The following is a 144,179-nucleotide window of genomic DNA, read 5'->3' as shown; positions in this document are numbered from 1 at the left end:
TGAACCTTTCTTATATAACAACAATAATTTCTTTCTTCCCTTGAAATATGATAAACTATGATCCTGAATTTATTTCTTTATGATTCACTTCAGGCCTTTCTTGGTATAAAAGATGGAAAAGAGTGAGGATAGAAAATTTGTTAATCTAATGATTACGTTACAAAATAGCAAAGTGGTTATGTATCTTAATTATTTGATTAACAAGTTTACCATCTTTGGTCCTTTCCATCCTTCATACCAAGCAAAGCCTAAATGTGAAACTGAAATGTTTGTCTTTTATGCATGCAAGGAAAGCTGAAAAAGAATATTGTAGTTGTTTTATAAGATGGTACCCTTGTTAACATTTTGATGATCTTGTTGGAGCCTCTGGGTTGAGTAAATTTTATTATTTTATGCTTGGAGTATATCTGTTAGAAACGTTTCTACTCCATTTTTCATGTACCCTTGTTTCGGCATCTATCAGTTTGTTTATTGAAAATTTAAGGATCCAAATAAATGCCTGTATTCTTAATGCTATTTGCCTGACATCTGGTTCTTTTGCAGCACGGAAATAAATTTGATAAAACTTCTAATACTGATCTCTATGCCTTTTTAAGTTGTGGTTGTTGACTGTAGAATAAATTTAACTCAATCCAGTTCTTGCATGCCCTGATTCAGGATTAAGCTCAAGACTAGAGCTGGATGAGTTGCAACTTTGTTCCGATATCTTAGCTGAAAGTCATACTCACACTTGTAAAGTGGGCAAACATTTTGGTTTTGCGTTTTCTCAGAACGTAACTGGCTTTATCTGCAGCATCTAGTAAGTTGGTGTAACAAAGTAACTGCCGTGTATATATATAACCCTAAATCTTGCTTGCTTTTTATATTCTCTGGGCTGAGCTTGGTGGATATGTTTAGGTTGTCTGTTGTTTTAAGTGCTATTGATAAACATCGCACAACCTAGTTTTTGCAGCTTTTTTGATGTTTCCACCATTTTATTTGAAAATGGCAATGAAGGATTGGAGGGTGTAATATTGCTTTACTTGATCAATGTGTATTTTAGCACAGGCGACTAGCCTGCTCTATAAAACGAAAAATAGTAGCTTTCCTTCACGTGCGTATACCCAAATGAAACATTGAATACACTATGCACTAATACCAAAAGAAAATTGTTGATCAAGCCATTGGTTCAATGGTAAAAAATGAGTTTCAAATTTATTTGTTGCGATTTAGATAATGATTTTTGTGTTCATTTATTTATTGTAATGTGATAACATGTAAGGTTTAGTGTATTATTGTTATGTTTGGTAAGGTTTAGGGTTTAGACAGTTTTTATCTGACACTAGATATGCCTCTTCCAATATTGTAATAAAAAAAGGGGGTTGTGTTAACAAGAGTAACATGTAGTGCATTGTATCCTTCAATCGGTACGATTAAGCTGAATATATCCTTCAAGGGGGTATGAAGATTGTGAGCGGAAGGGAATATACTCTTTTATTACAAAAGGAAAAGTTTACAAAAGAGAACTAAAAGGAAGCTATTTAGTGATTTACCATCCCTATACAATTGATTTTTCCTCCCTATTTATAGAGGAGTTTAAAAAATTCTATACAATCGTATTTTGAATCCCGAACAGTAGTTTTGATAAGGATTCAATTTTTCATAGTTCTGGTTGCTTTCACATAGCATGTCTCTTGTGGCTTTCTTATTTGCATGGTTATGGTTGTTTTTACATAGTATGCTTGTATTAATGACTGCTTCCATCACTGCTTGTGTTATGGCCGCTTTCATCATTGCTTACATCATCATTGCTTTGATGATAACTAAGACTTTTTTGTCTTAGCATTAATGGTTGCTTCCATCATTGCTTGTATCATCAATTCTTGTTGCCATCTTTGTTGATTGCATTTGGATTTTCTTTCTTTTTGGTTGCATCTTTGTTGATATTGACCATGGTGATGAATTGTAGATATATCTTGATGACAATTTTCTCATATGTTTTTGGTTTGTTGCAAAATATGAGGTGGGAAGTCTTCTATATCCATTTCTGCTATCCTTTTTAGTAGTTGAATGGATTCATCTTTATCACTAATTCTGGAATAATATGCCATTATCCTTCTTCCATCAGTTTTGAGTCGATAATTTCTTTCTTAAAGAAGATATCTGGCTTTAGCTATTAAATCAATTCCAGTTTGGATTTGATAATATCTTTAAATCTTTCTGACACTTGTCAATTGTTGTTGCCAAGTGTTCTTTATCTTCATTTGAGGCTGATAATCGAGGGCTGCTGATCATAGTGTGAATATACTAAATTTGATATGGCTGAAAAAAATTTTCTTTTTCAGAAATACCAATAAGAGTACTAATTTGGATATAAAAAAAAATCATCATTGCTTATGATGGATTGTAAAAAAGGATTTTACTATTGCTGGAAAATCTTTTAGAAGATGAAAAGAGAGATTTTGTACTACTATTTCTCTAACAAATCTTCATTCAATACTTGTTATATCAAATGGTTCATGATCCAATTTAAATTTTATAGTTGAAATATTATTTCCAATAAAATTGGTAAAAACATAATATTGAAGAAAATATTCAGAAAAAGTTTTTCTAAATTGATTCTGCTGATTGCAGATCATATCATTGATTTTGTTGAATATTTCCAATGGGCAAATCTGTCTAGATTTGTTATGTAAACAGATTCTAAATACCTTATTCATAAGAGGACTGTTTTTTCCTTTATTAATAAAATATTAAAAAATATTAAGAAGACTGTTTATCTCCTTAATATCCATCATAAAGAGTTGGAATTCATTCCAATCTCTGTATAAAATTGATTTTAATAATAAATCTTCAGTTTCATTTTGTTTAGTTGTTTTTTTAACTAAAAATTGTGAAAATTTAGTAAGAGCTATTCTGAAATTGGCTCTTTGATTTGAAATATGGTTTTCCATATCTCGTTTATAAAATCATAATTTTTTAGTGATAAACCAGGATTATAAAAATCTTTTATCTGTGAAAGTTTTTTTTTCTTCTTCAATTTGTTGTTTTTTCAACAAATTTTCTGATCCTTTGATCATATCAGCATAACTGGTTTGTGATGCTAAATATGGATCTTGGGACATTGGTGATTGGCACACCAATTTTGAAAAATTGTTTCCGACTGGTTGGTTTACCATTAGATATTTTAAAACATTTGGTCCAAGTGGTTGGTTTACCATTGGATAAGACACATAATATCCTTGGTTAGGATAAAATGGTATTTGTGCAGGTACAAATCCTTTTTTTGGAGTTTTATTCTGCTTTCCCTTTGTTGGGTTTTTTTGTGAACAGTAATCCATTCACCGACTATTTCTTTTAGAGGTTTTTTACCTCTATCCATTAAAAGGCCTGCTCAAAAAATCAACAATTATTAGTAATAAATCACAAATATTTTTAAACTAATTAATTTTTAATTAGTGTAATTTTTTTTATTACACATAATTTTATTATTTTTCTCAAGTGGAATTTCCACAAAATCTTCTTTTACTGATAGCCAAATAGAATGTTTATCTATAGTAAAAGGTAAATATCTACAAATAAAATTATTACCTAATAATATATCTCCCTGCATATTAGTAAAACATACCATTTTAGGAATAAAAAATTTGACATTATTTATGTAGATTGGTATATTTTTAGCTTTATAATTTATAATGGTTTTACTACCATTTATTCCCATTATTTTTATGAGTTTTTTCATTAATTCCATTTTTCTACAGAAATCGTTTCATTCTGCAACTACAGATTGTAGCTCCAGTATCTATCAAAGCATTTAGAGAATATCTTTTATATTTTTTAAAATGGAATGTAACTTTGATATTTATTCCAATTTTTGACTTTTTATCAATTGTTGAAGTTTGAATATCTTCTATCCTAGTTTTTCTAGAATTATTACTAGGTTCAGTAGGATATATAGGAATTTGAACAGTTTTAATTCCTATTAGTGTATTATTTGTACTGATATTGTCCTCTTCTTCTGGTGAGAACTAGAGGGTAGAACTAAGTTTTCATTTGTATTTGTTATACAATTGTTTTTAAAACATAATTTATTACCTGATGACATGTATTCTATTGTACTTACTGGTTTAGAAGTACTAGAACTATTAATTTTTTTCCATCATCCAATCTCTTGGTATTGATAGATCTCTTAAATCTAATAATTTTGGTTGTATTTCAGTAGTAAACCTGTTTGGTTCAAAGAGTTCAATAATTTTATTATTAATCTCTTTTATTTCAACTTCTGCCGTATTTGTATATTCATTAATAGAAGTCCAACTGATTGCCAGATCTTCTGCTAAATCATTGATAATAGACATTCTTCTGTTAGAGGGTCTGTAATAGAAATAAAGTAATTTGGTTTAACTTTAAATCCTATTACACTTATATGTAAATTAAACTGAATTCCTCCAATAAGTGCTTTTATTGCATTTTCAAATCTTTTATCTAAAAGAACTGCTATTATAGAAATGTCGTGACCCCTCCTAAACAAGGCTCTAATAGTAATCATGATTATACCTAAATGTATATATCTAACCTGAGGATATTTCTTTTTAATCATCTTAATTTTATCTTTGGTAAAGAGAGGGATTTCTGTTAATCCTCCTCTTGTATCCTTAGCAACTGTGTTACCGCTAATTTTTTCTATATGTCTCTGAATCCATATTTTAAATTTAGAGATTTTATATATTTCTTCTTTAGAAATATGATTTTTATTAATCTTTTCTATCATTTCATCAGAAAAGTCTTTATCTTCTCCGATTAAATTTCCTAATTTAATATCCTGTTTTTTAAAATTAGTAATTTCTTCTAATTGATTATTAGAATTACTTCCTATATTGAACATAAATATATATTCATCGTTATTATCAGAATCTGTTTCTGATATTAATTCGTATAATATCTCATCAGGATTTATTTCCTTTTGAAAGCATATTTCTAAATATTGTTCTTCAAGATTTTTAATCATTTTCCTAGCATTTTTTCCTTTGTTAGGACAATTACTAGCTATGTGACATTCTTCATCACATATAAAACATTTACAAATTTGTTTCTTTGGTTTAGAAGTTTTTCTCCTCACAACTTTTTGATTTTTACCAGAGAATTTTTTATTACCTGGTTTCCATTTTCTTAATTTATATTTTTTACGCTTTCTATAAGTATTAGGATATATTTGTTTACAACCAAATTCCCCCCTCATTTTCTAATATTTTATTACAATATTTATCACTTAATTTATGCTTAACATGTTTAGCAACTTTACTTTGCAAACAATGTAAATTTATTCTTTCTCTTGCAAAGTTTATCCTATTACCTATGGAGTTTAAATTTTCTATAGGAAGACCAGATGTTTTACTGTGCTTTTCTAAATAAGATATATATTTATTTATACATATCTCATCCCAAGGTGGGGGTGGTTTATGAAAATATTGGTTTTTCTAAAATTCTATATTTTCATTTTTTAATTTTTGATATTCATGAAGAAATTTTTTAGAAAATTCTTCTAAATATCTAATATCACATAATTTAATTTTAGAAAGGATATAACTAGATATGCTATCTTGATCTTTTTTATCAAAATATTCACAGAATTCTGTTTTTAGAGTTAAGGTTAATCCTTTTAATAAATCTTTAGGGGATCTTATCTGATTGATTAATTGCCCCTTTTGTTCTCTACCTTTTTCAGACTTTTCCCAATGTCTGAGAAATTGTAGAACATCTCATTGAAATGTTCCAACAAAATAATTAAAGAACTTTTCTTTTGACCATGTGTTGTTGTTTACAACTATAGTCATTGACTGTGCCCAATCATCTATGGTTTTTTCATAGTTTGAAATTAGAGTATTTGTTAAATCTAAATATATACCTCCCTGGGCTACATTTCTTTTATTTAAATCATCTATTCTTTGTTGAACAGATTGATTAGAAGTTTCTCCTGGATATTCAGGTTTTACTTCATTGGTTGCTATATTTTCGATTTTATTACCAAAAATTCTAATTGTTTCTTTATCAATTTCAAAATCTTTATTTAAAGACTTAAGATAATCATCTGTTTGATTATTTGATTCTAATTTTCTTTTTCTATAAGGATCTGTTGGTTCAGTATCTATGGGTTCTGGAATTTCTATATTTTCATCTTCTTCAGATGAAGTGGTTTCTTCATCAGAATTATAGGTTGAGACTTTTATGTCTTCATCCTGATCTGTTGAAGTTTTTTCTTCATCAGATTGTTTCTGAAATAATTCTGTGTTTTCAGAATTACTTGAACTACTACTAACATCATATTTTAACATATAATGATAATTAAACATACTGATTACTGAATAGATCTTTATGTTTTTCATAAAGTTCTTCTATTAATTTTAAATATTCAACTCTTTCAAGTTGATCATTACTATTAGTAAATTTTTCTTTCCAATGTTCTATAAGGGTTTTATAGGATTGAAAATCATATTCTTTTTGTTTATCATCTTTTTTACGTTTTTTATAATTTTTTAACATAGATGTTGATTCATCAGAAGAAGTGTTTTCTTCTTCAGATAAAATTAAAATATTATCCTTATCATTACCATAGTATAAATGACCTAAATCTACATCAGACTCATTATTATTATTAATAACATGTTCTAATTTATTATTAATACTAGTTAATATTTCTTTAGACTCATAGTTTAAGTCTAAATTTTTTACTTCACTTAAAGTATTTACTCTTTCTTCTACATTACTAACCTTTTTATATAGTTTACCAAAATAAAAAGAAGTTATATCAACAAGACTATTTATACCCTTACTCAGAGATGAAATGTTATTTTCATTTCTAGAGTCTATATGCGTAATATGATCACAAGTTTTATCTTGAAATTGACACTCAATTTGTTCCATAATGTTTGTTCCTGGTACCTAAGACCATCTATTATCTATATCGTCTTCACACAACGCCTAACATCCTCCCTGGACTCAATGGTAACAAGAAGACAGAATAACAAATATATGGGTTTTGAAACAAACAACTGTGAAACAAGAAAAAATGCAAATCAAAAATAAAAAATTACAATGAATATTACGATGTTATTTCTCCAGAAACTCGTTACACCGGCACCTCTGATACCAGACAGGGGGGTATATTCCCTTCCGCTTAGTTCGATTGAATGAAATTATGGGAGTTAGGTGAGATAGTAAAGATTTTTTTTACTTTAACCAATGGTCGAGGGTTTAATTAATACCTTAGGTATGGAGTAATTTTAAAATTTGTGGTCAGCATTTACTCTTTTAATGTGTTTGTAGAATACGGAAAACTAATTATTGGGTTCATTCCGTTAGATACTTTGAGGAATAAAAAAATTGATTAAATGAAGTGAAAAATCTAATTTAAAATATTCTTTTAATTTTTGAAATGTTTTTATGAGCGCACCCATTAAATTTAAAGTTAATGGTATTCGATTCTTGCAATATTAAAATGAATGTTGCGTAATTTCAAAACTATTTATGTTTTCATATAAAAAGGAGTTTCCTCCTTAAATATCTACAAATATTTTTCAATAATGAGAGGGACGTGCAAAGGGAACAATAGTGTTGATGGGTTTTTTAGTTTTATTTTGGTGTAAAGGTTTAGTTCATGATTCACCTTCTAAAATATATTTATTATCTAATTTTTTTTATCTATACCTAAAATATTATTTTGTTATAATATTTTGTCCAATTTCCTAATCGACAATAAAAAAAACCGATGCTTGTATTAACTAATAAAATGGCATTTTTAATAAAAATATAAAAATAAAAATGAAAGATAAACTTTGGGTTTCCCCTCAAACATGTTCTTCAATTTTTCTGGGTGATTTCAGGATAAATTTATTTGGTAAGGTAGTTGGTTTTGAACATTTTTCTTAGATTAAGATTTGGAATTTTTGAGCCATTTTAGTATCAGAGTAGAGAGTTCTTAGAGAATAAAATCAACCCAGTAAAAGAAGTGTTGTTCATTGTTCTTTGTTCTACTTCCACAGTCAAGGGTTTTGGGCATTCATAAGTATTGTAATTGTGTCAACTGAAACAAAAACAAAGAAGAAAAACACATTCAATCAATGATGATTCTAGAAAGAGCCAAAAATGGTAATTTTGGTATCATGTTCCATATGCAGAGAGAGGAAAACCAAATTGAAAAAGAAAAAAAAAACAGTTTTACCAATGAGAATTTTGGTTTGTTTCAGATTTTAGGTATTGGGGTTTTCTTATTCAGATTTCTAGCTTTCCTCATTTCTCAGTTACAAATAGAAAGAAACAATGATTTTTCATTTTTTTTTCCTATTCAAATATGAATGAGAAGGAAATATGATGTTGGATAAGAAGCTGAAAGATAAATTATATATATATATATAATTTTTATTTTTATTAATAAAATCTATTTTTAGTTTAATAAAAAAATTTAATTATTTATTATCTATATATTTTTAGATTTTATAATACATTTTCCTGAATTTTTATATATTTAATTATTTCATATATATACTTTTTATAATTTCTTTACATTTTTGTGATTTATATATATATATATTCTAAATTTTCAAGGTTTGTATATATTAGATAAAATAAATTATTTTTAAAAGAAATGCCAAGTGGTGCCCTTTTATTGGCCAAAATATGCTCTTCCATTTTTTTTTACCATTCTTAACTTTAAATATCAAAATAAAAAATGAAAAGAAAAAAGTATTAAAGTGAAATAAGGGGTATACTTCAAAAAAGTCAAATTCTAAATTAAGCCTTGTGTAAACAACTAAAATATTTATGTTAAATCCATACAAATAATACACAGATACTATGCTAAATCAGGTATTGAATACATGTAGACCGCCTTTTAACTTTTTATTTTTTTATTTTTATATAATTAGGGGTAGGGAAGTAAAATTTAATTCGACTCTAAAAATTTAAAAAAAAAAGTTTAAATTTTAAATTATTCAAATCAAATTAATCAAATCGAGTTGAATTTTTAAATTCAAATAATTTAAATTATTCGAATAAGCCAAATACCAAACCTTTTTACGTCCCTTCCCCCTAAAGCCCTAAAACTCTTTTTTTTTTTTTTACTTTCCCCTCATACCTCAAATTTTTTTTTAAATTTAAGTCTACCATTTATATTATTGAATTAATTTTTACATTTTGTACTATTTATATTATTGAATTGTTTAATTATACTGAATCTTTATTAATTTATGTTAAAATTGAATTATTGATGATGCCATAAAATATTCAGTGTTAAAATTTTCTATTGGTAATAATTTTACATTTTATTTTTAAAATAACTTTTATTAAAAAATCACATTTTTTACATTTAATATATATATTTTTTAATTTCAAAATGCATGGTGACAATAATCAGAAGATAATTGAAGCAACTAATTAAGCAAGCAAAGAAGCTAACTCGTATGTAAAAGATTAATAAATAAATTATGAGGGGATGAAAGTTAATAACAAATTTGATTACAGTGGGTGACAATGGCTACAATGACCTAAAGTCATTTTTTTTAAATTTAACTCGAACAAATATATTCGATTTGTTTCGAATTTCTTCTCACTCAACTCGATTCAAGAATATTTCAAATTGAGTTAGGATGACAAAATATGATTCATCAACTTGATTAACTCAAATTTTTTTCATTCGATTCAATTCGATTTGGTTAAACGCTCACCCCTAATTAGAGGAAGGGAATGAGCTTACTTGGTAGCGAACTCAAGTTCTCATACCTACAAGTTAATGCTCTTACCATTGAGCCAAGAGATTATTGACACATGTAATGCCTTTAAATATATTTGAAATTAATATAAAACAATGATTTATTAAATTTTGTAACTTTTTCCTAGTTAGTCATATACAAATCTTAAATTGACTTGTGAGTTGATTTACGAACTAACTTTTGTAAATACATCATTTAAAATTATAATAAAATAATTTCTAAATTTAATAAATATGATAAATTATTTAAATATATTTTGTTTTAAAAAATAATAGCTTGATTATTGCAACAATAAATGTGCTAATAGAGCTACAACTCAATCAATATAAAATTCAATATCTTAAGTAAATGAAGTTAAAGTAAAAATCAAATTATTTGAAAATTTATGTAAAATATAAGACAAAATGAGATACAATATGACAATACAAAGATTATCAATGGGGGTATTTGGGATGGTTTGATGCAATTCACATTGTAGTGTTGAGAGCCACTAGGGGTGTTTTTAAGTGTTTGGAGAAATCTAAGCAAGAGTTTTGGTAATAATAGGTGGTCCAACCTTCTTACTGGATAGGAAAGGCTTAGAGAGTTTAGAGCTTGTTGTGAATCCCATCGAGTAAAGACCCTATTGTTTAGGCTCCAAGAGTAGGGTGGTGGGTAATCATGTTAAAGAGTGTCTAAGTTGACTTGATGCGACCAATTGTGTAAAACTTTGTTCTAGCGGGTTGGTGTACATAAGAAGTGATCCCATGGATTTCCTTGAGATTTTGTAGGTTCCCCCATCAAATCCTTATCACAAAGTGGTTATGCAGAGACAGGTTGCTTGGCTAGGTCTTTCTAGAAATTTTTATATAGGTATAACAATTACTCGCTAACTAAAGGGAGGTTATAAAGTTGCTTGCCATTGATAGTGAAATTGTTAGAGCGATGTGTGTTTTCGTGAAGAGAGAACCATAACGACGTTTGATTTTTTATTTGATTTATTCTAATGGTCATCTCATTGTTTCTTCCCCTCGTGCTATTATTGCCTTTGCTTGCATTTTATGCATCATCATTTGTTTGGTAGGGCTTGTGACACATTACAATTATTCATTATGAACTTGTTTCATCGGTTAATAGATTACTCCTCGCCGTTTGATTTTCCCACTCAAATAACCACAAGTAGGGATCATATGGTTTTTTTCTTTGTTTTCTTTTATATATATTGTTGGGGATCGACCCGATTAAGCAACGAACAAGTATAAATAGCAAAAGAAATTGAGAAATTGCACAAATTTAACGTGGAAAAACCCCTCCAAAGAGGATAAAAAAACACGAGAAAAGATAATTTTACTATAATGGAAAAAGAACGAAGAGTACAAAAGATGGAGATAAAAACTAAACACTGAAAACTCGAAAACAAAGAACCCTAAAAATGTAAACACAAAATTCTCTAAATGTGTTATGAGTTTTAATTTCTAATGGGTGTATCTTCTAAGGTTGTAAAAGAGCCTATTTATAGGCTAAATTCATAGGTCAAATAATAATAAAATAATCTAGGCTAATTTGAGTTTGATTGAAACAAATAAATAAAGTTTAACTGGAAGATTATTTCTCAAATTTGACTAAAATGGAGTCATACTCGACAAATCTCGACCTTGACTCATATTTCCACAAAGCCATCTTTGCCAAAGCCCGCCACAGGCCTATTTTGAACTATACAAGGAATTAACTGAGTTGAATCTGTACTTAGAAACTGGGATGCTTCTAGCCTTCGACTTGTACACTGCCAAATTAAAACTAACTCGGGTCTGATTTTTACGAATACAATGCTCTAACTTTTCAAAACCTACATCCAAAAGAGAACCTTTATTTAACGAAACAATCATACATTTTTCCCTCCTATGACCAAGTTACCTCCGCTCCAAACGAGTTGACTTCGACTTCGTAATGGACAAGAGACGTCCGATTTCACCGGTCATTATAGAACCTTCCAGAATATAAAGACTGCCAGTTCTTTTACCTTTTTAACAAAATGAGAGCTCCACAAGATACTTTAATTTTGCTCGACTCGATGTTGATTATGCATCCTTTCAAGTTTAAAATACTCAATGAGATAAAATTCTTTCGTAAATCAAGTACATACTTGACATCTAAGAGTGTCCTAATCGTCCCATTGTGTATCTTAATTTTAGCAGTACCAATACAAATTACCTTACTGGATGAATCGTTTCTTATGCGCACAACTTTACCTTTAACCGAACTGTATGTGGAGAACCATTCTCTATTGGGACACATGTGGAAAGAACATTCCGAATCTAGGATCCACTCAGACGTAAGCTTAGAGTTATCGCTCATTGACACTAATAAAAAATATCACCGCTTTCATCGGCCAAATTAGCACCAGCTACATCTTCCTCGTTACTCTCAGTAACTCTTTTATTTAGCAGTTTATAACAATCTTCTTTGACGTGACCTAATTTTTTACAATAGCGACACCTTTTGTCTCACTTTTTTGATGCTACCAAAACGGAAGCTTGCCTATCTACCTTGATATCCAAACCAAACTCATTATCGAGTTTGTCTTTACTCAACAAATGACCTTTCACATCTTCGAACGAGAGTTTGTCTTTGTTATAAATAAGAGTTTCCTTGAAAGACTTGTATGAATGGGGTAAAGAGCATAATAATAGCATAGCCTGATCTTCATCGTCAATTTGAACTTCAACGTTCTTTAAATCATTTAAAAGAGTAATAAATTGACTAATATAATCTCTAAAAAGCTCACATTTGTTCATGAAAAACATAAATAGACGTTGTTTCAACACTAAACGGTTAGCTAATGACTTAGTCGCATAAAAAGTTTCTAACCTTTTCCACAATGCAGATGAGGTCTTCTCCATCAATACCTCCTGCAATACCGTATTCGCGAGGCACAACTAGATTGCAGACAAAGCCTTTTCATCAAGCTCTTCCCATTCTGTTTGATTTAGATTCTCAGGTTTTTTCCCGATAACAACCTTTTTCAGGCTGGTTTGAACTAGAATTGCATTATCAGAACTTGCCACAGATTGAAATTTGTGACACCATCGAACTTCTCAATTTCAAACCTTATTGTTGTCATCTTTGAACAGGCTGATCTATGAAAATTGAACTTGCTCTAATACCATTTATTAGGGATCGACTCTGTAACAGCTCGTTTTTAGTGAAATCAGAATAGTGGTTTTGAGACCACAAATTTGAGTCCAGAAGGAAAATTATTTTAATATTATTTTATGGTTTATAGTATGAAAAAAATATCGTATGAAAATTTTGTTAAAAAATTTCACTGTTTACATGCCTAATTCGATAAAAGGACCAAATTGCATAAAGTGCAAAAGTTGAATTCTAGTAGCTAAAAGAGATCAAATATCTATGGAATTCAAAATTTGAGGTCCTTATATGGAAAATAGACCATTAAGAGGAGTTAGTAGATAAGTATGATGATTCATCCATGGAAAATTAAATAAAGAAAAGGATGAAATTGGAAAGATGAAATAATTAAAGATGATAAATAATACAAATCTAACATATCATCATTTATCATCATCTTTCCCAAATTAAAAACATGGAAACCCTAGCCATGAGAACTTGAGCTCTAGCATTTTACCTAATTAGGTATGTATTCTTGTCCTGTTTTTAGTAATTTTCATATTTTCGAGATCGTAATAGCTTAATCTAGCTATCTTAGGGATTTATTTGTAAAGTTATCAAAGTACTAAGGTTTTTCTATGGATGAATATAGTTGAATTATGAAGTTTTATGGTAGAAATTGAAAGGTTGTTGATAGATAAACAATTTTTGTAAAGGGAATTTTGATGAAATTATGATTTAGGGACTAAATTGAAAAGATGTAAAATTCATAAAAAATTCTGAATTTTGTGAAATACATAGGCTGTTAATGTTATATGTAAAAATCAGCTAGGCTTGGAATAAGGATTAAATTTCATGAATTTTATTTTCCGAGCCTAGGGACGAAATCGTAATTAATTAAAAGTATAAGGGCAAAATGGTAATTTTTTAAAGATGTGAATTGAATTGAATTGACGTTAAATTCATTCATATAGAGCCAGATAGACCAAATACGGAGTTAGAACGAGGAAAAGAGAAGGTATTGGATTAGTAGATTACAAATACACGAACACTTGTCGAGGTAAGTTCGTGTAATTAAATTGTGTATATTTATATGTTTGAATTGAATGTTGTATATGAGAATTGTGTAATTGATATGTATATGAAATTGATTACAAATTTGATAATGCCCGACAAATGTTAAGTCCCGTTTGAATAAATGAAATTCGATTGGATACAGGGTTCCTGAATTGGTTGTGGTCCTACGTGTGTTGCAGACACACCACAACTCGAAAGAGTGTCCCATTATTAGCTCTCATGAGCATCCAGATATTTGGCTCTCACGAGCTTCCCGTTATATGATTCTTGCGAGCTTCTTGTTAATAGCTCTTCGGAGTATCCCGATTGGTTGCATGTGTTGTGGATACATCGCAGCTCTTATGAGCGTCCCGATAAATGGTTCTTCAAAATTTCCTGATTAAAGGCTTTTTTATGAGCTTCTTGATAAATGGCTCTCTGGAGCTTCCCGATATTGGCTCGCTTGAACTTTCCGATTACGGCTCTTACGAGCTTCCCATTATATAGCTTGAATGAGTTTCTTGTTAAATGGATCACATGAGCTTTCCGTTTAATGGCTCGAAAGAGCTTCCCGTTTACATGTTTGCATAAGCATTCATGTATATGAATTGACGGATTACAGTTTTGTACACCTTGTGTGTACTACCTGTGTATCTATTGAAATTTTAAATGATTAAACGTGTACAATTATGATATGAGATAATACAAATTCAAGATGAATTACTATGAGAAATACTTGAAATACAAGAATATGTTTTATTCATGATATATAGACATATGATGTGAAAAATATAAGTATATAGAAATTTGATTATTGTTAAGCTCACACATGTTTCTTGATGTTTAAGTGAAATACATGCCTAACATTGTGATGAGGATATGTGTTAGGGCTTTTGGTCAAATTGTTTAAGTATGCTTTATATGCTTACCTTAAATGAAAATGAATGGTAAGTTAATTTTTCGTTATACGAACTTACTAAGTATAAAATGCTTATCTGTTTTATTTTCTCTATCTTATAGTACTCTGAAGCTCGTAAAGGTTAGAATCTGGTCGGAGCTACATCACACTATCCATCGGCCCATTTTGGTATATATAGAAAGCTAATTTTGGTTATAATGGCATGTATAGGGTAATTTAGCCAATGTTGGCTTAAAATTTTATTTTGTTGTGAATAGCCATTGGAATGGCTTAAGCTGGACATATTTTGATATGTATATATATGTGTGTGGCTTAATATGTTTGTTATGATATGTGTTAAACTTGGTTTTGGCTTGATTTAAATGTATTGTATTGGTTGGTGAAAGTGTTAAAGTGTTGATGTAGATAGAAGACATAATTGGGTGAGAAAAGTGGCATTGGAATTGACATATTTTTGTCCACACGGGCAAAGACTCGGGCGTGTGTCTCTACTGTGTGTGACACACGACCTAACACATAGGCGTGTGGTTTGGCTATGTGTCCCCTGCATCTTAAAAATTTAGAAACAGAACGCTAAAAAATTTTCACACGGCTTAGCACACAAGCGTGTGACTTGGTCGTGTGACCCCTGCACCTATTTAATGCAAGTCAGTATGCTCACACAGCCTAGTACATGGGCGTGTGGCTTGGCTGTGTGACCTAAGTCTGTAACCTTCCAATTTTGGACACGGGCTAGGACACAACCGTGTGTCCCTACTTCGAATGTCCACACAACTAGAGACACGGGTGTGTTACTTGGCCGTGTGAGACACACGGCCTGCTAACACGAGCGTGTGTCCCTTGCACTTTAGAAACATTTTGAAATTTTGTGAAAATTTTTTTGAGTTTCTGGTTTAGTCCTGACTTGTTTCTAATGTATATTTTAGGCCTTGAGGGCTCATATAAGGGACCATATGATTGATTCTGCTTAGTTTATGAAATGAATGTCAAATGAGATGAAATGGCTGTAATTGATCTGTAAATTCTGGTAATGCTTTGTAACCCTATTCTGGTGACGATTAAGGGTTAGGGGTGTTATAGACCCGATTAAGAAATGAACAAGTAAAAATAGCGGAAGAAATTAAGAAATTGAACACACAAATTTAACGTCGAAAAACCTCTTCAAAGAGGGTAAAAAACCACGAGCAAAGATGATTTTACTATAATAGCAAAAGAATGAAGAGTACAAAAGATGGAAATAAAAACTAAACCCCGAAAACCCGAAAACAAAGAACCCTCAAAACGTAAACACAAAATTCTTTAAATGTGTTATGAGTTCTAATATCTAATGGATGTATTTTCTAATGTTGTAAAAGAGCCTATTTATAGGCTAAATTCATAGGTCAAATAATAATAAAATAATCTAGACTAATCAGAGTTTGATTGAAACAAATAAACAAAGTTTAACTGAAGATTATTTCTCAAATTTGACTGAAATTGGAGTCATACTCAACATATAATTTTCATTTTCTTTCTTAGTCAATTGTCATTGTTTTTTTTATCGATCAACCTCTTTAAAATCAATAGTTTTGTTATTTTTCCGCCATGTCGAATAGAGTGCATATAGAAAAAAGGGAAATATAAGGTTGTTCCACTAGTTGATGTTGGCTTTCCATAAGGATATCCATTTATAGGGAGTTTGACACTCTCATGGAAAGCGTTATCTTGGAGTGCTCCACCTGGATGAAGGAACTGGTGAGTATTTTGGTGTTGAAGGGTATAGAATTGAAACATTGTAAGTATGACTTTGCAATTCCCTCTTGGTCCCATAGGTTGAGTGATACTTTTGCAGATAGAAGCAATTTTTTCTTTCCCTTTTATTTGTTAGAAGCATAGTTTCATTATTGTTACATTCGTGATTTGTAATTGTGTTGCTGATTATGAAATTGCTTTGAGTCAATTGGCAAGGTGTGCCTGCCACCTTTTAATGACTTTCTTTTTATATTGTAAAAAGATGCGTGAATCACATTTTATTTTTAGCTTTAAAAAATTTTCCATCCTCGAGTTTTCTAGTGATGAATAGAGTTGGGATATGTGTCGCTTTGTGATGCAAGATGACATGGGTTCGCCTTTGGGTTTGGGTCGAGATAAATTACATGTTGAAAAGTACAAGTATGTGTATAAAAAGAAAATGATAGGTGATTGGTTTCCTTTTCCAACATCTTAGACATTTCCTTCCTCCAAGCACTATGCTTATGCTTATTCCATGGACATTAATGGTGTTCTCTAACAATTAGAGCATCATAAACATGAATGAGCTCTTCAAATTGATGACCTTTTAGCTTTAAACCATTTTTGGAGATTTTGTTATGAGAAAATTTCATATGGTGTGATATCAGATGACCTGCCTTATTTTAAGGAACTCTTTGACTTATCATCATGGCCCATCATAAAGAATTGATGATCAATAGATGGTAAATATCCTTTGTTTGAGATAATGTTTAACGAAGTCACTAAACCTGCAGGCTTCATTTGGAATTATATGGAGTGTCACATTGTTTTGGATCAATTTGTTAGGTTGCCTATTGTTGGTGAAGAAAACATTTCAAATGAGGTTCAAGAGGAATGTCCTAGTAGGTTTGTTACAATTAATCCTGTTGATGTTGTCATCTGACAAAATCCTAATTATCCCATCGTGCATCCTAATTTGAACAGTACCAATACCAGTTACATTACTGGGTAAACCATTCCCTATGCACACAACTCTACATCCAACTAAACTCTATGTGGAGAACTAGTCCTTGTTGGGACATATGTGGAAAAAACACCCCGAATTCAAGATCCACTCGAACGTAAGTTCAGAGCTTTCACTTGTTGACACCAACAAGAAATCATCACCCTTTTTATTGGCTAAATTAACAGTCGCTAAATCTTCCTCGTTGCTCTCAGCAACCCTTTTATTTTGCAGTTTGTAACAATCTGCCTTGATTTGACCTAACTTCTTACAATAGTGACATCTCTTGTCTTGCTTTTGTTGCGTGTGAAAATGATATACAAATTGTGTAAGTATACATGTCGGATCAAGTAATAAAGTAATAAGTGAGATCGTCTCCACAAGGATCAAATTAGGTTTACAAATGGTTAAGTTATTATGATAAAGTTAGATTAATGTTATAGCAAAATAATGATAAGAATGTAGTGGTAAAAAAAAGGAATATTAATGTGAACAATATGTGTAACTGATGAATAATTGAAAATGTTATGTCAATGCAAGAGTAAAAATGTAATGACAATTAAGAAAATGATTATATGAATAATATGTAATTGAACAAGTAAACAACTAAGGATGCGATGACAAATATACTACGATAAGGGATAAGGGATATACGATGTTGACATGGAAGGTCGAGATTACTAAGAATCTACCCTTACTATCAATAATGCCTTAGCAAAGTCATACTCAATCTACTACTCATAAGAGTTCTAAAGTGGTTTACTTCTTTTGAGAGCAGAAACCTCAAGTTACCTTACCCGTGTCTATAGGCCTTTAATACGATACCTGTTCTGTGTTCCTTCTGTATAAACAATACTCTATGTCTAGAGTCTACTACAAGTATCTGTCGAGTACTTGCTCATATCATTCAATTTCAGTCAAACTAATCCAACCTTTTCATAGTTAAATTAGTTTATAGGCATGCTGCACAGTCGTCTATGTCTAGGGATTGCATGCATACAATTTAAAAATAAAAATAATTGAATGAAATACTAATTAATTCAGATCTATGCTTCAACCATTAAAGAAAATAAAGGTTTCATCAAGTAACCCCAACCCTATGAGATTTAGCTCGTGGGTTGACAAATAAAATTCAAAACCAAAATATCATTCAACATCATTTCAATCAAATTAATTCACGGAGGAACAAATTAAGAAATAACAGAAGAACGTCCGAAAGATAGCTTTGGCATGTCCAGTTCACACTCTAGCGGCACAGTGCCCTGTGATGGCTGAGAGGGACTGCCTTCGTCTTCCTTTTTCTTTCTCTACTCAGCTGCTACCCTCTAGTTTCGCCTATGGATCACCACTCTTATTCGTCCTTTTGGGTTTCCTCTTTTGGTTTTTTATAGCTTTTTTCCCTAGGGTAAATCCAACAACCCATTTTTATCTTCTACTCTTTTTAAATTCTTTTTTTTAGGATAAAAACCAACATCCCAAAATTATCTTCTCCTCTTTTTAAATTCTTTTTTTCTAGGATAAAAACTAACATCCCAAGATTATCTTCTCCACATCCTGCACCTGCCAAACCACCAAACACAACCCTTCTACATGCAATTAAAAGTAACAAATAATAACATTTAAGCACCGTCTAAGCTTCTTATGCAATGTTCTAAAAATGCTAAAATAATATCTTGAAATGTAAATAAGTTCACTTAAGTACAGACAATTGACCCAGTCTAAAGGCATGAATTATAACTCTTTTCAAGAGTTATCAGCTTCTTTGATGCTACTAAAATCGAGACTTGCCTATCTGACTTTCTATTCAAACTCATTGTCAAGTTTGTCTTTGCTCAACAGATAACCATTCACATCCTTGAATGAGAGATTATCTCTGTCATAAATCAATGTCTCCCTGAAAGACTTGTGTGAAGGGGGTAAATAACACAATAATAGCATAGCACGATCTTTACCGTCAATCTGAACCTTAACATTTCTAAATCATTTAAAAGAGTAATAAATTGACTGATGTGATCTCTAAGGTGTTCACTTTCGTCCATGCAGAACGTGTATAGACACTATTTCAATACCACTTGGTTAGCTAGAGACTTTGTCGCGTAGAGGGATTCTAACATTTTCCATAAGGTGAGTGTCGTTTTCTCCATCAAAACCTCCTACAACACATTATGTGTTAGACATAATTGAATCGTGGATAGATATTTTTTATCTAACCTATCCCATTTGATTTATCCATGTCTACAGGCTTTTTCTCTATAAGGATCTTCTTAAGATCGTCCTGAATCAGGATTGCTGTCACCCGAACTTGCCACAGATTAAAATTTGTGATGCCATCGAACTTATCAATATCAAACCTTATTGTTGCCATCTCTGAATAGGTTGATTGCGAAAATCGAACTAACTCTGATACCAGTTTGTTAGGAATAAACCCTATTAAGCAATGAATAAGTAAAATAACGAAGAAATTGAAAAGATCGAACACAAATATTTTACGTGGAAAAACTCCTTCTAAGAAGATAAAAAACCACGAGGAAAGATACTGTCACTAAAATGACAAAAACAAAGAGTATAAAAGACAGAGATAAAACTAAATCCCAAAACCCGAAATAAGAACCCTCAAAACGTAAACACAAAATTCTCTAAAAGCTTGTAAAAGCTAATACCTAAATGTGTAATGAGTTATCTTTTTAGGGTGGAAAAAGCTAAATTCGTAGATCAAATAATATTAAAATAACCTACATTAATCAAAGCTTAAGTAGGAAACTAAAACCATAGTTTAATTGGGAGAAGAAAAGCCGAAAAATGCGAGGAATTTAGCCATGCTTAGGAGATGCCAAAGGAGTGTCATGATGGATTACAAAAAGAGGTTGTAACGTAAAAATTTATCTAGAGCATTTATTTCCAATAACCCAAGAGCATTCTTAAGAATTTAGCTAGGACGACAAGATGTTGCAACCTGCAAAATCCTCACTTCCATTAAGAGTTTTTGTGACATTTCCAAGCTCTAAAATCCTTTGTATGAATAGACTTTTAAAAATATTTTTCAAAGAATTCCCTTTATTTTGAAATTAAATTTATTGTAAGTTTCCTTTATTTTAGCAATTACTTAGTAAAACCTTTTATATTTTGTAATCAAATCTATTTTCATTTCATTGTTTTATAATTTTCAAACACTTGATGTCAGAGAAGTAGAGATCGGGAGTGGAAGTGCATAGATTTAAGCTTGCTACTCGGTACCATAATTGAGTCGGGAGTGGAAGTGCATAGATTTAAATTATTTTGATGTAATTTAACTTAATAATGAAGTCGGGTTTAGATCATGAATATTTACATTGTTGTCTTGTATATATCTTAATTCGGAAAAAAAGAGAGTAGCAATTCAGAATGCTCATTATTACCATATCAATACTTATAAATTGACACCTTGATGGTCAAACATAATATAGCTGTGATTAAGCCATTGTTGACATCTCAAGTCTTGTTGATGTATTTTTCTAATAAATTTATTTATGAACAACAAAGGGAAAATTTTTAATGCAGGGATGTGAAAGTTTTACTTGTTGACCAGCTAAAATTAGGTTTGACAAAAATCTAATTGAGGAGACAACATGTTTGAATCAATCACTTGGCGACAAATAGGGTGGTCAAACCGATAAAAATAATTTTGTGGCTATTTTTTGGAAGAAGAATATAGTTAGAAATAGGACAGTACAAAATGCAAGTAAAAACGATATATATGAAGGCAGAGTTTTGAATGAAAGAAATAGGATTGGGGGAGTAGGAGAATTTTGCTCCTTTCCTTCAAACGGTGATTCATGCGGGACTTGTCCGTTGAAAGACCCTAAACCCATATCACCATTCCGGAAAGGCAATTAAGCAACCCTCCTTACCTACTCTAATTAACCTTTTTGTCTTTTTCACTTCATTTCCAAACTCACGGTGTTGCAGTAGTGGAGCAATGGAAGGCGGAGGATTTGTTGCCGCAAGCAAAGTGAACATCTATGAAGGCCGTGTCACCGCCTTCGTCATCTGCACTTGCCTCATTGCTGCCAGTGGTGGTCTGCTCTTCGGCTATGACCTGGGTATCTCAGGTGGGGTCACATCAATGGAGCCTTTTCTGAAGAAGTTCTTCCCTAGTGTTTTGGAACAACAGAGTAAGGCATCCCAAACCGAGAACCAGTACTGCAAATTCGATAGCCAGCTACTCACTCTTTTCACTTCTTCCCTTTACCTTGCTGCTTTGGTCGCCTCCTTCTTTGCCTCCATTGTTACCAGGATCTTTGGCCGCAAAATTTCCATGTTAGCTGGAGCTGTTGCTTTTCTCATCGGTTCCATCTTGAATGGTGTTGCCATGAACATTGGTGTCCTAATCTTTGGCCGTTTGTTGCTTGGTGTTGGCGTTGGATTTGCTAATCAGGTAAGTGAATTAAAAGTTGTTGCATGCTCCAATTCCAACTACGTACTAATTTATCCATGGCATGGCAGTCTGTTCCTGTATACTTATCCGAAATGGCACCTGCAAGCATTAGAGGAGCTTTGAACATTGGTTTCCAAATGGCCGTTACCATCGGTATTCTAGCTGCAGGCCTTATTAACTATGGCACAGCAAAGATCGAAGGCGGATGGGGATGGCGGCTTTCTCTAGTTCTGGCAGTTGTTCCTGCTGTAGTGATGACCGCCGGATCATACCTGCTACCAGACACTCCCAATTCCATCCTCGAGAGAGGCCAACCCGAGAAGGCGAGGCAGATGTTGCAGAAAGTCCGGGGCACGCAACATGTCGATGCCGAGTTTCAGGACTTGCTCGACGCCACCGAAGCTGCCAAGAAGGTGGATCAGCCATGGACGAGCATCCTCCAACCAAGATACAGGCCTCAACTTGTCCTCTGCATCCTCATCCCATTCTTCCAACAGCTCACCGGAATCAATGTCGTTATGTTCTACGCACCTGTTCTCTTCAAGACCTTGGGTTTCGGTGATGATGCCTCGCTCATGTCCGCAGTTATATCTGGCATCGTCAATGTCCTTGCCACCATGGTTTCCATCTATTCAGTAGATAAGTTCGGACGAAGGATGTTGTTCCTCAAAGGTGGCGCACAAATGTTCATTTTCCAGGTACATATATAAGACTACTTTTAACCATCATTTAAGCTTATCTACAATATATGCACCGTTTGATTGATTAACATTATTATGTATGTACAGATTGCGATAGGAACGATGATTGCGGTGAGGTTTGGGGTGAATGGAGATGGAGAGTTATCAAGGTGGGATGCCAACATACTGTTGCTGTTCATCTGCGCATACGTGGCAGCATTTGCATGGTCATGGGGACCATTGGGATGGCTGGTTCCAAGTGAGATCTGTCCCTTGGAAATCCGATCAGCAGGACAAGGCATTAACGTGGCTGTAAACATGATCTTCACCTTCATCATTGGTCAAGTATTCCTGAGCATGCTTTGCCATATGAAGTTTGGGCTCTTCTTTTTCTTTGCCGGGTTCGTGGTAATAATGACGGTCTTCGTCTACTACTTCTTGCCGGAGACAAAGAACGTGCCGATAGAAGAGATAAACCAAGTGTGGAAGCAACACTGGTTTTGGGGGAAGTATATCCCAGACGAGGGCCTCGTTGGGCTGAGCCGCAACGATGAAGGAAGAGATACTTGAATTCAATACGCAGCAACATCCAACCTCAACACCCCCCCAACCCCTGGATTTAACGAATTATGTATGTGAGCTGGAGGAAATCTGTTTTTGTTTTATTTTTCTTTTAAAAGAAGTAATGAGATTAAAGAGTGACAGAGTTAAAGTTTTGTGCCCATTCATTCTTTAACACTATTCACCAGAACTTTTTCATACCTCCCCTCTCTAATTTTTTAGAAGTTTGCCATACGAATTCCAACATTACCTCCATTTATACATAATCTTATCATTTTGGTACAAGTAATGATTTCATTGCTTGAAATCACCTGGCTTGAGCAAAAATAATCTCAAATCATAAAATGGACGAGAACACTTACAACTATATAAATAATATAAGTTAATGTAATTTAATTTAATATGTGATTTTTTTCGGGATATATATTTATTGTATAATTAGAGTATATAAAATAGTGATTGCTTTTAATAAAATTAATTAATAAATATTATATTAACAATAACATAATCAACATAAATGAAAAATAAAGTAAAATAATCAATTGTGTTATACAATAAATAAAAAAGAAAGTAAAAAAATAAAGAGAGAAATATGTATTACTTACACATCAATAGTATTTCTACAAATGTTTATATTTATAAATATAAAAAGTATAAATGATATAAAATTGAATATCTAATGAACATTAGAGTCGTAACGTATATCAAATCTCTTATTTTAATAGATATTCCTTCAATATTCATTACTAGATAAAATGCATTGTTAAAACCTTGTTCAAAAAAACCTTGTTCAAAAAATTAGAGAAATAAAAAGAGTACACGTATCTCTAAATGTATAAGATGCTACCTCATTAAAAAACTTTAGCAGGAAAACTCAATAGAACAAAACATCACTTAAAGGAAAATATTACACCGCGTATTTACTTTCCTCGTGACAACATCACATAATATCCTAGAACCAACGCATATCAACATTGAATACTAGATTTCCAAATTATCATTTGAACGGATTTGTTGAAAAATTATGTTACCATTCTTCTAAGGTCACGAGTAAAGAAGAACTTTTGGGAAATATATTTCGTTCAATCTTCTTTAATATATTGATCGCCTCTCATCGTCCTCGCGAACCATAAGAGAAATCAACACTAAAACAACTATCAATCAAATACTACGTGTGGTGTCTGGAAGTGTGATAGGTCAGTTGTAATATATTTGTACAAAGGGGTACAAGAGTACTCCGAGGATCGAACCCGAAGGAGTTGGCAATTAAGTGAATTCTAGCTACAAACATGTAATTAAAAAGTCTAAATAATTACTAGCTAGCCACTATAGTACAATAAACCATAAATGAAGTTGATTAAAACTGATTAAGTACCTAAAACATAAAAGGACTAAATTGTAAAGAAAGCAAACCACACAACTATCAAATACGAGTAAATACGATAACAGAGAGTAGTTGGTTAACTTCCATGTGGTTGTTTGACTTTCGAATTAGGGATCTAAATTGCGATTACTCCTAAATTGACTCTATTTTATCTATTGGCCTAAACTTTACCAAATTAGACAAATTAGTCCGAGTTATCTCTCGACCCCACCGACTAACCCGGGGCTTATTAAATTGGTGCCCAATAAGATCTCCTTTCAATCTCACTTATCTCGATTTTCCCTTAGGGGCGTCAATCCTAAGTTTTTAAGTTTATTTGATTTAGTCTAATTTTGCAATTTAGTCATCGAACCCAAAAATCAATTACCCAATATTTCCATCAACCAACCCCTAAATATTTAGCTACTCGTTACCAGTTCTAAACTAACAAACAACAAAGAAGTAACCATGAAATCCATTAACATAAAAAGAAGATAAAATGTTGGATTTTTACTTGAGAAAATGAACTCAATATTAAAATGAGATTACAACAAATTTTAAAGTACTAAATCTGTAAATAAATCTCAGTTACAGTAACAACTAACTTAACTACCTAAGAAAATGCTAGGAAAACAAAGAAATTGCAGAAAGCTAAGTGCTACAGCTATGGAGAAAACTAAACTCTAAAGCAGATGAAGAGAAAACTATTCTAAGTCTAGTGTCTAAGTGGCTTTCTCTCTCTCCAGCCAATATTTTGGCATTTTTAACATATATCAGACCCAATTTTATTGACCAATTTGCCCCTGAGCCTGTCTTTTTTATTGGGGGACATGTTGGACAAAGATTACCCTTCTTGTCATTTTTTGTCTCCCTTCGACAGTGATATCGCGACACTCAAGCCTAGGTATCGTGATATCAGCTCTAGTCTTGAAATGGGGGAAGTCCTTAGGAGTTGGGTATTGCGATATCCATAGCTAATATCGCGATACCACTGGGAAAAACCTCAATCCTCTTCAACTCAGCACTATTGAGGGTATCAACTCTTATAGGACATTTATCAAATCCTTGGCCTTACTTGTGGAGTTGAAAAACTCCACTAATCGTGTACCAAATATTTTCCCTTAAATTCTTTATTAATTTTGTAAGTTATTTTCATTATTTTAAAATTTTTACCATTTTAATAACTTATAATTTTTTATAAAAAATATTTTATGATTTTTTAGTAACCACATATAGAATGAATCTAGACAAATAGATATTTATATTCAGATAAATGTGAATGTCCATTTGTTCAGATTCATTCTAAATAAAGGTAAGCGTTTAATCGAATCGAGTAAAAAAATTGGAGTTAATCGAGTTGACGAGTCCTATTTTATCATCCTAACTTGATTTACAAGTTTTTCAAATCGAGTCATGTGAAATGAAATTCGAGTTAAGTCGAATCAAGTGAAATTATTCAAGTTAAATTAAAAAATTGAATATGTCAAATTAAAATCTCGTTACAATATAACTAATTTCATGTTGTAGCACATAAATTTGAAACCGTATATATTTGAAAACTTTTTCAAATAAAAAAAAAGATACGATAAACTTGAATTGTTAATTAACTTATTTAGTCCTAAAATTATTATTTTAGAAAAGTTTTAAAATTTTAACTTTCTTTATATATTTTTTTTAATTTTTATAATTTTAAAAATATAAATTTTGGACTTTTTATAAATATTTTGAATTTTAAAAATTATTTTAAATCTTTTTTGTAATTTTTGTTGTAATTTTTGTTAAAAGAGATCAATTTGTTTATATTCAAAATTGGCAGGGAGCAAAGGAGTATTTACACCAATCTGCTATTCAAATTATTCAAGTTATTCGAATTATAAAATTTAACTCGACTCGAACTCGAAACTCAAATTACTTATTCGAGTTGACTCATAAAAATTGAATAACTCGATTCGATTAACTCAAAAATTGAAATTTTTTTTGATTTTTTTAATCGAATGGAATTTTGCTTGTCCTAATTCTACACATATATATTTTAAAAAATATTTTTTTATTTTTACTAACATGGTATATCACGTCAATATATTTTTATGGAGTATGCACATATGTCAACTTCTTAAGATTTATGTTAATTACATCTAACAATTAAATCAATTAGTGATAGATCTTCATTACTAGGATGAGTCAATTAATTTTTTTAAACACCAAATATTGGTAAAATCTTAATTGATTTTTTTAGGGTAAGGTACATCAACAATTACTCAACTTTGATTAAAATAACAAAATAGTTATTAATATTATCAAAAAGTGACAATCAATCACCCACTAACATTTTTAGTTACGAGGCAGGTGACGTGGCCCGTTAACTAGTTACGTTGGACATGACCATCTGGAAGAAGAAGAAGAAAGGAAGATCACATGGGTATCTCAAAACTCATTCTACTAACCTCTTCAAACCAGTCATGTCCACTTCTCGCTTCAACATCTTTCAACTCCTCTAACGTGACACTCTAATGGGCCACGTCAATTGTTTGTTACGTCTATAACGGAAAATGAGCTTGGGTGATTGATATGTCACTTTTGTAAAGATTAATGACTGAGTTGTAACTTTTCAAAATTTAGTGACTGTTTTATTATTTTAGTCAAAGTTGAGTGAATGTTGTTGTATTTTTCCTCTTTTTATTAAGATTTTTTTTTAATCTTTAGCCTTAATTAAAGTCGGTAGAAAAGCCCTGAAAGTGAAAACTGAAATATCTGGCCGACGCCGTAAGGCATAAGAGAGAGAGAAACATTTCTTTAAAGAAAACCTTAAAAGCAAAATTTTATCGCTCTTTGTCCGTCTCTTTGAAACCATTTCCCATACCCCAAACATGTCGTTCGTCGGGGACGTCAGCAGCGTCGGCGGCGCTAGCACCGTCGGCGTAAACAATAAGCAGTTCTTTTGCCATCAATGCAACCGTACCGTCAGTATAACTATCTCCCCATCATCTGACCCCTCTTGTCCCTTATGCAACGAGGGATTTCTCGAAGAATACGAAAACCCTAACCTTGATCAAGGATCCGCCTTCCATGACCCGAACCCGAACTTTAACCCATTCTCTGACCCCTATTTAACGATGTCGGATCCTGTCTCCTCCTTCCTCCAGCTCCTTTTTCCTTCCTCCTCTTCATCATCCCCTGCTTCCGTCGGGTCGACCCGTTCTGGCAGTGGCGACCCGTTCGCTTTCGATCCATTTGCCTTCATTCAAGGTCATCTCAGCGATCTACGTTCACGCGGGGCGCAGATCGAGTTCGTGATTCAAAGCAATCCGTCCGAGCCGGGCTTTCGGATTCCTGTGAACATCGGTGATTATTTCATCGGACCTGGCCTCGAGCAACTGATCCAGCAGCTGGCCGAAAACGACCCTAATCGGTACGGAACCCCACCAGCATCGAAATCAGCCATGGACACGCTACCTTCGGTGAACATTTCGAAGCATAACTTGAGTTCAGAGTTCAACCAGTGCGCAGTTTGTATGGACGAGTTCGAGGATGGGACTGAAGCAAAACAGATGCCCTGCAAGCATCTTTATCATAAGGATTGCATATTTCCGTGGCTCGAATTGCATAATTCTTGCCCTGTGTGTCGTCACGAGTTGCCTACAGATGATCCTGATTATGAGAGGAGGGTTCGTGGGGCACAGGGGACTGGTGGTGGCAATGATGGTAGTAGTAGTGGTCTTGCCGATAATGCGCAGAGGTCTGCCGGGGATAATCGAACGGTGGAGAGGAGTTTCAGGATATCGCTTCCTTGGCCATTTAGGGCTCGTGGGTCGGGTTCAGGATCAGGCGATAATGCGGAGACCAGGCAAGAAGATCTGGATTGAGAACTGTGAGTAATCCCCCCCCCCCGCCAACAGTATGTGTATTATTATATCCCCTTTACTGGTGCTGTCTTTGTCTTGGCCTTTATTTGGGTAGTTGAGAATTGGGATTATAGTTCAATTTCTTGTGTGTTATGATCATGAAATTAGTTTAACTGCTAATACAATCTCACCTGAGAGCTTTTGGTATGTTTGGTTAGTTTGGTTACAGGCCTTTGGTCCATGGTATTTTCATCTATGTGATGATGCTCTTTTAGAGTTTTAGGATAGGACCTGCAGGCTGGCAGCATTGGTCGATAAATTACCTGTATAATTTGTGTGGATTTGGTAGCGAAGTTTTTAGTCAAAGTAATCATATTTATGCCTTCTTTTCTTTGAAGTCCCATACACTCAAATGTTATGCTCGCATGGCCCTTTAGATTATTTCCATGCATTTATTCTTCTATCCATGGATTATGGTCGTATTGATTTGGGAGGGCATTATGATGGTTTATATTGTGGAAATGTTTATAACTATTTAGTCACTGGTATTATATTTTCTGACTAGTTTTCATTGTCACCAATGTATTTCTCATGTTTCATGCTTTTAGTTAGTGTATTTCTCAGAGAATCTAACTATATCTTAGCTTTGATAGGGTTTGCGTGCAATAGTAGTTCTCCGAGTTCAGTAAAGGCAAAATTTTCAGGACCATTGAAATTTGGGGTGGCTGAAGAAAGATGTGTTTTCAGAAATATTTAGAAGTAGAAAGATTATAGGAGCATGTCATTTTCTTCTGGAATTCTCTTAAGATTATTTAGGTGTTCCTCCAATGTAAAACTAGAAGTTATATTATCGTTTTTCTTTAGGACGTGTTGTTAAGGAAAGCATGCAAAGAACTTGCAGGAGAAAAAAGTTACTGGTGAGGGTCAGGAATAAGAAAAGCGTAAGTTATTTTTATACTTCCAAGATATGATTTGTGGCACTAACAATATATTCAGTGGAAGAAACTCACAAGTTATAATGGTCATGTAATGTCTAGGTTATGTTATGTGTTGTCACTCAATTCGATATTTATTTGCTTGATTTTGTTTCATTGTTAAGCTGTCTGAACTTGTCCTGGTAGCTGGGGTTGAAGCTATTTATGTATTTCTTCGGTACAATATCTAGATGTAATGTCATACTTGATGATTAAGAATGGCAAGGATCTTTTAATGTTCACTTATGCAGTATATGGCTTTTCTTGCATTACATACTGGCCTATGATGATAAGGTTTAACTTTATTGTCAAAATGTTTGGCTGCGGTGAGTCTGGGGTAGGCTTAGGTTCAATTTATACTGAGAAAAGTTTCATATCTTATGTAATAAAATTTTGTTAGTTTTTCCATGAAGACCAATTGCTACTACCGTTCCTTATTACTGGCTACAAATAGAACTGCCTCCAGCTATACTTGTTTTCCTTTGTACTTTGGTTCATGAATTTAGGGTATACTCGATGGAAAGGTGGAAAGATAAAGGGTGTCATTCTGTTATGAACCACTGGAGTTGGAAGAAGCCTATAGTTACTGAATTGATGGATTCTGAACTCATTTTAAGTATTTTGTGATGTACACAAATCAAAGCTACTTTCTAATGGGGGCACTTATGTATTGCATGGTGCAGCAGTACTTGGATTCAATTTTTGTGATGCAGATTTAGATAATTGCCTGCATTTTCAGGGCCACTTTGAATGTACTTTTGTGGAGTCATATTTGTATAATGCCACCCTAACTTGGATTTGATTTTATGGCAGATTGAAATACAACAAAAAGTATCAGGATTTCTTGTATAAGACATGATGATAGAACAGCTTGTTTCAAAGTTGGGATATGCAGAGTTATATGTAAACATGAAGAACTAAGATTAGTTTGGTAACCTTTTTAAGGAAGTGCTAGTTTTGGTATTTTAATATTACATGCCCATCTGATTTTATTTTTTTATATATATAACAGATTTGCTTGTCTATGACACAGCTTCATTTACTCTGTCACATTGTATAGATTCACTGGTCGATGCTCAATTCTCTTTCCTCTTATATCAGCAAAATATTACCTCTGATTTTTTTTTTTGACAAGCATAAACTATTGACATGTAGCAGCCTTCATTATGATAATTCTATTCTAATTGTTTTGTTCCGAAGCAAAGATATCCCACTGGGTGGTTCGCTCTATCCAGATATTCACGATCGAGAAGTACTGGATTCTGTTTGGGATAGGTCCTGAAAGGAGAAGGAAAGCTGGAATGCCACCAGGGCTTTTCTTTATAAATTATGAGACATAGCGAAACCTAAAAACTTGCAAATGTAGGTGTGTTTCTCCTAGTCACGGTCTTTAGGCCATAAACATTTCACCTATGAACCACCTAATGTTTGAGCTTCGTTATCGAAGAGAGAAGAAATAAATATAAAGATAAATTTGGTAATAGAATTGGTCACATTCGTAAAGGAAATATAGAAGATAGATTTTGGGTACTTTCTCAATACACATTAATATTATTATTAAGAACAAAGCCTAATTCATTTTGAAAAATTATGATTATATGTCTACAAAGGTGAATAGGATTAGCAGATGCAGCATTTTTTTTCCTTTCTAACAATCAAGTTCACATGTTAAAATTAAATATACATTTTTATTCATTTATTAATTTATTTCCTTTACAAAGTGAAGGGTTTAATCACTTCTTTGACTTTTTTATTAATTTATTTAAAAGAAAATGAAGTAAGCATTTATGGATGAAATATATATAAAGATTAAAAACATAATTACAACTGTTATTAAACAATTGAGTTTTAGCGTGTTTGTAATCTGAAATTGGTAAATGAAAAAGACAGTGTTGGGAGATGGTTAAGGAATGTTGTTGGTTTTAAAATATATTTTAATTGATGTGGATTTTAGTACATCATTTTTTTTTATATACTTATTTAAATAATATAGACAATGTGGGGTCCGGTACCTTTTCCCTTCTTTTATTTTAGAGTAATACTTTATTTGATTTCTAAACTTTACAAAAAAAATTATTTTAGTTCTCTATTTAATTTCCATCTCTTTCACCCAATGTCTATTAATTTTACTGAAGTAACATTCACATGATAATTATTTTTAATTATTTTAATAAATTTTATATATATTTTAAAAGCAAGCAAATTTAATAGACGGTAACATTTCCATCCATTTTGGGGTGATTTAATAAACAACGTAAGCTCAATGGCTAAAAGAGACGAAGAAATAATGGTAGGGTAAAATGATTTCTTTTGTAAAATTGGAGGGTCAAATAAATCATTATGCCAATAAAAAATTTAGTTATATGAAGTTTATCAATTTTTAAAATTTTGTTAATAGAAAATTTTAGTAAAAGGTTAAATAAATTTACCAAATTTATAAGGAGACTATTTGATACACTTACAATATATAAGTCTCATGCATCAAGCTGAATAATAACATGACACCTCATCATTAATCAAAATAAAAAATAGCGAAGGACTTATAAATAAAGAATAATAAATCTATTTAAACATAATTAATTATAATTAATTATAAATAAATACTAATACATTGCACTTGAGATCCTAGACCTACACCCTAATCACTTAAATCCAAGATCCTAAATCCGAGAGTTATTATTTATTTATAATAGGCATTTTAATGTTTAATTATGTTTAAATAAAATTACTATTTATTTACAAGTGTTTTATATTTTTTATTTAATTTATTGATGATGTGTCAATTATTATTCATTGATGATGCACGAGATTTATGCACCAATGGTGCATCAAATATTATTCCTAATTTGTACATAAAATTAAGGCTTAATTGAGCAAGAGGCTTTTAAGTTTTACAACTTTTTTAAGTTTTAAACTTTTTTTTGTCAAATCAAGTACTTAAACTATAATTTCGTAACCAATGTTAGCCCTTACTGTTAGACTCCGTTAAAAAAAAACTAGAGTCAATCAAGAAGCGACACTTCATGACATCATTAAAATCTAATTAAATAAAAAATATTAATTTTAATATTAAATAAAAATAATTATATTAATTTTTGTTAGAATTGAGTGACTCAAATCCTTATTTAAATAAAACACAATAGTAAAATAAAATAAAAGTAAAATCCATATAAAACTACACTTCTTTTATTTTATTTTAGAATAAGGTTTTTAAACATTATTAAACTCCATCTATTTGATATTGACTAGAATAAGGTGTTTCAATCTTACTACACTTCTATTAGAATATGGTTTTACAAACCTATAAATAGACATAGTCTACTCCTCTTGTAATTATTCGAATTCGACATAGTGAATTATCTTCTCCTCTGCTCATGGTTTTTTCCCGAAAGGGTTTTCACGTAAAAAGTTGTATGTTCTTTATTTTTCTTTCTCTTTTCTTAGCAATACATTGTCATTATCGACGTTTTATTTTTCACAAATTGGTATTCGACCTTCCGGGTTGTTCGTCTTGGTCACGGTAATGACGTCCTTAAAATATGAAATTTCGCTGTTGGATTGTAACACCAGATTTACGTTGTGACAGATTAAAATGCAGATGGATCTGGAGGATGCCCTGCTAGGGATAGATAAGATGCCTTCAACGTTCACGAATGAAGAGAAGAAGCGTAAGGATTGAAAGGCCTTAACACAATTACATCTGCATTTGTCTGACAAAATTTTGCAAGATGTGACGAAGGAGAAGACCGCCGCTACATTATGGAAGAGGCTGGAACAAATACGTATGTCAAAAACTCTAACCAGCAAGTTGCATATGAAGCAGCGTATTTATACTCATCGTTTGGAGGAAGGTGCGTCTATGCACGAACACTTAACAGTGTTTAAAGAAATTCTCTCAAACTTGAAGACCATGGTGGTTTAATATGATAAGGAAGATCTAGGGTTGATTCTACTTTATTCATTGCCCCCGTTTTATTCAACCTTTAGAGACACGATTTTATATAGCCGTAAATCTCTCACGGTTGATGATGTTTTATGATTCTTTGACCTTGTATGATAAGATGAAGCATCTTGTGGTTAAACCTGACTCTCAAAGAGAAGGTCTTATTGTTCGTGGGAGACAAGATCGGAATACTGATTATGATCGTGAAAGGACACAGGAACAAAATCCTTACGGTAAATCTAAAGGTAGATCGAAGTCTTAAAATAGAGGTAAAACTTGTAACTTCTACAAGAAGAAAGGGCACATTAAATCTGAGTGCTATAAGTTACAGAACAAGACCAAAAGAGAGGCTGCGAATCAAAAGGGAAAACAAATAGAAAAATTCAGTGAAGCTGATGTTGTAGAAGACTACAATGATGGTGAACTTCTAGTCGCTTCTGTCAACAATTTTAAAGTGAGCAAGGAGTGGATCTTTGATTCAGGCTGCACCTTCTACATGAGTCTCAATCGGAATTTGTTTACAACTTACGAAACAATGTCTGAATGTTTCATTTTGATGAGAAAAAATACTTTGTGTAAAATTGCAGGTGTTGGAATGATAAAAGTTAATATGTTTGACAAAGTTGTCAGAACACTTAGTGACGTGCGACATGTTCTAGAATTGAAGAGAAATTTAATTTCGTTGAGTACTCTTGATTCAAAAGGGTACAAAAACACAACTAAAAGTGGGGTTTTAAAGATTTCTAAAAGTTCCCTCGTTGTGATAAAAGGGCAGAGAAAGACTGCCAAGTTATATGTTTTGCAAGGTTCTACTGTTACTGGTGATGCAGCAGTCACTTCCTTTTCCTTGTCAGATGATGATGTTACTAGACTTTGGTATTGCGCCTAGGGCATATGAGTGAGAATGACATGACAGAATTGAGAAAAAGAGGACTTCTTGATGGGCAAGAAATTTGCAAACTGAAGTTCTGTGAGCACTGCATTTTTTGGAAGCAAAAGAGAGTTCGATTCACCAGAGGAATCCATAACACGAAAGGAACATTGGAGTATATTCATTCTGATCTGTAAGGACCATCTAGAGTGCCTTCGAGAGGTGAAGCTAATTATATGTTAACTTTTATTAATGATTTTTTCAGAAAATTTTAGGCGTTCTTCTTGAAGCAGAAAAGCGATGTGTTTTTCGCCTTTAAGTCTTGGAAAACTATGATTGAAAAATAGACGGGAAAATAAATAAAACACATTAACACAGACAATGGCTTAGAGTTTTGTTCTGATGAGTTTAATGAACTATACAAGTCAGAAAGGATCGTCAGACACCTGAAAGTTCGTCATACTCCACAACAAAACAACATTACAGAACGAATGAATAGAACGATCATGGAGAAAGTTTGATGTATGTTGTCGAATGCTAACTTATCGAAGTCATTTTGGGCCGAAGCAGCCTCTACTACATGTTTTTTTATCAATCGATCTTTATTCATTGTCATTGAGAAAAAGACTCAACAAGAGGTATGGCCTGATAATCCTGTTGATTATTCTAATTTAAAGATCTTTGGGTGTCCTACGTATGCTCATGTTGATAATGGAAAATTGGAACCGAAATCCATTAAATGTGTTTTTCTTGGTTATAAAGTTGATGTAAAAGGGTATAAGTTATGGTATATTGAAAATAAAAAAGTTGTGATTAGTAGAGATGTTGTTTTTTTATGAAACTACTATGCTACCTAACTTATATCTTAAAAACTCTTCCAATAAAGAACATCAAAAGCAGGTGGAACATCAGATTAATCCAAAATCTACAACAGAGTCAACTCCTCAAGTCAGTACAAAAATTCAGAATAGAGTTACTTCTTCACCACAATACTCTATCGTCAAAAACAAAACTAGAGGAGAAATTAAACCTCCAAAAAATATGTCGAGGTTGATCTAGTTACTTATGCTTTAAATGTGGCTGAAGATATAGATGCAAACCAAGAGCAATCTAATTATTCTAAGGCGGTTAGCTGTGAAGACTCAGAAAAGTGGATGTTTGCTATGTAAGAAGAGATGGAATCACTCCACAAAAACAGAACATGGGATCTTGTAAAACCTCCTAAAGGTAAAAAGGTTGTTCATTGTAAATGGGTGTTTAAAAAGAAAGAAATGACTCCAGAATTTGAAGAACCTATATATAAAACAAGGTTTGTTGCAAAGGGTTACAGTCAAATTCTAGTAGTGGACTTCACAGATGTGTTCTCCTCAGTTTGAAACATAGTTCGATTCGAACTTTACTTAGTATTGTGGCCATACATGATTTGGAGCTTAAGCAGTTAGATGGAAAAACTGTATTTTTGCATGGAGAACTTGAGGAGGATATTTACATGCAACAACCAGGGGTTTTACAGTCTCAGAAAAAGAGGACTATGTTTGTTTGCTAAAAAAAATCCCTTTACGGTTTGAAACAGTTACCAAGACAGTGGTACAAGAGGTTTGATTCATTTATTACTTCTCATGATTTCAAAAATATTAGCTTTGACAGTTGTGTTTACTTTAAGAAAAACAGTGATGGTTTTTTTGTATATCTACTTCTTTATGTTGATAACTTGTTGATAGTAGTGAAAGATAAAGGAGAGATTAGAAATGTTAAAACCCAACTAAGTGAAGAATTTGAGATGAACGATTTGGGACCAGTAAAGAAGATACTTGGTATGGAGATTCTCAGATATAGAAAAGCAAGTAAATTATACCTAAGTCAAAAAGGGTACATTGAGAAAGTTCTTTGCAGGTTCAATATGCAGAGTGCTAAACCTGTTAGCACTCCTTTAGTAGTCCATTTTAGACTTTCATCAGCTTTGTCTCCACAATCAGATGATGAGATTGAGTACATGTCACATGTTCCATATTTTAGTACAGTGGGATCTCTCATGTATGCAATGGTTTTTTTCATGTCCAGATTTATCATATGCAGTTAGTGCAGTTAGCAGATACATGACAAATCTCGATGAAAAACACTGGAAAGCAGTTCAGTAGATTTTAAGATACTTACGATGTACTACTAATGTTTGCTTACAGTTTGGAAGAACTAGAGATGGAGTCATTGGGTATGTTGATGCTGATTTTGCTAGAGACCTTGATAGAAAAAGATCTCTCACAAGTTATGTCTTTACAATCGGAGGTTGTGCAATCAGTTGGAAAGCCACTTTGCAAACTACAATTACTTTGTCTACCACTAAAGCTTGTAAAGAAGTCATTTGGTTGAAGGGACTCTTTAGTGAACTCGATGAAGACCTTCAAATCAGTACAGTATTTTGTGACAGTTGGAATGCCATCTTTCTTATAAAAGATCAAATGTTTCATGAGAGAACAAAACATATTGATGTTCGGTATCATTTTTTTCATGATATTGTTGCTCGTGGTGATATCGTTGTAAGCAAAATTAGTACTCATGAAAATCCTATAGATTTGATGACTAAGTCGCTTCCTATAACCAAGTTTGAGCATTGCTTAGACTTGGTTGGTGTTCATTGTTGAAGTTAAACCCTTAAGGGATTTTATGGAAGAGGTGGAGAACTTGTTCGTTGAGTGTTCGCGATGAAGAACTTGTTCATTGAGAATTTGTGTCAAGGTAGAGATTGTTAGAATTAAGTAACCTGGATCCTTATTTAAATAAAATACAATAGTAAAATAAAATAAAAGTAAAATCCATATAGAACTACACTTCTTTTATTTTATTTTAGAATAAGGTTTTTTAAACCTTATTAAACTCTATCTATTTGATATTGATTAGAATAAGGTGTTTCAATCTTACTACATTCCTATTAGAATATGATTTTACAAGCCTATAAATAGACATAGCCTACTTCTTTTGTAATTATTCGAATTCAACATAGTGAATTATCTTCTCATCTGCCCGTAGTTTTTTCTCAAAAGGTTTTCCACGTAAAAATCTTTGTGTTCTTTATTTTTCTTCTTTTCTTTGCGATACATTGTCTTTATCGACGTTCTGTTTTTCACCATTTTAAATAAAGTAAAAAATATTTCCCTTCGCCCTCCACTCCACTTTTTTTCCTTTCAATCCACTTCATCTTCAAAGTCCCACAAACTTTGATTTCAACATTTCTTTACCACTCTCCAATATTTATATCTCCTCCACCTACGATGGAAGTTGCAAGTTTCAAAGCTGCCATGGATAAGGGTTTCATAGCTCAAGAACTTGACAATGACATGGAAAAAGACCAAGAAGTAGTAGTAGAAGAAGAACAAGAACAAGAAGAAATGGTCGTTATTAATCAGGTTACATTTTAGTCACTTTTGTTTGAAATGTTACGTTTTAGTCACTTATGTTATCATGTTGTAACATTTTAGTCATTGAGCTGTTAATTGTCATTAACGGTGTAACGGTAAGTTGATGTGGCACGTTAAATCATCATTTCAAACAAAAATTTTAGGTTAAATTCTACAATTGGTCCCTATATTTTTTTTTATTTTGAGCAATTTAATTTTTTTCTTTTATATTCTTTTAACTTTTCTTTCTTTTTTCTTTAATTTCCATTCTCTTCTACTTTTCCCTTTATTTTCCTCCCTTCTTTATTTCTTTTATTGTAGTTTTCCTATGCTTTTCATTTGTTGAAACTAATCCACAAACTCACCTAGCTCGAAAAAATTAAATTGTTCAAAAAAACTAAAAGTATAAAGACTAGTTTTAACAAACGAAAAACATAGAAAAAAACTTTTTGATTTATGCATATATTGATTAATCCACTCACGTAAAAGGAAAACTTAGATTATTATTTCAAGTATTGGTGAAAATTTGAGTGCAATTTTTTTTTGAAATAATAAGACTGGACTTTTATTATAAGAATATGGTCTAACCACTTGAGCCCAAGAAATAAGTCTTTAAAAATAAAACAAGAGCTCAACAAACAAGACCCACTGGGCAAAATATAAAGAAAAAGAAAAAAAAAACTAAAACCCCTATCCAGTCAAAATTAATTGAACTGCTACCCACCACTCCCCATATGTGTCCTTATTGCTGTCGGTTGCAGTTCTCTGGAGAAGCTTCTAGTACCCATATCCTCCATTTGCTCTTCCGATCACTAAACAACTTGGGCTCTCAATTGGGTTCACGTTCGCGGTGTCTTCCCAGACCCAACGACGCGATAACGTAGTGAGGGACGTTTTGTTCCAAGTAAAACTCATCGCTTTTCTTCAAACTTTCAGGGGCAATGATATGAGCAGTCTGATTAGCTTTTCTGGGTATGAACTTGAACCAGATCTTATTAAATCTACCCTTATTATAGTGAACTTCTCTAATAAATGCCCTAATTTCTAATTTTTCTATAATGTTTGCCTGACAGTTCTTTATTGTTGTTAATCCATCTCCCTCAATTTCATCTGCTCTATACCTAGTGTTATCCCAACATAACAGCGTGAACGCATGCAGAGGCTTCTGCCGTAAAAGAATATACTACCTTATTCTCCACTACTGACTTGGACGCTAACACCTTCGCCTTATTATTCTTTACCACCAACCTTACAACATATCTAAACAGATTGGGGTTAAAAGCATCGTCAAAATTGATGCGTGTGATTCTGTCTCCTGGGGTTTCCACTCTGATAAAGAAAAACATTTGGTAAGAGGACGATTATTCAAAGCCTCATTTTCCTATACGTAAGTAATTATTTCAGTTGCTAACTCTCTCCCTGAACTGTTCTGCCTTTCATAAATTACTTTGTTCCTCACACTTCAAATCACCCATAATGAGTAGTAAATCATTCTACAATGATTATTGGAACCTTCCGCAAACACCCATGTGAGCCACTCCTAATTATCAAGATTCTATTTTGATAACACCCAAGCAAGGTTTAAGTGCAACCATACATCTTTTGACATAGGACTATCACGAAATATATGAGTGATCGTTTCTACCTCCCCTCCATATTCTGGACAAGTCGTAGTCGATCTAAGTCGTTTGTACTGTAAGTTAACTAGAGTAGGCAGGAAGTCCCAAGAGACTTTCCAAGTTGAAAGTTTTGTTTGGCAAGGAGATTGAGGCTCCATAATTTTTTGTTGCAACCTTTCATTACATTTTGTACTTCAAGTGTATCCATGTCATTACTAGATTCCAGTAGTAATCTATATGCACTCCTGACTGAAAACTCGCCCGAAAACTCCCCTTTCCACACCAACAGATCAGCATGTTCCACCATTGCCAAAGGAATCCATAGAATTCTATCAATGTTCATATCTGAAAAGGTATCACGAATCACATCCTCTTTCTAAATTCAATGCAAGCTATCAGTTAATTTCGCAACAGTAGTTATCCCATTATTACAAATAGAACCACTAATTTTGTAATTAATTGAACCAGGCATCCAAGCATCCTCCACAACATTGATTCTGTCACTCGTGTCTATTCTCCAATAGAGACCCATTTCCAGAAGCCCTCGGGTTTCCCAAATACTCTGCCAGGTATACGACTATAAATTCCCCAACCTAGCTCTCAAAAAATCACTCTGCGGAAAGTATTTTGCTTTTAACACTCGCACTAATAACGAAGTCAGGTTTTGAATATGATTCCAACCCTGCTTCACTAATGCTAAGTTAAATTTAGCTAAGATGTAAAATCCTAAACCTTTAATCTCTTTCAACTCACATAGCTTCCTCCAGTCGCAGCAATGGATACCTCTTCAACCATGCCCTTTTTGCCGCCAAAACCTAAAAATAATACCTTCTAGTTCGCTGCAAAATGATTTAGGTAACAAAAAGCACATCATAGAATAAGTAAGAATAACTTGAAAGACTACTTTAATAAAGACTTTCTTCCCCCCTTGGGATAAGAACCTTATACTCCAACTATCTAATCTTTGCTTAAGTCGGTCTTTTAAAGTTTGAAAAGCTAATTTTTTAATTCTCCTCATCATATTGGGTAACCTAAGTACCGCTCAAGGTCATTCAAGTATCTAACTCCTAGGGCCCCAGAAACCGAATGTATGTCTTCTTCACCCACATTGAAACTAAAGAAAACTGTTGACTTCTCATAATTTATACACTACCCAAAATAGATCTCGTACTCGTGTAAAATAATCTTCAGCGCACAAACCCCTTTTTCATTAACCTCTCCAAACAACATACAATCGTCAGTAAAAAGTAAGTGTGTAATCAAGGGTCCCCATCTACTCACATTGATACCTTTAATTAAGCATCTATTCATCGCTTCATTCATCAAAACCGATAACCCTTCACTACAAATCAAGAAAAGAAAATGGCTTAAAAGATTCCCTTGGCAAATCCCCTTACTTGGTTTGAAAGCTTCTCCCACGTTACCATTGACAATAACTGAATATGAAATAGATGAGATGCACCTCATGATTAAGTCAATCTAAGGCATTGCAATACCCATTCGCTCCATCATCACACAAAGAAAGTTTCATTCAACTTGATCATACGTCTTACTCATGTCGACCTTTAAAACCATAGACCTTTTGTTACCCAATCGTTTCTGTTTGAATGAGTGCAAAATTTCATAAGCCACTAGAATATTATCAGTAATCAATCGTCCTGGTACAAAAGTACTCTATACATCATCAATACACCCTTCTGGCACCCACTGAAACCGATTCGATATTGTCTTAGCGACCAATTTATACAATACATTACACAAACTAATGGACCTAAAATTCTTAAAAATTAATGGGTGGGGAGTTTTCGGAATAAGCACAAAGATTAGTAATATTAACGGAATCAAGAACCTTACCACCATTTAGTACCTCCAAACAGAAATTAGCAATCTCCCTGCCCACAATATGCCAACAATGCTGAAAAATAATGTCGAAAAACTGTCATCACTAGAAGCTTTCATCGGTCTCATACCCTTTAAAGTATTAACAATCTAATCATCAATGTACCTTTGGGTTAACATTAAATTTTCCTCATCAAAAATCTACTTTCTCACCCCCATTAACAATTGATCCGTAACCATACTGCCATTAGTCGTGAAAAGCTCCTTAAAGTAGTCCCTTGCGATACACTCCATCTCAGCATCCCCAATCGTCCCTCTCCCATCCTCATATTGTAAACCTATAATTTTGTTATTTCTTTTTCTCTGTGAAGCATATTTATGGAAGAAATTTGTGTTTTTATCTCTCAAGCGAAGCCAATTCACACGTGCTTGTTGTTCTCAAAACATCTCATCTTTATCAATTTCTAAATTTAAGATAATTTTTATTTCAATTAGCTCCTCGAGGGTTGCATCATCTCTCTCCCTTTCCAATAAATCCCCTAATTTACTCTTCAAGTCCTACCGAATACCATCCATTTTTCCCCGAATCAATTTGGCCCATTAACACAAATCAGTCCTAACTTGTTCTAACTTAATAAAAATATCCCCTTCATCATTACCCCAAAATTTTCTAACCTTGTCCTTAAAAGACTCTTACATTATCCAAAAAGCCTCAAATCGAAAACACATAGGTTTGTGATGAATGCCCTTCTCCATCAGAAAGGACAATGATTTGAAAAAAAGAAAGGTAAATGACGTACCATAAAATTAGGAAACAAGTTTATCAAGCCTTCATTAGCTACCCCATAGCCGACGTTCTCTAATATTTATTTCCGGAAGATTCCCCCTCTCCCATGCATACCAAGGTCCAGAGTATCCCAAATTCACTAAGTGACAGTCCTCTAAAACTCCTCGAAACATTTTCATCATTCTCTCATCCCTAGGCACACCCCCCACTTTCTCAAATGAATACAGGATTTCATTAAAGTTCTCACACACCATCCAATAGGAGTCTTACGAAGTCCTCAGTGACTTCAAAATTCGTCATGAATCTTCTCATCCCCTAACATAAAAAGCCCCATAAAACCCGGTGAAATGCCATCGTAAATTACTTTCATCTTCATGAATATCTACATCAATATGGTTCATCAAATAACTTCTAAGAGAGATAGTATTATTACATTTTCATACTATACACAAACCACCTCTCGAGCCCTTCGTCGAAACACCAAATCCATTCAAAAAACCAAAACGCCTATGAACATTCACCATCCTCTTACTATTTAATTTAGTCTCCATAAAGTATACTAAGTGGGGATTATACAGCTTTAGCAAATATCGGGCCTTTCTAACTGTCGGTGGACTCCCCAAACCATGGACATTCCAACTCAAGATTTTCATTGTGACCGGTCAACTTGCCTCTTGGCAGCTGCCGATACAAAATAGGCTCTCCCCACTGGTCTTTCTTCCCTAACCACTAATGCATCTTCTACACGATTAAAGCTTTGAGTTCCACCCTCCTTGCAAAGTCTCTTTTTACCTTCGCCAATCCCAATCGAAAATTCCTCCCAATCATGTTCCATATCAATCCAACCTTCACCCTGACCCATAATACCATTTCCCCCTCCAAATTAATTCCGAACATGGGATCCAACCGAACATGTCCCTCATGTGGTTTAATATTTAGATTCGCTTGTTAACTAAGATACCCAAGTCCACCCTAATCACTATCCTCAATCAACCACACACTCTGCATAGCAGCAGCTCTCTTAAATTGCGTACGAATGGTCAAATCCCAACCTAACTCTGTAGACTCCTCCCCTCTTGACATTCGCAATTAGTAGAATGCGTCATTATGTCCAAGTCGACCACAATAAAAGCAAAACATAGTTAACCTCTCATATTTTAAGCTAACATAGGTAAAGTTTCTAGAATCAAATATGATTTTCTTCTTCCTTTTTAAAGGTGTTCTAACATCTAGTTGAACCTTGATCCGTAGAAAATTTCGTACACCCTTACTCAGACTCTTAGAATCGTACTCAAGAAACTTGCCCAAAAAATCACCCAATTATCGCACAACAGCTTCTTATTTGGGGTGCTATTTAACTGTGTAGGATTGATTTGAGTTAAGAGTCCCTTTCTCCATTAAAAACTTGTAATGTGAAGGAGGGAAACGTTCTTTTTCCACCACTACAATTTATGCTACTACTTAACTTTTAAAATATAATATGAAAAAAGTCAACTTTCTCATTATTTAATTACAAATATTTATTTCACCGGTTCCCTCACTCTCACCACCTTCTTTCTATAAATACTAATCATTCAAACACCCAAAATTTTCATACAAAAGAAAATTTCAAAGCAACACTAATCTCATAATATTATCAAACTTCTATGATTGAAATATAAGCATGGCACCAAGATGGTTCAACTTTTATGTGTGATATTTTAAAAATAATATTATTGAGGGAGAACATATGAATTTCTTCTATTGGATGGAGTCTCGTTGGATTCTATCAAGCAGTTGCCCATTTAAGATCGATGAGACAAAAAAAAAACAAGACATCACCATAAAAAGACAATATAGTCCTTAGCAGAAAAGCTATTCTGTGTGTGCATGATAACCTGAAACTGGACCTAGAATAACATAATTGCAAGAAGCAATATTAGCCGTGAGATGCGTAATGATACAAGGCACAGGGGGGCATCGCTCCCGGTGGTTGAATTTCGGGGAAAGTGGCAAATTACGTAAATAAACAGCTGGCTAGATGTCAATTTGCAACGACGTACTGACTAACTTACTGACGCACTTCATTTAAAATGCCATTTTAATTAAATGTTGCATTCACGCGCCTTCACTCCCTAGTCCCTCCTCCTCCTCTGCGCCCCGTTTGGGCTACAGATTTAGCAACAAAATGAGACTGTTACTTATTACTTTATTTATAATACTAATATCTTTTAGACGAATCCACTTTCTTTGGGATTGGGTTTGTTGCTGTGTACAACTGTTTTCTAATGCAATCAAACTCCTTACATTCATACGCTAATTTAAATAAGTCTATTATAATTATTATCTTTTTTTCGTAAAAAAAATATCTAACCTATTTATAAAAAAATGAATTTTTAAAGTTAATGACAAAAAATATTTTCATATTAATAACATCATCTTAGTGCAGCATAAAAAAACAAGCTTGGATCGTAGTAGTATGTTACATACTTCATAGCTTCATCATAGGTGGATTTATGATGATCCATACTTTGAATAGTACATAAAAAAAAAGATCTTGATAATCTTAATAATACAGTTCAGATTCAGATAATGGAGAACTCGATCAAGTACCAACATTTGATGAAAGTGAGCTTATGTTAAATATTAAAGAGGAAATAACCCAACAAATATGGAATACTAAAACAATTAGATAAAATTACATATGATATTTATTTTTCTTATTATTTTTATTAGTAATTTGTATTGTCAACTACTTTTTTGGACTAACATAATACATATGATGATTTGATTTTAATTTTTGTTACTTGTTTAGAACTTTTTTTATTGTGCAAATAATTGTTTACAATAATTAATACTTTTAAATATAAATTATATAACTGTATAATTGTAATTTGTACTACCAAACATGACATGGAGAATTACAATGTAATTACACTCTGTCAGCCAAACACGTCTAGAGAATTACAATTCTTTGTAATTACTTCCATTCAATTACTTTGTGTTGTCCAAACATACCTTACATTACAATTTTAAAAATAAACATAATACATATATATATATATATTTAAACTGGGTTCAGTTACATTCAGGTAAAATACAAGAATAGTCATTCACCTATTCAATTTGTTCTATTTTATTCGCTCAATTATTACTTTTTTTTTCAATTTAACCACTCAATTTTCTGAAATTAAATATTTTGGCCACTTTTATGGTTAAATTAGTAACAAAAGTTTAATGTCGATTTTTTATTGGCCTAATAACAAATTTAGTCCTCCAATGTCTACATATGCTATCAATTTGATCTTAAATATAAAAAATTTAACTAATTTAACCCTCAATATTTACAAAATTTGTCATTTTATTTTTAGTTCTAAAAATTATAAAAATTTATTTAAAAAATCTATAAAATATTTTTATATTTACTTTTTAAAATTTAAAATTTAAAATTTACTTTTTCTCATCAACCATTCTCATTTTCTCAGCAAGCATGAAAAATTTAGATATTAAAACTATTTTTTATTCAATCTCTTTTGATTTAGTCTCATTTTTCTTTTATTATATTGTTCACTCAAATGCCTAATTAAAGCACAAAAAGAAGCTTAAAATTAACAAATTTATAAAGTTAGAAAAATAGTTGGGTTGGCGACACCAACTTTGACGACTTGCTCATGGCTGCAAAGATAGTACTAGTTTCAAGCTTTAGTGTTCTCGTGTCTTTATCATTTTTAGCTCAAGCATTAGAGAGAGATTGCAAACAAGGCTATACATTTTATATTTTTAACTTTGACGGTTGAACGAAAAAAGGAAAAAAAGTGAAAGATATTATTGAAAGTCATTTTGCTACAAACATCTTAAAAAATATTCTTATATTTACTTTTTAATTTTTTTAATTTATATTTACTTTTTTTAAAATCAAGATTTTAAAAAATTTTATGATTAGGACTAATATGACAATTCTTGTAAACATTGAGGATTAGATTTATTGTTTTTTCTAGATTTAGGACCAAATGAATAAAAAGTGTAAATATTTGAAGACTAAATTTATTATTAGGCCAATAAAACAAAGTCCACGCTAGACTTTTGTTAGGCAACTAGCGGAAAGGAGACTAAAATATTTAATTTTAGAAAGTTGAATGACTAAAACAAAAAAAAAAGTAAAAAATTAGATGACCAAAATAGAACGAACTAAATAATTAAATAACTATTACTGTACTTTACCCATTATAATTTGAACATAACAAAGTGGATTTAACATATTATACTCAGCCGAAAAGTATTAAATACAAGTGCAAGAATAAAACACATTACATTTGAAGTGGTTTGAATTTTATTCACTTTGGAATATTATTCACTAATAAAAATATTTGCGTTAAACTACAAAATATAAATAGTAACATTTTTTATAAAAATTAAAATTTTTTATTTAATTGAATTGAATCATTTATTTTTTAAATCAATTTGAATTTAAATAATTCAAATAAGTACTTATTTTTTAAGTTTGAGTAAAATTTTTTACAACTTGAAAAATCAAAATACAAATTGGTGTAAATATTCATTAGACTCCTAATAATTTCAAAAATAAATAAATTGGTCCATCTAAAAAATTATGAAAATTTCAAATAAAATAAAAAACCTAAAATTAAAACAATAAAAAATATTTTATAGAAAAGTTAAATTATAAAAAAATCCAAGATGATAAATTTGAGGCTTTAATCTAATAAATTAGCAAATAAAGTTTATCATACAAATGGTTTTTTTTTTTGCTTTTAAAAGAGTTTTCAAATACACGTAGTGTCAAAATTGTATGTTCTAACTTAGAATTTAATAGTATTATCAACTGGGTTTTAATTTGAATAATTTTATTTGAATTAACTCGATTTTCATTTCAATCGTTTTAATTTGAAAAACTTTTAAATTAAAATAAAAAATAAAATAATATTTGTTGGAACTGGACTGATTAGATCGTGAACCAATTAATATACTAATCTGAACAAAGAGATTGAATTCATAAAAATCGAAAATAAAAATAAAAACTAACAATTGAAATAGTTAAACCAATTTATAAATTTATAACATTTTCTAAAAATTTAATTGTTGTTAGAGGTATAGTGAAACAAAAAATCTATAAATTGGATGAATGATCTCATTTTTAAAATAAAATAAAATAAAAATCATCAATTCTTTCGCTCATTGCATTATATCCAACGCTGACTTATAATGGAGGGAGGATTATATTTTATTTTTTTATTTACAAATTTAAAAATTAAAAATTCATTTTATTAAAAAATTCATTTGTTTATTCTGTTAAAAATTTATTTTTGTATGTTTTTAAAAACTTTAAGAGAAAAATGGGTGCAAATAAATGGAGAATAATAAAGTGAGTGGGTTTGAATTATCTAAAAATGTTAATTTTTAATTATAATTATCGAATTAGGTTGGTTTTTGTAAAATTTGGCGGATTAGTCTAATTTTGGAAAAATGCGTCCAGTTGGACGTGTTTTCATTGGATATGGTAGGAAAATATTTTTAGTTGAATGCGCTTTTAGTTTTGGCTAGATGGTTAAATGTTATTGCTTTTTATCCTTGAGTCTCGAGTTCAATTTCTCTCCTACTTACACTTGTATTTTTATTTCATATTGCTTCAAGCTTTTTAAATTTTTAATTAATTTTTATAAACGGTTAGATGGTTAGATAGTTGCAATTATATCTTTGAGTCTTGAGTTTAATTTCTCTCCTACTCATATTTGTATTTTGTATTTCATGTTGCTTCAAGTTTCTTCTTTTTTTAATTAATATTTTTAGCATATTAGCTTATTTCATTAGATGGGTAGATAATTGTAATTATATCTTTGAGTTTGAAGTTTCATTATTTTTATAAGCATATTAATGTATTTTTTTATTATTTCATATTGTTTTAAGCTTTTTTTAATTTTAATTAATGTTTCGATGATATTTTTAATTAATTTATTTATAAAATCAAATAATTATTACAAATGTCTTGAAAGAAAATAATAATATGTTTATAAAAAATAATTACAAATAAAAAATATATTAATTAAAATTTTAAAAAGCTTGAAGCAAAATTAAATAAAAAATACAAATATGAGTAAGGAAGGAATTAAACTTGAGACTCAAAAATATAATTGCAACTATCTAACTATCTAATCTATTAAAAAAATAATTAAAATTTTTAAAATCTTGAAGCAAAATAAAACAAGAAATACAAATATGAGTAAGAGAGGAATGAAATCCAAACTCAACCATAAAAAGACTAACATATAATTATTTGGTCAAAGTTGAAAGCAGCGTTTTCTTACCATATGCACCCAATTGACCAAAACTGAAAACATGCTTTTCTCCTAAAATTGATGTAATGTAATAAATTTTACAAAAACCGATTTAATCGGTAATTATGGTTAAAAGTCAACTTTTTGTGCTAATTCACCCAAGTGAGTGGTTGTTGAGTTGAAATCCAAGGAGGGGCGCGTGAGAAAAAGAAAAGAGAGAAAATGAGGAAGAAAAGAGGGGATTAAAGTGGGAGCCACCACCCATGTGCCCTCCTTCCTGTCTCCACCAGCTCCTGCCGCTCAATCATTGGCACTCTCTCTTCTTTCATTTCATCTCCAATTTCCATTTCCACTTCTTTCTAAATATTCGGTTGCTTCTTGTAATCCCCCTTTATCCCCAAACAGCACCCCAAATCTTTTTAGTTTCAGGCCACAGCTGAACTATAAGGGCTATACAAACAAACAAATTCTGGGTAAGAGTGTGCTACTCCTGCTCCCACCATGTCTAATTCGGAGGGTGGTGCCAACAACGGAGCTATAATGGACCCTCAGAGACAGCAAGCCACGGTTAATGGTCCCCTTGCCATCAAAAAACCTCCTTCTAAAGACCGTCACAGCAAAGTCGACGGTCGTGGCCGAAGAATCAGGATGCCTATCATTTGTGCCGCTCGTGTTTTCCAGTTGACTCGTGAGTTGGGTCACAAATCCGATGGTCAGACAATCGAGTGGCTCTTACGCCAGGCTGAACCTTCCATCATTGCCGCCACTGGCACCGGGACCACTCCCGCCAGCTTCTCCACCATGTCTGTTTCCGTCCGTGGCGGAGCTAATTCTACTTCTCTATCGTCCACCACTTCTTCTCCGTCTTTGGATCATAAGCCTCTGTTGGGTCCCACCCCATTTATACTCGGGAAACGTGTCAGGTCCGACGATGATAACCCCGGAAAGTATGATACCGGAGGAGTCATGGTAGGACCAGGAGTTGTGGGGCCCGCTGGTGGATTCTGGGCTATTCCAGGCAGGACAGACTTTGGTCAATTGTGGAGTTTCCCGCCCCCAGCGGAGATGGCGGCTCATCAACCTGCTGCTGCGTTGTTCGTTCAGCAACAGCAAGCGATGGGAGAAGCGTCGGCGGCTAGAGTTGGTAATTATCTTCCTGGTCATCTGAACTTGTTAGCCTCGTTGTCGGGTGCTCCGGGAAGTTCGGGTCGGAGAGGCGAGGATCCTCGTTGAATTTGGCTGGACAAGTTTACCCTTGTTGTCGGGAGTATATATATATAGCTTGGTTTTGATGCGTGTGGATGTGGAAGAGGGTTTTTAGGTGCAGCTTTAGGGTCAGGGAATTAGGGGTAAATTTTGGGCACATTTGGTTGATGATTAATTAGGGTTGTAGAGCCGTCACAAATTGTTCACGATTGTGAGAGTTCATGCGAGGAAGAATTTGGGGCTTGGAGACACAGACAGAGAGAGACCATGGTACTTGGTGATATATATGGCATGTTAAGAATGGTGTTAAAGCTACTTGTTTTCAGACGATGAATCTGCAAAACTAACGATCGATTCTTCTTGTTTTTACACTTCATTGGGTGATTGGGAGATTTGCCCTGGATCATACTAGCAATTGACTCACCGTTGTGGCATATGGTCTTCGTAATTATGATTCTGTTTTTGAGAATCATTAGTTAGTTTGCTGCGTACCATTGAATTTATGGTTCTCAAAGTGTTGGATTTATGTCTCTCTCTCTCTCTCTCTCTCTCTTTCTGTTTCTGCCTTCAGTGTCAGTCTTTATGTCGATCACATGATCGTAAAGGAGACTGCTGTGTCAATAGTTTATATAAAAAAAGAAAAGCAGCTCTGCTCTGCTTCCTTTCCGTAAGACCCTCTCATTTGGATCATTTTTAGCCACTTATCAGCCTCCAACAAATAATTGTCTTCTTTCATGCAAGTGGCTGCTTCTTTCTCACTTGGTTTGATTTATTTTGTTGTGTTTCATAACTGGCTGCTTCACTCACTGGGTCTCATATGTGTTTTCAATGGTATATTTGGGCATGTTTTAGTAACAGCAACTGCTCCTATCTTCTGCTTTAATAGTTTGGATCAGATCAGAGCTATACTAAATGCATACTATGTGTGTCAATTAAAATGATAATTGCAGAACACAAGACTAATAGGGATGAGCTGCAACAATTGAAGTGTTTATGGGTTTTGATGAAAAGAAATGGGGTCATGATGAATATGGCAGTGAATGCCAAACACTTGTTTCTCTTTCATTTTCAAGCCTTGCATGAATGAGGAAAACTAAAACAGCAATGACCTAGCCAATTATTAGATTCCACATGGACAATAAAAAGGTAAAATGAAAACGATATTTATTACTTTACAACGAAAAACAATTTGGGCAAATTGTAAAAATGGTCACTTTTGTTTGCCTTAGATTACATTTTAGTCACTTACGTTATTGTTTTGTTACGAAGTGGTCACTCTACCATTAAGTTTCGTTACCTCCCTAACATGGGTTTTAAATGCCAACTTGGATGTCTTACGTGGCAATCCAAATTAAATTTATTTAATTAAAAACTTATTTTCATCCTAGCAACTGGACATCCAAATTGACATTTCAAATCCATTTGGACTGCCATGTAGGGCTACTGTTAAGGAGGTAATGGAGTTTAACGGTAGAATGACCACTTCATAACAAAACGATAATGTAAGTGACTAAAATGTAATATGAGGAAAACAAAAGTGACCATTTTTATAATTTATCCAAACAATTATGATGTGAAGAAAACATGAAATCCCATATAGGAATGGTTAGGTCTTGCAATCAGTGAGAGAAAAAAAATCATTAATCATTCCAAAAATGTTACTTCATTTTTAATGATAGCAAAACGAAAGAGTGAGGATGAGGGGAGGGGATGGTCTTATGTTGTCAATTGCCTTTGCCTCTTTGATTTTACACAGCTAAAAATTTGGGCGCAACACAAATTGGACCCTCTCTTTTGGCAATTCAAGTAGAAGATAATATTTTGTTTATCGGTTAACCAAAAAATTCTAGAAAGGGAAAAGAAAATTTTAAAAATAAATGAAGGAAAATGGAGGCAGTGCAACCACTTCCTATTGTTTGAGGTTCAATTTTCAGATTTGTTGCAAGGACTTATCCTCTCACAAGAAGAAGCCTTATCCCATTTGCTCTACCCTTTATCATCCTTGTTCACTTCAACAACACAAATTTCATTAAGAATCAATATCCATTGCAGCAACTCTTGGCACTGTCATACTTAGATTTAAAAATAAATAAATAACCAAAACATATGACAATGATTCAAAAAGAAATGAACATGAAATAGGTTGATAAGTATTAGAGAGTGATGAAGTTGGACATCCCGATGAGACATGGAATTCACAATGTTATCTTCCTTGGTTCAATTCATGGACTAGATTTGGTTGGGACTTTGATTGTTTGACCGACGTCCTTGGACTATCCAAGTTTTGAAGTTTTTGATGATATATCCAAGGCCGAAAAGAAAAATTGTTTCATAAAAGATTTTACATTATATTATTTTCTCTACTCGAAGGTTAAATCTTTATATATTTTAAAATTATTAAAAATAATTGTTTTGTACTAGTTTTAAAGGGATTTAATTAAATAATATAATATTAATTTAAAATATGATTTAAGTCAATTTGAATTTTTTTACCATATTCACAAATGTGATATTTGTTTTAAAATGAACATAATACGAAAAGTGTTAAATATTCTTCTTATTTAAAGGGTTTTGGAAGTACATTAAAAAATAGAATTTTTTAAAATATTCTTTTGAAAATTTTAAAATTAAAAACACAATCATAAATTTTATAAATATTAAAAATTAATTTTTTTTAAATTCGAACTAAAATGAAAAATTTTGATAATGAAAATCAGTAACGGGTCACGCCTAAGTGTGAAATTTAGTTGTAATAACCTGCACTTCGATAATCTAATCATCCTTTGTCCAAAAATAAGTCTAAAATCAATGTCGATAATTTTTTTTTCATTTTCGTCCTTTAAAGTCTTTTTTTTGCTTAGATCACAACTAAAGTCATCAACCGTTTAACGATTCAATACTATTACGTTAAAAATGGTTGGCATATCTCTCACCTCTAGGCTCTAGCTACCTGAGCTGTGTAACTTTGAACATCAAAGTTGAAAAAAGATTTGCCCCCATGCAGGATCGAACTACAGGCCTTCAGTTTACAAGACTGACGCTCTACCACTGAGCTATAGGGGCTTCGTTGTTATGACTTCCATTTTTTTTTAGAGAATGCATGTTGACTTGAAAGGGAAGCAAAAAGGCAAATGTTATACGAGCGGGGGCACCAGGAGTAGCTTGGAGCAACTCAAAGCATGGATGTTTTCAAGGTTATTTGTTCCATTCTAGAACTGTTTCCATTGCCTTACAGCTGCCCCCGTTCTTCCTGCTTTTAAAAGCCAAAATCTTGAATGCCACTACAAAAATAGACCCTCTTCATGGAGAGGATGTTTCAAAGCTGCATATCTCTTTTAACTCCACATGCTGGTTACTTTTAGGAACCACATATTTAACGCCATTCCTAAAAGTTTTACGGCCAATTGGCCAAACCTTAATCACTGGTGGAAAAGTTCCATGGTCCATCTTCATTTTCCGACTAAAGCAGTTCATTTTTCCCCCTCATTCAACTCAGTTTCATTTATTCATGATCACTACGTTAATGCACCAATTCAAAGGTCTAATTTTACCAACTTGCATTACCATTGCATTTCCACAATCAAATACTACGAAAGAACCTATCTTCAACAATGTAGATGGAGAGCCACTTTTAAAGATCATATTTCGTTATCATTACTGAAAAGTCATGAGCATTACAGGAGAAACTGCTTCAGCATTCACATATCAAACACGACAAAAATAACAACTTGATTGGAGAAGAGACAAGTCAAGCTGATTCTGCAACGCATCTAGACACCTACCACAAAACATTAGCTCCAAAATTTGATTGAAAAATTTACACTCCCCCCCCGGGGGGCAAAATAAGAACAAATTCTTGGGGGAACTCGAAAAGAACTATGCCTTCAACTAGTAATCATCCAACACTTCCTCTTCTGCTGCCTTTTCAGCAGCAGGGGTTTCCTTGTCCGAACCTCCTTCCTCCTATTTAAAAAAAAAATCCAAATGAGAGGTTGGGCATATTGTCATAATTCTCAACTAATGGGTAAACGTAAGAAACAGAGCACCAAATGGTTTGAGGAGAAGGGCGAATGAAGCCTTACTTCCTCATTTTGATGGTCAGCATTCTTAGCCTCCTCCATTGCCTTTTCATACTCTGCTTTCAGCTCAGCTGCTTTATCCACGTAACACTTCTTTTCCTGATTTAAATCAAGTTCATTAGCAAACTCAGTTTTTAATGTATAACCAAGTTATAATCATAATAATGAATATTAACAACTTACTTCTTCTGACATAGATTTCCATTTCTCACCACCTTCCTTTGCAACCTAAATTTCATCACAGAAACGTTATAAACTTACCATTATTTAATAATAAAATTGAAAAAATAATAATATTCAACCATGGTGAGAAATGAGTACCCCTGTAACACCCTTTGCATCTGGGTTCGCTTCCTTGTAAGATTTCCTAAAGTCGTCCCTGGAAAGTAAAAAGAGAAATCCCGTTAATTAGAGACCACATGGAACTAACTCGTGAACAAAAAAAAGGGTAAACAAAGAGTCATTACATGAACAAGAAGAAGGCGGTGGGAGGGCGTTTGGGGGCATTGGGATCTTTTCCCTTCTTCAACTTCTTCGGCTTTTTAGGATTTGACTCTGTTGTTGTGGGAGGCTTCTTCCTGAAAATTTATCGGAAACATGCAAGTAAACCAAAAGTGAAGACTAAACTCCCCAAAGAAGGCCGATGAAAGTAAACAATACCTTTCTGCAGGTTTTTTCTTGGCTTCAGCAGGCTTCTCTATAACTTGAGACTCTAAATTAGAAAATAAAAAATAAAATAAAACTAATTATGAAAAATTCCCACCTTCAGTAACCTAATTTAAGTTAAATAAATTAAACTTGGAAACGAAGAGACTAACCCAAATTCATTTTGATTTTAGCTTCAAGGCTACAGCTATGCATATTGATAAGAGCCACGGGTACGGTTTTGTTACACTCATCACTGCAATTTCAGGGTGTGAAACGAAACAAAGAAAATTTAGTAATGAATATACAAGGATTTGAAAATACCCAGAAAGGAAATCAGCATAAAAAACGTAGAACAAGAGAGAATGAGATTACCATTTGGCAAAAGCACTGCCATCTTTAGCGCGGACAAGAGAGGAGGCAGAGGCAGGGGCAGGGGCAGGGGCAGGGGCAGGGGCTGAAGCAGCATCGACTCTCTTCCTAGGCTTTGGTGGATTGGATTTGGACCCGCCTGCCATTATCTTCGTTTTTCACTGTAACACTAACAAAGAACGAAAGAGGAGTTTCTTGCTTGAAGGGAACCAATAAATGGAGAGTGCGATTTCGATGGGTTGTTTGGGGAGAGGGAAACAATTAATAGTAGCAGAAAAGGAAAAAATAGAGGGAAATGGAAAATGGGGTTTCGATATTTTGGCGCCAGCTTAGAGGCGCGCCTTTGCTTTTCTTTTATGCCCAACATTTTTGGATTATGGAGTTGGGAGGGAGGTTGAAATTTTTGAACCAAATTTCACTGGGATTCATGAGTTGGCTCCATTAATCACCCTACGACGTAGAAGCAAAGCTTTGGGCCAAGAGTTTCGGCCTCAATTAGACTCTTATTGCTGGGCTAAGTTGGCACAAAATTTAAGAGGGGTTGTGTTTCAATTCAGATTGAGCTCCGACTCAATTTTCCAAGTTGATAATATTTTTATAAAATTGTGGCGAAATTTTAAACACTTATTGTATGCTTAAATCCAGACCATCAACACCTCTAACCTCTGCTTCCTTCCATTTTCTTTAAAGTGGATTGTAGCAGTGTAGGTGAATCTAAACTATTATTTGCTCTATTCTTTTAACAATTAATTAATCAAAATGTATATTTGATATATGTGAGAGTATCATATTATTCTAAACTTAAATTTATAAAAATCTAGACTTCAACTCTTATTCTTATTTGATCATACTAGTAGGATCACCCGTAATTATACATTGTTAGAGTTGAGATTTAGAAGTGCTGAAAACAAAAAAGTGACGAGGGATAACAAACCTAAAAGGAAAGTAGAAAGTCTAGATTTTGAGGATTTCCCTGGATGAAGGATACATAAGAAGTTATGGAATGCAAAATGCTTTGAACACAGGTTCTTATCAGGTGTGGTTGTAAATTCCCTATTTCTCTGTTTCAAAAGCTTTGATAAAATGGATGAATAAAATGCATGCACGACATTTGTTAGCTTCACATCAAACAATTTGACACATACTTAACCACAGTTCTTTCCTCATTTTTTATTAACTTAATCCTCTTTCTCAACCCTCTCCCCATTTCCTTTTTACTGCTCTCGAAATTACATTTTAAACAATGGGCAACTATCAGGTTTTTATATCTTGTGGGTTTTTTTTTGTTTGTTTTTAATATATAGTAGAGAAACCCCAAAATGGCAAAATAACATCATCCAACACCAGCCGAAGCTTCTTCTCTTCTTGTAAAAATCTTGGGTAGAGAAAAATAAGCCTAATAGCTCCGAGCCAAGTAAATGACCCAAAATGATCTCTCTCGTGATTCATCTTTTACATTGGTACTAATTTTATCTTCTTTGAATTGAATCATGGGGTAGACCATGACCAGAGTTCGAAATTTTCTTTTTTATGGAAAAATTCTTCAAGTGAACGCAAATATAGCCGTTTCATTGCATTGCATTTTAGTTGCTTCCATACAAAACCAGTACTGCCACTTAGAAATGGATCCAAATCAATTTTGATTGGAAAGAATGCCCCACAATTGTTTTTAGTAAAGTTGAAATTGAAAGAGATGCAAAAGATTTTTAATTTTTTTATTTATTTACCAAAGGATCAATAATAGAAAGAAGAAGTACGCACAGACAAAATTTTAAAATTTGAAGAGGTCAAATGCCGGTGCAGTTAGATTCCTCTACCTCATAGTCCTAATATTTTGCCTCCTTCTAAACTGTTTGCCCCAAATTAGTTAAAACCCCTCATTAATACCAAATCATCACTAAATCACATCTTGAAGACGTTAAATGGCGGTTTAAGTTTAAAACAACCATGCATCCTTATAGAATCTACACATCTGGTGGCTGCTCAACACAATATGTATTTTACCACACACACAAATGATCTTTTTTTACATTAGTATATTAATGAGAACATGGAACTGGGAAAGAAATAATGGTCCAATTAAACAAGATTCGAAAGAGAAATATATGCAGTGAGGGGTGTTCCAAATGAAAACCGATGGCTCATACCCCAGACCCTAACCTATTCAATGGCGAAGTAAAACGGTGTTATATTACAAGACAAAACGAACGGATGAGATATTAGTGCTTGTGCTGCAGTGAAGTTGTGGTGCTGGAAGAAATAAATCCACAAGAGGAAAACCCCAGCTGAGATACGGTCAGAGAACTGTCAACACTGAATTAAAAACAAGTTTTAAGACATTTCTCATAAACAAAAGCTACCCGCTTGACTTTTAAAAAAACTCAGCTTTGCATGCCACTAATCTACACAAATTCATAACATTCAAACATCGAAACCCAAATCTCCATTTGCATTGTCTTCTCCTTTTCGACGGTATCTCTTTTCACACTGTTATCAATTTGATACTAGTTAATTGGCAAGCATCATTGTGGGCTCATTAAAGGAAAAAGAATAACATTTGTAAATATAGATATATCTTCATGGAAAGGATTTTGTTGTTTAGCTAAAAGGTAGATTGCATTTTCTTTGAAGTTCGATTTCAGTTACAATCATTACCCAGATGAAGATCAAAAAGCTAACTAGAAACAAGGGGGGAAAGGTGATAAATAAGAAGAAGAAGAAGAAGATAGCTTAGAATACAAAGAGACCTTAAAATGAACTTAACAAGCTATGATTTGATTGATTCTAGTTTGGGAGTGATGATCAGCATAAGAAACCGAAGTTACCATTGTCGAAGTTGAGAGCATAACTGAAGGGATCAAAGTGGAAGCTAAACTTCTGCTTGGATGTCCTACCCTTCACTTGTCTCCTTATCTCAGCTCTAACCCTCCAAAACAAGCTCCTAAGCTTCCTCTTCCCACACAAACACAACCCAATCACTCCCATTTTTCAAACAAGCAGGCCACTCAGATATGAACTGTGGGGTCACAGTAAAGGAATTATATAGGGAGTTCAAAACAATAAAATAAAGGGTTAACTTAAAGCTTGGAACACACACAAGGCCAAGGGGGTGTACGCTAGAAGCTGGGTGTGTTTTGGACCAGTTATAACTTCTGGAAAGCAACAAGTGTTGGTCGTGTAGAACCAGTAACCGAGGCAAAAGTTAATCTCTTTCTCTCTCTGTCTGTCTGTCCATCTATCCATCCATCTATCTAGTGTCTTGTCGCTGCCAAGGAAAGCCTACGGCGCTGTCTGTCTGTGTGTCTCTGTCCTTGGTCTTATTGTAAAAGAGGCATGCAAGGGAAGTTAGAGGGAAAGATTACGGGGTTGATCACATGGGGTTAGTGGGTTTGAATTGAAACAAGATGACAAGTAGAGTTTTGACAAACTAGTGTATACAATATCCATAAAAGCAAAGATACCCCCAATAAGGCCATGACATAGGGGAGACGTTGTATTTGTAAGCTTTAAACGCCCGTTTATTTACAGGGCTTCTTTTAGATTTTTCAGTTTTCACCTTTTGGGGTTTTGATGGACCGATGCTCAGATTAGCTATCTTTTCATTTGTACTTGTTTTACTTGGTAAAATATTGATTTACTTTTAGCTTTTGGTTTACTGCTCTTTGTCAATAGATGCATCCTCTCATGCCCCCAAAATGATGTCATTTTTGACAATGAACTTGTAACATTTATGATCCCACATTTCATGCATCATTTAATAGATTTGTAATGTCTAACCTACAAAAATACAGGTAATGGTAGTATGTTTTGCACGTTGAAACCCCGAGCCAAGAGAAAGGAGGTATGTTGTAAAAATTCTTCTGGGAGATCTAAAATTCCCCAAGCAGCGACTAAGGTTAGACCTCGACTTACGAGCTAGACCGGTCCATCCCACCGGCAATTCGTATGCCCTTTTGTCCAGTCCCTTTCTTCATTTTTCTTTAAGCAAAATTTCGCATTTATTTGTTGTCATTCCCTCCCCCACCCCCACCACCTTTAATTGCATTAATTAATTAACACACTTCTTTTTTGTTGTGATCATCAAATTTAAACTAAACACTCCATAATATGAGAGAAAAAGTAGGCATTAAATTAGCAGTGGAATTAATGAGTTGGTTTTGTATTAGCTCAAAATATGATGGTCCTAGGGGGTTTAAAAACAAGCAAATTATTCAGAGCTGCTGCTAGTAAAATAATTATAATAATTCTCCAATAACAACGACGACTAAAGGGTTCATTTTTGAAGCAGCATTTAATTGGGCTGACATTGTTCATTACTTCCCTCAATCCTGCAAGTTGTTGATTTTTCCGTTATGCCTTTAAAACTCCTTTTGCACTTATACTGTAACCTGCTTCTTCTTTTCTTCCTTCCAACATGGACTTTTTTTACCCCTCCCCCCATCCCCATGGCTCTGTTTATTTCTTTCTTTCTTTTTTTAAGGAAAATAATAGAGTGGGATATTGTGCATCACATCAATCTTTGTTCCATCGGTTCACAATGAGAGTTTATGTTGGGATCGACTCGATTAAGCAATAAAAATTAAAAAATAGTAAAAGAAATTGAGAAATTAAACACACAAATATAATTTTACTATAATGGCAAATGAACAAAAAGTACAAAAGATTGAGATAAAAATTAAATCCCGAAATTTGAAAACAAAAACCCTCGAAAGTTAAATAAATTCTTATGTTTTAATTATTAAAATATTAATATGTTAAATTATAAAATCTATATTTATTATTAAAATATTAAAATAGAAATTTTCAATTAATTATTAAGAATATTATTTAAATAATAACATTAATAATGTTACAATTTATTGTTAAAGTAAAATTTCAATATTAAATAATTTTGTGAAAATAATAACTTATATTAATTATGTTAATAATTTATTGAATATAAATATGTAAGCTTAATAATATTTAAAATATTATTTATATGTATGCTAGAATTTCGATTTATATGTACACAAGTTAATACAACAATGAAATTACATTTTAGCTCTTATAGAAATATATAACTTAATTTCACTCCCAATTTTTTTTTTACTTCACCCCTTGTAAGGCACATTGTTGTAATAACTCGATTTTAAGTAGTGTCAAAAGCGGCAATTTCAGAACCCCATTTCTGTTGTCCGAGCCCGTAAATATTAATATTTAAAACTTACGAGGCTAGTATAGAAATATATTAAAGTTTGGTCTAGTAATTTTGTTAAATTGATAGTTAATTAAAGTACATGGACTAAATTATAAAAGTCTTATCACTATATATTTTTAAATAACTAAAAGATCAAAATGGTAAATTGACCATTTTAATTTGTCAAACGGTAGTGGATAAAGTTATAAATCCACTTAGTTAATTAAGCTTATGGTTTCATTAATTAAAGTTTAATTAGACTAATATTGATTAATTAAGGTTAAAACAAGGTATATAAGCTAAAATAAAACAAAACAAATGGTCATCTTCTTTGTTCTTCTTCTTCAAGGAATACAAAAATAGCAAGAAAGAAAAGGGTTTTGAGCTTCAAAACTTCCAATTCCTCAAATTGGTAAGATTTCAAGTAATTTCCTTATAATTTTTATATTTTTAAGGTCATGGGAGCTTGATTTAGTTAGCCCATGTACCAATTTGTAAAATTGTTAAAGTTTTTGAAAGTTTTCATTGATGATTTCTTGATGAAATTGGTGTTAAATTGATAGGTTTTAAGCTTAGAAGTGAAAAATGACTAGATTGCAAAGTTTAATTGCTATTTTTCTTAATGTAAGGACTAAAGTTTATAAATTAAAAAATTTAATGTAAAATTTTTGTAATTTAATATAGTATAGGGTTCTAGATGGATGTGATTGAGATCAGTTTCAAAATCGAAGATCAAAATTAAAAGATATTGTTATTTTAGTTTTAGCGACTAAATTAAAAAAATGTAAAACTTCAAAGGTATTCAAAAAATAAAATTAAACTGGTTCATGCATATTATGGACTGATATTAAAATATTTGGAATTGATAAATCAAATTAAATAGCTTTTAAAAATATAGGCTCGAAATATGGGTTTGGGCAAAAAAAGAGGCCCGTTTAGAAAATTGGCTGGGCCTCGGGCACCACTTTTTTAGCCTGAGCCCATCCGGCCCGGCCCGAATATATAATAAATATTTATTTTTTTATTTTTCAAATTTTAAAATACTTTTTTATTTTTAAAATAATTTTTTGGTGTTTATTAAAAAAATGGCCCGGGCCGGGCCGGGGTCGGGCTTAGGATTTTTTCCCGGGCCGGGCCTGGACAAAATTTTAAGCCCATATTTCGGGCCGGGTCAGGCCCGGGCCTAGGATGCGAGCCGAAATTTTTTATGGGCCTAGCTCGGCCCGGCCCATGAGCACCTCTAATCTGGAATTTGATCAAACTGGGGATAATCAGGAAAAGCTAAAATTGTTGAGTAGTCATTGAAGTTCATCTCATTTGTTGTTTTTGTTAAGTAAGTTTACATGGTATGATCGTATTTAATTGTTATGTATTTAAATTATGAATATGTGTATGTTATAGGTTGAAATTTGAATTGTTTGCGCTTTGGTACAAAATGTGATATGTTGAAAAGGCCCAAGTGAACTTAGTAAAGGTTTTTTGCACACTTTTACGGATTGATTACCTAGATCCAACATTTATTGGAAACTCGAAGATAATGTGACACAGATTTAGCCTCGACTGGTAACCTTACATGTATATTTTCAGCTTAGACAAGCAATTGAATGTGTCATTAAAGGTTTAGCCTAGACTAGTAACTTGACACAAATACATATTCAACTTAGACAAGCAATTATTGTACTGGAGATACCTGCATAACTCGATCCATTTACTAGAGTTCACCAGGCTAAATAGCTAATGAAAAGAAAAAATTGAAAAGAATTAACATGAGATTGATGCTTGAATGAATAAATGTGGAATTGAACAAGAGCATGATGTTGACATGTTGATTTTGAAATAGATTGAATTTAGTAAATGTTTATATGACATTATGGTTAATTATATGATAAGCTCACCTTGTTGTGATTTGTCATGTTAAGCAAACATTGCCAAGTTATGTAGTTTGTTGTGTTTAATTGTAAAATGAGGTAAGTTTTTTTAAATCCCTATGAATTTAATAAGTATTCAATATGCTTACCCTGTTTCTTTTCCCTTTTCCTTGTAAATCATTTTGCGAAATGTGTTAACTGAATCGACTCGAAGCTCACGCTATACTATCACATAATCGATAACTTTTTTTTCATTTGAGTCTTGAGTTGTGACATGTATATACATAGGATGCTTTCAACTTATTTTGATACATATATTTATATAGGATATAATAAGTTGAATTATATTATGTTATGTTATCAATTAATGCATTTGAATTGACATATTTTGACTTATATATATATTTGAGATGTACGATGTATGTAATAGCCCGCCCAGCGAAGTCTCCATATTTGGTTGCTGTTTGGCGTATAGATGATAAATTAGGGATAGATTTGAGTAAGTAAAGTATTTGTTTTGGCTAAGTATAGAATTTTGTGTAATATGCCATTTGGTAAAATCTTAATTTAGCGAGCTCTAAGGTTTGACAGACTCTTTTGTTAAATATCTACCAACCCAAATGCTTTGGGCGAACTCGTTAAATTTACAATAGTTTATATTTGTTTATTATTTTAGTATGGTGATTTGGTTAGTCAAGTTGATTTCTAGTTAGAACAGAACTAGACTACTATAGATGCTATGACCTAAATTTTGTTAAAAGCACTTAATCACATGAATCAAGAAAGTTAATGGAATTATAAGATTTTTCCACTAATCTTTGTCTCCGTTGCTTAAGTATATAAAAATAGCAGTCATCTTTCTAAAACACTTTTACGTTATCTTCATCCTTGATTTCTTTTAAAAGTCTTTAAAAAACTTAAGTTTAGAAAACTTCATTGAAGTGAAGGTTCACAGTATCTAGCTAACATATATGTTAGTGTTAGGCAATCCGTTTGTCTAAACTTGCCTAAGTTAGCCTTTACTCAAGTAGGATTCCTTTAGAAGTCCTCCAAGGCATCAATTTGTATAGCGAAAGCGATTTATGCTAAAAGAACAACAGAAAGAGCGTATACAAAGTGTTTGAGTAAATGCTCTCAACATTCTCTTATTCACAAAGAATAATGAAACAATGGATGAAGTGAGTACAAATGAGGGGGAGACTCTCTATTTATAGTTAAACTCTCCCAAAATTGAGGGTTAAGATACATTTACATCGACGGGTGAGATTAACCATATTCTTTGATTTTAGGGATTTACAAGGTATGTCATATCAAATCTAATCTAATCTTTACAATATATGATTCCCTCAATCTTTTAAGATTAGTTACCAAATTAGCCTAAGTTGTCATATCTTCATTATCGGGCCAACCAAGCTTCAATCTGACAAACTTCTCCAACAACTTACTGAATCGGGCTAGTTCTTGTGGGCCAAATGATCCCCATCTACAGAATAAACCTCCACCGGATGTATTTGGTGTGGTGGTCACGGGCTTTAAACTGTGGCCCGTGACATTATTCTTCACCCATTCTTGCAATACCCTCGTTGTGACTTCTGAATGGCACTGACTTGATTCGTCTAGGTCTCGTCTCGACGCCTTAGCTTTTCCCTTTTTCTGGGACTGTTGTCTCAGCTTACACCGCTTTTAACTTAAGTCGTCCTACTCGTTGCATTTACTCTGGTTAACTATCCCACATGCATCACTTCTTTTTTCTTGAAGTCTGATACACCACCTACCCTAAACCTTAAACCATAAACACTAAAACCCTAAAACACTAAAGGTAGAAGCCTTGTCAATGACTCGGCCAACTCTGACGCTTCACTTGAATTGAGCCTCATTGGTCTCAGCTTCACTGTTTTTATCGCAATTTCCCCTGAGTTCGATGACAAACTCACCTCTTCCTTGGGCGGAAGCCCCTTCGACGACTCACCAAGCTCAGATGTTGCCTTTCCTTTGACTACGACTTGCTTTGGACAACTCCGTAACTCATGCGAACCACTGTAGAAGAAGCAGTTTACTCGCTTCTTTTTGCTCCTCTTTGCCCTATTAGCTTCGGCTTGTCCCTTGCTCGAACCAAGCTTATTGGGCTTATTGTCTGCTCCATCGTTTCCTTTGATGAAAAACTTCCTTGGACACTTCTACAACCTATGCGAATCATGACATAAGAAACACTCCACTGGCTTATTCTCACTTTCGACCTCTTTAGCTTCGACCCCCACTACGCTCGAACCAAGTACTAAGGCCTTACCAACCTGCTTCTTTTCCTTAACACGAATTTCTTCATCATGTGTGAACCGTCGCAGAGAAAACATTTCAACTTGTCCATTTTCTTCTTGGGTTTCTTCTTCACAACTCGTGGTTTCTCATTACCACCATTGTCACTATTGCCATTGCCATCAACAATACTTCTTTGTGATCCTTTTCACATACGTCCCTTTTCTCGGACTTGGAAGACCCAAGTTTGTCTCTCCCTAGACCAAGCTTGACTATGGACTCTACTATCGTCATGGCTTTTGACAGCTTTTAGACACCTCTTTATTTCACCTTCTGTTGACCCGCGGCTTCAATCCATTCTGAAAAGTAAGCAATGCTTCTTTCCCGGTCACATCTGAAACTTGGAGCATGAGTTCCTTGAACTCTCGAACATGCTTCCCCACTGTGCCCCATTGCGTTATCCCTTGCAACTTTGCTCGAGCTTTTTCCTCAGTAAATTTTAGGTAAAACTGTCCCTTCAATTCACATTGGAACTCTTGCCACGTCCCAATCTCACATTACCTTTTATCTGTGGTCCTATCTCGCCACCATAAAATCGCAATATCAATAAGAAACATGGAAGCAATATTTATCTTAACCACATCATCCGTGATGCCTATGGCACAGAAGTAAGTTTCTATCCTACACAAGAAATTATCTACATCGCATGCAAACCTTGTCCCCACAAACTCTTTCAGCTTCGGGACTAACTGAGTGTTGCACTTGACACTCCTTTCCCCACGGCTGCTCGACACAAGGTCAGTTCTACCTCGAGCTCCTCAATTCTTATGCTTAAAGCCATCGTCATGGCCATTGTTTCCTCTTCAAAGCCTTCACCATGGCTTCAAGAGCATCGTTCCTCTCCGTCAGCTTTTTCCTTTGGGAATCTAGCAACTTTTGCACGCTATCCTTCTAGAAAGTGAGACACATAGTCATAAAGTCCCTAGATTGCTCCCTCAAGTCATCTATGCTTCCCTAAGTGCATTATTTGACTCTTTCATGTCCTACATGGGCTCCTCAAGTTTTCCCACGCGCTCTTTAACAGCCGACAACATCTCCCTCAAAGACTTTTTGGCCCACCTTTGTTCGAAGTCTTCTTTCGACATCTCAACGATGCCTTCGAACATTAATCTTAGGTACCACTTATTACGGGGCTAGATATTTCATCTCGCGATTCATGCGGCCTTAGGCAATCTGTTCGTCCAAATTCACCTAAGTCAGCCTTAACTCAAATGAAGGTTCCTTAAGAACTTCTCCAAGGCACCAACTTGTATAGTGGAAGCGATTTATGCCAAATGAAGCAACAAAAGAAAAATAGAAAGAACGCACACAAAGTGTTTTAATAAATGTTCTCAATATTCTCTTACTCACAAAAAATAATAAAACAATGAATGAAGTGAGTACAAATGAGGGGAGACTCTCTATTTATAGTTGAGCTCCTCCAAAATTGACGGTCAATATACATTTACATCGATGGACGAGATTAACCATATCCCTTGATTTTAGGGATTTATAATATATGCCATATCTAATCTAATCTAATCTAATCTTTACAAGATATGATTTCTTCAATCTTCTAATATTAGTTTCCAAATTAGCCTAAGTTTCCATATTTTCATTATCGGGCCAACCAGGCTTCAATCTGATAGGCTTCTCCAATAGCTTACTGAATCAGGCCAGTTCTTGCGGGCCAAATGACCCCATCTAAAAAATAAACCTCTATTGGATACATTTGGTGTGATGGTCACGGGCTTTGAACTGCGACCCATGACATTAGTACCAGCTCATTGGTAATTACTAGTGAACCCTTAGGTTATCATTAAAGTCATTTACGTGTTTTTTGTACTGCATGCATAGATGTTAGAATTGTGCGTGATGAATGAAACTTCCTGATTCTGGATTAATTATTTTTAATTATTGCATGCATGTTCAGATTTGATAGATTGATGATCTCATATGTATAAATATCTTTATTTTAGTTTAAAAAGCTAACGAAGATCCAAGTGATAAAGGAAAATAACTTGCTTTGTAGATTGTGCTAGAATTTCTAGTGAGTTCCTTCTTACTTCCATGTGTTATAAATATATTTGTTTATATAATTCGTGTAAGGCAAGTAATCTTCCTCTGTAATGGATGAAAGATGTATATGTGGATGATGGTTATCCAAAGTCATCAGTCTATCTGTGATATGAAGTAAGCACTATTCTTCACACTTAAGCCACTATCATTTGCTTCTAATATGTATGATATGATTTGACATGTTGTGATGGAGATGAGGAGATATGTTTGTGTAGCTTCCAGTAGGTCAGCTATATTGCAAACTAAATTGCCAGATCATGATAAAAACATGCTATTTTGAATAAAAATGATATGAGGTGTTAAGGGGGTGAATGTATGAAAATGAGAATGTATGATATACTTCTAATTTTGAATTTTGGGTACGTGGTTAGCATGAAGATGGGTTGTCTAATTTATGTTAAGTTGGTGTACAATATACGCCCATGTGTTAACTAAGTTATTGTACTCAATCTGTCTGTGTTCTGTATACTTTATTGGGCATACTATGTTCATCGTGTGTAAGTTTCCCTGAAAAGTTCGGTTGTGTTGTAAGTAATGATATGTGTGATTTTCTTCTTGAAACTCACTAAGTTCATATGAACTTTCTCTGTTACCTTTTCCTTCTCAGGCTTACTGACTGAAGGAAGACTTTATTAGAAGGATTATGCTAGAGTGTTGCTACAATTGTGAGCTAATTGTTTTATCTTGTATCATGCATAACTCATGAGGTGGCGTATAAATGTATTTTGGAAATGATTTGTATAAAGAACTTCTATTTTGATAAGGCTCTATTTTTACAAGATTTCTACTAAGTATTAATGTTTGGATTTGAATTCTTGCATTTTGTTTAATGAAGTTATTATATTTGAACTTATATGCCAAATGGCTTGAACGTTATTTTAAACTGTTAATGATTTCATTCAAACTTCAATAAAACCACAACTATCATATGTTTATATGTATACTTTTGTAATAATTTTATAAAGTTTTTGCCAAATTGTTTTGCTATAAGCTAGTCTAATTTTGAGTAGTAACACATCAAACTCGGATCTTATCATAGGGCCGGGTTTGGCGTGTTACAAAGTGTATGAATTTTCATGCTTTAAGGTAAAGTAATATAGGTAAAAATGGAATGGATTAACTTGTTGAATATGTGATATTTTTTATTGAATTGTTGAAGTTCAAATGATGTATATGTAAAGAAGGTTTTGATAGAAACTTGAGTATAGTTGATTGAATTCTTTGGCAAGCTTTTGATATTGTTTTGATTCAAAGAAAAGTTTGGTGTTTGTTGAATTTGTGAACAGGCTGGGTTTGGAGCATGAAATAGGTACCTTATGAGTCAAATTTTACTAAAAAAAAAGTTCACGTCCTGACAAACAATCTTTCTCGTAGACACGTTGATCGATAGTGAGTTACGTCGCGACATCAAGTGGCTTGAAGTCACGACGTGACAAATTGTTTGGCGACCATGATGTCAGCCCTATAATTTTGAAACTTTGCAATTTGATCCTAGTTCATGATCGGGTCAACAAAAGAACTTTCGTAAGCTCGATTAAGACTCAGAATTAATTGTGTAGTGAAATGTGAATGTGTTTATGATATGATTTAATGTTCGAATGATTTATTTATGGTGTATTTGACGATAGTTGCTCCGACAATGATTGTGACATCCTATAGCTTAGACCCGATGATCGGGTCGAGTAAGGGGTGTTACAATTGCACTCTCAGAAAGAAAACCCAAGTTCAAACATTAAAAATGACATTATTAAAAGAAACAATCACGAATTACGAAATAATTAGTTATACCTATACTATAAGGGTGAGCGTTCGATCAAATTGAGTGAAAATTTTTTGAGTTAATCAAGTTGACAAGTTCTATTTTATCATCCTAACTCGATTTGAAATATTTTCGAATCGAGTTGAGTGAAATGAAATTGAAGTCAAATTGAGTCGAGTGAAATTGTTCATGTTAAATTTAAAAAAATTAAACATATCAAATTAAAATCTTGTTACAGTGTAACTAATTCCAAGTCAGAGCACATAAATTTGAAACCATATAGATTTGAAAACTTTTTCAAAACAAAATAAAGGGAGAAAAATATTTTTTAATATGATAAACTTTAATCATTAATTAACTTATCTAGGTTTCCAAAATTATTATTTTAGAAAAAAATTAAAATTTTAACTATCTTTATATATTCTTTATATTTAAAAAAATATAAAATTTGAAAATTTATTTTGAATTTTTTTTTGTAATTTTTGTTGGGAGAGACCAATTTGCTCATTTTCAAAATTGACAAGGACCAAAGGGGTTTTTACACCAATCTATTGTTTGAATTATAAAATTCAACTAGACTTAAACTTGAAACTCAAATTACTTATTCAAATTGAATTGAAAAAAAATCAAATAATTCAATTTGATTAACTCAAAATTTAAATATATTTTTTATTTTTTAAAATCGAATCAAGTTTTATCCCTCTTAAATATATTTTTTATTTTTTAAAATCGAATCAAGTTTTATCCCTCTTATTATATGACATAAAAATTGATAAAGGCACTTTTTAGTATCATATTAAAATCTTATCACGTGTGTAATAAAGTGTAGATGAGGAGTTTTAAGTTTTAACCGAGGTAGGTTTGTACAGAGGTAAAAAGGCAGGTAGAGAGAGAGCAGGTACATAGTAGTGGCCAATGCCCAATGCCGAGTAGGCACAGACACCCGGACATATAAGGCGTGCGAGGATGGGAGAAAAATAAAAAAATAGCAAGCAAGTGTCCCATATTTCAAATTTTGAGCTTTTAATGAAAATGGTAAAAGTAACAAACGCCGAACGCCTCACTTTTAACCTGAAAATTGTGGTAAAAGGACAAGGCCTTTCTGGTTAAAGAAAAAAGAAAAGGAAGTGAAAAGCAAAGGAGTCGTCTCTTTCTTCTGTTTTAGGGCATAAAGCGTAGTAGTTGTGGAGAAATGGGGGATGAGTGACGGACCAAAACGAGCAAATGGACCTTACACTTACACAGGGTGGGTGGGTGACTTTTCACTATCATTTAGGTTTATTAGTTGGAGATTTCATCACACCATATCTGATGAGATACAGTGATACAATATAATATATAAGTACGACTAGTAAATATATTTCAACCACGGGTGTTTAACCGTAGCATTAAAAATGTAAGCCATATTTGGTGGTTGAGTCATTTCTTGGGACACTACCATAGAATGGCTATTTTGAAGCCTTTGCTTAACAACCATATTAACTAGTGTGGTGTCGTGGGGAGAGTTGATGTTGTTAGAATTTTATCTGTAATACTAGTTTCAATAGTGCTTGGGATAGTCATTGTTAATGTTTTTACTTGAGAAATAATTGTTCCAACATTGCAATCAAACCAATGTTTTTCAGATTAAAAAATTATGTAATTATTTGTAATTACACAAACGTGACAAGTTTAGCGAACTAAACTTTCTGAGCATATAGCACATGATTTAAGTTTAAGAGTAATACAATAATAATGAAATATTTTAATTTTAAAATAATTATAAATCATTTTATTAATCTCGCTTAAATAATTTATAAATTTTATTGGTACTTACTAAATATTTATCTAACTTATATAGTATTGGTTATTGGTTACTACGTATTTTTATTAATTTTAAGTTTGATCGAAAGTTGTGAATGATGATAGGAAAAAGTTTCAAATGTTTATTTTTTCAGTTTTATAAAGTATCTTTAATGAAAAAATATTTTTTTTCTAATTTCCACGTAATTTTATTGTAATTTTCCTAGAATTATTTTTAAAATAATCAACTAAATTTGGGTTGAGTCAATGTATGATATTAGTACAATTTATGTTTGCTCTAGCTCGGCTCGCCCACCTATATTTATAAATAGCTAATCTAAACTCATTTTAAGCCAATCCATATCATTTTTAAAAAGATATGATTTTTAATTTAATATTTTTAACATTTTTTATTAAAATTATAAATTTAGACAACACGCTTTCATGTTTATGTGGTTTTATATTATTATATATTTAATTTTATTTGATATGAATTACATAATATAAAAAAATATTTATTAAAAGTATAAAACGTATCCAAACGAGCTAGAGTCTCGAATGTGAAACTAAAGTCTTAACCTATATTTTTAATAAAAAATTTTTGTCCAAACCTCTCATACTTTTATTAAGCTCTCCCATATTTTAAACCAACATTTAGTCTTAAAAGAATAAGTTACTCCATAAATAGATTTACTTCAAACAGAAAGAAGCCTACTTCCAATTAAAAAAAAAAAACTAAAGTGCAAATTCCTAATGGACCAATTGTCCAAACCTTACAAGCTGGGGCCTGAATTGCTTGCCCGTTTATTACACGAAAAATACGAAATAATATTATATTAGATCTTTTTATAATTATTAATTTTTCAAAATTAATATAAATATATAGTAACTTAAACATAAGTATGACATAAAGTACTTGAATATAACAAAAAAAATAATACTAATACAAAAATAGTTACAACTTTACAAATATTTTGTTTTAGAAAAAAACTTATCAATAAGTATTAGATACAATGATAAGACACATTTTACTACGAAAAGAGAACAAGATTGGATATTATTAGAAGGGAGAAATACAAACCCCAATCATAATATCAAAAAGAAAATAACTTTAAACTTGATTTAAATATAAATAAATTTTATTTGTAATGGGGAATTGAATTATAGAGAGCTTTTCATCATTAATATATGGTTAACTTGTTTCATTAGACATATACTTTACATCAAAGGTTGGGATGAAGGGAAATTGATAATGAAAAGTAAATAATAATAAAAACAGTCAATATGAACTCAATCAGTCACTCAATTAACCTGCATTTTCCTTTTTTAAGTTTGTTGGTTAGAGGGTGTATAGGGAGGGAAGATTGGCCTCTCTTTGAGCAAATGGCTATGAACAAACTTCACTTTCTTTTCCCTTCAACCTCACCACAAATGAGTTCAAAATTGAGACATGTTGAACGTGCACCAAATTCTAGCTCCCTCAGTCAATTTGTTTCCCTTTTTGAACTACCGTGGGCTTCGCAGAACGCAGTTATAGTTAAAATCAACTTTGTTATGGTAGCTGGTTTTGAGGATACGTTTCAAAATATATTATACTCCATGACATATATCATAATACAATGTAGTAGGATAATACATTTTGTACTTTCATACAACAAGGAGGGAGTACAAATGAGGTAGTGGTGGTTGCTACAAAGGTTGGTTTGTCCAGTCGAGAAGGAGAGCTAGATTTTTCACTACACCAAAACAGGCTTTTAGTGGCGATTTTAGCGGCATTTGGATAAAAAACGCCGCTAAAGATCCATCATTAGCGGCGCTTTATGGAAAACGCCGCTGAAAATAAGCATTAGCTGTGTTTTCCAGAAAGTGCCGCAAAAACCTAAGCCCAACGACCCCGTTTTACAAGCTTTCGGGGATTTAGCGGCGTTTTTAAGAAAGCGCCGCAAAAAAAACATAAGCCTAACGACGCTGTTTTTTGAGCTTTTGGGGATTTAGCGGCGTTTTTAAGAAAGCGCCGCTAATTCAGGGCTTTAGCGGCGATTCTGAGAAAACGCCGCAAAAAAACATTTGCCCAACGACGCCATTTTGTGAGCTTTCGGGGATTTAGCGGCGTTTTTAGGCAAGCGCCGCTAATGCTCAGGGCTTTAGCGGCGTTTTTGAGAAAGCGCCGCAAAAAAACCTAAGCCCAACGACGCCGTTTTTTGAGCTTTCGGGGATCTAGCGGCGTTTTTAAGAAAACGCCGCTAATGCTCAGGGCTTTAGCGGCGTTTTTGAGAAAGCGCCGCAAAAAAACCTAAACACAACGACGCCGTTTTCTGAGCTTTCGGGAGATTTAGCAGCGTTTCCAAGAAAGCGCCGCAAAAAACCTAAGCCCAACTACGCTGTTTTGTGAGCTTTCGGGGATTTAGCGGCGTTTTTGAGAAAGCGTCGCAAAAAAACCTAAGCACAACGACGCCGTTTTCTGAGCTTTCGGGGGATTTAGCGGCGTTTCTAAGAAAGCGCCGCTAACGCTCAGGGCTTTAGCGGCGTTTTTGAGGAAGCGCCGCAAAAAACCTAAGCACAACGACATCGTTTTCTTAGCTTTCGGGGCATTTAGCAACCAAAAATCTGGGGGCTTTGGCGGCGTTTTTGAAAAAGCGCCGCTAAAAATATTTTATCTTAATTGGTTTATTCATATTAAATAAAATTCAATTTATTTCTAATTGAATATTTAAAATCTTCATAAAAAATAATGACACGTAGAAAAAAATTGAAATAAAACTCATGGAAAAATTAAAATACTATTATTTAAAATAATTGTAAAAGAGATAATAATAAATTTGTTTAGGGTTTTTGGTTTAGGGTATATGATTTATTTAAGATTTAAGGCCGGTTTAGAAGTTCATATTTTAAGGTTTAGGGAGTATGGGTTTAGGGATTATGGATTAGGGGTTGGGATTTAAGGTTTAGGGGTTAGAGGGTTAGGTGTTTAGAGGTTAGACGTGATAGGGGTTAAAAGTTAGGGATTAGGGGTCGAGTTAGGGTTTTGGGTTTAGATTAATTATTTTTTAATTTATATTTTAAATATGTTCTTATATAATTGTAAAAGATATAATAATAAATTTGTTTAGGGTTTTTAGTTTAGGGTATATGATTAATTTAAGATTTAAGGCCGGTTTAGGAGTTCATATTTTAAGGTTTCGAGAGTATGGATTTAGGGATTATAAATTAGGGATTATGTTTTAATTAAGGGTTGGCTGTGATTTAAGGTTTAGGGGTTTAGGGGTTAGATGTTAGATGTTAGTGGTTAAGAGTTAAGGATTTAGGGTTTAGGGTTTCAAGGGTCGGGTTAGGCTTTTGGGTTTAGATTAATTTTTTATTTATATTTTAAATATGTTCTTATGTAATTGTAAAAGATGTATAATTTAGGGTTTAAATTATACCTTGAGAGAGATATATATAATAGATAGAGTACTTAAATATTTATATCCCTTCAATGGTTAATTTGGGGGCGTTTAATAAGATTAAGGTTTAATTGAGATTTGGAATTTTATACAATTAATTAATGCTTTTATTTTTTAAAAAAAATTTGAATCTAAACAATTTGATATATTTAAATATTAGCTTAAATAGAATTAATAAATAATATATTTAAATATTAGCTTAAATAGAATTAATAAATAAGTTAATTTTATTAATTAATAAATAAAATTAAAATAGAAAAATAAAAATGAAATAAAACCCCTAAAACTGTTAATTTTATCTAATTTATTATAAATATTACTTAAAGGAAACTAATAAATAAGTTAAAAAATTTAATATTAGTTAGGAGAGGACCAAATTAACAAATGGAATTAAATTAAAATAAAAAATAAAAAAGAAATAAAAACACTAAAATTTATAATTTTTACTACTATATATTATAAATATTACTTAACAAAACTATGGAATACCAAAACGGCACAGTTTCAATAGAAAATTTAATTTTATAGTGGCGTTTTCATTAAAAACGCCGCAATAAAAGAGACATTAGCGGCGTTTGGAACAAAAACGCCGCAAAAATTCTTAATTTTATAGACAAAACGACATAACTTTAGGCTGCGATTTTAATGGCTTTAGGACGCTAGGAGAAAAACGCCACTAAAGGTGCACATTAACGGCGTGTTGATGAAAATGCCGCAAAGTTAGGCTGTGGTTTAAGCAAAACGACACCGTTTTGTCTAGGCATTAGTGGCGCTACTGTAAAAACGCCGCAAATGTTCAATCTGTTGTAATTAAGACGTCGTCGTTTTTGTAACCCTTGAAATTATGGACTATTTACCTTAAATACAATTAATAAATAAGTTAATTTTATTAATTAATAAATAAAATTAAAATATAAAAATAAAAATGAAATTAAAACACTAAAAATGTTAATTTTATCTAATTTATTATAAATATTACTTAAAGGAAACTAATAAATAAGTTAAAAAAGTTAATATATAACATTTGATAATTTAGGAGAGGACCAAATTAACAAATGGAATTAAATTAAAATAAAAAATAAAAACACTAAAATTTATAATTTTATCTAAAATTTATAATTTTATCTAAAATTTATAAATATTAGTTAAAACACTAAAATTTATAATTTTTACTACTATATATTTTAAATATTACATAACAAAACTATAGAATACCTAAACAGCATCGTTTCAATAGAAAATTTGATTTCATAGTGGCGTTTTCATTAAAACGCCACAATAAACGAGCAAAAATTCTTAATTTTATAGACAAAATGATGTAGCTTTAGGTTGCGATTTTAATGGCTTTAGCGGCGCTAGGAGAAAAACGCCACTAAAGGTGCGCATTAGCGACGCGTTGATAAAAATGCCGCAATGTTGGGCTGTTGTTTAAACAAAATGACACCGTTTTGTCTGGGCATTAGTGGTGCTACTGTAAAAACGCCGCAAACCATCAAAATTATTTCTGCTTCCAAATTTCCCCATACCCGAAAACCTTGCTATTCCCCTCCCTATTTTCCCCAAAATTCCCCCAAATCAAGAACCCTGGCATGCTGCCCTCGACGACCCGAACCTTCCCCAAATCTTCTACATTGTCGTAGACTGTCCCTTCTGCCGGTGCTCGTCTATCGTCGCACTCGTGGACCGTCGCAAGCCTCTACCGTCACACTCCTCTGCTGTTGGAGAAATCGGTAAGCTTCTTCTATTATTCTATTATTCTTATGTTTTTCCCTCTGCCCTTAGTTTTTGTTTCTTTCTGGTTTCTTTTAATTGCAAGACAAATAGATGTCAGGTTTTATGCAGACTAAAATGTTTCATTTGAGATGCTCTTTTTTCTTTTTTTTTTCGGGTTTTATGCAGATAAATAAATGTCAGGTTTCTTATGCTCATTTTTTTTTGTTTCTTAGTCATAACTATTGGAGTTCTTGTTCTCAGCCTATTCTCACCTCATATTATCAGTCACAAAAAGAGGTATGTGACTTTATGGCCATCTTAATATTTATATTTTTCATGGTAAGCCTTGATAGTTCTTTTTGAGGTTCATCTAACCAATTCCTTGCTCCATATGTACAAATTTTACCTTGAAAATTTAATGAACTGCAGAAATATAATTTAATGAACTGCATGTATGAAGGGATGGTTTGTGCAATATTTATTAATAGTTTTTCCCTTTGTTTTTTGGGGAAGAATAATACCATTCTTGAAATTGTTAGAGAAAACCCATTTAGCTTAGGATTTTGGAAGCTTTTGCTATATGAGCAGAGTCACTCCTAGGTCATGCCACCTTTGCGTTTGGAGTTTAAACACTTTTATCTGATCATTCATCTGGCAGTTCCATAATGTTAAGAACACTAGGACCTGGTGTACTTTTCCAAAATGTTTGTCATATATGATATTTTTTACCGTTTCTTTAATCTATACAAAAGGAAAGTCATTGGAAGTCTATGTTAGGTAATTTCTATTTGGTTTTGGTGGTCAAGAAATGAACTACTAAAGATTTCTATCTTTACTTGTAGACAATGAAGTTTCTTGCTAGAAGTAAGCACTTGTTTATGGTAACTAATTCTTATTCACCATAGGATGTGATTTACAAAGATGAGTTTTAGCGTTTGGTTTGACTTGATTTGATTTGGTTTCTGATCCTATATACTCTTTCAGTGAGTAGCTTAGGTTACTTCTCGGTATATTTTTGGATTTAATAATTTATGGTGATATACCATAATCATAGGTTAAATAACTTGCATAATACATAGCCTACATAACTTACTTAACTTACATAATACACCACTTACATAACTTAAATAACTTACAATGCTGTTAGAGTTTTTGAGAGAGATGTTTCTGTTTGCAAAAATCCCTCAATCATGCAAGGATATGAAGGAAATGATAAAATATTTAGGTCTTGGGTACACCAAAATCCATAGTTACCCGAATGACTGCATGTTGTATTGGGGCGATCAGAGAAACCAACAGTGCTGTCACATGTGCGGCCAATCACGTTGGATAAATAGAAACAAAGAAGATGGGAATGACGATGAAAATGATGCACAACCAAGAAAGAAGCCGGTCAAGATTTTGCGGTATTTTCCGCTGATACCAAGGCTTCAAAGGCTTTTCATGTCCTCGAAGACAGCGGAGTCTATGATGTGGCACCATGATGGATGAACCGATGATGGATTATTAAGGCATCCGGCAGATTCTTTAGCTTAGAAATCATTTGACAATAAATTTTTAAGCTTTGCAAGCGATCTTAGGAGTGTGAGGCTTGGCTTAGCATCTGATGGATTTAATCCTTACAAGATCATGAGTACTGCGTACAGTACTTGGCCAGTAGTGCTTGTTCCTTACAGCCTGCCTCCATGGATTTGCATGAAGCAACCTTCCCTTATCTTATCTATGATTATCCCTGGAGAGAAAGATCCCGGGAATGATATCGACATTTATTTACAGCCACTTATTGAAGAGTTAAAACAATTATGGGCTGGTGTCGAGACATACGATGTGCTGAGAAAGGAGAACTTTAATTTACGTGCAGCTTTGATGTGGATCATTAATGACTTCCCCGCTTATGCCAATTTATCATGTTGGACTACCAAGGGTCGTTATGCGTATCCTTGTTGTGCTGCACAAACTTGTTCGCAATGATTATACAATGAGAAGAAGTTCTCTTACATGGGGCACCATCCGTGGTTACCGGAAAATCATAGATTTAGATTTTAGAGTTCAGCATTTGACGGTACTGAAGAGTTCAGAGAAGCTCCTTCGCATACAACTGGATCTGAAATCTTGTTAATGTTGGAAGATATGAATTTCAGTTATGGGAAGATGAACCAACCGGCAAACACGCAAAGAAATAAAAGATCAAATGATGAAGCTGATGATGACTCCGATGAAGAGGATGATCCTAATGACGCGGACTTGTGGAAAAAAAAGTATTTTTTTGAGTTGCCTTATTAGGAGCACCACCTATTACGACACAATCTTGATGTTATGCATATTGAGAAAAATATCTGCGAGAACATTGTCGGTACAATTTTGAATGTTGACGGAAAATCAAAAGACAATCTTCAAAGTCGACTTGATTTAGTTCAGATGGGAATTCAACCTGATCTTCATTCGAATCCACTTTCGAATGGGAAATATCGGTTGCCGTCTTCAATTTTCTCAATGTCCAAGACGGAGAAAGAACTGTTTTGCATGGTGTTGAAGGATATAAAGGTTCCAAATGCATATGCATCAAATATATCTTGATGTGTTAGTGTTAAAGATCGAAGATTATTTTCGCTAAAATCACATGACTATCACATCTTGATGCAAGATTTACTGCCAGTTGCTCTACGATGTTGTATGTCTAAGAAGGTGACGTCTTGTATAATTGAACTATCCAGTATAATGAAAGCCATTTGTGGTAAAGTTTTGGATGTTCAAGAACTTCAGAAGGTATAGGATCGAGCCACATTGACTTTATGCAACATGGAGAAAATCTTTCCACCTTCCTTCTTCACCATTATGGTTCACTTGATAATCCATCTCCCGCACGAAGCAATTCTTGGCGGACTCGTTTTCTATCGATGGATGTATCCCATAGAAAGGTGTTAATTAAAATTTTTAAAATTTTCATTCATTCACCTCTATGGCTTTAGTAATACACTTTTGATAATGTTGTATATCGTGTTTAGGTTCCTATCCAAATTAAAGTCTTACTGCTGCAACAAGCGATATCCAGAAGGATCAATTGCTGAAGGCTACTTGGCAGAGGAATGTATGACCTTCTGCTCAAGATATTTGTAAGATGTTGAAACAAGGTTGAACAGACCAAATAGGAATGCTGGACTCACGGACCATAACTTTGCCGATACTTATTTGTTCCAAAGTTTTTGAAAACCAATCGGCAAAGTTGAAATTGTAGAATTAGATCATTTATCGTGGATACAAGCACATCGATATGTTCTGTTTCACCACGAATCAATGGAACCTTTACGGAAGTAAGTTCTACAAAATTGATAAATATTTATCAAATTAAAAATTGTTTATCTTTTAACAAAGTGAAATTTTTTTAACATAGTGAGTACAAACAAATATTGAGATCTCGTTCGCGCTCCCGAAGAACACAACATCGAGATATCAATAAGTTGTTTACAGAATCTTTTCATGAATGGTTAAGCCAAACGGTATGCAGTTGGAGCTTCCGCTTACAAATAATAATGTTTTCTCATAACATTTTTAATTACTTAGTTTACTTTCCATTCAATAGGCTTGTAGTGGGAAGAACGTAAACGACGAAGTTAAATGGCTCTCTCAAGGTCCAAATTGAGTGTTAAAAGATATAGTGCGTTCCTCATCAACAGATTCAGATTTCATACAAAATATCGCGAGAGGTTGAGGAGAACGCAAAATTGTGGAATAGTTGTTAATTCAGCAATTACAAGTTATGCTAGCGCTAGGGACAATAATCCTGTCGAGGGAAATGTGGAATATTTCGGAAATCTTACTGACATAATTAAGTTGGATTACTACGGCAAATGGAAAGTTGTCTTATTTCGAGGTGATTGGGCCGATATTAGTACTGCTCGTGGAATTAAACAAGATCAATTTGGCTTTACAATGGTGAACTTCGCCCGATTGATTCACACAGGACAACAACTGATAGATGAGTCGTATGTATTCTCATCTCAAGTCAAACAAGTTTTTTACTCAAAAGATCCAACTGATGAGGTTGGTACGTTGTACTCCGTAACATCTCTAAAGACTTGTTTAACATGGGCAGTGAAAGTAGAGATAACATCGACGATAGATCAGAAACTTTGCCCTTTCCAGAACAAAACTTAAACGATAATATCCCTAGTACTAGTGCACAATTTCAATGGGTTCGTCAGGATACGGGTAAAGATATTTACGAATAATGATGTAGTAAGATTTTACGATTGTTTAATTATATGTAATATCATAATTTAAATCTTGGTCTTATTATAAATTTCAACTATTTTATATGTGCTGTTATTGTTGTAATTAGTTATTAAGTTTTCAACTATTTTATGTTTATTGCAGATAAAATGCCTAGAAGAAAAATTCCAAGGGGAAACATTGTTCAAAATGATCCAAACTCGACAGAAACAAATAGTACTGAACAACAGACAGCAATTGGATCTTCAAATGTTCCGATTACACCTGAAGATCCCCTAGAAGTTCAAAGTAATTTTACATTTAATTTACATGCGTGTTGACTTATAATTGATTTATTTTTCAAATTCTTATATTATAATATACCATTTGCAGCTGAAAATGGTGGGACGCGCAGAGGTCGAGGACGTACGCTACTTACAGATTTATACGAGTTAGATCCAGTCGAGCGTGTCAAGGTATGCAGAAACAGTTTTGGTCAGCCTCTTGGATCAGAAGCTCGACTTTTAGCAGGATACATGGGCATTTTAACACGAAATGCGAATATGTTACCTATGAACTACGAGTCATGGCATCAAATGCCCGATAGCAACAAAAACCAAGCTCTCGATAATATTAAGGTAATAAAATGTTAATGTCATCTGTAATGCTTGGGAGATAGTTTCATTTATATTTACTTTATTAACTTGTGTTTTTTGTAGGCGAAGTTTGATTTAGAGGTCTAGGATGCTTATGTAAAGAAGGCATTGAGAAAAAGATGGAAAGACCATAAAAGTACTTTGAAGAAATATTATTATAAGACAAAAACAACCCTCTATGAGAAATTGCAAAATGTCCCGCCGGGTATGCTGAGGTACCAATGGGAAGATGCGGTTAAATTTTGGCATTCCAAGAAAGGCGAGGTATGACATACTTCCAAACTATTGTAATTATTTTGGTTTATAGTATTTACTATTTACATACTAAAAATTTCATAACGTAGGATCGTGAACGAGTTGGAAAAAGTAGCAGGCAGAAAAAAAGATTCATTCACACAGCCGGGTCGAGAAGTTTTGCATGTGTAGCTGAGGCAGATGTATTTTTAATTTTTTAATATTGTCAAATATGTATAACTTTCCATTAAATAATATTTTTACTACTATATTGTAGGAACGGTCGTCCGGTCAAAAAGTTGGACGCCTTCAACTTTTTAAAATTACACATAGGAAGAAAGATGGATCTGCTATGACTCCTGAAGCTGGTGAAATTATGGCACATTTACTTAATACGGTTTGACTTGTTTTAGTTATTTATAGTGTTTATTTTCTAATAGTTTAATTCATTGCTTGTAATACGACTATTGTTGTGTTGCATTTATTTTTTTAATATATATTGCATTCCTAACTATGTGATTTATTTATTAGGAAAAACTAAAGGATAAAAAGGCGGAGTACGAAGCGATTGCTTCTAGTGATAGTTCTGTTCATCTAGAAGACATTGATAACCAGATTATTATTGAAGTTTTGGGTCCTGAAAGGTATGTTCGGTTTCGATTTCAAGGATATTTTGTTAGTCCAACCCAATATTTTGGATCCAGCTCACAGCAATACATGGCTTCGGGAAGTCAGGCTCAAGCTGAAGTTCAGAGGTTAAAAGACCAGATGGCTCAGATGCAAGCGACCACATTTGATGTTCAAAGGAAATATGAAGAACTCCAGCTACAACTTAAAGTAGAGGCGGCAACGAGGGAAGAAGAGGCTGCAGTGAGAGAAGCAGAGGCTGCAGCGCGAGAAGTAGTGAGAGAAGCAGAGGTTCAAAAGAAATATGAAGAACTCTAGCTACAACTTAAAGCAGATGCGGCATCGAGAGAAGCAGAGCAGAGCAAAAAGTACGACGAACTTCAACAGCAGCTTCAGATTATGATGAAGATGTTTCAGCAGTCGCAACTTCAGCCGTCATAGTGTATTGCATAAATATTTTTATCATTTTAACTTTTAACATTTTTGTAAAGAAAAGTATGAATTCACTTTTATTTATTGATAATATTATTATTTTATTCGTTTAATTTGAAATATTATATAATTTTATTATTTTTGGCTGGTTTAGATCTGGTTGCTTTTGATTTGTTGTTACAGGAGGGCTGATAAAATGGAAACTTTTATTTTAGAAAAATCCCAAAAGAACATGATGTATAGCAACGTTTTTTTTACCAAGCGCTGCTAAAGAATATGATCTTTAGCGGCGTTTTTCTTTAAGCGCTGTTAAAGAACATGATCTTTAGCGGCATTTTTTTGTTAAGCGCCGCTAAAGAACATGATCTTTAGCGGCATTTTTTTCTGTAAATGCTGCAAAAGTTAGCGACATTGTCATTAGGGGCATTTTTTGCGGCGCTTGTTTAGTGGCGCTAAAAAGCGCCGCTAAAGGCCTAAAAAAATGCCGCTAAAAACCTGTTCTAGTGTAGTGTTTGGAGAGTGGAGGTGAAAAGAATACAAAGGTTTAAAGCTGAATAAGCTTTGAAATAGTATAAGCTTAGTATTTTTGAAGAGTCGATCCCTTCTTCATTGTTCCCAGAGGTATTTATAAGCTCGGGTCTTGTGTAAGCTGATGTTAACGTATTGGACTTGACATTTGGTCATCCTTATGTAGTGCATTGGGGATATCTTTGATAGGACAATGATGTCTGTGACAGGACAAATCCTGTCATTCGTTCTGACTTGATGGGATAAAACAGTTGGTTCCACATGATATTTAGTGACCAAATATTTCATGTTCCCAATGAAAATTAGGCCACCTGTTGCTCGTGTGGTCATTTAGGAAGGGCGAGCTCGCAGGTGACCTCCCAACTTGATGATGGCAAGTTTACTGCTCAAGTGTCTTTTTAACTTATCAGGACAAAGATAAGAATGTAACATGTACCATTTACATATGTGTGTAAACACCAAATTAATTATTAAAAGTGAATGACGTAAATATCTTTTAAAATTTTAAAATTAACAAAGTTACGCTATCTAAATACACAATTATTTATTTAAATTTAGGTTATAAAATTTCAAAGCAAAGGTAAGATGTTATTAACCTATGTTAAAATTGATATACTTTAAATATACATTTTTTATTAATTTATTTAAAAATAATAATTAAACTTTCTCTATTTAAGTATGTAATTTTTGTTACATATTAAGAGGCAGAATTACATCAACATAATTTGAATTTTGGTCAACAAGAAACTTTAATTATCTTCTTTTATACTCTTAACATTTTATTAATTTGTTTAAATTTAAATAAACTAAATATATAAAAATAAATTCCATTGCTTTGATTAAAATAAAAAGTTAACTTACAATTAAATCATTACATTCTAAACTTTTATTTTAAAAATATTTTTTACTATAAATTTTTGATTATTTAATCATCTATGGATGAAATAATAGAATAATAAAATATAATTTTAAAATTTTAAATTGGCTATTAAAATAAATGATAAAAAAAAACATAATCATATTTTATCATACAACTATTATTAAACATTTGAGTTTTAAATTATGAAAACTTATTATCTATTGATATTTCTTCTTAATTTTTTATTATACAACTAGTATAATTCACAATTAAGTTTATATAGCATGTTTAAAAAGTCCTTACAAATACTTATTATCTATTGGTATTTCTTCTTAATTTTTTATTATATTTATTTCCATTTTGAATTTAAATTTTAAATCAATATTATAAAAATACTAAATTAATTCAACAACTTATAATTTTACTATTTCCTAATGTCACATGCGTCGTATGTGATTTTATACGTTTGAATTTTTAATTAGTTTTTATAAATATTGTATTTTTAATTATTATAATGAGTTTAAAATAAAATTTTTATTCATATTGTTACATATAAATAATATATGTTAACCTATTCAACAATTCAAATATTATAATATAAAAAATTAAATCATAATTAAATTATTTATAACATATTCAATATATATTATAGTTTTACTTAAGTAATATTATTCAAAATAATAACTAATTAACATATATAAATTATTTTGATATAGTTCTAAAAAGAAAATTCTAATTGTTTTTTTTTTGTGTGTAAAGAAATTTCTAATTGTTATTAAAACATTTGTAAAAACTACAGAAAAAAAAAGATATATCATAATTTGTTAAGGACCAATGGATGAGTCAAGTTGTCAAGATAATTCAATTAGAATATAGTTAGAATATAGTCGAGCTTATGTTAAATGTTATTTATTCAGTTAAGGTTAACTATTCAGTTGTACAAATGGTTGTTCAAGTTTAAGAGGAATCCAGATGATTCTATTACTCGATACAAGGCACGTCTGGTTGGGAAAAAATACTCACAAGTGGTAGGTTTTGACTATCAAGACACCTAGTCCCATAGTGAAGCTTATGATTATTATCTTTCTTACTGTCTCAAAGGGTTGAAAGGTGAGACAAGTTGACATCAACAAGACATTTTAAATGGAGATATGATAGAAGAGTGTTTATGCTTCAACTACCTTAGTATGGACAACATTTTGAGAATCAACAACTAGTTTACAAACTGGTTAGAGTATGCAATATTAAGCACATCATATTTTGTTAATTGTAGTTGTTGACTCAATTGAATTTAGTTACATTAGTTGAAATCAATTGCAATGTAACTGAATGAGCTATGAGTTATTAAAGTTGTTAATGATTTGGTTGGTTTATTTTAACAATTAATGACCTGTATTGTGTGGCTATAAATAACATCTATCAAATATAAATCAATAACTTCCACTTCAATGTAAAAGTATTTTTTTATCTTTCAATTTTTTTTCATGTTTCTTTGTTGATTTTCTCATTTTCTTTATGTTAATTTTCAATTGTTATTTGTGTTTAGACCATACTTCAACATGGTATTAGAGCTAGTTTTGATTACTGAAAAATGTTGATGGTCAATTGCTTTGGTTGTTGGTGTCTGTTTGTAAAGTTGTTTGGTGGTTGGTAAGGTGTTGAAACTTTCAAAGCTAGGTTTGATAACTGGAAATGGTGTTACTCTTCGATTGTTTAATAACTAATATTTGTTGAATAATTCGATGTGATTTGCTCAGCTAACATGGTTTTTTTTTGCTATTTTGAGTTGGTGTTGGTGTGATTTGCTTGGTTGTATTTGTCTTTGATCTCGGTTGGTGCTTTGATAAGTTCTTGCTCATAAGTTGTTTTTCTCTTAGTGTTCGATCGATGCTCTCATTATGGATTTGAAATTTTTGCTCTTGCTTTTTTGTTCTACTCTTGAGATGTTGTGCATCTGTTTCTTGGTTATGAAGGTTGTGGTGAGTAATTTGATTCAGGGCCTAGTACAACAAGTTAAAATCTTGTTGATCTAGTGGTTTTGGATTGAATGTCTACTCTAAAAATTCATTGTTCCTACTCTATAACAATGATAACACTGGAAATTTACTAGCTAATTCTTTTTGTGGTGAGGCACTTGATATTCTTTTTGCCATTTTTCACTTTTATGTGATCCCCATAAGTGGCAAGTTTTAACTAGCATGACACTTTTAGTCTCATTGTGAAGCCTGTTACAATTCAAGTTGTTATCTCTTTTGTTGTCTCAAAGGGTTGGAAGTGACAGATCGACTTCAACAATGCCTTTTTAAATGAAGATTTGATAGAAGAGGTGTTTATGATTCAACTACCAAAGTATGGACAATATTCTTAAAATCAACAAGTGGTTTGCAAGCTCAACAAGGCTCTATGCAGCCTCAAACATGCTCTTAATGTCACGGGTCGCAGTTCAAAGCCCGTGATTATTGCACCAAATGCATCTAATAGAGGTTTATTGCTCAAATGGGGATCATTTGGCCCACGAGAACTGGCCCGATTCAAAGAGCTATTGGAGAAGCCTGTCAGATTAAAGCTTGGTTGGCCCGACAATGAAGACATGGCAGCTTAGGCTAATATGGTAACTAATTTTAAAAGATAGAGGGAATCATATCTTGTAAAGATTAGATTAGATTTGATATGGCATATCTTGTAAATCCCTAAAATAAAGGGATATGGCTAATCTCGTCCGTCGATGTAAATGTATCTTGACCGTCGGTTTTGGGGGAGCTCAGTTATAAATAGAGAGCCTCCCCCTCAGTTGTACTCACTCCTATTATTGTTTCATTATTCTTTGTGAATAAGAGAATTGAGAGCATTTATTCAAACACTTTGCGAGCGCTCTTTCTGTTGTTCTTTTGTTTAGCTTCTTTTGGCATAAATCGCTTTCGCTTTTCAATTGGTGCCTTGGAGGAGTTCTTAAAAGAATCCTCACTTTTGGGCGTAAAGGCTGACTTAGGCGAGTTTGAGACGAACGGATCACCTAAGGCCGCACGGATTGCGAGACGAAAGGTCTAGCCCCGTGACATTAGGGTATGGTTCGATAAATTAAAACAACATTTGCTCTCAGCTCTGCATCAACCAAATCTGACGCCTCATTGTTTGTTAAGCTTGGAGAGGAGACTATCATATATGTTCTTGTATATGTGGAGGAAATCATTATCACTGGTGGGTTAGTCCAATATATTCTCTAACATATTGCACATCTATATCCATAACAAACATTACCATCAATCAATCACATATTAGTCTCAATGCATTATAGTTGTCTAAGCCTACAATAATACTTGACTAAGGACCTTCAAGAATAATCATATCATGCTTAGGACTTTATCATTATACAATTTATTTAACACAGAAATAAAGACTGTAAACAATTATGACAATGCCTTTACTAATAAACTAGGTAAAAATATATTAGGCCTTTGGGGATACTCCAACAGTGCCTTGAAAGTGAAGGACTAACTTATAAGTCAAGCTGTGAAGCTAATTCAGTTAGAATATGGTTAGAATATAGGTAATCTTCTGGTAAAGGTCAACTACTCGATTGCACAACCTGGTATATTTTTGTTATTAGCAGTTGAGGTTCTTGAATGATAACTTCGATAGTTTGAGTATTCATTGATCTCAGATATAGTTTGTCATTGATTGTGCTTTAGGGCAGTTATTGTCAGGATCTTAGCACAATTGAACTCTTCACAATTTTATTTTTATTTTTCTTAACCATCAATAAACTGAGCATAATAATTTTTAAATAATATATGGTTGATATAATATAATATATTAGACTGTATTATAAAATTTCATATAAGAAATATAAAGATATTTATTATATAAATAATTAAAATGTACTAGTCAAAGTAAAAGTAATATAAATTTTTTTTGTAAATGGAAATATAATAATAACTTATTACTTTTATATGAATTATTGATAGATTATGAATGATAGGATGTATATATTAATCCAAATTCACAAAATATAACTCAAAATTCAAAATTTCAACTTAATCGACAAATCATTTCGATTATTTTAATTATTACAAAAGATTGAATGATTGAGGAGGTCAATTAGGTTAGTTTTCAAAATTTGAGACCCTACTAGTGATAGATGTACATGTGTAAATATCACTTTCTTAGACTTGTTAAAATGAGTTTTTGGTTCTACATTACATACATTGGTATTTGTATTTTCGTTTTCCTGCTTTTGATGAATTCCCATGTTAAAGCTGCTGTTCATCCATTCACTCGTCATTTTCCTCCTCTTTTCTTTTACTTCTCTTTCCTCATTATCCTCAGTCGGGATTGAATTTTGGTAATCAAATTGGCAGAAGTGAATTATTCATTATTACTTATTAGGGGTTTAATCTTCGTTTAAGACAGACAAGCACTGACAGGTGATAAAGACTGCCCAACTACCATCACTTTTGGCTTTCACAAGCATTGGTTTTAGGAGGAAGGGTGTGAAAACAAAATTTTCAAGTATATCCCGAAGGGTCCTAATTGCCTGCCAACGCCTTTTTCTTTTTCTTGATACTCCCTTCTTTAACCAAACAAATTGCAACTTTTGGGCGGTCTTCAGTTCCAAATCTGAACTGGTAAAATACCCCCCTAACGCCTTCATTAGAGATATTAAGTTGGAGTTTCGTCTTAACCTCATCAATCTTGAAAAAGTGGTGTAAAAAATCTTGCAAAAGTCATTGCTTGTTGGGAGGGCTTAAACAGGGGCCTAGTGATGGCGATGCCTTCACATGTTCACCATAGTGGTGCCTCCCCCCTGGCCCCAAACCCAAAGCCACAGCCCTCATCATTCCAACACTCCACTCTACAGCCTTGCTAGACAGATAGTGCCAAAGGAATCTCCATGTGTGAAGATAATGGGCAATGAGGAATGTGCTGTGCATGTCAGTCGATCAAGGTCGTTTCCACCCTTAACCCTATAACCCAAATAGACTACTCAGTTGTAATATCCAAGTAGAACATTCTTTTCTATGTTTCTTTCTTTTCATTGCCTGCCTGCAGATTTATTTATGTATTGATCATTGTCATTAAAACTAACACTTTATACATTAGGAATGAGGCAAAAACTTTAAAGAAAACCATAGATTATTGTATGATACAAGCAGCACAGGACATTATTAATACATCAGACTCTTATGTATTAATAATATATAAGTTAACTAGGGATAATACCCACCAAAATTCACTATTTCTTCACACCATCAGCTTAGCAAACATTGGGGCCAAAGCCAACGAATCCGTTGGCTCCATCAAAGGAAATTTGGATCCCCTCTTGCTGGATGTTCCCTATTATTGAAAGTCCGGATGTGGAGGAAGCAAATGCAAGGCAGAAAGTACCCACATCATCAACTGGTATAAGAAAGTTACTTGCCGGTAAGGTCAGGATGGGTCCGCCTGAAAAATAGAACGACACCGTTGGAACCCGAATCGTTACAAAATCCGACAAGTTATAACATGTATCGAATATGGATACTGTGGAGATTCGAGGTAAGTTAGCTGTTTGTGCGATAAAAGCATCACGCAAGGCTTTGTAAGCCAAGGTCGGAAACCTTGACACGGCGGTGCCGGTGTCCATAACAACCCCTCCATACCCCAATTCGGTAAGCTGAAAAATGTCTTCAGATACAGGAACCCGGATGCCACCTACTCCCAAACCCGAGAGCCCTACATAATAAAAGCTCGGGGCCTGTGGGTTACGTAGCAAAGGGACCCATGCAGCACCTACTGGCATTGCTCCACGACCGAATTCTAGTGATCCGGATGCATCGGAGCCCCGACTGACTAAACAGTAACTAAAAGCACCCCCTGTTTGACCACCCAATTGACCGACTAGCGACAAGGATCCACCTCCAAGACCCAGTAACCCGGCTGCCCCAATGAACATGCCCCGGTTAATGTGGCCGCACCCAATAGCCACATTTTTAACCACGGTTCGACCGAAAGTGAGTGTTTCAAGCGCCAGTGTCCCTTTTGTGTAAGACCCATCACCGTACAAAACCTCGTATCGGCATCGACCCGCATTGCAACCCGAATTCTCAATCCGGTCACAAACGGCGGAACTACAAGAGATGCCAGCGTAAGAAGCAGAATCAGCCGGATCAAAAACCGGGTCGGATTGCCTATAACATTGGTTACAAGGCTGACACTGGACCCAAACAATATCACTGCCCGAATCAATGACCATGTATTGACTTTTTGGTGGGCTACCAACGCCAAGTCTCACAAAATACTCCCCACTTCCTTGGTCCATCCCTGAAACGACGTCTGACCCAAAATCGTTCACCTCATAAGCAGCACCTCCGTCATGGCCTCCGCCGCCGGAGAGGCGTCGTAGGAGACTTGCAACCCTTTTCACGTCCCTTTGCATGCGTGCATGTAAACGGCGGCTATGGTCGCGAAAAGTAGCACTAGTGTTGGAAGATAATTTGTCCCTATGGACAAGTTTCAGCTTCCATTTCCCTTGAGTTTCACTAACATCGGAAACTTGGTGATGTTCAGATGTTTGGAGAGGTCTGGGTATTTCTGTCCCAATGAGAGTTTGTTTGACGTTCAAGAGTTGAAAGTCGGGGTAGGAGGCAGTGGCGACGCTACTTAGAGTTAAGTGTAGCATAGCCACTAGGACTATTGGCAGCGCTGAGGAAGCTAACATGGGTGAGAGCTTTGGTGGTTTATTTAGGGGTTCTAGGGAAAGGTGGAGGGTTCAACTGAGCCGGGTGGTTTTGGGTTAGTGTGTGCATATATAGAGGCGAAAAGGCATGTGGGGTTTGGAATAATAATTGAGGATTAAAGCAAAGCAAAGCAAGCAGTATCTATATCTACATCTGTTTTGGTTTTGGTATAGGTTTGTTTTTGTACAGACCAAGAACTTGATGGGAATGTCTTGTGCTTGTTTATAATGTTCCACTCTCTTTTTATTTTTCGGGGCGGGGGTACTTTTTCTCTTTCGCTTTATGGGTGGTGTTATCTTGACCCAAGTGTGAATGATTGATTTCTTTTCTAAATTTGAACCCTTCAACAAGCTGGAGGAAACAATGCTGTTTGGGTTCGTATCCATCGATATTGATTGACTGAAGGAGATGGCAACTAATACTTTGGAATTACAGAAAATGCTATAAGCCAAAGAAACGCCATCTGTACCTGCAATTAACTTATTAGGGGTGCCACAGAAGACCTTTGGGATCATGCCTTCAAACTTTGGATTGATGAGTTTAATAAACTTGGGTTTCCTTTTCCTCCAAAATTGTTTAGTTTCTGTTTATTGTGTGGCTTTTTCATTCATCTTTACAAAGGCCAACGTGAGTAGTTGTACTAAATTATCCCCTTCTCTCAAAAGGTGAATGATTTGAGGAAGCGAAGTTTCTTATTCAGCTGACCCATTTCTTTTTAGATTTAAAACAAGTTACAAATACGGTCCAAATTTAAGAATAAATTATTAATAAATTCTCACAACCACCTTCCCATTAAACCATGATCTAACAACAAAAAGAAAATATTACTTAATCTAACTCTTAATTGGACTTGTTGATAAGTTACACAATAAGAGATAAATTATCTTCGGGTACCATATTTCATTGGATTTACAATACCAGATAGGTCAAAATTGTGGGTGTTTATGCAGCTTCCCTTTCATGGTGTATAAAGACAAACACACCGCCTGCCTATATATTTTTGGTTGTCCTTGAAAAAGCCTATACGTTATTAACTAGCAATTTTTAGAGATTTTGGAACGGGATGATTAAGATAGCGTTTAGAAAGCCACTTAATACTTGGATTTAGATGCAATTGCTTGTAATTATATAAGAATAGTATGTTTGGATAACCATTGTAATTGTTGAATGCTACCGAACATCACACTTTTCAAGTTTCAGGAGGAGAGGGTGAGAATTTGAGTAATTACATAAAAAAATCTAACTTTTAAAAAGAATATTTTTTATACAAGTTATAAAATTATATTATAAATATGAACATGTATGACCGTTTGGGATGATTATGACAAAAATTCTTATATTATAAATTATAAAAATAACTTGTGTATTTTATAAAGTTATAACAAAAAATATATTATTTAAATCCTAAAAAATTTCTGATATGGCAAAAAAATTATTATAAATAAATTTACATGTTATAAAAATATTATAATATATTTATTTATAAAAAATTATGGCCAAATATGGACATAACTTATTTATGTGTCTATACTATATATTATAAAAATAATACACTTATTTATAAAAAAATATTAATAGTTTTTTTTATCATATCTTACTTATAAAAAATAATTTTCTTATGAGAAAAATTATTTTTCATATAGTTTTATAAAGGTTATATTATATATATTTACTTACATATTATTTGTATGGGTCAAGAGATAATGAAGACCTTATGAAGTAGCTTCAAAACACAATACAAACTCCATTTACATAGTAGATGTGGCCACCAATATTTTTTTTTTGGGCATTCCCCCACGATTGTTCCGAAAAACATAAAATATACTTAGATGTTGATTTTCAAAACCAACACATCCAACAAGATCTGTGTTTGAATATCCAATGAATTCCAGATTATCGGATTGCCATATGTAAGCATGTAACTTTAGTTCCTTTCCAATGTTGAGTTTTGGACATTGGTTCTAATGGAAGTTACCATTCTTCACAATGGGTGCAACACTTTACGAATAATCCTTTATTTTGAATCTCACAAGAATTTTATTGATGTGAATTTATTGCAACAATTGTAACATTCCTTACTCGACCCGATTACCGGATCCGGGTTACAGGATGCCACATCAATTTTTGAAGCAATTAAGGTCAAATACATCGTAAATAAAACATTCAAACATTCCATCAAGATATAAATATATTCACGTTGTGATATGCAATTAAATTTGAGCCTTATGAAAGCTCTTTTGTTGACTCGAGTATGAAATATGACCAAATTACAATATTTTTAAAGTTTTCAAAATAGGTATCGATACCCCTTTTAGGTACCGGTTTCGATGTTTCAGAAAAATCAATTGAAACTGAAGGTGTCGATACCTTACCTCTTGTATCGATACCATTTTAAGGTTTGATGTCTGAAAATTTTGAAAAAAACACCAAGTACCGATACATTTATCTTGAGTATCGAAACATCAGGCCAAAAATGTCAAAATATTGCATTTTGGTACCTCTATGATGCCAACAGAAGATTATAACCAATTGGTGCCTAAAAGCACACTTAAACCTGCACAAATGTGTGAAATTAATTTTAAATATTGTTATAGAAACAAAAAAGTTTCTTCCCATTTCTTTCTCCTCATTCTTGGTCATTTTCCATGATAGAATCTTCCTCCATTAAAGCCATTCAAAAACATGAGCCCTCCTTCATCTGCTGCAATTAAAATTTGAACCACTAGATCCATAAATTAAGGTAAGATTGGAAGGTAGAATGGATATCAAATTGAGAACCAACTTTTACTTGCATAAATAATTGATTTTGAATGTAGGTTTGGTGAGAATGAAGAGTAAGAAATGAGTTTAAGAAAATATTGGGTGTAAAGTGGATAGACTTGTAAATTTTTAGATGAATATTGAAAATCCTATATTTCGTTCATATTTCACAAATCATTCCAAATATTTGTAGTTACTACTCACCCTACCTACCCCATCTTTTATATTTTTTACTTTCAGGAATTCTCAATTTTATATATATATATATATTATACTTCTATTTTTTTAGATTTTCTTAAATGTTTTATAACTAGAACCAAATTAATAAAATGTACAAAGGTTAAGGGTTAAATTTATTAATTTCTTTTTAAAAAAAGTAAGTCTAAATTGATAAAATACATAAACATTAAGAATTAATTTTATTATTATATGTGAAATTTTGATAGTAGGTAGATTGATTGATATGAGCATATCTATACTACTATATATAAAAGGATGATTCTATGACCTTCCTTCTTTGACACATGTTCTTGCTTTTTCTTTTTCTTTTTTCCATTATTAATAATAATGGACAAACTTCAATATTGATGCATTTATTTTTTAATTATATAAAAAATGGTTAAATTTCAATTTTGATTCTTCTATATGTTTAAATTTGAGATAATTTTTATATGTTAATTTTTTATATAATTTGGTACCTCAATGTTTATAATGACATTAATTAGTTTAGATATTTTATTCTAATTAAATTGTCGACGTAAATTTAAAAAATTATTAACATTGTTCAAATTTTTATTAAATTCAAATTCATTACAATGTTATCATTTTATATGATTATAAAATGAAAACATAAAAAATAGAATGTCATACTGATAAATTTAATAAAAGAATTTTAACCGTGAGATAGAAACTATATTAATATCAATTAGATTACTATCATGGCTTTGAGAAACTTTACTTAATTAAATATGTATAATTATATTATATATAAAGCTCAACTTCAACCAAGAAATACAATATGTTAGGTTTGACTATGTGTATTCTTGTATGCCATGTTTATATTATTATTTTAATTATAATTATATTTAAATATATTTATAACTTTCTAACATTAATAATTGGTATAATGGTTTATTTGATCCTCTAATTTTACAAAAAATAATTATCTTAGCCTTTTATTTAATTTTTCGCATCTTTAGTCTTTGAACTTGCATTTCTTGTCAAATCATCTCAAAATAGATGGAAAAATTAAAGTTTATTAATTTTGCTAATGTGGCATACAAGTAGATGCCACTCCATTGATTAATTCATTTAAAAAATATATATATTTTTTAATTTTAAAAAATAATTAATTGTTGGTGTGACAATCCATGTGTTTGCCATGTCAGCAAACGTTAACTTTGCCATACATTTTGGGGGTGATTTGATAAACAACACCAGTTTAAGGATTAAAAGAGAATAAAAATTAAATGAAAAGCTATTTTTTTTATAAAGTTGGAGGGCCAAATATGTAACGTCCTGAATAATTTATTTCTGTTTCTGAAAGTATCTAACATAAATAAGTATCTGTTACAGTAGTTAAGTGTTCTGGGTGTGTGTGTGAGGTCTTGGGTTTAAGTTTTCCTTTTGGCAAAATTATGTTATTTTAGATCCAAGCCTTACCCTTGTTTAGTGGGATTAGTTAAAAATGTTTGTTAATTTATATTATAATGAGCTTGCTGGTTTGAGTGGTAAGGGAGTTGGTGTGTTAGAGGTCTTATGTTCAATTTTTTGTGTGAGCGTGGATGTTATTTTTGCTCCGGTTGTCTGAGAGTGTTTGGGTGGAGTTAGAATTCTAAAGTGGTTTGGGTGGAGTTAGAATTCTAAAGTGGTTAAGGTTTAGTGGGATAATGGCGGTTGTGATTTAGTGGGATATTGTCAAAATATTAAATTTTATTTTTATTTTGTTTTCTCTCTCCTGCTAGAAATTCCTGTTCATTTTTTACATCCTTCTCCAAATTTTCCTCTTCCAAACTTTTCTTTTTGATTTCTTCCTTCTTTGATTTCTATTCGCTATTCTGTCTTTCAAATCACCGCGTTTGGGTGTTGTAGACTCTATTCGGTCTATAGTAAGTAAGTCTTCTTGAAGTTTGAAGTAGTTTCTCAAGTATGCCGTTTGGGGTTTTGGATAGATTGGCTTCGATAATTGGAATTGATTGGGTTTTTGGTGTTGCTCTTAGGTTTCAGGAGTTTTGGGATTATTTCACTGTGAAAAGCGAACTAGGTGTGTACCCGAAACGTAGAAAATCAAACTTCGGCAAAAGCCGAAAGACTATTTTGTTGATGCTCACAGGTGTGTGGCTGGTCGTGTGGTCGATGAAAGCACACAACCATGCGCAAGACACGACCGTGTGGTGGTGCAGGTGTGGCTGTGTGGGTTTTGGGCCAGGCCGTATGAGCCACACGGGTAAGGCCAATCTGGGTGTGTGGGCCATGCAGGCGTGTGGGCCCACACGGGCATGTGGGCCCTTAATTTTAAAATTTTCCCTAGGGTCGTACGGGTCGTTCCGATCGACTGTGGGCCTACTGTAGGTTCGGTAAGGGCTAACCAAACCCTAAAATTATATGTTCTATTATTTTGCTCTGAGTTAGACACTGTTATGTATGTCTGATTAATATGTTAATTATATATATGACATTCGTATATGAGCATGTTATGCATGGAATTACTGTATCTGTATATTTGTATCTATGATTGGGGTGGGTTTTGAATATGTGAAGGAAGTGTTTTGTATGGCGTTCATTGCCTATATTCTAGCAGCTTGGCTGCACTTTATCTGATATGTGTCGTAACGGCACGATATGATGTGTAGGGATGGGTGGGTGTTTTTAACCCCACATGGTGTGTTGGGATGGTCGGAGTTGGTGTGTAGAGGATGAGGGTAGGATTCTGTATATCTGCTCTGCATATCTGATTCTGTCATCTGTATCTGTAAAGGACTTAGGTCCGAATCTGAGCCTGAATCCGATCGTATATGTGATATCTGTATGAGTTGCATTTCTAAATTTTATTGGGTTACACACTAAGTTTACGAAAACTCACATCAGTTTGTCTGTTCTGTTTAGGTAATCCACAAACTTAGGTGGATCGGTGTGACGGAGCCTCGCGGTGACCACAAGTTCGTATTGCTTAAGTTTTGATATTTATTAATTTAATTAAGAATTGTTTTCTGGGAATTTTGTAACTTATGGACTCTCCGGACTGTTTGAATTTATTTTGGGATTTGGATTTTGACTTGACTTTTTATTTGCGACGGCAGACTTCAAAAACATGGTTTTTACTAAAATAATGGTTTTCTAAAAACTACGATTGAGATTATTAAATATAGCGATTTTTAAAACTTTCGCCATAAATTATGTTTTGACAATGAATTGCTTAAAGGACGTTTTCAATAACAGTTTTAACGAATAAGGGTTACAAGGCTTTATCGAATAACTCTATTTTTAAATCCTTCTTTGTGACATCTCCAGATTTGGTCATAACGTCTAGGTCGAGTTTAGGGTGCTACAAAATAAGTCATTATACCTTAATAGTCTAATATGTATTTATCTTGACTTTTAACATCACACTCTAATTATTTATTATCATACTTATATGTGTGGAATTTAAAAATATCAACAAATATAATTCTTTTGGTGTTTCATCAATCAATTTTCCTTTTAATTTCTTTTTGGTGGTTTTCATAATGAGAGGTGCTTCCAAAGTTTGTATAATCATTACCAGATTTTATGTATAGAGATGGAATGATGTGACTATATATATTCTTCTCCATGGGATGGGGCCATCATAATCAATTTGCTTCCTAAGCTCAAGCATGGTTGGTTGGTGTTGGGTGATAATTGAAGAAAAGAAAAAACAAGACTCGGTTTATTGCACTGAGATGCCATACTATGATTTTTTTCCTACTCAAATCCTAGAGTAAATATTTGACTCGTAAATTTTTTGTTTTTAGCACCTCCGAAAAACAAATAAATTAATTGATTTTTTAGGTTTTATCTTCTCAAAATTAAGACAAGCAAAGACTTAAATACGTTACTTACTGTTTTGTTTGTTCATAATAAAGTAAAGTAGTATTATATTTTATGTTTCAAAAGTTTATAATTTAGTCTCAATTTATTAATACCAAATTTTTAATCGTACAAGAGTTTTTTAAATGATAATAAAAAGTGATATTTGTTCTAAGATCGTAATTAAAGGTGAGTTCATGACTATAAATATTTAAAGGATCCTAATATTAGTCATGACGTTTTTATACGTAATGCACTGAATATTTACGTTAGCCAAGCCCTCTTTTAGTCATATTTCCATGTTATATAAATATTAAGATTTGAGTTCTTATTCGACTGAAAATATATTTAGATGAGCAATAATTAATAATTCCAAAATCAATTTAAATTGATTGAAATATTAATTAAGAGTCTCTTTTCCCAGCAAACATGTAATAGAAGATATGCATATTGTATGTTTCTTCTGTGATCATATCGCGTTTAATACAACTAATTAACGACCTTTTTTACCTTTATTGAGTGGAAGTTTGGTTTAAAACCAAAGGTGGCATGTCTATGATATTCATATGCATGCATTGGCAAATCAATTCCAACTGTTGAACAGCAAGAAAAACCAGAAAATTAACATTGAAAAACTCACTTGAATCTATGCTATTTATATAGCAGGAGCTAATTAACTAGTTGATATCACCTCTAATAATTTTATTCTTATTAATCCGACTAATTCTATAACAGACTCTGTAAGGATCCATCTCTGCTCACAACCTTGAGTAGTGATCTGAACCGGGTAAAACATCCAGCTGAAAGAGGCTTAGTGAGCACATTTGCTATAACGACTCAATTTTCAGTGGTACCAAAAATTGTGGTTTTAATAACTCGTTTTCGTAAATCGAGTCTGTAAATATTAAATAAAGATATTTACGGAGTTATTATATAGGTGAATTGAAATTTGGATAGCCAATTTAGCCGAAATTGTGAATAATTAGGGCCTAGAGACTAAATTATAAACTTCAATCTCTATAGATTTTTAATTAAAAAATAACTTGATGACTTATATTGTAATTAAACAAAGTTCAAAACAACAATTAGACCATGCCAAAGTTAATATTAGTGAACGGTATAATCTTATGCTAATTGTCTTGGATCAGTGAGCTGATGATAGTTGACATTCATTGTTGAACTTTCATCAGAAACACTTACAAAAGTCTCATCAAATCGGTAATAACATTTCTGCAGAATATGGCCAATCTTACCACATAACAGACACTATGGCTGATTGTGTGAAAACCTTCCCTCACGACCTCTGGCACAATGAAACCCTCTACCATTCTAGAAACCACCTCAAAACTGCTGCTTATGTCCTTGGTTGTAGCTCCTACTGTAACCACTTGGTCCAGAATTCTTGGACCGACTTACACCTTCACTACTCTGTTGACTAGCCAAATTAGCTTGAAGAGGTACATCAGACACAAATTCGAGTTGTCTTAATTCACAACCAAGTAGCATCTCAGTCAACTTTAAATTTAATCAGAATCACCCTAATGGTAATAAATATAAGAAGACATTAGATTAAGAAAAAAGAAAGAAGATGCATCTTTCAAGTATGCTTACAAGACATGAAAGATTTATTAATTTAAATCTTAAAAAGCTAATTAAAAGAAAGAAAAACAATGAATGGATGGATGAATCTAAATGCAATTTACCATAAAATTATAGACAAACATTTTAAGTAAGCTTCATTTCCACTTTCTTTAGGTTCTTGTCGCTTGCATATATAGGATTTCATAGCGAAGGTTGTCTCTCAAACCTTTTTTGAGTCACTTGGACTCTATGTTATGATTAAAAAAAAACAAAACATGAAATATTCTGTGGGAGTGCGCACTAGAGCTAAGACAAGGATGGAGGATTTATATTGAAAAATTGTGTCAACAGTTATAAATACGACAAGGCCAACCAGAGCTGAAATGTTAGAAAAATAAGAAAGAAACCCTATGTGGGAATTAATGTTACAAATACATGTTAGAAAAACTGAAGTTGGGAACACATAGGATAGCACCACCACTTCCCAATAATTGTACCATTATTACCACCTAAAAGTTGTCTTAGTATCTTTATTTTATTTTCTCTTTCTGAATGTCAACATGCAACTCATTCATGTGTATATGAAATTTAGATGGATATGTTTTGCAATATGGCATAAATATATAATTGTACACTAATTAACTTACAAGGTATTCTCTATATATATATAATTAAGGACAAAGTTTAATATGATCATATTGAACGTTGTTTATCCTCTTATTATGATTGAGTTATGATATAAAAAAACAAACTTTTGTTTCCAACAACCACCATTGTAATCCTTCGAAGTAAAAAGTACTAAAATAGTGAAAGAATGATGAGTTTATTGATATCTTGATGAGTATTTATAATGATTACATTGCTCATTAAACCGCAAAGAAGAGATAAAGAAATTTAAAAAAACAACTATAAATTTTGAACATAAGATAAGACAAGGAAGTTCAAGAAAGATAACAAGAAATCTAAACAAAATAGTTATTGATGTGGACTAAGTCAATGCAAGTTGGTGTTGATATCAACCACACCCAACTTGGAAAAATGGTGACAGAAGGAAGCTCGTGGCAGTGTTTTTGTTAGAAGATCCATGACTTGATGAACGAAGTGGAAGTCAATGACCACATGTTTCATGCGGAATGTAAGTTGTGTTCACAATGTCACAGAGAACCCGAGGAACTGCTATAAGTGGAACACAGAGTTCATGAAGTAAGTGAATGAGTTAATCAGTCTCAATACAGCTGCGGCAACAACTTGACATTCAATTTCTGTTGATGAGCAAGAAACCGAGTGATGCTTTTTCGAAGACCATGAAATAGGAAAGTTACGGAGATAGATTATATATCCGGTTGTTGAAGTGCGATCGTTAGGATTACTAATCCAATCAGAGTCAGAATATGCAAGTAGGTGTAGATCAAGTGCCTTGGTAATTTGAAGACCATAAAAAGAGGTAGCATGGAGATACTGAAGAAGTCGTTTGAGAGAAATCCAATGAGACATAAATTGTTGATGAATAGCTTGTGATAGCATCAACAATATCAGGGCGAGTCCTGGGCGTGGAAATTCCTTTACAATTGTGCATGTCAACCTCTTGTAATATATCATTTGTTTATGCTATAAGAAAGGTAGAGACTATCAGTGGAACGAAACACCTCAAATACCAAGCAAATAGTTAACCGGACCTAAAAAACCGATTAGAGAGAAGCCTTGATGATATTCTCAACACCCTCAAGCTAATTGCCAGTTACTAGAATATCGTCAACATAGACCAGCTTATACATAGTGGAGCTAAAATTGTGTAAGATAAATAGTGAAGAGTTAGATTATGATTTAATAAAACCTTTTGAGTTCTGTGTATCATGCACGAGGAGCTTATTTAGGACCATATATTGTTTTCTGAAGATGACAGATATAGCTCAGAATCTTAAATATTGGTGGTTGTAGCATACAAACTTTTTTAGTAAAGGCATTGTTAACATAATATATTTTTAAATTATATAAATAAAGTAATAATAAATTGAACAACTATAATTTGATTGATTTTAATATAAAATAATACATAATATTTTTTTAAAAAAGTTTGAAATATTAAATAGAATTAAATATTATAAAATAATACATATTTTAACTATTCTCAACTTTTAATTATTTAGTAATAAATTTATTATTAGACATGAATATAATTGCAATATCTTTGAATTATTTATTAATTTTGTAAATGTTTAATTATTTAATTTTTTCCTATGCCCTTAATGGTTATTTTATATTTTCATTATAAGTCATTTCACTTGCTATCTTTATGATTGAATTCAAACACATTTCACCATTAATTTTAATCTCGTTAATATAATATTTAATCTCACTATTATAATAACTAATCTTATAACCATTGTTGTTTTTAGTATCAGCGACGCTAGATGCTAGTCAAACTCTCCATCCAAATGAAAATGTAATCATTACAACTACTCATGAAGGCAAGAACTATTGAAGTCTAGATATGTGCTTTGGTTCTGCCATGACATCCTCTCTTGAAATAATACAGTTAAGTAGCCTAAGTATGCACTCGTGATTCATGAAAAAAGAGATCCAAGGTTCATATTTTGTGTGAAAAATGGCAGTTCAGTCTTGGGTTTGTGTTACCTACTCTGGTAGACTGAGCACAGTGATTCTATGAGATATCTGCCTTTATGTGTACTGCTCCCCAAATTACCGGACAGCAATAGGCTAGCTAGGTGTTTTGCATGACCCAAGTAGTTGGGTTTGGATTCGGCTTTTCTGTTTACAGCTTCTGCGCTTTGGGTTTGTTTGTTTGTTTGTTTGTGTGTTACGATTTGTAGGCATGATGGGTATTTCTAGTCAGACATTAGAAAGGACCATCTCTGATGAAAATTACTAAGCAATGATGTGGTTGACCAGCTGGTTCTTTTGCTACCAAATTCCCAGAATTTTCAAGACACCAACTCCGTTGTTAGCATAGCTGTAGGGTTTTTGAATGTGAATCCAAAGAGACAAACGAACGTGGGTGGGATTGTGTTTTTGATCAAATTGTGAAACGTGCATTTTGGTGGGGAATTACTTATTGTCCTCCATTATTTCACAGGAATGAGCTGTTTGCAGTTGCACTTCACTTCATCCCCACCACCAAATCCTTATAACCATAGCACAAGCCAAATAGATGTGCAAATATTCAGTGATGTTTCTATCCATTACCTTTCCAAATTACTTGTATTACAACTAAACGATCATTTTAAATGATGAGAAATAAATTCATTTTTTATCATTAGTAATTTTGTTATCGGGTGTTCAAAATATTCTAATTTGTTATTTTAAATTTACAATATTATGTAATTTACTTTTTTTTTAAATATTAGTTATTTGAATATCTTTTCTTTTTAAAATTTTTAAAGTATTTTTATTGTTTAAAAACGTCAAAATTAAATCATAATAAAATCACAAGTGTCTTTACGGTCTAAGCATAATCTTGTTCGGGTTGGGAGTGGTATCTAGATAAAATCATCCCAATAATGACACTCACTTGTAAAATTTTTTTATATAATCCCTCTCCTCTAATTAAATTATCATAGTTGATTTTTTTTTCAAAATCTTCAAACTTTGAAGTCCATTTTTTAAATATTTTAATTAATTAAATTGTATTTAAAAAATTACTTTATTCAAAGTTTCTAAATTCATTTTCTTTTCAAAATTTTATCATTAATATATTTAAAATCATAAGAAATCAAAGTTAAAAATTATTGAAGAATAAAAATCAAAATATAACAAATTAATAATAATAATAAAATTAATCGGTGCATTAGACAAGAAAACTAATGTGTAATTATTTTAGGCTAGCTTGTATATTCATTTTCCCACTTCGGGATTTCAATTTTATTTTATTATAATTTAGTACCTAAAGTATCAATTTTTTTAATTTTTGATCCATTTTGTGACAACAGTTAAAAAAATTTGTTAGGCCATTTTGGCCAATAGAAAAGTGTCACGTGGCAATTAGATTTATTTAAAATAAAATTTAAGTTTAAATTTAAAAAATTATCATATTAAATATTAAAAATATTAACTTTGACCTGCATTGACCTATTATGTGGCGCCATTAGAGTAGACCACATGTCTTTTTTATTTTATTTTTTTTAAAATGATATATATTATATTAATTAAAATATAAAAAAATCATATAGTATATATAAAAAAATTAAAAAGTTTTAAAAAATTATAAAATTATAAAATTTAAAAAGTCAAGATAATGTATACAAATTAAAAAAATATTTAAATTTCAAGTAATTGCAAAAAAAAACCCTTAAAATTTAAATACCTTTTTAGAATTTTCTAAAAAAGTATTTTAAACTTTTTTTTTAAATATTGGTTACATTTTTTAACCGTTCTTTTTACATTTTTTGTAATAATATTATTAATTTTAAGTAATTTCTTTTCAATTATCGTATTTTTTAATTATTTTTATAATATTTTTCTAGATTATATACATATTTTTGAATTTTTATATATCTATTTACATTTTTCATATTTTTTAAATAAAGTCATCATATGACTCTTTGTGATTAGCTGTCAAAAAATAGACTAAAAAATATAACAGAGGCATATTTAGATATCAAATTGAAAAGTAAATGATACTTTAAGTAGCAAGGGAAAAATGTTTAGATACGAAAATAGAAAAATAAGTATATTTCAAGAGCTAAATCGGGTAATTAATTAGTAGAAGTAAATATTTTATTACCATTCTGAATTATTGGTTTTTTTTTTAAACAGGATTTTAACTGATGGAGGTAATTCCGGGAATGAAATGGATTTGGTCAAATCTAATTTGGATTCTTAATTTATAAGGTCAAAATACACACGTAATTATAAGAAAGAGCAAACTAACAACAATGTGAGAAGGGAGATTCGAACCCAGATTATACTTGGGTGGTATTATAGAGGTGATCATGAGTTGGGCGGCCTGGCCTGGCCTGACTGTCTGTCCGAAATATGGGAGGGCTTGGGTAAAAATATAGGCCCGAAATATGAGTTTGGGCAAAAAAACGAGACCTGTTTGGAAAACGGGTCGAGCTTCGGGCAAAACTTTTTTGGCTTGGACCCGGCCCGAATATATAATAAATATATATTTTTTATTTTTAAAATTTTAAATTTTAAAGTATTTTTAAAATACTTTTTTTTATTTTTATTTTTTATACTATTTTGGTGTTTATTAAAAAAATAGGCCAGGTCGGACCAAGCTTGGACTTAGAAAATTTTCCCGTGCCAACTTAGACAAAATTTCAGGCCCATATTTTAGGCCGGGCCGGGCTCGAGCCTAAGATGCGGGCCAAATTTTTTTTTCCTGGGTCAGGTCTAGCCCAGCCAATGATCACCCAGTGGTAACAGAAAAGAAAATTGTAAAAATAAATAATGGAATGTCTAAAACAGACAATACTCTGTAGCTGAGGTTTTACAGAGTCAACCTTTGCTATCGAATGGATTATTTTTCTAAATACAACATAAAGAATCCAGGATTTGAAAATATCAGATTCAAGAATTGCTCCGCTGCACCAACAATACTGTTGGTATGCCTTTTGGTTTACTGGGTTTTTGTTGGAATTAAAAATACCCATTCTCAGTGTCTGCAGCACAGGGTTTTTTGGGTTTTCCTTTTTCTAAGTTGTCTTTTTCACAGTGAAACTCACCCTGCATTTGATCATTTTCACAATAAAAAAATTGTTTTTTTTACCTGCTATTTATTATTATATCTTTGGTTTTCATATATTTCTCATTTCTGACACAACTTCGGTTGCCTCTTTCGTTCATCTATAGGTCAGCAATTCTCAAGAGACTAATTCTTGAATCCTGGAGCAAATCAGTATTTAATTCCTCTCAGTCTCCACTGGGGGCTTCTTCATTTTTACTGGGCTTGATCTCTGGTTAGCTCTCTTGTCTTTTATTCCCCATAATTTTACACCTGTTAGTGAAACCCAGTAACGTAATCACCCAATAACTATGGTTGAAAATCCATGGATTCTGGTTATTCTAATTAGGCAGTGCCGTTAAGTCACTTATTTTTTAGTCGTGGATTGAGACAAGCCTAGATGACTGTAGATGAAGCTAGCAACAGCTCCGAGTGGAGTAGAGAGCAAGATAAGGCATTTGAGAATGCCCTTGCAACATATCCTGAGGACACCTCAGATCGGTGGGAGAAAATCGCGGCTGATGTGCCTGGTAAAACTTTGGAAGAGATTAAACAACACTATGAGCTTTTAGAGGATGATGTTAACCGGATTGAGTCTGGTTGTGTGCCTTTACCTGCATATAGTTCTTCTGAGGGTTCAACATGCCATGCTGGTGATGAAGTAACTAGCAAGAAAGGAAGCGACCATTTAGGGCATTTTAATAGTGAGTCAGATCATGGGAGTAAGAATTCAAGGTCAGACCAGGAACGTCGTAAGGGGATTGCTTGGACAGAGGATGAGCACAGGTGAGTTAGATGCTCCCATTTTATTTTAGTTTCTGTTTTCATTTAGATTGTTTTTATGTACCTTTAGAAGTATCTTGATTAAGTTTATTTTGCTTGTCGAACTTTAGTACTTAAGTGTTTTTTATGCTTTAAAGTTATTAATTAGGTACATTTGCTATGTTTTGATTGTCTTGGAATCTCTTATCTTGTTCATGTTCAGAATCTTTGGTTTTTATTTGACAAAAAAGTTTCCAATAATTGCTTTCCACTGTGAGTTACTATGAAGCTGTTGATTTTTGTTGAAGGTCAATAGATGAATAATGTGTCTTTAAATTATGTGAAATAACGGAATAGAACAGAGAGTTTCAATATTATGACATGGAATAGATTTCTTGCCAGTGCTTGTTCAGTCTCTGTCCAGAAAACTTGTACCCTGAAAAGAATAGTTACACAATCTTTAAATGTGACCTGTATAACACTCGTGGCCCTTATCTGCGGATTAACCTTTTAACCTTGTCTAATGTGGGTTAATCTTTTCGAAACCACCGTGATAGCCTTACTTTTGACCTAAAGCTGGCTTTTTAGGTTTTGATTGCTTTAGGATGGTGTGTGCCTCTAATGTACAATTGTTGTTTTTAGTCTTTTGCATAGCAGTTTGTGGTTCCATCATGAAAGTGCTTTGCAAATTTGATTCTGATATGGAAGGGAAGGGAAGGGACAACTTGAGACGGGTTATTGTAGAGAAATAGCTTCTCATCAGGCTACATTATAAGAAAAGAATTTACGAAAATAATAATCGTAACCTATGTGATTTGCTGCATCATGAAGTATCATGAATTGGTGCTTAGATTGTACAGCAAGTTTGCTTTGTTGGGTTAGTTTGATTCGCGCATTATGTTGGAAACCAAGCCTTTCCAAGTGAGAACTACGTTAGTCTGTGGTCAAATTTGCATCAAATTTAACGAATTAACTATTTAGGTTGTTTTTTTCACTCCTATTTCGATTATACCACTTTCTAACTGAATTCTGCGTTAGACAAATTTTGGATATTTTACCTATATGAGCTGTCTCACTTCACAATATTTGGAAAGTTCACTGCCCATTTAGAATACCCATAACTAAGAGTAAGTAAAGATTAAATTCTGCCATTTTTTCTACCATGTTAATTATAAGTTCCTCTACATATTACAGATATTGGTTTGCTCTTCTTTCTCCATTAACTTTTCGAAGTTTAGCATTATATATTTTTTCTCATTTAATAGGATAAATTGTGTAAATTTATGTCAAATAACAGATGGACATATGGAGATGCAATTTAGGCAACTTGGCTACACATCCCTGGCATGTATACTAGGCCATGTTAAGAGACACATAATGTGTATCTTCACTAAACCATGTGACACATGTCAAGCAACCTTTTCACTTCAACCTAGTGTGGCTTTTGAGGTTAGGCATGGCATGGAATTTAAGAGTTCCTACTTTAAATTGCTTTTGGGCATTTAGAAAATAGTAAATGAGTTGAGATAGGGGTATGCTTTAGGCGTAAAACTTGGCATTAATAAATGGTTTATCGTGGATACCTTTTTCTATGCTTAGCATGTTGGTCGCTGAGCTTCCATTTTTCCCATTTGGTTCTTGATAAAAGTGTACTCGAAATAAAGGACAAATAATGACTTAATAGCCAGTTAAAGAGCCACTTGATTTATAAATCTATGTCAAGATTTTTTGTCCCATTTTTTTTCTTCTCTATTCTGTTTCTTGGTTTAATTAGAATGAGTATCTTTGAAAATAATGAACCAAAAAAAAAGAAGGTGAAAACTTCCATATATTGTTTAAATGACATGATAGGCTAAATAGTTATTATTTCAGTATTAATTTGAACCAAATTTGTTAAGGGGGCCTTACCTGATAGAATTTAGAAGGTTCTGTGACAAGCTCAAACAAATTGAAGTTTGATGAACTGAGCAGGAGAAAAGTAGTCTATATTTATATATACTGAAAAGGAAAAAGGTGTAAATTTACTTACTACGTCACCATTTTATCATTTTCTCTTTCAACAACTTTGATTCCAAACTGGAGGGAGCTATACAGCATGCTTCCATGGGTTGAAACACTTGTAAAAAACTCAGCGACTTGAAATGAAATAATTGTTGAATTTCAGCTATAGTTATTTATTTGGTTAAATGTTCAATTCCTTGCTAAAGATATGACTTTCCTTGCAACATTTAATTAATTCCCATTTCCGAAATTAACTGTAACTTATTGATGTAGAGTCCTTAGTTTGATAATTCTGTTCTTGACATGTGAAGTAGCCTATTTGTTTTAACATTTACTATTACATTGTACATGTAAACTACTACTATGATGATTTTATTTTACCGTTCCGATGTGAGTTTTACATTAAGTAGATGTTTTGTCTGTGCTTAAGTTTTATCTTGTAATTACTTTAACTTTGTGTTGGGAAATTTGGTATGCATTAGAAATAACTCAACCTAAAACATAGATATCTGATAGCATTAAAGATGCAAGGTTACTGTGATAATACATGTACTTAACGTTTTGGTGTGTTAGAGTTTGTGCTTGGTAAATTTGGAAGTAAGTATTGAATGCTTTTCCCTTTGGATGTATGATGGCTTGATTTTTTGTCGCAGTTGTAAAGTAACATCGTCACAACAACAATTGACTGTGTTTAAATAATCAGAATATTTGTTCTCTTTTCAAAAGAAGACATGCTAAAAGGGTGTTAAGACCGTGGTTGTTGGTGAAAAACCCTGCATGAAAAATATATTGGATGATTAATATAGCTGGGGGATATTTTCCGTAGAGAATGTTCAGTAACTGTTGCATGATATTACATGCTAATTCTGAGGATAGTTGTAATCTTGTTTTAGAGAGGCAGCAATCAGATTTGGAAATCTAAAGGACATCTGGGGAAAAAAGAATCTTGTAGAAGAAAGGATAAATGTAGAATTCAATTGTAACTGCTCCAGGTGGATATCTGATATCAGCTTCTGTATATAATGAAGATTGGTGTTTGTCTTGATGCTAAAAGCTGTATGGTAAAGATACGGAGTCTCCTGGAGCTTTATGTGCAACCCGCAAACTATGTTAGGAGTTTTTAAAGCATTGGGTAGATCACTTTGAAAGATTGCATACAATTAAAGCTTTTCTTATGGTCTACTTGTATTAACATGAGTGTTAGTGCTGTTGTCATTCCTTCCACAACTCATGTATTTGTGCAGATTTCTCTGTTTGAAGCCTTGGCTTTTTAGCTTTATATGAAGTTTGTTATTGGGAAAGCAAAGTTAGGAGATCCTCCGGGAGATTCAGTAGATATATACTGAGAAATTATTTGGAAGAATTGGATAGGAAGAAAAAGGTAGGTTCCGTGCTTTATTTGCAATTAAAGTTGTTCCCCTTTTGGATTAATTGTCAGGAACAGCTAGGATTTCTGAAGGATGTTAAAAAGCATATATGGTGAATGTAGTTGAATGCTCCTTGAAGTGGATCTATTAAGGTATGTTTGAAGGAGACGAATCTGAGTCATATTGGAATATATACTGTAATTTATATATACTGAAAAAATTAGTAACATTTAAGAACACACTGATTTTCTTAGAAATGATAGTTGCCTAGGCTTGCATAACTTGAGTCACCTGTTGGCAGAGTTTGTCATTTTTGTTTAAAGTTTAAAATCCAGCTGTAATTGCAGGCAGCTTGATATAACCTTGGGTCATATGTGAGGCTTTTGGAACATTGTGTTTGTCATCAGCATCTCTTATTTGCTCCCTCTCCTAATGATGTGTGTTTTAGTGTTCTAGACTTCTGGTTGCCATAGTTTTGTGAAGTCGCAAATAATATTATATTTCTGAAAAGTTCAACGGTTATGCTTCCTGCATCTTAAAGAAGAAAAAGAAAGAAAAAAAAAAAAACAGAAAGAAACTTGTGTTCTCTTATTAAAAATTCTGTTTTAGTAATATGCTCGTTTAATCAAGAGACTCGATTTTTATTGAGTTTAGTTGAGGTGCTATGATTTTATTCATTTTTGTCATTTGAAATTTGCTTAATGAGGATCTTTTCTATGAATGTGAGATGTACTTTGATGTTGCATTTGACCAATAGGCTTGTCATATTATGATTTTATTGGTATGTTTAGTCACTGTATCTTTTCTGTCCCTTGAAAAACAGGTTATTTCTTCTTGGTTTGGAAAAATATGGGAAAGGTGACTGGCGAAGCATATCCCGGAACTTTGTGGTCACAAGAACGCCAACACAAGTTGCAAGTCACGCGCAAAAATATTTCATTCGCTTAAACTCCATTAACAAAGATAGGAGGCGATCTAGCATCCATGATATTACTAGCGTGGGCAATGGAGAGATTCTAGCAACCCAAGGACCAATCACCGGTGAACCGAATGGTGCGGCAACTGGAGGTTCCTCCGCAAAATCAGCCAAACAACCCTCTCAGCTTCCTGCTGCACCACCAGGTGTTAGCATGTATTCTTCTCCAACTATAGGGCAGCCAATAGGAGGGCCCCTTGTCTCAACAGTTGGCACGCCAGTTAATCTTCCTGCCCCGCCACATTTAGCTTATGGAGCAGTGGTTCCTACTGCACCGATGAACATGGGTCCTGTCAAATACTCAATGCCTCATAAATCTGATCATAGGTAATGTGGTGTTTAGCCGCTAAATGTACAAAGGATAGCAGGCATGCTTGCTTGTGCCGCCATGGGGTTTCTGGGTTTTCCATTTTAGCCGGAATAAGATTTTATTATTTGCAAGCACAGGTTGCGTCTGTCATTTGGTTTAATCTAAATAAGCCATAGGGAGAGAACTTCGATGTACCTGTATAGGCAACTGTGGAGAGAGAAAATGTTAAATATGGCAGATTTATGAATTGCTCATCATTTTCGCAAGAAAATGCTAAATATTATTTGAACCACGTTTTCATGATCATATAAGATTAGGGTTAGGGGTTAAACTGAAAAAACCAAGTCAACGGTTCAAATGATTTATTTGATCGATTTTCGGTTTTTAAAATTTTTAATTATAAATACTAAATACTCAACCCAATATCTAAATAATCAATAACAATATAAAACTTAACCCAACTATGAAAATTAAAAATTAAAATATACCGTAAGTCATTAGGCTCTTCAAATGATAAATGATTATGAATTACGATGACATTAATTTTGAAGTTGTTGGTTAACTTGATTATGTTTATAATCGAATTCGAATTATGTTAGCACCACTGAATATACATTACTTAGATTATATTTGTTTCTGTATGCAGATTTTGACGAGAGACATAACATATCAAAGGTCGTAAAGTATTCAACTCGACAACTCAACTTGAAAATCAACTTGTTGCCTATTTTATGTGTGTATGTATATATGTGTGTGTGTTTTGGTCATATGACATGTATCTAAGTTGATTTTAGATTATTGTTTAAGTTAGTGCTTTGGTACTTTTGGTAACATGACTTATAATATTTTCGTGGTTGGATTTTATTCTTTAATTAGTAGTTATTCATGCTTGCTTATATAGGCTTGAATGCGCAAATTAGTAGATTAAACATTGATGCATTGAATGCCTATGATTTGATGGTGTTTGAGTGTGTTCTCTTGTGACAAATTAATGTTTTTATATTGAGGCAAGTTTTAGGTAAGTTTAAGTGCAACATAGTATGGTGTTGAAGAGTTAGAAATGTGCAGTTTAGGCCATTTAGTCATCAAGTCTTGAGATAGTGAGATCGTAAGAACGTGTCTCGAGACTGTTAGAAAAATTTTACCTTATTATTGAGTCAAAAGCTTAATGTCTTGAGACTTGTTAGGCTAGTCTCGAAACAATCTCATCTAGTTCTCGAGACAAGTGGCCTTTGTCTCTAGATAATGAGGCATCAAAGCTAAATAAAATTTGCCATACTCCATGTCTAGAGACAAGGGAGACAAGACCCCTTGTCTCGAGACATTTAAACATCGAAACTAAAATAGTAAAACAGTAGATGACTATCTTGAGACCAAGTCTCGAGACTTGAAGACCTTTGTCTCAAAATATGTTAACTTCAAAGCAAAAGTACAAAATTAAAAGAGTTTAGATTTGTATTCTAATCTTGTATGAGACCCTATTTAACTCTAATTATTTAAATCATGTTTAATATGCACTCATTTATGAACTCCTTAATGTGGTTGACTAATAAATCATAAATACGTAAGGTGAGCCTTTATAATTCGATATCACAAAAAGAATTTGCTTGTAACACTAAATAGTGGCATGGATGAAATCGATAAAAATCACTTCTAGTGGGTTCAACAGTAATAATGAGTAGAATAAGTAGGTTTATCCTTATGTATTTATTGAGCTCTTTGTACTCACGCGTTAGTTGTTTAAACGTGTAGGTTGTGGACTTATCTAGAAACTTATGATTCTAACTTGAGATCATCGCATCACCATTTAAGATTGAGGTTGTAATTGTTATTTGTATTTTGACATGTACATAGAGACTTGGACTATTAAAATAATTTGCAAATATTTTGAATTGTGAAATTAAGTGCCATTTAAATCCTATATAGCCATTGACTTATAAATTGAATTATCCATGTTTGAAAACTTACTGATATAATGTTTGGGGATGATTTGAAATGTTTTTGAACTAATTTTGAGGTTCTTTGCATCAAGTTTTGAGACTAGACTCTTTAAGTATCGAGATTGACAAGTTAGTTGATAAAAAGCTACATTAAACCTTACTTACTTGATAAAAAGTTACATTAAACCTTACAAGTTTTGAGACTTTGGTGCTAAGTATCGAAACTTACATGTCAAGTCTCAAGACTTATATAGCTTGTATTTTTTTAATTATTTTAAACCTTTAGAACCCTGTTTTAAGTTTTGGACATGTCCAAACATCTATGAAATGTTTCAAAATGATTTAAAAAACGTATTCAAGCTTTCTAAATGATGAGAATGAGTTTAAAATATTTTTACTAAGTCACAAAATGGTGTTTTACTAAAAGAAAATTTTTTTGTAGATGTTAAGAAAGTGTTCTGGTAGCATCCCCTATCGGTATTAATCATCGGGACAAGTAAAGGTTATTACACAGTGACAGGATCCAGTAATAACTTAATTTCTCAAGTAAATTAAAAATGAGGGGGTTAAAATTAAAAGCTAAAATAATATTAAAAGTAACTAAAAAGAAGTGGTAAAATAAAATAAATGAGAAGAAGCTTTAGTCAAGGTAAAATCCCTATTTGATTCATAAATATGATCATTGACACAATGATATCTTTAATGCCTTTGATAAATTAGTTTTCGTTGTTGACTCAACGCTGGGCAACTAATCTCTCCCTACCTATTTGGTAATCAAGAGATAAATTGTTTGAAATTAGTTCCCTAACCAATAAATAACTTTGTAATTTAACACTTAAGATTTAACAAACGGCAGGATTAAGAACAAGAATAACTTAATTTTAACCGACAAACTCACATCAACAGAATTTATTTAAGCTAGATCACAAATTCACACCATATTAATCATAAATTACTACCTAAATAATCATTCAGGTTGTCATAAGTATTAAAATGAAATAAAAAATTGCAGGAGTTAGTGAAAGTGAAACATCCACCGTCAATTGACGAAATAGTCACCACTTTCACCTTATTCTTTTCCTTCCTTTTGACACTCATAAAAAACCATGCATCCATTGAAGCTTAGAATTATGAGCTTTCAACATTGCCAGCAATTGAGTTGCTCAAAGCCAACATCTGGAGGGGGTCAAATGTCGAGTTTTGCATCATCATGCTGCTGGACACCCGTAATCGACTAAAGCTATCTTTGTTGACAAATGGCGTTTGAAAACATTACTTTTGTTTTTGGAATTTATTGTCATTATTTTTTTTTTGGATGTTCTTATTTTTTGCTGTTGGAGAATGCTTTCCTTCAATTTTTTGTCTCGCTGCTGCATCACTAGAGAAAAAGGGCAAAAGCAATACAAATATCCCATTTATTAGGATTCCTCCCATTTGGTGTGATTAAAATGATAGTTGTTTATTTAAATGTATAACAATGTGGAGGAAATTTTGTGAAAAATTAAAATTAAAAAAAAAATCCACTCCCGATTTTTATCAGCATTCTAAGTATAAAATATCGTGTTAAAATTTTAGATTGATATTAATTTCATTAAAATAATTATATTTTTTACATTTAATATATTTTTTAATTTTAAAATATATAATGACAAGAATTAGTATAACTGAAACAACTAAGCAAGTAAATAAATTAATCCGTAATAAATAAATTATGAGAGGATGAAAATTAATAGTGGACAAATTTGATTAGGTTAGATAACAGTAATTACAATGACTCAAAATTATTTTTTTAATTTAACTCAAATAAATATATTTGATTTAATTCTAACTTTATCTCACTCAAATTAGAATAATAAATAAGATTATTCAACTCGATTAACTTAAAATTGTTCTATTTAATTCGATTCGATTCATCCATGGTATTTTCTAAAATCGAAAGCTTTTCCCGCTTTTAATGCTGTCCTTGTTCGTTCATGGCAACAATAATCCACATGGTAGCTGATACCATTTATTCTAATACACTTGTAGCTTTAGGAATTCGAGGATTACTCCATATATACTCCATACTATGCCAAGAATTGTGGATTCCAAAAACTATTAAAACCAGTACAATCTTGTTAGCTTGGACTACAGAAATTTTTGAAACTACAGTTGAGCTTCAATTCCATGGCTGCCTTTCCATTTCCCTACACTTTCTCTCTCACAAAACCTTCCATTTCAAAGTCCTTAACTACCCGTCACCATGTAAAGCTTCTAGTTTTACCTACGACCTGGAAAAACACCTCAAAAACTTGCAGCTGCAGTGCCCAAAATACCCGCTGTGCTCCTTCAAATTCCCCACTTTGGACTGTCACCGACATAGCCCAAGCTGTCGGTGGCAGGATTGTAAAATGGGGTCCTCCAGGAACCATTTCAATTGATACCAGAACCATAGAACCCGGCCAATGGTTCTTCGCCATTACCGGGGAAAATGTTGATGCCCATGATTTTATAACCCTTGATTTATCGAAAAGTGGATGCGTCGGGGTAATTGGAAACCGTGTTTGCGAGAATTGGGAAATGGGTTTCGTCCAGGTTGATGGCGACACTGTTAGTTCATTGCTGAAGATGGCAGCATTTGCAAGGAACAGGTTTGTCGGTAAAGTGGTAGCAGTTACGGGAAGTGTTGGGAAAACTAGTACAAAAGCTATGATAGCTTTGGCGCTTGAGAGTTTAGGGAGTAAAGTTTATCATAGTTATGAGCACTGGAATAATACATTCGGGGTTTCTCTCTCATTGATAACGATTCCTAGGGATGCAGGGATAGCAGTTTTGGAGATGGGAATGAATCGGAAAGGACAGTTATTGGAATTGACACGGCTAGGGAGGCCTGATATTAGAGTGATTCTTAAAGTGGCCACTGCTCATTTGGAGAATCTTGTAAGCTTGGAGGGAGTTGCAATGGCTAAAGGGGAGATGTTCCAAGAAGCAAAGCCGGGAGATATATGTGTAGCCAATGCTGATGATCCTTTTGTCAATAGCATTCCAGTTCCACAAGGAGCTAGAAGGGTAAGATAGGCTTGTGTCACTCTAATCGTGTTCTTCCAACACTTGTTATCCATGTCAGTTAAACTATTAGAAACCTATTATATGTAACATTACACACTGCATTGGCATTAGCTTATGCTTTCTAAGAGCCACACTGTATGAGATACTAACATTTGGGCTCTTCCCCCTGCCCTACTATAGACATGTCAAAGTATTCAAGCAATTATTAGCAGCATGCTTTTAAATGGTTTCATGGTAAAAGGTGAGTCCAAGTCTTTGGACTGTCTAAGCTGTATGTTTCTCCAGTTAATCTTGGCAGTCAATAATGTGGTTTCTATTTTTTGCCTTCCATCGAAGCTGGCCCTGTAGTTTGACTTTTTCCTGTGCGTCAGGTGCTTTTTGGTCGGAGTTTGGAGTCTGATGTTCGGTTGGTAGCAGCAGAAAGGGTAGGCAGTGGTGGCGGTGTTGGAGTTCAAGTTGTCTTACAGAAAAACATGGAGATGTAAGTTTTTCTTTTTCAAATTGAACCACTCTTGGACCAAAGAGTGTTTGAAATGAATAGATCCTTGCTAATTATTTGGGGCAACTCTGGAAAAGTCAATTGAAAAGCAGGAATTTTTCTCTCAATGAATGGTTCCCTTTTAGAGTTGAGATTTTGACAAAAACAGTTGCATTCTTGCTTTGAAATCCACTTTTCGAAACTGAAGTGAATGATCAGTTGGTACCAAAGGGTTGTGCTATTGTTCAATACATTCATCATCACCATTCACAAGAGTAGGGCCTATCTATCAATGGTGATTAAAATTATATTGGAATATAATTATAAATGGAATGCAAAGTAACAAAATTAGTGGCAAATGAGATCTAAGAGCTAGGACTCAAACCAGATATCAATTTTCTTTTTTGGGTAAATTGTAACTGTTCCTTATCAACAACTATTTCATAAAGACCAAAACATGCAGAATGTTTAGGTTTGTACTCTGTGGTTTGGGCTTCTTTTCTAGGATTACATCCTTATTTGATATAAATCACTTGAAACTATTTATGCCTTTGATTCATAAACAGCTTATTGGCTTCATATCTAGGGTGGAGTTTGTGATTCCGACTTTGGGTCTGCATATGGCTGTCAATGCATGTGCAGCAGCAGCAGTTGCAACTTCTATGGGTGTTCCTCTTTCTCAAGTTGGAAGATCATTATCTCGATACATTCCTGTTAGTATGAGGTCCGAGTTTGTTGTAGCTAAAAGTGGCATCAAGATAGTGAATGACGCTTTCAATGCCAATCCCGTTAGCGTCAAAGCCGGCATCGACACGTTGAAAAACATCGATTGTGATGGAAAAAGAGTTGCTATTCTTGGGGACATGTTTGAACTAGGTACTCATGAGATAGAGTATCATGAGGAGGTATTAAACTATTGTCTTGATGCCTGTATTGATGTAGTTGCCATTGCTGGGCAGAGGTTTCATTTAGCAGCTGATAATATGAATTTAATGAAGAAGATGAAGGCTGTACGTGCTGTTGAAACAGAAAATCTTATTCCTAAAATCTTGAACTGTTTGAATATGAATGATGTAGTCCTCGTGAAGGGTGGGTGTCAGATGCAAATGGTGAAAGTTGTGGATGCAATTAAGGCAATGCAGAGTTTCACTCAACCTTCATGTTCGGGTTCGGAGAATTGAAGGCAAGAACAAGGATGACAAATCTGATAAAAACAACTGATCAGGAGTCGAACTCTTAAAACAGAGTCGGTAAGGTGTGGGACTAAGCAAGTGCCAATGTCCCTTTCGGACAAGGCGCATTTGTTCGAGACTTAACTACTGTAAGGGACTTCTACTCTTTTGTTGCTTTGTAAACTACTTTGTTGGATGCATTGAAGAATCAGGATATATGTACTCCTACTGCCATGCCATCATGTTGCAACCAACATTACATTTGTCATATGGTATGTTTTTTAAAGTTGACAAACCGGCCTGTGATTCCATCATCGTCCTGTTGTGTTGTGTTTCTTTAATGTTAAGCAAAACCATTCATTCACTAGCATTAACATAGTTTAAGTTATGGTGATTTGGAGCAATGGAAAGCAGGTGAGGCAATCTTCAATCAGCATGGGCCTACTGTCCATTCATTTCCACCTCAGGATTTTGGTTTGAAGATTTAAAAAAGAAAGCTAGAAAGATTTGTATTAAAGATAAGCACATGGATTGTTGCTTGGTTAGGTTTGCCTCTTTTGTTTTGACCAATCAAGCTTTTATGCTTAACAAATCAGCTTTTCAAAATAGGTTTCTTCCTATATCATACATAATATTTAGAAGTTTCCCAATTTTGCTACCCTCTTACGTCAGTCAGCTTTCGATATCTTTCCACTGATAAAAAGGAAAAATTGGGGAAAAGAAAGAACAAATTATTTGACTACGACCTTGAACAAAAGAAAAGTCACATGGATAAATTCTGGGTATTTGTATTTGTAGAAACGGATAATTTACATTTATAGCTCATTGAACTTCGCATTAATTTTTTTATATAGGTGACCAAATTGCATTATTCTACTTTTTCATTAACAAATTGGTTAAATTCTACTATTAGTCTCTGTACTTTTCGAATTGCTCAATTTTAGTATTTGTACTTTTTTAAAATTTTAGTCCTCACCCAAACAGTTGCGAGTCATGTACATTTGTAGATTTAGTCAAAACTCTCCAATTTGATCGTTCTAAATCCTAATAATTTTAAAAATCTTATTAAATTTCTAAACCAAAATTTAATCCTAACATGCTAAAAGGAAAGTTGGTACTATGATAGTTGATCCCACATGGTCTACGTATGACATGTCTAAAAACTTGAAGCATCACTGAGTCAGTATGAAGTCACTGCATATATAGATCATTCTGGGTCTGCAATTTGTTTGGTTGAGGTTTCCAATTGGCTACCAAATTGCATGTTTCCTTTATCTTAGCAGTAAAGGTGAGCAAACATCAGAAAGTTACAATGCCAACTCAGAAAGTTTCAAATCCACATCCTCTTCCTGTCATTTACATGCCAATCCATGACGTCTGCTTCTGTTGCTAATTTTTGACATTTTAATAACTTATCTCAATTCATCATCTCTATTTTTCACACACTTTAAAAAAAAAAAAGCAACCTGAATATTTTATAGGTAGACAGTTTTTCTATTATTTTTGGCAAAATGAATAAATAAAATCTAAAATGTCCTTAAACATATACACACTTTTCTGGGGTGGTGGTAGCTCATCTCGCCCCCTTAATCATGCGGCATTTCGCAACTGTTCGTTTACCTTTCGGGAAAGTTCCCACGACGAAGGAATACAAAGATATGGGCTGCTTAGCTAAATAAGTGAAGTGAAATAAGCCAAATTTAATCTTATTCACGCAATCATAAATAAATATGAAACTGTCAATTTCTACTGATGAATTAAAATTTCAAGAAATGGAGCAACTTAACATTGCAGTTATAATTTTCTTGGTTAGGTATTTAGTACAAAATTTAAATCATACAGTTGGACTCAACTTTCATTTCCTCAGCATCTTTTTCTTAAAGAAACCAAATCTTTTGTTTTAAATATTATTTTCATTTTACAATAAAGTTTGGGATTCAACCAACTACCCCCTTTTGTATCCCTTTAAATACCATCTGCCAATCTACAACATTCATCCATAATCACAAACCATCTCTCCATTTTATCATTGAAGTATTCCCAAAGAGAAAACCAGAAAATCAAGGATTCAAATTTCATTCATGAAGATGAAGAACCAGCTACTAGAACAAGTTATTGGAGTTCCAATGAAATCAATCGTATATCGAGTTGAGAGAACCCCGAGACGATACTTACCTGATGCTGAAGGGTCTGCAACGTTCAGGACAAGTAAGTTTTGCTCTTAACTCTTAATTAATTTGTGTCAATGATGGATATGAAAATTCATTACAGCGAAGATGTTCACAATACTAATGGGAAAGTTTTGGAATTGCAGGCAAAGGGAATTTTGTACTTAAAAGAATGAACAAGCTAGGGAAGAAAGCTGATAGTTTCGCACATGGAATCCGAGAACATGGTAAGAAACAAATTAGTACCGTATTCAAAGCTTATAGGTATCTGACATTCATGTTGGAGTACATGAGATCATGGTGACATGAAAGCTAATGTTTTTTTTTTTTGGTTTGTTACTTGTGAAATTTGCAGTGAGACTGGGGCCCAAGATCAGTGAAACTGTGAAGGGAAAATTGAGTTTGGGGGCAAGAATTCTTCAAGTAGGAGTGGTGGAGAAAATTTTCAAACAATTATTTAGTGTGAAAGAAGGAGAGAAGCTGTTGAAGGCTTGCCAATGCTATTTATCAACAACGTCAGGTCCTATAGCAGGCCTTCTTTTCATCTCCTCAGCAAAGGTCGCCTTTTGTAGCGATAGATCCATCAAAATCCCCTCTTCGAATGGAGATTTTGTCAGAGTACATTATAAGGTATCATATATGATTGCCTCTCTGTCTTCATAATTTTGCACCCTGTAATGGCATCATCTCACGTTGTGGTGTCAAATTGGATGCAGGTTTTGATTCCACTTGAGAAAATCAAGGGAGTTAATGAGAGTGAAAACATGAAGAAACCATCTCAGAAGTACATGGAAATTGTGACAGTTGATGATTTTGATTTCTGGTTTATGGGTTTCTTGAATTATCAGAAAGCTTTCAAGTTTCTGCAACAGGCAGTAGTATCCCAAAGAGTAGAGGATGAACAAGTCACTTTCTAGGTGGCTTACAAAATTATTTATTTATCCTCTGTTTTCATCAAGTTGTTTATTGTTGATGAAACCAGGAAAAAACCATCAGCCTTAGAAATGTAAAAAGTTATTGTTGTTGATTCAATATATAGGCTCCTTAATTCTTCAATCCCCCAAGGCTCCATATCCACTAATATATAGGATGTGTTAGAATTGTGTGACCCAAATTCTAAGAGATTGCTTGCAAGTCAAGTTAAACAAAAATATATTTTCTTTCTAGAAGATTTAGTATTTATTAGTATAATATATTTAGTATTTATTAGTATAGTTTATTTGACTTACTAATTTAGCCTATAAATAGGCTCCTTTACAATCTTAGAATTAAGAGACACCCATTAGATTAGAACTCATAACACATTCAGAGAATTTTGTGTTTACGTTTGAGGGTTCTTTGTTTTTCGGGTTTTCGGGATTTAGTTTTTATCTCCATCTTTTGTACTCTTCATTCTTTTGCCATTATAGTAAAATTATCTTTGCCCGTGGTTTTTTATCCTCTTTTGAGGGGTTTTTCCACGTTAAATTTGTGTGTTCATCTTCTCAATTTCTTCTACTATTTTTACTTGTTCGTTGCTTAATCGGGACGATCCTAACAAGTGGTATCAGAGCTAGTTTAACTTTCATAGATCAGCCCGGTCAGAGATGGCAGCAACAAGGTTTGAAATTGAGAAGTTCGATGGTGAGACAAATTTCAATCTGTGGCAAGTTCTGATGATGGCAATTCTAGTTCAAAATGGCTTAAAAAGGTTGTTACAGGGAAAAAGCCTGAGAATCTAAATCAAACAGAATGGGAAGAGCTTGATGAAAAGGCCTTGTCTGCAATCCAGTTGTGCCTCGCGAATACAGTATTGCAGGAGGTATTGATGGAGAAGACCTCATTCGCCTTGTGGAAAAGGTTAGAAACTCTTTATGCGACTAAGTCTCTGACTAACCGTTTAGTGTTGAAACAACGTCTATTTACGTTTCGCATGAACGAAGGTGAGCTTCTTAAAGATCACATCAGTCAATTCATTACTCTTTTAAATGATTTAAAGAACGTTGAGGTTCATATTGACGATGAAGATCAAGCTATGCTATTATTGTGCCCTTTACCCTCTTCATACAAGTCTTTCAGGGAGACCCTGATTTATGGCAGAGACAAACTCTCGTTCGAAGATGTGAAGGGTCATTTGTTGAGTAGAGACAAACTCGACAATGAGTTTGATTTGAATAGCAAAGCAGATAGACAAGCTTCCGTTTTGGTAGCATCAAAGAAACGAGACAAAAGGTGTCGCTATTGCAAAAAGTTAGGTGACATCAAAGCAGATTGTTATAAACTACGAAATAAAAGAGCTGCTGAGAGTAACGAGGAAGATGTAGCTGGTGCTAATTTGGTCGATGAAGGCGGTGATGATTTCTTGTTAGTGTCAACGAGCGATAACTCCAAGCTTACGTCTGAGTGGATCCTAGATTCAGGATGTTCTTTCCACATGTGTCCCAATAGAGAATGGTTCTCCACATACAGTTCAGTTGAAGATGGAGTTGTGTACATGGGAAACGATTCATCTAGTAAAATAATCGGTATTGGTACTGTTAAAATTAGGATACACGATGGGACGATTAGGACACTCTCAGATGTCAGGTATGTACCTGATTTACGAAAGAATCTCATCTCCTTGAGTATTTTAGACTTGAAAGGATGCAAAATCAACATCGAGTCGAGCGACATTAAAGTATCTCGTGGAGCTCTCGTTTTGTTAAAAGGTAAAAGAACCGGCAGTCTTTATATTTTGGAAGGTTCTACAGTGACCGGTGAAATCGGACGTCCCTCGTCCGTTACGGAGTCAAAGTCAACTCATTTGAAGCGGAGACAACTTGGTCATAGGAGGGAAAAAGGTATGACCGTTTCGTTGAAGAGAGGTTCTCTTTTGGATGCAGGTTTTGAAAAGTTAGGGCACTGTATTCGTGAAAATCAGACCCGGGTTAGTTTTGATTTGGCAGTGCACAAGTCGAAGGCTAGAAGTCTTCCAGCTTCTAAGCATAGATTCGACTCAGTTAATTCCCTGCATAGTTCAAGATAGGCCCGTGGCGGGTTTTGGCAAAGATGGCATTGAAAGAATTTGTGTCAAGGTGGAGATTGTTAGAATTGTGTGACCCAAATTCTAAGAGATTGCTTGCAAGTCAAGTTAAACAAAAATATATTTTCTTTCTAGAAGATTTAGTATTTATTAGTATAATATATTTAGCATTTATTAGTATAATTTATTTGACTTACTAATTTAGCCTATAAATAGGCTCCTTTACAATCTTAGAATTAAGAGACACCCATTAGATTAGAACTCATAACACATTCAGAGAATTTTGTGTTTACGTTTGAGGGTTCTTTGTTTTTCGGGTTTTCGGGGTTTAGTTTTTATCTCCATCTTTTGTACTCTTCATTCTTTTGCCATTATAGTAAAATTATCTTTGCCCGTGGTTTTTTATCCTCTTTTGAGGGGTTTTTCCACGTTAAATTTGTGTGTTCATCTTCTCAATTTCTTCTACTATTTTTACTTGTTCGTTGCTTAATCGGGACGATCCTAACAGGATGCGTTTCCTTATAATGGTCATGGGTGACTATGGCCGGCTCCAATCTTAATATGATCGGATTGACCATCTTGATGAGTTTGAACTCCCTGTGAACACATTAAACCAAAAATAATCCACAAGAACAATACCTGATCTCAAGCATGACCAAGATATTTGAATCAGTAAATCTTTTTTATCGATAACGAGTCTTTTACCTCCAGCATCGCATAATGCATGTGATTATGGACGTTCAATTATATATAAAATATTCTAAAAAAAAATAAATCGAGTTTTTTAATTCTACAAACAAGTTAAGAATTTAACAAGTGTATTATAAGATATAGTAAAAAATATAAAAAAGGTAATTACATAAATAAGTTACACTTGTCGCACCCTCAATTGATTTGTGAAGTCTAAAAAATTCTGTTGATGGTGTATCAAATAATTACCCAAATTATCATATGATATTAAAATCTGAGTTAATATTTACTATACTAATATTATTTCACAAGTAGCATTGAAAATTGTCCTGTATTTTTTTATATTTATTTTTTTTAATATTTTGTTTGAAAGTTGAACATATTATAGTTGTTAGATCCTAATGCGACAGCAATGGTCAACTCTACGAATAGTACAAGCGGTCTGGGCAGTCGGTTCCATGAGTAGTACTACAACCCTCTGGGGAAACCCCTCAATTTGGCAAATAAACGAGCCTCACTTATTAATCACCACAACAAACCTCAACCACCGCGCACTACCTGAGGTGACCTGGGCTTATGGCGTCAAACCATTTGACCACTTAGTAATGTGATTGCATAACGTCAGTAAGTTAAGAAACAATTTAATGGCAGAAATAATTGTGGAGTGTAATAATCAGTAGTTCGCTCGGGGATGCATTAGGATAACGTATATTTTGCTGTTATGATAAAATTTAGCAGCAACAATCCCTCCTCCATTAGCAGAGTACAAGCTTAGAAAACCAGTTATCATCTCAACTTCATTGACGCAAATGAAGTTGCCAAATCAATAGCCTCATTAACACGTGATGCATCCGTTCCCTGAAATGGAACATACATTTCCATTAATTACAGAAGATGGGGGTTGCAAGCCAACTTAAATATCACAAAACACCAAGGAGTTTGGAGTCTAAAGAACAACATGCAACAGTATTCAAGATTTAAGTGCTAAGAATCCAAACAGTTCTTACAGAACCGAATTTTGAAATAAGTTACCAACATGTCCTGTAGATAAACCACCCTTGCCTCTACCACACTTCCCCTTCAGATTTCTCCGGTACACCAGCATAAACAACATCCTTGTTTGTAGTTTCATCGATACTGAAAACCATAACTGGCATTTCTTGTTTATTAATTCGCAACAAACGTGTGAAGCAAACTTCGATAAAAAGATTCAATTAATTAAAAGTAAGGGTTAACATTAGCTAGAAACCTTCTGCTGAATAACTTTTGAAACTGTTTCGCGTAGAGCAGCTACATCTAAACCAACATCAATGCAGGTGATACAGAAGGAAGGTTTTTTTGTCATCTCGAATTTTTAATCGATGGAATTGTAAAATTATAGTAAAAAGAAGTAATTGGCTTAATGGTTAAGAACTAGTGAAGTATCCTTGAGGCATGAGTTCAATTTCCTTTGTTTGCAATTTTTTTTTCTTTTAAGTCTGTGCCATCCGCTCCTAAAAAATGGTCAAAGTTCATTCTTTTTTTAAGGATTAAAATAATTCTATGTTGAGTTTTTTTCTCTTTTCCCCTATTGTTGTCCCCCTCTCTAGCTCTCTTCTCTTCTCTGTTCCCCACCTCCCCTTTCTTCCATTCTCCTATTTTCTTCCACCATTATTGTCGCTCCTAGTGGTCCTCTTCCTCTCATTTTATTTCTTTTGATCAGTGTTTTCATTGTCTAGGCCGAATTATTGTTGTCCACCTTTTGTTCTTCATTGTTGTCGTCACTGCTTCCTCCTTTTTCCTCCTCTATCACCGCCATGGTGATCAACCACCACTCTTGTCGCCATGATGAAAATAGATTTAATTTTATTTCAAGACAATTACAACTATAACAATTGGTTCATTTTTCAAATGAGAATGAGATTCCATTGGAACAAATTAATAATAATGATGAATCTTGTCAAGAATTAAGAAAAAGTAAAAGGATTAAAAAGGTCAAAGATTTTAGACAAGATTTTATTATGTTTCTTGTAGAAGGAAAATGTGAAAAAAGTATATGCAATAAGATACCTTATTGTTATAATACGGAATTTGATCCTATTACATTTGAAGAGTCAATGAAATCTCAAGACTCTGCTTTTTGGAAAGAAGCAATAAATGATGAGATGGGTTCAATAATAGAAAATCAAACTTGGATCTTAGTTGATCTTCCACCAAGTTCCAAACCTATAGGTTGTAAATGGATCTTCAAAAAGAAAATGAAGGTTGATGGGAACCATTGATAAATTTAAAGTAAGGTTAGTAGCCAAAGGTTTTCTACAAAAATAAGGTATTGATTACTTTAATACCTATGCTCCAGTAGCAAGAATTGCTACAATTAGACTTTTAATATCACTTATCTCAATATATAATTTGGTTGTTTACCAAATGAATGTTAAAACTGCATTTTTAAATGGTGAATTGGAAGAGGAAGTGTACATGGAACAACCAGAAGGTTTGTTGTTCCAGGACAGGCATATAAGGTATGTAAGCTTGTTAAATCTCTATATGGACTTAAACAAGCACCAAACCAATAGCACCAAAAGTTTGATAAGGTTGTTTTAGCTAATGGCTATAAAATAAATGAATCTGATAAGTGCATATATAGCAATTTTGAAAATGGAAAAAGTGTCATAATTTGCTTATATGTAGATGACATACTCATTTTTTGCACGGATTTGGAACAAATAGAAAACATAAAGAAATTATTGTCAAACAACTTTGCTCTGAAGGATATGAGTATAGCAAATATTATTCTTGGGACTAAAATAACCCAAGAGGAAAGCACTATAGCTTTATCACAATTACATTACATTGAAAAGGTGCTTAAAAAGTTTTTTCTTTTCAATTGTATATCAGCACCTACACCCATGGATCCTCAAATAAAATTAGCATCTAATGCTGGTAGGAAAATTGATCAATTGAAATATACAAGTCTAACTGGTTGTCTTATGCACATAATGACTTGTACAAGACTAGATATTGCATATGTTGTTAAAAAATTGAGTAGGTATACAAGTAATCCAAGTAGTTTGCATTGGCAAGCTTTGAATAAAGTACTTAGCTACTTAAAGTAAACTATTAACTATGGACTGTGTTATAATAGATATCCTTCAATTTTAGAAGGGTATTCGGATGCTAGTTGGATTACAAGTTTGGAAGATCATGCATCTACTAGTGGATGGATCTTCATTCTTGGTGGATGAGTCATTTCTTGGGGTTCCAAGAAACAAACATGTATTACTGATTTCACCATGGCAGCAGAATTTATTGCATTACCTGTTGCATCTAAAGAAGTAGCATGGTTAAGAAATTTTCTTTATGATGTACCTCTATGGCCTAAGCCAATTTCACCTATTTCTATCCGTTGTAATAGTGAAGCTACTCTAGCAAAGGCATATAGCCAAGTATATAATGGAAAGTCTAGACACATTAGATTAAGACACTGCTATGCCCGACAATTAATCTCTGATGGAGTGATTACTATTAATTATGTGAGGTCAAGTGAAAATTTGACGAATCCTTTGACAAAAGTCTTGCTAGAGATGCAGTCAACCATACCGCAAAAGGGATGGGACCCAAGCCCATTAATTAGAGTCACCCATGATGGAAACTCGACTCAACATTTGGTATAATGCCAAGTCTTAAGTTCAATGAGACAAAGTACATCACTAGTATGTGACTATTAACATTATAAATGAATTCATCCTAAGATTAAAGTGTTAGGCACCCGTAATGATAAGGGAAGAATGAGTAATGTACTCATAACATAAATATGTTAGAGTGTTATAATTACGGGAACACTCTTGATGTATGTGAGTGGAAGTGTGGCTGCTTCTAAGAGCTCAAGGGCTTGGCTCTGACAGCACTCATGAAAAGAGGACACAGACACATGGCCGTAATAGTGTCCCTGGATACTATGCATTGACCGATGTTGAAATCATTGCGTGAGATGTGTTCGATTAATCAAATGGAATAGCTGGTTCAAAGCTTAGTCTACCATGCAATTTCTATTAACTTTAGCATGTTTTCACTAAATGAATGTTCAATTGTAAAACATCTTCATTTATGCAAATTGATTTCCAAGAATGTCAAAATCTAAAATATTTTGAAAATGGGGGGGGATTGTTGGAATATTTTTAATTTTTTTTAGTGTTCCAATAACTATAAATGAAATGGTGTAATTAATCAAATGTTAAATCTTTTGATTATTGCTCAAAAGTCATATCACTTGATTTTTGACAATATTAAATGAATAACTATGTCTCTTTATAAAAATATTATTATTCAGAAAAGACATCTATTGAAAGATGTCTCTATGAAGAGACATGAAAATTCCTATAAATAGGAATGTGATTTCATTTGGAAATCGCACTAACAAGTTCTAATATTATTTCTATCATTCCTCTATTTTTTTAATATTTTTACATTATTCTATAAAGAATTACTGCAGAAATTCATTGTAGAAATTGAGTTTCTTGTTATAAATTGCTCAGTGCTTGGTGGACTACTTTTGTCAATGCAAAACGCAAATAGTCATTGGCTTCATTGTATCCTCAAGGTTAATTTGCTTGAAACTCTTTTTGCACACTGAAGATAGGTGAGGGCGAATATAACCTTAAAGATAGTGGCTTGATAAACGCCTTAGAGCCTTATCCTATTTCTTCTTTTTCTGTTTGAGTTTCATTTGTGTGTTCAAGATTTTCCTCACCGGAGATTTGTACTAACATTTTATTTTCAAACAATGCGTCATTTGAATAAAATTGGACTAAAATTATAAATAACCTAACAAAGCGGTGATTTTATTAAATTTAATGCAACCACGTTAAGTTTTCCGAAAAATTGTTTAAAATAACGATTTTTAAATCAAACATTCTTACTTGACCATTCGGCGACTAATGTAACATTTAGGATTCGGCCATAAAATCTAGATCAAGTTTGAAAGGTTACATTTTCCCTCTTTGGCAGCAAGCTCATCCAATTCAGTTGCTATTATGACTGTTTTCTGCATATTTTGTTCAGCAATGTTCTTTTGTGCTTTTTTCAGTTGATTATGATAAAACAAACCAATTAAAAGGAACATGGTTTCTCAAGCTGAGGTGATGAAAACTAAATTTGATGGTGTTTATAGATGAGCCGAGATACCTGAAGTTGCGCAATCTTGCCCCTAATGACAGCTTTTTTGGCAGTAGGAATTGATTCAGAATCCACACTCGTTTTTAAAGAGGCCACTTTCTGTAAAGCAACAAAATAAAATTTCAAAATGGAAGGGAAATCGGTATGCTATGTGCGACAAAAGAAGGAATGTTCGAAGCCCAATTAGAAACAACAGAATGAAGAAAATGCTTAAGCTTACTTCTCCAAAGACAGCTCGCAAACCATTGATACGCTTGGCTTCAGCAAGTGTTGTTTCCTTTGAAAATACATCTAACTCAGCTTTGATTTGCTCATTCACAATAGACTCAATTTTTCTCAAATGGTCAGCATTGATAGCCCCAACATTGGATCAAATTTAGCAATAATTTGAATCATACTGCAAAGTAAATAACTAAGGTGCTAAGTGATAAACTAAAAGAGTTAAAACAAGTCAAATTAAGTATTCAAGTTTTTGTTGTTAAAAGTTTCAAGTACTAAATTTCTGATGGTGGGTATGCCACTGGAAATTTATGTTTATGTGCGTGTTTTCAAATGGTTTGCTATAAGATCATAATAATTTGGCTTTGTTTGACAGTGACAACATGTTGCAGCCCAAAATACATTTATGAAAATGAGGTAAATATTATAGTGTAAAATAACATTTTATCTTATTTTAATAAATTTGAAAGAAGTGATATATGAATGAAAAATATATCAAATGCATTTTTTTTTAAGTTTTAGAATTAAAATTCAAAATTTGTGTCTAATATTAAATTAAATTTGAATAATTATGTTATATTACTAACCATTCTATTAATGTAAATTATATCAGTTGCTCTATGCATGTTCAAATTCTGAAAATTTATTATAGACGAAGAAGAAAGAAAATGCTTTCAAGACAAAGAAAAAGTTTCGGTGGAACAAAAGTCGAAATCAATAATTGCATTACTGATAATAGTATAAATGTAAATCATGAATATTTTGAAGATAAACTTCTCCTATCTTCAAAACTAATCATTTGAATATTCTTTTAAAAGGTATGTATTTTGATTTGGTTAGTACTAATTTAATTTTTATAATAAAAATAATTATTTAAATTGATATTTAATACAAAAAAATTTGTGGTTCTTGAAATATTACACCAAAAGAAAGGTTTAAACTAAATCACCAGGATTGGTTGATTTTAATTTTCTAGAAGACCTCAATAGTCATGGCACCACATGTGCTTTTATTGTTGTCGGAACTTTAACAAAATTAAAATGGCTCAAAGATGTTTCTAGAATTTTCGATTTTAAAATACAAAGGGCAGACTTATTTGCTAGGATAACATCCTACAAAATTTCTAGTGATAAGGTGATAACTTATAAAAGTATTTAAATTTTAAAAAGCTCTTCACTTGATGTTATGAGGAAAGCAATTTTGGACAAGGTAGATTTAATAATGATATCATTGAGAACATATAATTTGTTAAATAGTTTCTTATATCTTCGTGATCTAGTTAATATGGAAGGATATTTGGCAATAAAAGAAAATACAGTGGTTTGTACATCTTCAAGTAATCATGTTGAAAACCTATACTCTCTTTCGGGAGGGATAGCTCGTTGAATTATTGAGGTCAGTATAATTCTGGTGGAAAATTCGTAACACGAGTTGAGCTAGGAGGTAGGATACAAATCAAGGTACATCATCATTCTCTAATTAAATTACTAGCCGAATGATAAGGTACAAACTTATTATATATTCTTTAATTTAGGGTTCGGTTCATTTATGGATAAATATGAAGATCATTGTAAACTAATTCATTGGTCTGATCATGAGCTCTCTAAATTTTTATTTAAATCATATTGTAATCTATATAAAAATTATATTAACAAAAACAATTGTTTATATGTTAAAAGAGTCATTGAAGTTGTAAAAACAAGTAAAGGAAAAGAAGTTGAATCTAAAGCTGAAACATCCCAATTACAAAAAGAAAAAAGCGAAAATACGGAAACATTATTATCATGTTGAATAAATATGGCTAATAAAAGAACTTTTAAGTATAAATATTGCTAGAATATTGTGCTCATTTTCAATAAATGAATTTCGATGATAAGAATTTCACAAACCTGTTGTTTACGTCAAGAAAAGATAGCAATAGGATTCGCAAGTAAATAGCAAACGGAAGGTATGATTTTAAAAGTTAGTTTCATTATTTTGGATAATTTATATATATGTCTATTAAATATTAATATTAATTTTATCATATTATTTTTCAAAAGAAAATAAAGCAAAAGCCAACAAGACTAAACAAGACTATTTATAAGGAAGATGGAGACCTTTGGTAAAGTTATTTTCAAATCTGGAATAAGCTCAAATCCATATGATCCATATATACTAAAGGTAGTTATATTTTTTTTATTGATAGAATATATAATTTATTATTTATTATCCGTTTTTATATCAAGATTTAAATATATATTCATACAATTGATATTTTGGTTTTAACTTTCGCAACCTGATACATGTGCTTCGTGAGAAAATATTTTACATGCTAGTAAATGCGATGCTCAAAATATATATGCTTATTAGCAAGTGAAGAGTGGTACTTCAATGGTTAATGCGGTTGTTGTTGACATGCTATCTTACATTAAATCATTTCACAAAGATCGGGAATTAGCAAGAATTAAATCCGCTATAATGATTAGTGGTAATTCAACATTTATTTCATATTCATTAGAGTTATTAAAATCTTTTTAACCATTACAAGTTTGTTTAGGTTCATGGTAATAACTTTTCTTTATTCTTATGGAGCAGATCGAGTGACAAATCATCTGATAAAGTTGTGTTGACATAGGAAGTAGACGTATTAATCATAGAAAGTAGTGAGTCCAGGTTGAGTCTGCAAAGTATTTCAGTAGCAGTTAAATTACCTTTTCCTTGAAGCATCGTTAAATGAGGGCAAGATAATTTTGATCCTTTGATTCACCTTTTACCAATCATCCAAAAATTGAAAAATAGATTCACCCAGATATCTAGATTTTAGTGAAATGGTATCCAATTATTCATTGATCTTAATGGAATAGATTTTCTATTCTCTAGTCCTAAATGAATTACAGAGATAGAACGCAGGTTGGAGAAAATTTATAGATGCTACACAACTTTTATTGTCATGGCCAGATACAAATCAATGGTGATGTAGGAACAAATTACCTCATTCCACAAAGTCATGAAAGGAGTAATATACATGCAAAATACACATATACATCCGAGCAAAATAATAAACAGATAAAACAACACAAGCATTGCTCGATCCAACCTCTATGCATAACATGTACAAGAACTCGGAATGAAATTTGCTTAAAGCCGTCGCTATGGCACTCCCTCCCATTGGCTTTGAAACCTGGTCAGTTGTAAATTTGGGACAGTATCTTCCATCGGTACTAACTGGTTCAAATTGTCAAGATCTTAAACAAGAACATCTGGCTCACTTAAGCTACCGGTGAAGTTCACTTTACAATACTGGGGGAAAACTAATCCGGCTTCATCGCAACCTGCCTTAGTTACATGAGGGCAGGACCTCACATCAAGGTATTCCAAAGAAGTGCATTGATTCAAAAGCATATTGATTCCTGAAACAGTAATCTTTGGACAGTTACTGATTTTCAAAACCTTCAAGCTGAACTCAATTTCCCCATTTCTTAAATCCTCAAAAGCAGCATCTGTAACCTCCTCACAGCATCCAATATCGAGCGCCTCTAAGTTCTTGCACTGTGTAAGAATGCAGCTCAACGAAGAGTCAGAAATGTTTAAGCACCAATCCATCCGCAAATTCTTAAGACTATTTTTACATGCAGCAGCTAATGACTTTATAGACTCATCAGACACATCCCGGCAACCACCAATTATAAGAGTTTCAAGATTTTTGCAGAATTTAGATACGGAGAATATTGACTCATCCCCAACTTTATAACAGTCCAACAACTTTAGTGTCTTCAGAGAAGATGAACAAACCTCAGCAACCTTGGAAATCCCAACATCTCCAACACTGCTGCACTTATTAATGTCTAAAAACCTAATGTGTTGACAACCATTTACAAGATCTGCTAGTCCAGAGTCACTTATGTTGGTGCATCCCTGCAAGCCTAACTCCACTAGATTCTTACAATTCCTAGAGAGAGAAAACAACAATCCATCAGTGACAAATCTGCAGCCTGCAAGATGCAGGCTCCTCAGGTCATGGCAGCCGTCAGCAACAGCTGACAATCCCTTGTCTGTCAACTTTCGGCAATATGATGCATCCAAAGATTGTAGGGAAGGAAGACCCCCACCAATCAAAGCCAATCCTCTATCTGTAATAGCTGTAATACATAGAGGACGCAAGCCAAATTGCCCCAATTCAGAATGCAATATAGGATAACTTAATAAAGAACAGGTATGTAAGGAATTGAAATACATATATAAAAAGACTCAAAATAGAGAAACACCCATCAAACCAGAACCAAAAACAAACATCTTACAACCCTGCAAATTGGGATTATCAAGCACTATTGTCAGTAACAAAAAAGAAACCCCCAAAAGCCTTCAAAAAACCTTCCCCACAGATAAAAGAGAGAGAGAGAGAGAGAGAGAGAGAGAGAGAGAGAAGAAATGCCCATTAGAAGAAAATAAAAGCCCAAGACAAACACTTTTACCTTTACAATTTTGCAACTTGAGGACCTTCAAGCACTTGAAACCTTCAGCGATAACGGCAAGATCAGAGTCAGTAACCCCAGGATAGAAAGACCTGGAAACGGACTGAGAGAGGTCCAACTCCAGCACACGTGTGAACCTGGCAGCCATCCTGCTGAGCATGTGCGATCCCGCACGAGCGGAGAGCTTCTTCCTCTCGGTACTCTGCAGATGCAGCCATCTCTTGCAGACCAGACCGAACACTTCCTTGTCCTTATCACTTTCCAGCCTTGACAGTATCGATCTCAACTCGTCGTCCGTCAATGTGTCGTTTATGCAAACCGGGGGCCCAACAGCATCGGCCATTGGATTGGATCCAATTGTACAGAGATGATTAGGGCGGAGGATTTTGGGGATTAGGGTTGAATGAATAGAAACCTCTAAATATAATAAATTATATATGTAAGATGAAATGAGACAGGGAATATAGTATATAAGCTAAGTTGACAGAGGGGAGATGTAGGAGAAACGCAAAGGTTACGGTGCTGGGATTACGGAAATGTCCTTGTTGGTGGTGGAGTAACGGTGCATGTTACAGGGGTATGTTGAACATTTCAGGAGTAAAAGTTAAAATTGTCGGTTAAGGTGTCCGATGATTTGGAAATTGGTAAAGTTACAAAGGTTGTTCGAAATTCGAATGATGCCCACGATTGTTGGCTATTTAAATTTTAAAACATATTTAGGGACGGATTATCTATTTTATTTAATTATTTATACCATTCAATCAATTGGTTCGGATAAATGCTAATAATTTTGAATACCAATTACTCCATCCATCGCCGTTACTCTCTAAAGAGGTAAACAATTGATCATAAAATATGTTCTTTTCTCATTAGTGAGGTCGAACCTCGATCTCATAATTAAAAGGTAAATTGAACAACCACCATATTACACCTTATAGTTAATATTACTCAAATTTTAATATATAATTTGATAATTTTCATCTTTTGAGATGAAATATTTATATATAATATTTAAAACCGAATTTTGTAGAAAAAAATAATATATAGATACTCAAATTCTTGATTTTTATGTTTTTAGCAATTGCAAGCTATAATTGATTATTTTTAAAAAAGTTAAATATGCCTAAAGTCTTTCTAATTTTTTTAAAATTTGAAATACTGAGTTGTTTTAATTTCTTTGGATTTGAAAATGTTAGTCGAATTACAAACTCTGTTTATTTTTTTCCTTAATATTGCTGAGTTGGAATTTATAAATATTTTTAAACAAAAAATAAAATTTTAAACTATTACAAGATGCTAACTTCGGTCTTAGTAATTACTTAATACAAGCCGAAATTAAGGACTTTTACAAGAAACTATGGAATCTACAGCTACCATCAAAAATTACAATCATAATATGGCGAATTTCCTGGAACTACATCCCTACCCTAGTAAATCTCAAACATAAACGAGTGGCCACAAATATTATATGTCCTTGTTGTTGTACTTGGGAAGAAGATAGTTATCATGTCTTTCGGCAATGCCCTACAATAATAGAGGTATGGCAAAATTTAAACCTCTATTGGGTCATAAATAACACGATTCAAAGCTTTTGGGTGTGGCTTACCTGGGTTTTTAAGAGGGGTACTAGTAAACAGTGCTGACTTTTTTGCTGTACTTTATGGTCAATCTGGAGTTCAAGGAATCAGCTAGTACATGAGGGGAAGAACACAACGGGAAGGGAATTATCACAGAGAATACAAAGGTATATGGCAGAGTTAGATGGTTTGGGAGAAAGGAAGATTACCTTCAATGTAGATAGAAGCCACAGACAACGAGAAGAGAACACGATAGTGACGATTCAGTTTGATGCAGTTTTTGACAAAAGAAACTCTAAATCGGCTTCGGGTCTAGTGGTTCGGGGTCTGATGGGCGAGATTCTAGCACCGAAGATCGTCCTTCATAATAACGTTTCATCTCCGTTTGCAGCAAAAGCATATGCAGGATTACAGGCCATTACGTTAGGAATTTCAATGGGTATACTCTCGGTGGCAATCATGGGGGACTCACGAACAGTCATCTAGAAATGCCAAACAACAAAACCAGATAAATCAGTTATTGGGACGATTATTAGGGATATTCAAAGCAAAAAATCTCGTTTTCAAGAAATTAATTTTCAGTTTATTCATAGATTAGAAAAAGTTTATGCCCATAAACTTGAGCAAGAAGCCTTAGAAAAGGGAGAGGACTCGCACCTAATGAGAGTAGTTTCAGATCACAATCAATCTGCTCCGGAAGGACGATGGTTGAGGAACCCAGACTGAGGCGGTTTCGTGGAGAAATAAAAGCAGAACAGATAGCAGGTAAAGAAAATATTTTGGAAATGGCTATCGTTAGAATAGATGGGACAAGTGATGTGACGAGACGATGGAGTTATAGTGTCCAGCTGTTGAGATTGTATTGGAAATCATCCATATTTATGGAAAGTCAAAGATATAGGTATCAAATAAAGTCAAAGATATGGGTATCAAATATTGGAAAGTCAAAGATATGGGTATTGAGATATTGGCATAAGAAATCTGAGATATTTACAATATTTGGTCCCTAATTGTAAAGTGACTTTGCAAGTTGATCCCTGAACCTCAACTATAAATAGGCATAACCATCTCTCATTCTGTATCTCATATTTGCCATCTCTACTTAAGGCATTGTTCTCTCTCTCTCTCTCTTTGTAAATTCTCACTTGTATTTTGGAGTGAAATATATTTGGTAGTGCCCGAGGACGTAGGCAAAATTTGCTGAACCTCGTTAAATTCTTGTGTTCTTTATTGTATTATTCTGCATGAATTGTGAGTGTGATTGTAGTGATTTATTGTGCTATTAAATTACGATTGAGGAATATTCTAACTAGGAAAGACTGGGTACTTAAGCGATCCTTGTGATCCACCTCTCTTTCCTGGGAATTGAACATATTGTGATTTTTTAGTACAATAATTTTACTCTTTTACACGCTTCCGCACAAAAATTGGTATCAGAGATAGATTCGTACTTGGGGAATACAATCGTTCACGACACTGTTCACGTACAGTAGTTGGGATTGAGGAGAAAAATGGAAAAGGTACCGTCATCAGCAAAGACTACTGTGACCAATGCAATATTTGAAGTAGAGAAATTTGATGGTACCAATAATTTTGGTATGTGGCAATGTGAGATCCTGGATGTCTTATGTCAGTAAGAGCTGGATATAGCCTTTGAAGAAAAACCTGACAAGATGGATGACAAGGAGTGGGCTAAGATCAATAGACAGGCATGTGGAACAATTCGCCTATGTTTGGCCAAAGAGCAGAAGTACTCTGTCATGAGGGAGACATCAGCCAAGAAGTTGTGGGATACACTAGAAGAAAAGTTTCTAACAAAAAGTCTTGAAAATAGGCTTTATATGAAAAAAAAATTATTAATTCACGTATGCACCCGGTATGTCGATGAATGACCATGTGAACTCATTCAATAAAATTTTAGCAGACTTGCTAAATTTGGATGAGAAATTTGAAGATGAAGACAATGCATTACTGTTGTTGAATTCTCTTCCTGATGAATATGATCATCTTACCACAACATTGCTTCATGGGAAGGATACGATCACATTTGATGCAGTCTGTAGTGCGTTGTATAGATCTGAGACTTGAAAGAAAGATAAAAAAGATCACAGAGATACAACTACAGAAGTCTTAACAGTAAGAGGTTGTTCGCACAGTAACAAATCTGGTAGAAGGAGTAAGTCCAAAGGGAGACCTGCCAAAGATGAATGTGCTTTTTGTCGTGAGAAAGGGCATTGGAAAAAGAATTGTCCTAAGTTACAAAAATGCAAGGCTATTTCTGATGTATGTGTAGCGGAGCATGATGAGGAGTCAGACTTTAGCTTGGTTGGCATGGCAATGGCATGTCATACAGATGAGTGGATTTTGGATTCGGGATGTACCTATCATATGTGTTCTAATAAGGACTGGTTTTCTAGTCTTAAAGAACTAGAAGGCGGAGTTGTTTTTATGGGCAATGACAACACTTGTAATACAATGACAGTAGGTACAATCCAATTGAAGAATCACGATGGCTCAATTCAAGTCTTGACAGGTGTTCGCTACATATATGGCTTGAAGAAAAATCTCATCTCATTAGGGGTCCTAGAATCTAAAGGGCTCACAATCACTTTGAGAGATGGATTACTAAAGGTAGTAGCTGGGGTATTGACGGTGATGAAAGGCACAAGAAGGAATAATCTGTACTATTTAAATGTAAGTACAGTTATTGGATCAATATTAACAGCTTCTGCGAAAGATGCAGATTCAGAGGCTACCAGGTTATGGCATATGCGATTGGGACATACTAGTGAAAAAGCTTTACAAAGTTTGGCGAAGCAAGGCTTGTTGAAAGGCACAAATTCTTGCAAATTGGAATTCTGTGAACATTGTGTTCTGGGCAAACAGACAAGGATAAAATTTGGTTCAGCAATTCACAATACAAAAGGAATTCTAGACTACGTTCACAGTGATGTATGGGGACCTACTAAAGTGGCTTCTTTGGGAGGTTTGCACTATTTTGTTACTTTTGTTGATGATTATTCAAGAAAAGTATGGGTGTATCAAATGAAAAGAAAAAAATGAAGTTTTGGATGCATTTCTAAAATGGAAGAAGATGGTGGAAACTCAGACAGGTCGAAAGGTCAAACGACTTCGATCAGAATATGGTACTGAGTACAAGAATGATCCATTTCTACAAGTATGTCAAGATGATGGCATTGTGCGACACTTCACTGTTCGAGATACACCACAACAGAATGGGGTGGCAGCACGTATGAATCGGACTATACTGGAGAAAGTTCGATGTATGTTGTCCAATGCTAGATTGGGCAATGAATTTTGGGCTGAGGCAGTTACATATGCGTGCCATCTAATTAACCGGTTGCCATCAGCTGTAATAAATGAAAAAACTCCTATGGACAGGTGGGCTGGTAAACCTGCTACTGATTATGATTCTTTACATGTTTTTGGTTCCACTGCATATTATCATGTAAAAGAATCTAAGTTAGACCCAAGAGCAAAGAAAGCATTATTCATGGGTATAACCGGTGGAGTAAAAGGATACCGTCTCTGGTGTCCTGATACAAGGAAGATTGTTTTCAGTAGAGATGTGACTTTTGATGAATCAACCATGATGAAGAACAAGGATTCACAAAAGGATAACAAAACCAGTGGCACTTTGCTTCAGGTGGAGCTTGAAAAGGTTAATGATGATCCAGCTAATATTGAAGGAACAAATGATGAAGAAGTTTCAACTCAAGAACTTCTACAGCAACATGATTCAATTACATATAGAAGGCCAAGAAGAGAGATTCGTATGCTTGCTCGCTTTGATGATATGGTGGCCTATGCACTTCAAATTGCAGATGATGATGTTCCTTCTACTTACACAGAAGCAAGAAGTAACCCTGATAGTGTAAAGTGGAAGCAAGCTATAAATGAAGAAATACAGTCTCTTCATAAAAATAGGACTTGGGAGTTGATGACACTACCCAAAGGAAAGAAGGCAATTGGATGCAAATGGGTATATGCAAATAAGGAAGGATTTCCTGGTAAAAATGAAGTTTGATACAAGGCTAGATTGGTAGCAAAGGGTTACGCTCAGAAAGAAGGAATAAACTACAATAAAGTGTTTTCTCCAGTTGTGAAGCATTCATCTATTCGGATTTTGCTAGCCTTGGTTGCGCAATATGATCTTGAACTAGTTCAGCTCGATGTGAAGACCGCATTTTTACACGGTGATTTGGAAGAGGAAATCTGTATGACTCAGCCAGATGGATTCAAGGTTGCTGATAAAGAAAGTTGTGTTTGCAAACTGACAAAGTCGCTTTATGGATTGAAACAATCTCCGAAGCAGTGGTACAAGCGATTTGATCAGTTCATGAAAGGGCAAAAGTACACAAGAAGTAAATTTGATCATTGCGTGTATTTTCAGAAGCTACAAGAAGGATTTTTCGTATACTTTCTCTTATATGTTGATGATATGTTGATAGCATCTAATAGTAAAGTTAAAATTGAGAGATTGAAGACTCAACTCAACCTTGAGTTTGAGATGAAATATCTAGGTAAAGCTAAGAAGATTCTTGGCATGGAAATATGTAGGGATAGAGCTCATGGCAGAGTTAGTTTGTCTCAGAAGTAATATTTGAAAAAGGTACTACAGAAGTTTGGCATGAACGAGCAGACAAAAGCTGTAAGTACCCCGTTGGCTTTTCATTTCAAGCTTTCTGCACAACTATCTCCTTCGACGAATACGGAACAAGAATACATGTTACAAGTTCCGTATTCTAATGCAGTAGGTAGCTTGATGTATGCAATGGTGTGTACAAGGCCCGACATTTCACAGGCAGTTAGTATAGTGAGCAAGTATATGCATAATCCTGGAAAAGGACATTAGCAAGCTGTGAAATGGATTCTACGGTATATTCAGAATACCATGGATATTGGATTGTTGTTCAAGCAGGATACTACACTTGGTAAAGGTGTTATTGGGTACGTTGATTCTGATTATGCCGGTGATTTGGACAAACAAAGATCAACCACTGGTTATGTGTTTACACTTGCTGGAGGACCAATAAGTTGGAAGTCTACACTGCAGTCTACAGTTGCGTTGTCAACCACAGAAGCTAAATACATAGCTGTAACAGAGGCTGTAAAGGAAGCTATTTGGTTACAAGGTATGGTTAAAACCTTGGGATTGATTCAGGAGCATATTAACGTGTATTGTGATAGTCAAAGTGCTATTCATTTAGCAAAGAATCAAGTCTATCATGCACGTACAAAGCATATCGACGTACGTTTCCATTTTGTGCGGGAAATTATTGATGAGGGAAAAATTCACCTTCAGAAGATTAAGACTGCAGATAATCCCGCAGATATGATGACCAAGGTGGTAACAACAATCAAGTTCGAACATTGTTTGAACTTGATCAATATTCTGCATGTTCAACAGTTGAAGAATGCGCTATCAAGTGTTGTTGACAAAGGCAGAGAGAATTGTGTGAAGATAAGATTATTCGAATCAAATCTTCAAGGTGGAGATTATTGGAAATCATCCATATTTATGGAAAGTCAAAGATATGGGTATCAAATATTGGAAAGTCAAAGATATGGGTATCGAGATATTGGCATAAGAAATCTGAGATATTTACAATATTTGGTCCCTAATTGTAAAGTGACTTTGCAAGTTGATCCCTGAACCTCAACTATAAATAGGCATAACCATCTCTCATTATGTATCTCATATTTGCCATTCTCTACTTAAGGCATTGTTCTCTCTCTCTCTCTCTTTGTAAATTCTCACTTGTATTTTGGAGTGAAATATATTTGGTAGTGCCCGAGGACATAGGCAAAATTTGCTGAACCTCGTTAAATTCTTGTGTTCTTTATTGTATTATTCTGCATGAATTGTGAGTGTGATTGTAGTGATTTATTGTGCTATTAAATTACGATTGAGGAATATTCTAGCTAGGAAAGACTTGGTACTTAAGCGATCCTTGTGATCCACCTCTCTTTCTTGGGAATTGAACATAGTGTGATTTTTTAGTACAATAATTTTACTCTTTTACACGCTTCCGCACAACAGATTGACTGGGATAAATATTAGGTTTCCTTTTTTTATTTATTGCTTTGTCTTTTGCTTTGGTGATTTTAAGGGGGATTCACTAATAACGAAATAGTGAGGCTCAATTTTGCAATGGTTTGTTTTAGCAGGCCTAAGCTCAGCTTTTAGGAAACAGCTTAAGTTTTTCTATAATTTAATTATAATAAATATTCAGTTGATTTTATTCAAAATAAAATAAAATAAAATAAAGGGGTTTTTAATTTAATTGGTTGTAAGGAAAAAGGAAAGAAAAAGAAGTTTTGCTCTACCATAAAATATGGTGATACTCCACCCAAATCTTGTACAAATTTGTTCTCTCCAACCTCAATCAATACTTGAAGATATCAAGAACAAAAATAATCGAAGCTAAAGTAGAAAATTCAAATATGGAGATGGAATTCAAAAGTAAAAACATGCCATGGAGAACTCAAAAATATAGAAAATTAATTATGATTATTTAATAATATTTTTTATTTCATCTGCCTAAAGGGGATTTTTTGAGGACACCTTCAATATTTTATAGTGATGCTAAGTGATTTCTTTTGGGATTTCAATGTTTTCACAATTGCTTTTAAATTTTGGATTTTTTATCAAGATGATTTTGTTTGAATTTTTGAGGGGTTTTTATTCCAATAAAGACATTGATTTCCTAAAGGTAATTAAGTCTCGGTTTCGATTTTGATAGTGAATTTATATAGTCTTTTAGGAAAAAAATTGTGATTATTTAGGTTGTCTTTTTTTTTTTTTGAAGATTTTAAACAAGATGGGCTTCTTTGAAAAAATTAAGATGAGTTTCGTTTTTAATCGGGAGTGGAAATGATGTTAAAAATCTGTCAAACTCTATTTTTATTTAAAATATATATATATGATGATATATTTTTTATATGTTTTTAATTAATATTAATTCTGGTAAGGATGGCCTAATCGAGAAAAGACACATGGAAATATAAATCAACATCATAATTCCAACTCAGCAACATTAACGAAAAAATAAACAAAGTTAGTGATTGAACTTATTTTCAAATACAAAAAAGTATAGGGATTCAATATTTCAAAATTAAAGTGTAAGAATTAAATTTAAATTTCAAAAAAGTATAGGACCTTGAGCCTATTTAAACCTTTAAAAAAACATTAAAGGTGTAAAATAAATTATTCCTGTGATAATTTCTTAAATTTACTCTTTTTTTTTTGAAAAATATGTAATATTTTATTTCTAAATACTATCTTGGTTTCTGAGATTAAATCTTTACATAAGTTAAAAGAATTTGTTTTAAGCAAGGGGTTTTTGAATATTGTTTCAAAATTTTGTTAAGTGTTTTGTGTGGTAACACTTGAGATCCGGATCTGGCAAATTGATAGATGTGCCTTCCGCTTAGAATTGAAAGTGACCCGCTTTTTGTTTTCACCAATTAAGACATCAATAACACCCCTAACTAGTTGTTTTCCCTTATCATCTCGTCGATTCCCAGAAGGTTTGGATTTTTGATTATTTACTTTGTTCAACTGATAGATGTCCTAAGCCACATATTGTTTCAACTAGCCAACTAATCAAAAGTGGATATGGATCCTCAAGGGAGTGATAGGTATCACTACCAGGTTGTGCTGGAGAGAGTCATGGAGAAAGCTCTGTGCTTGATGACATCCGAAGCCCTAAGGATATTCATGTGGTTGTTGTAGTAGGCAAGATGCTCTTTTGGGTCCCCTACCCTGTTGTAAGACAACTTAAGGAATTTAAATGAAGCTGAGACGTTGAAGGCTAAGACCGTCGGAGCTAGAGGCTTATAAGCATAACTCCACGAATCTTCGTCAGACTTGGAACCCTTGAATTCTTGTATCAACTCCAACTTGAAAGTTGTTATTTGCTCATCAATAGAAACTGGTTTGTTATATGCTCTCTGATCTTAACAGTGAACAGGTCAAACCTCTTCCATAATCTCATCATTATTATTCTCCTTCTAGTTTATATGAACAATAGACTGGGTAGAACCTTCCAAGTGAAGAGGAGAAGGCAAGTGGGTTTCCTTGGTAGCATCTTTGGCTGCATGCAACTCTGGGATCAATTACTCATTACGAGCATTCTGCAAGTTTAGCAGGCATTGGCACTCCTGCTGCTCCTGGAACTGACGTTTCTGAGCCAGGAGTTGTTTTTCTATGAGATGCATCTTCTCTTTCATCTCAATGACCTGATGATGGAAGCTAGAGGCTTGCTACTGCTAGGAAGTTTAATCTGCAAGGATGGCAATGACAGTCAATTGAGATGGAGGGGTTGTGAAGCAAGCAAATGCTTGTTGCAAATGGTGAGCAAACTACTCTTTGAGGTCTTAGGAGGAGGTTTCGAAGGGTGGTTGAGTGCTTATGGTAGTAGTAGGGTTGAATAGAAATGTGGGGAAAGAAACGTTTAAGAAGGCCATGAGTTTGGTGAAAGCCTCAAAAGGTTGGTTTAAATGAAGCCTGGTGTTAGTAGGGTTGGTGATATCGGATTAGAAGGATTGGAGGTGTAACATCACCGGATTAGGGTTACAAAGCATTACCGAACAATCGAAATAACATTAACACCATAACATTTAATAAATTAATCTCAATCGAACAAAGGGATACACGGTCGTGTCCCAGCCCATGTCTCCACTCGTATAACTCACTGAGTTGGGTCACACGGTCGTTCGCAAGCTGTGTGCCAAACCGTGTAACTCTCTGACTTATGACACACGGTTGTGTCGCAGGCCTTGTGCTAGGCCGTGTAACTTACTGACTTAATACACTAAGAATTTACAAATGACACACAGCCGTGTCGCCATACCGTGTGCGTCATATGGTCGTGTGACAGCCTGTGTCTCAGGCCGTGTGATCCAAAAAGTTGACCCTAAATTCAAGCCATTTCAAGGCCAAACCATACCTAACCAACCATTCCATTTGTGCACACATTCAAGAGATTTAAACATCATTCAAGTACACCTAAACATGCCATTTCAAACATCATATTTCATCTAACCAATATGTCATTCAAAGGCACCACATTTATACCAAAACATCATTAGCCAAAACAAATCAATAATGTCATATTCAAAGCACAAAACCTAGTTCCTTAATTACCAAATAACATCACATATAATCATTTGCATATCATAACATACCAACAAAGATCATATATTTTAAGTACCTAAAAGTGGCCAAAAAGACCTAACTTGACAAGGCATTAAAAGCCCATCAAACCAAACATAAACTTCAAAAGCATATACATACCAAATCAACCATTAACACATTCATGAACTACCATTACAAAAGGTCCTATACATGCCATATATAACCTTGGCCAAATTACTCAAAAACTACTGAAATGGTTATTGGATAGTGTGATAGGTCTTCGACGAACTTCTAACCGATCTAGCTTCTGATTATCTATAAAACAAAAGAAAGTAACTACGTAAGCAATTAATGCTTAGTAAGCTCGTATAAACTCAAACATAACTTACCATTTCTTTAACACAAACTATAGAATAAGCATAATATCATTACCAAAACCATAAGCTTAGTAAAAGCCTATACAAACACCATCAAACTCACTAGTAGGCTCATCCATGATATAAATGAATTCAATCATATAATAAGTAAATTTCATATACACATCAACCTTTTCATAAGATCATGAACCATTTCATTTGTATACTTACCATGCCATTTCCTTTACTTACCCATTGAACCATCTAGAATTACATCGGATACTCGGGAATGCTCACACATAGTGTGCCTTCCATATAACTGTAACATTTCCTTTTCAATAGTACTCACACGAGTTGTGAAATGGGTCTGCTTACACGAGCTGTGGGTCGGAATGTTAGCTACACGATACTACTCACACAAGCTGTGGGTCGGTAGGACACTCAAGACCAGCACCCAAAACATGAAATCCCTAATGACATGTTATTCGTATCTTAAGAATTCTTAAGGTTCAAACGGGATCCGTTATATGTCATTTACTCAAACATTGATACATATTCAATTTCAAGTCCATTTATATGAACACAACATAGCAAATAATCAATTTAGTTGCCATTAATACGATCATAATTCATACGAACTTACCTCGATAACTATGGTCATAGAAGTAGAGTTGCAAACTAATTTGAAGCTTTAGCCTTTCCTCAATTTAAGTCTGGTTGTTGTTTATCTTAATCTAAATAGATAATTTCGTTCAACTAAGTGCTTCAAGTATTCAATTCAATCCATAATTCATATTTATACAAAATTATGAAATCACCCCTAACGTTTTAACTTTTTACAATTTAGTCCTTAAGCTCATAATTTGAAAATTAACCATTTTAATCCTTCATACAAGATAGATGAATTTCTTAGGGACTCTTATAAACCCACTTAAATCATCATTTTTAATTTTACCATGAAATTTTGCTAATTTGACAAATTAATCCCTAAATACAATTTCACCAAAAATCACTTAACAAAACATGTTTGTTTAACAACTAAAGTTAATAATCTATCAACTAACATCAAAACCTATTAAAAAGCAACCATGACAAGTCCCTCAACCTTTAACACATTTGCAAATCAACCCCCGGGCTAGCTAGACTAAGCTAAAACGAACTCAAAAACATAAAAATCATTAAAAACGAGACAAATTTAAATACCATGCATGAAGGAATTCAAAACCGAATCTCCCTCCGCTTCAATGGCAATTTTGATTCCAAAAATAAGAAAAGAAAGAAGATGATAGCTTGTTTAATATTTTGTTTACTTAATATTTTAACCTAATTATCAAATTACCAAATTAACCTTTTAAAACTATTAAAATTTCATTAAAACCTATCCATGCACATCCACTAGCATACAATTTGGTATATTTACCAACTACTCCTTCCATTTACCTTTCCATAGCCATTTAACCCTTTTAACTAATAGATACCCACTTTTACAACCTTTATGATTTAGTCCTTTTTACCTAATTAATCATTTAAAATTCAAAATTTCTTAACAAAATTTTAATACGACCTTAAAATAATCCCTTAGACATTAAATAAATATTAAAATAATAATTCACTCGTCAAAATTATGGTTCCGAAACCATAATTTCTGACACCACTGAAATTGAGTTGTTACAGGAGGTTGAAAGTAGTATTATTTTAAAGGAAAGTCATTGTAAGTCCATGCTCACCGCACCAATTGTTGATACAATGTACAACAAAAAAGGAGTGTGAGGAGAAGTAGGTAGTGATGCTAAGGAAGTCAGTTCAACTAAAAAGATGGATAGTTGAAAAAGAACAAGAGGATAAGCTGATTGTTAGAAGAGAAGATAATTGCTCAAAGTAACTTTAAGGGCTCAAAGGGTCAATCTCTTCTTTTATCGTTAGAAGGGTATTTATAGGAGAGGTCCTATTGTCCACTAGTGTGATGTGGAAAGTTGTTATGAAGGAGGTTATCGTCGTGCAATACGTGAAGGACGTGCATCGTAAGGCCCATTCTGTTATGCCTTTGATCATTATGAGGTTGTTATTGTCAAGGGGCTAGATCTTTCGTCTTGCAATCCATGCGGCCTTAGGCGATCCGTTCGCTCCAAACTCGCCTAAGTCAACCTTTACTCCCAAAAGTGAGGATTCCTTTAGAATTCCTCTAAGACACTAATTTGTATAGCGGAAGCGATTGTGCCAAAAGAAGCTACAAAGAACAACAGAAAGCCAAAGAAAGAATGCACACAAAGTGTTTGAGTAAATGCTCAAAGAATTCTATTACTCTTAAGAATTCAACATACAATGGATGATTACAAATGAGGGGGAGGCTCTCTATTTATAGTTGAGCTCCCCCAAAACCAACGTTCAAGATACATTTACATCGACGGATGAGATTAACCATATCCCTTGATTTTAGGGATTTACAAGATATGTCATATCAAATCTAATCTAATCTTTACAAGATATGATTCCTTCAATCT

General features: G+C 33.3%; 10 protein-coding genes, 2 long non-coding RNA genes and 1 other non-coding gene across 20 annotated transcripts in view; 9 read left to right on the top strand and 4 right to left on the bottom strand.

Annotated features, from left to right (window-relative positions):
• LOC107946103 (lysine-specific demethylase JMJ25) overlaps nucleotides 1-1,092 on the top strand; it is a 10,190-nt gene extending 9,098 nt beyond the window's left edge. Inside the window, exon 13 of the mRNA XM_016880305.2 lies at nucleotides 658-1,092. Coding sequence (XP_016735794.1) covers nucleotides 658-685 — 28 coding nt within the window. The 3' untranslated portion in view covers nucleotides 686-1,092. The remainder of the gene's footprint in view (nucleotides 1-657) is intronic.
• A 20,172-nt stretch (nucleotides 1,093-21,264) lies between these two features.
• On the top strand, nucleotides 21,265-23,355 carry LOC107946102 (sugar transport protein 11). Of its 2 annotated transcripts, XM_041106849.1 has the most exons (4): nucleotides 21,549-21,690; nucleotides 21,812-21,953; nucleotides 22,022-22,651; nucleotides 22,742-23,355. In XM_041106849.1, exons 2-4 carry the CDS (start codon nucleotides 21,834-21,836, stop codon nucleotides 23,201-23,203), a joined length of 1,212 nt encoding a protein of 403 aa, XP_040962783.1. In that variant the 5' UTR covers nucleotides 21,549-21,690; nucleotides 21,812-21,833; the 3' UTR covers nucleotides 23,204-23,355. The 2 variants fall into 2 exon arrangements, with proteins under 2 accessions (XP_016735793.1, XP_040962783.1); XM_016880304.2 differs by having other exon boundaries at nucleotides 21,265-21,953.
• Nucleotides 23,356-27,264: 3,909 nt separating this feature from the next.
• Nucleotides 27,265-30,398, top strand: LOC107946101 (E3 ubiquitin-protein ligase RING1-like). 4 transcript variants are annotated; one of them, XM_016880300.2, is made up of 2 exons: nucleotides 27,265-28,425; nucleotides 30,187-30,398. In XM_016880300.2, the coding sequence occupies exon 1, from the start codon at nucleotides 27,425-27,427 to the stop codon at nucleotides 28,418-28,420; it is 996 nt and encodes a 331-aa protein (XP_016735789.1). In that variant the 5' UTR covers nucleotides 27,265-27,424; the 3' UTR covers nucleotides 28,421-28,425; nucleotides 30,187-30,398. The 4 variants fall into 4 exon arrangements, with proteins under 4 accessions (XP_016735789.1, XP_016735790.1, XP_016735791.1 ...); XM_016880301.2 differs by having other exon boundaries at nucleotides 27,291-28,425; nucleotides 29,880-30,398; XM_016880302.2 differs by having other exon boundaries at nucleotides 27,291-28,425; nucleotides 29,053-30,398.
• A 7,762-nt stretch (nucleotides 30,399-38,160) lies between these two features.
• On the top strand, nucleotides 38,161-44,461 carry LOC121224139 (uncharacterized). The gene is made up of 3 exons (XR_005921683.1): nucleotides 38,161-38,551; nucleotides 38,653-39,551; nucleotides 39,667-44,461. It is a non-coding gene; the product is annotated as an uncharacterized lncRNA (long non-coding RNA).
• A 3,494-nt stretch (nucleotides 44,462-47,955) lies between these two features.
• On the top strand, nucleotides 47,956-49,970 carry LOC107946100 (transcription factor TCP7). The gene has a single exon (XM_016880299.2). The coding sequence runs from the start codon at nucleotides 48,595-48,597 to the stop codon at nucleotides 49,324-49,326; it is 732 nt and encodes a 243-aa protein (XP_016735788.1). The 5' UTR covers nucleotides 47,956-48,594; the 3' UTR covers nucleotides 49,327-49,970.
• A 2,320-nt stretch (nucleotides 49,971-52,290) lies between these two features.
• Nucleotides 52,291-52,362, bottom strand: TRNAT-UGU (transfer RNA threonine (anticodon UGU)). Its single transcript has one exon. It is a non-coding gene; the product is annotated as a tRNA-Thr (tRNA).
• A 566-nt stretch (nucleotides 52,363-52,928) lies between these two features.
• Nucleotides 52,929-54,809, bottom strand: LOC107946099 (high mobility group B protein 7). Its single transcript, XM_016880297.2, has 8 exons — nucleotides 54,399-54,809; nucleotides 54,197-54,279; nucleotides 54,039-54,090; nucleotides 53,846-53,956; nucleotides 53,700-53,757; nucleotides 53,562-53,606; nucleotides 53,382-53,477; nucleotides 52,929-53,262 (listed from the first exon to the last, which is right to left on the bottom strand). Exons 1-8 carry the CDS (start codon nucleotides 54,539-54,541, stop codon nucleotides 53,188-53,190), a joined length of 663 nt encoding a protein of 220 aa, XP_016735786.1. The 5' UTR covers nucleotides 54,542-54,809; the 3' UTR covers nucleotides 52,929-53,187.
• Nucleotides 54,810-74,283: 19,474 nt separating this feature from the next.
• Nucleotides 74,284-89,463, top strand: LOC107946098 (uncharacterized). The gene is made up of 3 exons (XR_001696832.2): nucleotides 74,284-74,524; nucleotides 74,741-74,804; nucleotides 88,854-89,463. It is a non-coding gene; the product is annotated as an uncharacterized lncRNA (long non-coding RNA).
• On the bottom strand, nucleotides 87,168-88,857 carry LOC107946097 (protein ASPARTIC PROTEASE IN GUARD CELL 2). Its single transcript, XM_016880296.2, has one exon. It carries the CDS (start codon nucleotides 88,747-88,749, stop codon nucleotides 87,307-87,309), a length of 1,443 nt encoding a protein of 480 aa, XP_016735785.1. The 5' UTR covers nucleotides 88,750-88,857; the 3' UTR covers nucleotides 87,168-87,306.
• A 13,119-nt stretch (nucleotides 89,464-102,582) lies between the features above and the next one.
• On the top strand, nucleotides 102,583-108,547 carry LOC107946095 (transcription factor SRM1). 3 transcript variants are annotated; one of them, XM_016880295.2, is made up of 4 exons: nucleotides 102,589-102,723; nucleotides 102,971-103,077; nucleotides 103,196-103,628; nucleotides 107,796-108,547. In XM_016880295.2, exons 3-4 carry the CDS (start codon nucleotides 103,243-103,245, stop codon nucleotides 108,277-108,279), a joined length of 870 nt encoding a protein of 289 aa, XP_016735784.1. In that variant the 5' UTR covers nucleotides 102,589-102,723; nucleotides 102,971-103,077; nucleotides 103,196-103,242; the 3' UTR covers nucleotides 108,280-108,547. The 3 variants fall into 3 exon arrangements, with proteins under 3 accessions (XP_016735782.1, XP_016735784.1, XP_016735783.1); XM_016880294.2 differs by having other exon boundaries at nucleotides 103,192-103,628; XM_016880293.2 differs by having other exon boundaries at nucleotides 102,583-102,723; nucleotides 102,971-103,628.
• A 3,563-nt stretch (nucleotides 108,548-112,110) lies between these two features.
• Nucleotides 112,111-115,210, top strand: LOC107946094 (UDP-N-acetylmuramoyl-tripeptide--D-alanyl-D-alanine ligase). The gene is made up of 3 exons (XM_016880292.2): nucleotides 112,111-113,246; nucleotides 113,618-113,727; nucleotides 114,311-115,210. The coding sequence occupies exons 1-3, from the start codon at nucleotides 112,365-112,367 to the stop codon at nucleotides 114,903-114,905; spliced, it is 1,587 nt and encodes a 528-aa protein (XP_016735781.1). The 5' UTR covers nucleotides 112,111-112,364; the 3' UTR covers nucleotides 114,906-115,210.
• A 1,578-nt stretch (nucleotides 115,211-116,788) lies between these two features.
• LOC107947558 (putative GEM-like protein 8) lies at nucleotides 116,789-118,120 on the top strand. Its single transcript, XM_016882175.2, has 4 exons — nucleotides 116,789-117,104; nucleotides 117,211-117,291; nucleotides 117,420-117,694; nucleotides 117,781-118,120. Exons 1-4 carry the CDS (start codon nucleotides 116,978-116,980, stop codon nucleotides 117,979-117,981), a joined length of 684 nt encoding a protein of 227 aa, XP_016737664.1. The 5' UTR covers nucleotides 116,789-116,977; the 3' UTR covers nucleotides 117,982-118,120.
• A 10,901-nt stretch (nucleotides 118,121-129,021) lies between these two features.
• Nucleotides 129,022-131,254, bottom strand: LOC107946093 (F-box/LRR-repeat protein 4). 2 transcript variants are annotated; one of them, XM_016880290.2, is made up of 2 exons: nucleotides 130,583-131,254; nucleotides 129,022-130,249 (listed from the first exon to the last, which is right to left on the bottom strand). In XM_016880290.2, the coding sequence occupies exons 1-2, from the start codon at nucleotides 130,923-130,925 to the stop codon at nucleotides 129,357-129,359; spliced, it is 1,236 nt and encodes a 411-aa protein (XP_016735779.1). In that variant the 5' UTR covers nucleotides 130,926-131,254; the 3' UTR covers nucleotides 129,022-129,356. The 2 variants fall into 2 exon arrangements, with proteins under 2 accessions (XP_016735779.1, XP_016735780.1); XM_016880291.2 differs by having other exon boundaries at nucleotides 129,022-130,412; nucleotides 130,583-130,719.
• Between the last annotated feature and the right edge of the window lie 12,925 nt (nucleotides 131,255-144,179).

The sequence above is a fragment of the Gossypium hirsutum genome, chromosome D12 (assembly GCF_007990345.1).
Source record: "Gossypium hirsutum isolate 1008001.06 chromosome D12, Gossypium_hirsutum_v2.1, whole genome shotgun sequence".
Lineage (NCBI taxonomy): Eukaryota > Viridiplantae > Streptophyta > Magnoliopsida > Malvales > Malvaceae > Gossypium > Gossypium hirsutum.
Note: the sequence above shows the minus strand (reverse complement) of the source record. Positions and strands in the feature narration are given on the sequence as shown.

What these genes read in the sequence shown, in the direction of transcription:
- LOC107946102 (XM_016880304.2), top strand. Translation starts at nt 21,495, where the DNA reads ATGGAAGGCGGAGGATTTGTTGCCGCAAGCAAAGTGAACATCTATGAA. An exon ending in GCGTTGGATTTGCTAATCAG is followed by an intron (nt 21,954 to 22,021) that starts GTAAGTGAATTA and finishes ATGGCATGGCAG; the next exon opens with TCTGTTCCTGTATACTTATC. An exon ending in CACAAATGTTCATTTTCCAG is followed by an intron (nt 22,652 to 22,741) that starts GTACATATATAA and finishes ATGTATGTACAG; the next exon opens with ATTGCGATAGGAACGATGAT.
- LOC107946101 (XM_016880300.2), top strand. Translation starts at nt 27,425, where the DNA reads ATGTCGTTCGTCGGGGACGTCAGCAGCGTCGGCGGCGCTAGCACCGTC.
- LOC107946100 (XM_016880299.2), top strand. Translation starts at nt 48,595, where the DNA reads ATGTCTAATTCGGAGGGTGGTGCCAACAACGGAGCTATAATGGACCCT.
- LOC107946099 (XM_016880297.2), bottom strand. Translation starts at nt 54,541, where the DNA reads ATGGCAGGCGGGTCCAAATCCAATCCACCAAAGCCTAGGAAGAGAGTC. An exon ending in ATGCAAAGGGTGTTACAGGG is followed by an intron (nt 53,607 to 53,699) that starts GTACTCATTTCT and finishes GATGAAATTTAG; the next exon opens with GTTGCAAAGGAAGGTGGTGA. An exon ending in CTGACCATCAAAATGAGGAA is followed by an intron (nt 53,263 to 53,381) that starts GTAAGGCTTCAT and finishes TTTTTTAAATAG; the next exon opens with GAGGAAGGAGGTTCGGACAA.
- LOC107946097 (XM_016880296.2), bottom strand. Translation starts at nt 88,749, where the DNA reads ATGTTAGCTTCCTCAGCGCTGCCAATAGTCCTAGTGGCTATGCTACAC.
- LOC107946095 (XM_016880293.2), top strand. Translation starts at nt 103,243, where the DNA reads ATGACTGTAGATGAAGCTAGCAACAGCTCCGAGTGGAGTAGAGAGCAA. An exon ending in TGGACAGAGGATGAGCACAG is followed by an intron (nt 103,629 to 107,795) that starts GTGAGTTAGATG and finishes CTTGAAAAACAG; the next exon opens with GTTATTTCTTCTTGGTTTGG.
- LOC107946094 (XM_016880292.2), top strand. Translation starts at nt 112,365, where the DNA reads ATGGCTGCCTTTCCATTTCCCTACACTTTCTCTCTCACAAAACCTTCC. An exon ending in TTCCACAAGGAGCTAGAAGG is followed by an intron (nt 113,247 to 113,617) that starts GTAAGATAGGCT and finishes CCTGTGCGTCAG; the next exon opens with GTGCTTTTTGGTCGGAGTTT. An exon ending in TTACAGAAAAACATGGAGAT is followed by an intron (nt 113,728 to 114,310) that starts GTAAGTTTTTCT and finishes CTTCATATCTAG; the next exon opens with GGTGGAGTTTGTGATTCCGA.
- LOC107947558 (XM_016882175.2), top strand. Translation starts at nt 116,978, where the DNA reads ATGAAGATGAAGAACCAGCTACTAGAACAAGTTATTGGAGTTCCAATG. An exon ending in GTCTGCAACGTTCAGGACAA is followed by an intron (nt 117,105 to 117,210) that starts GTAAGTTTTGCT and finishes TTGGAATTGCAG; the next exon opens with GCAAAGGGAATTTTGTACTT. An exon ending in TTGTCAGAGTACATTATAAG is followed by an intron (nt 117,695 to 117,780) that starts GTATCATATATG and finishes AATTGGATGCAG; the next exon opens with GTTTTGATTCCACTTGAGAA.
- LOC107946093 (XM_016880290.2), bottom strand. Translation starts at nt 130,925, where the DNA reads ATGGCCGATGCTGTTGGGCCCCCGGTTTGCATAAACGACACATTGACG. An exon ending in CAAGTTGCAAAATTGTAAAG is followed by an intron (nt 130,250 to 130,582) that starts GTAAAAGTGTTT and finishes TATGTATTACAG; the next exon opens with CTATTACAGATAGAGGATTG.